Below are 109,671 nucleotides of genomic sequence, written 5' to 3'. Positions count from 1 at the left end.
AAGGGGTTAGCCGGCTGTTAATTATTTGAATGATGACACTGAATAAGAATGAAACTGGTTAACATGAGAGCCCAAAAAGTATAACATCTGAAAGGCTGAAAGGCAATTATATGTTGATCTCGGCAGTTTGTTGACCATACATGCTGTCTAGACTCTGAAGGAATGGGAGAATAACTGGTGCCCAGTCTAGTTAATGAAATAATGATTTTAGGCGAAAGATGTGTATGATTAAGGTAGGGATTTGTCATTCAGGGGAATTTTTCATGGGCCTGGACTTTTTGGTCACTAGAAACTTATCCTAAAGAGTAATTGAGGTAAAGCTATGAATGTAAATCAGTATTTTGCAGGATGGTACTAATAAAATTCAGAGTTTGAATTAATTCCACAGATATCAGTCCAGTTTTATTCACTCTTACTATAGAGGCATATTTCCTGAATGGTAAATGGTGAACATTTACATAGCGCCTTTACCAAAGCGCTGCACAATTTATGCTTTTCATTCACCCATTCACACACACACTCACACACCAAAGGCAATTCCCTGGCATGCAAGGCACCAACCGTCAGGAGAAAGTGGGGGTTAAGTGTTTTGCACGGGGACACTTTGACATACCTAGGATGGGATTGAACCAGCAAACCTCCGACAGCCAGACGACTGCTCTTACCTCCTGAGCCAATGACGGCAAACTTTCTTTCCTAATGTCTTGAGAGAGGGGCTGTTTCGCAGACACTCATGACATCACAGTTTAGAATTTCACCAGGAGGAATACTGGATATGTGCATTTAGGACTATTTTACAAGGTAAGCATGTTTTTTAAAATCAAAGATTTACATAAAATTATTCAACAATGTTAGTTTTCAAACAATGCATTCATTTTAAAATAATTGCACTTTTCAGCCTTGACCCATGTATATTCTTTTATACCACAAAATATTTGGGTCATACGAGTCTGCCTCAGCTGGATAAGAGTACACCCTGCCCTTGATATGGTTTATTTCCAATGCTGGGCTATGCAAAAGTAATATTAAACTTCATATTAATCATAATATATAATGCATGCAGATTACACTGCACAAAAGTTCATATATCCACCACTATTAAGCTTGCAAATCAGAAACGTACAGTAAGGTTCACAATTAAGGACATGACCAATTGGTAACTACACATTTTTAATACCTAGTGTTGTGAAGGAGTTTTCACTGGCATTTAAATGGTCAGACTACGCAGTATAGATAACTGCAGTTAATTTACAGTCCGGTAATAAAGGGAGACAACCTTAAGTGTAGATACCAAAGTTGACGCTCTAAATACCAACATCCAGAATGGTATCCAAATTGAAAATTAAAGTGATTATCCATTATACTACACATTTAGAATGCAACAAATCCCTAGCACGTGTATAAAGAGAGCAAAGTACTGTATGAATATAGTGAATAAGCAAGTACTCTTGTAAAGAGCGGTTCTGACAGTCATTCCCAGTGTAAATGCAGTCACCCTGTTGGAATCCACCTGGAAACCATGTTATTTTAGGTCGGTGTGCAAAGGGCAAGTGGGCCTACCAAAGCAATGTAAAACTCATGTTGAATGGCATGCTTCCTATAGTGTGATCTGAACTCATTCATGCAGAATGTTTGGCAACTGAACTCAAGCCCTGAGGCAGATTAAGGATTAACACATTCCAGCTCCAAACATCCAGTCCCCCTTCAACCCTTTTGAACCTTTGCTCTGCTCTTTGGAAAAGATGCAGGCACCACACTATGGGATAGAGGAGACCGTTAGATTGGTTTGAACATGGCCTTTCCCAGAACATGGACATCACTGAATCTCGTCCTCAATTCACCATGCACACCCATAGACACTCAATGTAGGGTTGGCCTTCTTTAAGAGAACACAAGCCATTTGTGTATTCACTTATTCTGGTCATACAGACAGCATGCCAGCTTCAAATCGTTGCGGCCACGTTCTGTTAAAAATAAAAAATAAACAGTCCCAGGCAAAGTTCTTAAAGAAATGCATTTATGTTTTAGAATCAAAAGAACATTTATGGCAAACCATACACTATCTGATGAAACCAAGTCTTGTCTGGACATTCAAAAATACATTTCTTAGCAAATATGAAATCCTTATTTACAAAAACGTAAAAAAACAAAACAAATTAATATTTAAGTTAAGGCTGCCAAATGTGTAGCCCTGCTTTTTTATATTTTATTAATAAAAATAAATGACTTAAATACAAATAAATCTAATTCACCACCTTTCCTTAAGTTTAACTGAGGCAGTTAACCACTGAAATCAGTCAGATTCCAAAGGTTGTGTAGTTGACATCTTATTCAAAAACTTTTGCATTTGCATGCAACATCACAACTATACACAGCAAGTCTTAATTTTGCAAAAGAAATGTCTAGAGGCTTAAAAATACGAGTCCTTTCACCATGTAAACTTATACATGAGAGTTCCTCAGCTGTTCGAGCCTTCGTTTCAAATGTTCCCCCTTTCTCCTCAACTGTTCCTTTAGTGAAACAAGTCTCTGTTCGTCGGTCTGCATGCTGAAGATGCACTCCGTGGCCTTCTTGAGTATGACGACTTTAGGCGCTTTCTCATTGTTCGCGACCTCGGGAATTTCGTCCCGCAAAGCAAAGAAGCTGAGCTTGAGCTCGTTCCTCCTCTGACGCTCCAGCACGTTGTGAGTCCGCCTTTTATCGTTATCCTCAGAGTCCGACGTCCTGGGGCTCGTGCATTTTCGGTTGTTGCTGATCTGCTTGAGGACCCTGCCGCTGCTCTCCAGCTTTAGCCTCTTGACGGCGGGCTGTTCGTTCCGCGTGGACGGGTGGGCGGCATAGTTGTGTTGGTGGATGGGCACGTGGCACCGCTTCAAAACCAGGGGGCCGTGGTGAGGTCTGCCAGGGACTCCCAGCGCGTTCGACTCGGACCTTCTCACAGCCTGCCTCTTCTCCACCGTGACCACATCAATTTCTTCATCTTCTTCCTCCTGCTCCTCATCATCATCATCGTCGTCGTCGTCATCGTCCTCCTCATCGTCATCCTCTGCAATAATTGGAAAAAAGAAATCAGTGTTAGAAAGATGGGCACTTTCAAATAAGCCGTGATAACGGAAAATATAATATTGGCATAGCATTCCCAAGAGTCGACAGGAATGCCTGCATTCCTTCTCACACACCCCTTTCCTCATCAGCTGATATTTTCTGAACATTGCAGCACTGAACCCTACCCGGCATTAGGCTAGTCTACAGCTGGAAGAAGGGGGCGTGGTTAAAAAAATCTTACGCAATCTCCAACTACATGGGTAGTTGACCCATAGCATAATTTAACACTTTACATGCATGCGTGCCCTGAAGGACAACACTGCCTGCAGGGTTCACCAACCTATGCGCCGGTAACCACTCAGAATTTGCACTGATGGGGCTGAGATCAAGCCAATTATAAAATTTCCCCTAGTAGTTTCAAATGTGCCAGCCCTATAAAGCTGTACAGGTAAACTTTTTCAGAGAAAAACATTTACATAGAGTAGGCATTATGGACAGGAGACTCAAGTAACCAAATAATATCAATAAGCCTAGTTGACTTAACATACCTGAATCACTACCGCTGCTGCTGCTGCTACCGCTGTTTGGTGGTGTGTCCAAAGCCAAAGTCGGGGGGGATATTATCGTGCTGGGTTTGGAGGTTTCGGTCAGTGGATACGGAAAGACAACTGACGGGTCTATGCATTCCGACGCTGAGGTATTAAGGTCTTGCAAGTAGCTGGCATTCACCCGACACGTGCTGCTGCCGGTTGTGTCAGTAATTGAGGACTCTTTTCTAGCAGCCTGAAGTGATGCAAGTCTCTCTGACACCACTTTCTCCAGCTTAGCTGCAGCAGAGAAGCCGCTCCACATGCAGTCCTGGATAATGATAGACTTGAGAAAGGACTGGGAGTAGTCCGCGTCGCAAATGAAACTCTGGTTGACCACGTCGTCCCCAAGAAACTCGGTGACCATCTCTAGTTGATCTGCCGTTGAAGGGAATAGGCTGGAGAGAGAGGGTCGCCGACTCGGGGACAGTGGAGGCGTGGGCAGCAGCTCAAATTTCTTCCAGATGTCCTCGCTAGGAGCCGGTGGTTGGAGCTGGCTACGTTGCTGATGGTAAAAATCCTCATCTTCGTTGTCAAAGTAGAAGTAAGGCTGGATGGAGTCGTAGTCGTAATCGTAGTTTTTACTCGCCAAACTTGAATTCAGCGGCATGGTGACTGCCTAAAACAAAGAAAAAAAATAAAAAGAAAAAAAATCATTCGAACAGCATCACATGAAATGCTAGCTTGCTCTTCATATAGCAGTGTGCAAACTAGAGAAATAAAAGTGCCACCGAAATGGCTAGCGATAAACTTCAGAAATTGGAACAGAAACAGAAAATTGCATTGAAAATATTTCGGTGATCATTAAAGAAACTGCATAATTATTTTGCAAGGACCGAGAATCCCTAAGATCATTCAAAGAATGCACGAGACACTGCACGTCAAACAGCAGCTGACAGCTTACAAAAACAGCCGGCAATTTAGATTTCTGCTGTTAACAGTGCTCAGGTCATTTAAACGCTCACTGTGTCGCTACTAGTTTTAATTAAATGGGTAACGTGAATTCCTTTCAAACCTTAGTTAACTGCACAGCCAAATAATTAATTGTGTCAAAGCTAGACAATCATCAAGACAACCAAGCGTATTTTAATTAGCAAGCTACAAGTCGCATTGCAAAATCACCAGTTTTACAATCAACTAAATGGGGCGATTTTAACCATCGTCGGCTAAACTATAATCAAATATCTTACCGTGTCAGTGACAAAGACAAATGGAAAACTCAGTTCGATGAGAAAATGCGTATAAATAAACCACGCCGATAAGTGCCAAGTGAAAGTAATATTCCAAAGTGGGAGTAGTCCTCGCCAATGCTGGGTTTAAGTCCTCGCTTCCCTGTGTTATACGTCTAGCTACGCATGCAGCACGTACTCTAGACTGACTGCGAAGACCGCTACACGGCTTTTCATTTGCTGCAAGAATAAGAATATCAGCTCCCGCGGGTTTTAATAGCCTACTACGCGATTGTTTTTTGTTTTTTTTTTCCTTTATATCATTCCGCATTTCCCGCCAAATTACTATTGCGTTATAAGGGTAATTTTTACCTGTTGTATTTTTTTTCATCATGCCACCTTAGATTTATTCAGGAGCTTCGATTCAAACCTCTGAATTTTAAATATAATAGAGAATATCAAGGAATAGCGCACGCTTGGTACTATTTTCGCGGACGTTTTTTTGGTCGTGCTACGGTTGTGGGAGGGGCCGTAGTAACAGTCGCACTGGTGTGAATGTGAAAACAGAAAGGAGTATTTACAATGCTTGTTTCGGCTTCTATGGTGGCAATAGAAGTTCTAAGTTTGCTGTCAAATGTTGCTATGACCTTCGCACTTATGTATGAAGTTGTCACTTAAATGAATATTGTGCACACGCTTAACCGTTGCAGTGTAATCAACGTATTTATTTTTTTACATTGAAGCGTTATAACGTCAAAATGTTTGCTAGACATCTGAATTGATAATTGAATGATGCGTCAAAATGTGAGCGCACGGATGAACTAAAATATAATGTATGTTGTTTACTTAACGTTAACTAGCCATGATGGTCTAGCCACTGTCTCATTCGATTAGATTGATGATTCACAAAAATAGCTGTCCGTGTTGACGTTATTTCAACCTCACAACAGTAGTAGAGTCATTTTTGGACATGATGTGCCCACCGCCGGCTGGTTTTGTCTACCATACTATAATTGGCAATAGCGCCTTTAGCCTACATAATGCATAACGTTAATGTATTATGAATTTAGATTTGGCTTTCTATCAATAGATGTATCTGCCATGCAATTATCATTTTATTTTACATATAATTTAGGCTATGTCGTAAATGTTACATTTCGTATTAGTGCATCAGATTGGGAGTAAATACACTTGGGGACTAATTAGCTGGCAACAGTACCGCATGAACATTTCATCGTAGATGTTTAGAAATGGTGTGCCGTTTGTGAAATGTGTTCTTACATTCGTGACAGCCGTCATTCCCAGACTGGGCTTGTATTCTTTTTCGTACTGCAGCGTCGCTTCATTCATCAAATCTAATGAAGGGGCAGAGGCGCAGGCATAAACTGGTGTATTGCGCCCTCTGCTGTTTTAAAAGATACTACAACACTGCAGAGTCATGGCAAAGGTTCAGTATGCCAAAGTTCAGTCTTTGGGTTCAATGGATCAGTAAACCTGTTTTAAAAATGTTATATATAGACTAGCGATTTTTTTTTTCTTTTCTTTTTTTTTTCTATTTTCAAATATAAGCGTTAAATGTTCAATATATAACAATACAACACATCTCTGATTACGAATCAATAAAACCAAATAAAAAAATCAATATAACCCATATCTGAATTATGCTGCGTGTGTTGTAAAGCGACAGTATGTGGAGCTAGCTCGCAAGGGCTAGTTCGCTAATGAAGCACAGTGAGGTGGATAAATGCGAAGGCCTTGTAGCAGTTTACACTGACTACACTCTGTGGGAACGAATCTCAAAATCAAGTAACTGTTCCCATTGGCAGTTTAACCACACACAAGGAATGTGTTTTCTCCCCCAATACCCCTTTAACCCATTGCTTTCCTTTCAGTGGCCTCCCAACCATGCTGGCAGCTCATCACTATCTTTTAGCTGACATACAGTTGATTTGATTAAGCAGGGGCCAATCCCATCTTGAGCATTGTGGAGTTAAGGGCCTTGCTCAAGGGCCCACAGCTGCATGGATCTCATTGTGGTTAGATTTTGGTTTGGACCACTAACACCAACGGCAATTGGAGGTTAGGTGTCTTGCTCAGGGACACTTCAACAGACCCAGGATGGGATCGAACCGGCAACCCTCCTACTGCCAGATGACTGCGCTTGCCACCTAAGCCAATGTCACATTATGAAGTTAACCAACTGGAAGTGCAATACTACTCATACTATTAACAAAGAACAAAGCTGATAGTCTTCTTGCTGATTGAGTTGCTAATTATGAAGTATTTAGCCAGGCATACATTGGTCATATCTCTATTGTGCTATTCCTTTCGTAGAGGTGTGCCACTGTAAGGACGAATGTTACATTTATGATATTATTATATAAAGTGCTAGGATGATACCTTTGCTAGTTTTGTTTGGCTCGGTAAGCTGTTTATTCATATTTGCGTGGTGCGAAAAAAAAAAGATCAAATAGGCCCTAATCCTTATCTTTGTTGTACTGTTACCAGTTGAAATTGTACTTCCCTCTAGGGTCTTTCAGCACACTTATCCCTGGTTATGGGTATGCACTTTGCACTTTGCTGTACGTCGCTCTGGATAAGAGCGTCTGCCAAATGCCATTAATGTAATGTAATGTAAAGTAGACGGAGGACAGAGCGAGAAAGTTGTGGACTTTCAGGAGTGACCGCGCAGAGCTACAGGAGTGGTGGCTCTGGAAGCGAGCGGGAAGGCTTGTCGGGGGGTGAGCGGCAGTTGGGGTCGTCAGAGGGGCATGCGCTCTGGGCGCGATAGGAGCAGGTGGCTCAGGACTGGGGGGAACTGGAAATGGCCTCAGTGTTCAAAGGCAAAAGACCCAGAGGGAACAGTCGCCCCCAGATGGTCGAGTATCGGGTAAGCAGGGGGACCTGGGGAGCGGTACCCTTTCGTGACCTCCACGGAGGAGCAGAGAAGGGGAACAGGCTCTGATGAGCTTTGATTGCTGAGGTGTGTGGGATTTTAAGAGAAAAAAGGTTTTTTTTGTGGCACTTTGTGTTTAGAAGCATCCATTTATAATCCATTCTGTATCTAAATGGCTATTTATCTTGCAGGGGTGTTCATCTGTTAATTTGCCACACAGAATATTACAGTGAAAAGTGTACAGGTATGGCTGTCACCCATGTTCTGCCATAATCCACAAATCCAGTTCTGTTATTTCAAAATGTTTAATGATAATAGTAATAATAATAATAATAATAATAATAATAATAATAATAATAATAATAATTGTATTCATATAGCACTTTTCTAAAAACAAAGTTTACAAAACAAATCTAAAAAAGGTTTAAAGAACTAATTTACGTGAAAGAACAAAACTAACAACACACAATGTAGTACATGCATATAAAAAAATGTTTGATTTACCTAAACTATGATGTGCTTGAATTTTGGAATATTTCAGATGAAAGTCTGCTGGTGCTGGACATGGTATTTGGCAGGCCTTATCAATTGAGAGATGAGTGTACCACAGAGAGAACTTGGAATGGGACTTGGACTGGTGATCGGGAATTTGGAATTTGACCTGTCTCAGACCTAAAGACTTGAGATTCAACTTGTAGTTAAGCGACTTGACTCCAGCAGAAAATGTTTGCATATCAGCCATTTTTGTTTTCCCACACATTGCTCTGACATCAGCTTGTGCAAATACACAGCGATAAATTTGTAATCCTTTTCCGTAATACATTCCATGATCCATAATACATTCATTCAATAGATTGCTTAAAGTATGTGCCACTGACAGTTCCACTTTTATCTTTTCCTTTCTTCTTTTGGCAGGAAATAAACCTGTACTACACACATGGCAGAAAAAGAATGATTCAGGCCGCACGGGTACAGTGTACAAAGTTCACAGTGCCTTAGAATCAGCCTTACATACCTCAATTCAATATGTGCATTGTCACTCAAAATATAATTTTACAATCTTGCAACACGATATTATGTCTTTACATGCTGTAGTACTGAAGGGCTTCCTTGAATGAGACTGCTTGTGGCTGAGAAAGTCATTCAGATAACTTGGTCGGTCAACAGACAAAATTCTGTGCTGCAGAAACAGGGTACCACTGTTTTGTTCGCAGGGAATTTGGGCAGCAGTTCTGTGACGGTTCCAGTGTGCATCATGGTATGATAAGCCATAAAGCCAGAGGATGTTTGCCTTTTAAAGATTTAATGCCAAGTAGTTTGGTTTGGCCATTCCAGTGAAATCATTGTATACAGGGGACTGTTGTGTACCCATAAAATATCACTTGCATTACATTGCAAGGTCTTCAATGGTAAAGTATTAGCTTTAGGAAGAAAAGCTAAATAGCAGTAGTAAAGCATGTTTGTTATATACACTCTGCGGCTATGCCATTGTGTGATATTGTCTTCAGCACAGAAGTGGAATGTGAAAACATTTTGGCAACTTAGCAGGGATTGTAAAATGTGGTTTATGGAAGTAATTTCACAAAATGTGTTTCATTTGATTATTGGCTTTTGCACTCAGTTGTATAGCTATAATTCTCCTTTCACCTCTGGACCAATCATGGTGATTTGAATGAGTTTTAAAATGAGTCTGACAATGTTGTCTTATTGCGATCAAATAACCAGATACAATGAGGTCCAGAATTATTGGCAACCTTGATTAATATGCACAAGAAATACAGTAAACTAACAAATGATACCTCTGGTGTAAAATCCAGCTATGACCAGCTTGAAATTACCAGCTGTTTCAAAACATATCTTGAGCTGGTCAAACCATGTTGGGCATAGAGCTGGTCTGAAGTGATCAACCAGCTACCAGCTGTTTCAAAATCCTTTCAGCAGGAACAGTTATTGATATAAGCTTTATTTTCCAACATGTATTGTGTGCTTTATGATTCAGTACGATGAACCATTTGTCAAAATTATTGCCGCCCCGGGTACTTTGTGCAACCACCCAAGAAGACAACCTATTATTTCTGATAAGGTTAGAGAACACATTTGGAGGGATTTTTGACCATTCCTCCATGCAGAACTTTTTAAGATCATTGATATTCATACACTTATGGACAACCCTCTTTCATTTAGACCACCGGTTTTCAATGGAATTTAAGTCTGGAGTCTGGTCATTGTAGAACATGTCCAAGGATTTATGTTTGGGCATTGGGCTCACTAAGGGCTTTCTTCCTGGCACCCTTCCAAAGAATTTGTTGGTATGGAGGTGGAGGTGGTTTTATTGCTCATTTTAAGACTTGGTGACTTAGGGTGGCCAGATGCCAACAGTCCAAATATGGGACAAACAGTAAGATTTTGACAGACAATGTGGGGCAGATTACCAATGCAAAAACGCATAGGATTTTCATATAATGCGTGCCGGGCTTAATTACACAAATTCCGCCTGCAGTTTACACTCTTATCCACTAGTCACCACACACGGTATATAAATTGCTAACATTATAGGCAATGGTCAGGATGGTTAATAATAAGTGCGGCCAATGGTTAATAATAAGTGCGGTCTTTATTGATACATAATTTAGATTCAACATGCAATAGAAAACCATACAAGTGAACAGTCAGCAAAAACAGTCGGAATTAACAGGATAGCTCAATGAACGCTTTCTGAATCCTGACTTTATAATCAGGCAGAAAATAAATGAAGCATAAATCTTGCCGGTCAAAATCAAATATATACTCGACTGGACATGAATTGGATGGTCAGGAAAAAATTCAATACAAAAATAAATCTCTCCACTTGCCGCTACATCACAATTCGTCTTGCCAGCCAGCACTTGTCTCCATTCAACACCATGGGAAACTGAAACACATCCCATCATTACTGTCCAACATCACGGCATGGTAATTATGATACTTACTATATTACATTATTGGCATTTGGCAGATGCTCTTATCCAGAGCGACGTACAACAAAGTGCATACCCATAACCAGGGATAAGTTCGCTGAAAGACCCTAGAGGGAAGTACAATTTCAACTGCTACCTGTACAACAAAGATAAGGACGAGGGCCTTTTTTTCTTTTTTTTTGAGAACAAAGAAACAAACAAACAGAGCAAAAGTAACCAAAGTTAACTATCCAAACACTGCTTACCTAGCCAACTAAAAATACCGATACACAAAGCAAGTCACAGAGACAACAATTAAGGTTCACAGGGAGGTAGGGAGGGATGGGGAGAGGTGCTGCTTGAAGAGGTGTGTCTTCAGCTTGCGCTTGAAGGTGGGGAGAGATTCTACAGTTCTGACCTCAACGGGGAGTTCGGTCACTGAGCACTGAACAACTGTACGCCTACTTATTCATGCGATTATCTAATCAGCCAATCAGAGCATCAGTGCAATGCATAAAATCATGCAGATATGGGTCAGGAGCTTCAGTTAATGTTCACATCACCTGCCTTTCAATTACACCCTTCAATTACACCCTTTTTGCCATTATTTAAGCCTGCCGTTTTTCTCTTATCCTTGAGTCTGGGCTTGGTCCTTCTGTCCTTGTTACGCCCCCCCTCTGATGGTCGGAGGCCGCCGGCGTAACATAGACAGTGAGGGTGTGGAAATGGAGGAGGCAGTGACACCAAATAATTGTAACAATAATTTATTTACAATTATAAAAAAAACAACCGGAACACAGGGCCGAGACACAACATGTACCCAACCCCCTGAGCTATGCAGCGACTACTAAAAGAAAAAGCCCAAAACAAACTAACCCTACCTAAACACACAAAAACAACCCCAGGACTAATCCCCCTAGCCTAACCCCCTTGACAGGCGCGCTAGCACCCCAAAGACATGGGTTAGTGTCGCCGCTCTAACTGTTGTACTAATACAGAGAGAAGTCTACATGTGGTGCAGGACAAGATGTAGACCTGCAGGCGGATACCTAAGTTCCCTACCTCTCGAACCCTGCGTCCGGCTGAATGTAGAAAAAAGACAAAAAGAGAACAAAATTACCAAACAGCTGGTAAACTGAAAAAGGTAAAAAAAAAAAGTGAATCAAAAACTACATAATCAAAACAGAATCAAAAGTAACAAACAGAATCAAAAGTAACAAACAAACAGAGAGATCTGAGACCTGCCACATCTTTTGACTGGGAGCAAACAAAGAACTTAAATAGGGTGTGTGATGATGGGTTAATTGGGTGACTCCAGCTGCAGGCAATCCAGATGATTAGCTGACAGAGGAATCTACTAAGGGATGACAAAAGTGAATTACTGAAATGAAACCAGAGGGGAAACGCACACAACGAAACAGAACAGAACTACATGTACACAGATCTAACTATGAACATGTACAAAACCCCACCACCCGTAACACTCCCCCCCTCAAATATCAACCCCTGGTTGATATAAACCAGAGCATATCTAGAATAGCCTGTACAGTATACATCAATCAAAAGGTTAACACAAACAAAAATCAATAATGAGGGAGCTGTTCAGAATCCTAAGCAGAGTACAGAATATACTAATGTTATAGTATAATATATAAACAAAAAAACTTAACGACTTGACTATAAACAATCATATTAAGGCTGTCCACACCGGGACAGGGCATCCGCAAACACATTATCTGTGCCTTTCTTATGGCGGATGACGAGACAGTAGTTTTGTAGAAACCATGACCATCGCATGAGTCTCCTATTATGGTTGTACATGCGATGGATGAATACTAGAGGGTTGTGGTCAGTGTAGACCACAACCGGCACTGGACTGGACCCCACGTACACATCAAAGAACTGTAACGCAAACAGTAGAGCCAGGGTCTCCTGTTCTACTGTGGAGTACCGCATCTGACACCTGTTAAACTTCTTTGAGTAGTACCCAACGGGGTGATCGAAACCATGTTCGTCCGACTGAGTCAAAACTGCACCAGCACCAATGCAACTGGCATCAACCTCTAGTGCAAACGGGCAGCTAAAGTCAGGTGCACTGAGAACAGGAGCACAGCACAAAAGAGCCTTGCAGCTCTCGAAGGCGGACTGACATGAATCTGTCCAATGAAAAGACAGTTTGGGGCTAACGAGGTCAGTTAAAGGAGCCGCAACAGACGAGAAATTCCTACAGAAGCCCCTATAGTATCCAGCCATTCCCAAGAACCTGCGCAACTCTCTCCTAGTGGTAGGAACAGGAAAAGAGGTGATGGCTGCCATCTTGGCTGCAAGAGGGCGCACTTTGCCACCACCCACTTGCTTGCCTAAGTAGGTTACCGTCGCCTTTCCAAACTCGCACTTTGCCAAGTTGATCGTCAGAGAAGCGGCAGCCAAACGCTGGAAGACAGCTCGGAGAGAACGCATGTGCTCCTCCCACTCAGTAGAGTGAACAACTACGTCATCCAAATACGCCGTGCAATTTGGAACGTCTCCAAGAACAGTATTCACCAGCTTCTGAAAACAGGCAGGAGCGTTTTTCAGACCAAACGCCATTACCGTTGTGGTGGCCCGACCAGGGATCGGTACACCACTGGGGTGGAACGGCCCGTGCGCCGGCGCCAAGAGTTGGGGATGCTGATTCAATCTGAATATTTTCCCCTGTCCTATCTAAGTGAACGGCACCTTGGAGAGAGACCGGGAGGAGAATCAGCACCATGGCCAGCAACCCCCGGGGGGAGACGGGTGCGGCCGCATTCCGCACGTGAATGAACAATTTGAATTAAACAGGAACAGCTGACACGAGTGCGGAAAGGAGAGGCGGCGTCTACAAAAGGAGCCGAAAAACGCAACCCGGGGCTCATGACGGAGGAGGAGAGATCCGGAGCCAGAGCACACGCATAGGTTGACGAAACCTGGACGGAGCTAACCTACTGCGAGAGAGCCCATGCACGCGGAGGAAACCCCCACGGACGAACCCTCAAAAGTCTCGGATTCACGTGAGCCGACAATTAAAACAACGCGCTCGCTAACCTCTCTCTCTCTCTCTCTCTGAGCCTAGACGCCATCAAAGGCGGGCGACTAGGCGAGGAAGGACGGCTTCAGCGGCCAGGGCACCGCCGGGACAGAGCGAACCAACGGCGGTTTTTCCCAACAGTGGAGTTCCTAATTTTTGGACACTTATATTTTTTTTAGTTTCTTTTCTTTTATGGTTTTGTGCACGAAAAGAAAGCACGTGTCGGTGCTGGATTTGTGAAGTGCCCTGAAGGCACGTGGGGAAAATAAAAAGAAGTATTTTCACCCATTTTACTCTCTCTCCCTCTCTCTCTACCAGCGGGTCGCCACACCGTGTACTGTAAAAAGGTATCTGGAGTCACAAAAGCCGAGATGTCAGAAGCGCGAGCCGTGAGAGGCACCTGCCAATATCCTTTAAGCAGGTCCAGCTTTGTCACAAAGCGAGCGCAACCTATGTTGTCCACACAGTCATCTACCCGTGGTAGTGGAAATGAATCAGGTACCGTCATGTTATTTACTTTACGGAAGTCAGTGCAAAATCTAAAGGTCGAGTCTGGTTTTGGAACAAGTAGACAGGGACTACTCCACGAACTGGAGCTAGGCTTTGCTAGACCGTGCTCCAGTAGATACTGAGTCTCCTGCCTCATAGCTGCCCTCTTGACAGCGTTCACTCTGTAGGGATGCTGTTTTATAGGACGAGCATCACCTACATCTATATCATGCTCCAAAACATTAGTGCGAGACGGAACATCTCCGAACAGACACGAAAAATCCGAAATTAAAGACACTAACTCAGACTGCTGGTTAGCACTCAAATGTGGCATCGAACTATGAAGGTTGCTCAACATCTCCGAGTTTGACAACCGAGGGAGTTGTTGTTGAAGTCTACGGGTGTCCAAGCCGTCTTCATCACTACCTGGCTGAACTGGAGAATCGGTAGAAGCAACTCCAACTGTGGCCACTGGGGGCACTCTCACGGAACCAACACCGTCTCTATCATGGTACAGCTTAAGCATATTAAGATGACACACACGTGTTTTTCTCTTACGGTCGGGAGTCTTGATTATATAATCAGTCTCACTCAACTTCCTCTCAACAGCATAAGGACCTGAAAACCGAGCGGACATGGATGAACCCTGAACAGGTAACAAGACCAACACCTGGTCACCTGGCAGGAGAGAACGAGGAAGAGCGTTCTTGTCATACCGCTTCTTCATGTCGCTCTGAGCTCCAGACAAACTCTTTTTAGCTAGACTACATGCACTATGCAGCCTCTCACGGAAGCGACTCACATAACTAAGGACGTTTTTCTTCTTTGACAGTCCCTCACCAAGTATTGTATCCTTCAACACTTTCAGAGGCCCTCTCACAGTGTGACCAAACACTAGCTCAGCTGGACTAAAGCCTAGTGAGTCCTGCACTGTTTCCCGGACCGCGAAGAGAGCTAATGGGACACCATCATCCCAGTCCTTGTTGTTCTCAAGACAGTATTTGCGCAACACAGACTTAATTGTGCCATGCCATCTCTCTAAAGCGCCCTGCGACTCAGGGTGATAAGCACTGGAGACACGGTGAGTGATTGCTAGAGACTGTAACACCTGCTCGAAGATGCCTGATAGAAAGTTAGTACCTTGATCAGTTTGTACTATTTTTGGCAGCCCGAACGTAGAGAAAAACTTGATCAGGGCCTTCAATACAGACTGCGATGTTATCTTTCTAAGCGGGATAGCTTCGGGGTATCTAGTAGCTACACACATCATTGTCAACAAGTATTGATTACCACTCTTTGTTTTTGGTAGGGGACCAACACAATCGACTAAAACATGCTCAAAAGCCTCGCCTATAGCGGGGATCGGACGAAGAGGAGCAGGCTTAATAACCTGATTTGGTTTGCCAACCACCTGACATGTGTGGCATGTACGACAGAACTGAGTCACGTCCCTCTTCAAACCTGGCCAGAAGAAATGTCTAAGAACACGATCGTACGTTTTTGCCAGTCCCAAATGACCTGACCACACATGGTCATGAGCCAGGGACAAAACTGACTGTCGGTATTTTGTGGGGATAACCACCTGAACGACAACACTGGAATCACTGTCAAAATCACAACAAGATCTCCACTTCCTCAACAGTAAACCATCCTCAATAAAGTACATGGTATCCTTGTTTTTAACCGAGTGTGGATTTTTAACTGCATCAAAACATTTTGACAGACTAAGATCAGCTTTCTGTGTCTCAATGAGGCTGTCACGAGTCATAGGTAACTGTTTAGTACCAAACACAGTCTCTTGTTTTAGCATAGATTTAACATTAGCATCTATACTAGAAACATGACTGGCGACAGAGGGCGACAACACCTTACCGCTCAGACTGTCAGCAAACACGGTATCAGACAGATCGACTACATTACCCAGCTTGTGGGCCTGCGCACGAGTCACGGCGCACACCGGAAACACGTCAGGGTAGGTCCGCCCAAGGATATCCGGCTGCGACACGTCAGGCTGATCTAACACCTCTAGGATAGGCATAACCTTTCCACCAGCAATGTCATTACCAAGAAGAAATGTGACACCTCGCATGGGTAGCGAAGGGCGAACACCAACAGAGAAGTCACCGCTTACTAAATCACAAGTTAGAGTCACACGGTGCAAAGGTACAGAAACATAACCCATTCCTATCCCTTGGACTAGTACGCTAGAGCCACACGAGGAGTCTGCAGAGAAAGGCAAGACATCAGACAGAATGAACGACTGAGCCGCCCCTGTATCCCGCAGTATGCGTACCGGATATTTTACATCTGAGCCCAAGGAAACAAAACCGTTTAACATGAATGGATCATACGACACATCATTCACATTGCTTGGCATATCAACTAATGGACAAAGTCCGTTTGGCGAGGGAGTGTTTACTTTACTCGCCTCTCTGCGCACGCGCAGAGAACAGTCAGCTATCAAATGGCCAGTTTGATGACAATAAAAACACTCTCTCGGATCTGAACTAGGAGGAGAGGAAGACTGACTAAGCTGGGAGTGAGGCTTGATACTCTTGGTTGAACTAAACACAATAGTTTTGGTTCTGTCCTGTCTATCAGTCCTATCCGGTCTATCTGGACGAGATGAACTAAAATGCTGTTTGTGAGTGAGGACAAACTCGTCAACAAGAACAGCAGCATCCCCCAGCTTAACAGTTTTCCGCTCGTTTAGATACGCAACTAAACGTTCCGACAAAGAGTTTTTAAACTCCTCCACCAAAAATAAATCACAGACTGACTCGAAGTCAGCAACCTCACTGGCTTTCAACCAACGGTAAAACAAAGTCTCATTCTCTCTGGCGAACTCTACAAAAGTTTTCTCTGGGGATTTTTTGTGAGTACGAAAGCGCTGTCTGTATGCCTCAGGCACTAAACTGTAAGTACGAAGCACAGCTGCTTTTAACACGGCATAATCCAAGCTATCTTTAAGAGACATTTTATTCATCATTTCCCGAGCCTTTCCGGTCAGCTTGCTCTGTATCAAAGGCGCCCAAGCATCCTCCGGCCATTTAAAAGCGGTCCCTTTCAAAGGACTCGAAATATGAATCTACCTCCAATTCACGGAACGGAGGAACCAATGATACTTGCCGGCTGGCATCAAAAGGACGGCTGGGAGCACCCAGCGATGGGTCAACGGGAAACTGAGGAACGGACACGCTAGCGCTAAGCTCAAGTCTTTTTATCTCCAGCTCAACCTCAAGCTTTTTCATGTCTAAAGAATGCTGAGCCTCAAGCTCGAGTTTGCGCATAGCCTCTTTATGCCTATTTTCGGACTCCCTCACTTTCTCCTCAGCCTCCATCTTTAAACGGGCCAAACGAACCTTCAAACGGGGACTAGCAGAACCATCCGAGAGAGAAACACTATGTAACCTGCTGGAACTATGGGAAGGAGTTTTCACATCCTGCTCCGCCTCCTTCCTCACTTCAGAATAAACAAGGGAACCAGTACCGGTTAGTCCTGCGACTACTCCCACCTCCCCAATAGACACGCACACAACGAAACAGAACAGAACTACATGTACACAGATCTAACTATGAACATGTACAAAACCCCACCACCCGTAACAGTCCTGAACCCTGACAGAATGAACTGACTCTAGGGTACTCTGGTACCCACAGACTCTAGGGCTCCTGAGTTACTACGTCATTCTTTTCAACGGCATAATGAGGACAGTCCTTGAACATTCAGCTGTGGGACGCTCTGTGGTTCAGCAGCTCCTTTGCCTGCGTCTAGAGAACTGCTCTGTATTGGACTCCATCAGGTTTCGAACTTTGGTGGACTCCACTGACTGGAGCCCTCTGTTACATGTTTTTGGACTGACTTTCAGAACGAATAAATCTCCAACTTTTATTCAAGGAACTCCCTCAGACTCTAGACGGGGTTATCGACTTAGCCATCTGGGTTGATTTTCGGTTTCAAGAGTCTCTACCGGATCTGAACTCAGTCAGTCCAGTCTTCACCCCATGCTCCAGTGAACAACTCCTGACCACTTCTCCTGCTCCATCCCGAACCCAGTCTCCTGCTCTATCCCAGACCCAGTCTCCTGTTCTGCCCCAGACCCAGTCTCCTGTTCTGCCCCAGACCCAGTCTCCTCCTCCATCCCAGACCCAACGCTTCACTAGGCCAGTTTCCAGGATCGTCCCAGACCCAAAATCCTGTGGATTATTATATCTGGCATGACTGATGTGATACTGTACCAATACCATAATCATGCTGACAGCATTGCAAAATCAAAATCTATTCAGCTGGCTTTGAAGGAATGCAAACCTTTAAAGGACTTTGTAGTCTACGTTTGCTCATTGGAGTGAGAAAAAACACTAAATATCTCCTGCCAGCAAAGTTGGGCCAGATTGGCAAACGGTTTGACAGAGGAAAGGAGAATTCCTTCTTTGCCCCCTAATGGTTTTCACAAAAAACATTTTTCCATGCATATGTAGTTTAGAGCATGAGATAATATCAAAATGCTCTTGAAGCAGAATGCTCCACCAGATTTCCCAAATCTGTAGAACGACTACCACAAACAGGTGGGAACAGTTTGCATCACTGCCAAGTCTCTGCATCACGCGTGCTTAGTGGATGACTGATTGGGTGGAATTCATGCCCATATATTCAATTTCAATTACATTTTTATTTGTATAGCGCATTTTACCGAAGACTGCCACAAGACGCTTCGCAGAGTAACAGTAATATGGGTCCCCCTTCTCTCTACTGCACAATTTGTCTCTGGTTCCAATTTGTAGAACATGCTGTGCCGAAAACTTCCGGGTACAGTGGTACCCATTGTTCTATGAGTTATTAGCGAGCTTTAAGCTCTATGGGAATTGGATTTTATCCAATCTCGAGACTGAAAACGATCTACGCAACGCCATCTTGATGGCCAATCAGGGCAAAGATGCGCTTTAGCGACCGAATTTACATACGGTGGCTATATAAGCGACATCGCAGGCCGTCATTCTTTCTTCGAGACAAATTTTCAGCGAAGGAAAGAGACAGGGCCTGTGAAGCTTAAAGCTCGCTAATAACTCATAGAACAATGGGTACCACTGTACCCGGAAGTTCTATTTCTTTATTAGCTTCACTTTAAGCTCTATGGGAACCCTATAGCCCACGCCCTGTCGTCAACATCAGCCCCCTGATGCAGAACAACAGGCGACGGCAGTGATAGCCAATCAAGAGGGGCTCCCCTCAATAGCCAGCCCTTTTTTATGCATGAAAAAAAGGGGGACTGTATAAACCGAGGAGCCACAACCATCCCCAGCGCTCGGTTCATGTAAACCAGCTACCGAATACCCAAGCCGGGAGATGGCCAATATAAACATGCACGCCTCTAGCCACCGCGTAGAGGCGTTGCACATAATGTGTTTGAGCAGCAGCTACGTCCGATTGGACGCTGAGCTCAGGACTGCATGCGCCACCGACGGTGTCGATGCATCCAGCAGATAGAAACGCACAAAGGCGCATGGCGAACTCCATGACGCCGCTGTACAAATGTCCTGCACACTGACCCCTTTAAAAAGTGCCCGAGAAGCTGCCATGCTTCGAGTAGAGTGGGCGCGAACCTCCGACAGAGGGGGCAAGCCCATACACTCATACGCCCAGTTGATTGCGTCAGTAAGCCAATGGGAAAATCTCTGTGCCGTAACAGGTTTTCCCTTAGCAGCAGCACCATAACAGACAAACAGCTGATCTGCTTGTCGAATAGGCTGCGAACGTCGTACGTATATCGACAGAGCACGCACTGGGCAAAGTTTATGCAGCATAGCATCCTCCTCATCGTCATGAGGAGGGGGCTTGAAAGCCACCAGGTCCAATACCCGTGAGCGGAAGGACGTGGTGATAACCTTCGGGGTAAACGCAGGGTTCGGTCTCAGCACGACTCTGTCAGATCCTGAAAAGGAGAGACAGTCCGGGTGCACAGACAAGGCGCATAAATCGCTTACTCGCTTAGCAGAAACTAGCGCAGTAAGCAGCGCTACCTTAAGGGACAAAGCTCTCCACTCAACGCTCTCCAGCGGTTCGAAAGGAGGGCTGCACAAGGCTTTTAGTACCACCGTTAAGTCCCACTGCGGAACACGGGGTGGGGCCACTGGTTTCAGACGCCGGACGCCCTGGATAAAACGCTTTACCAGGGGGTGGGCAGCCACCGTAGAGCCACTATAGCCAGTATGGCACGCAGAAATTGCGAAGACATACCCCCTTATCGTGGACAAAGATAACCCCTTATCAAGTAGGCTCTGCACAAAGTTGAGCACTACGGATACAGGGCACACCAGGGGGTCCTGAGAGCGTTCGAGACACCAAGTCTCGAAGGCCTCCCATCTGCCTTTATAAGCCATTGTAGTTGAGATAGCGCGAGCGTGCTGTATAGTATTTACAGCTGCCTTGCTCAATCCCATGTTCACGAGCCTGCTCCTAACAGGGGCCAAGCCGTGAGGCGCAGCCTGCTTGGGTGGGGATGAAAAATGGTCCCCGCCCCCTGAGACAGGAGGTCCCGGCGCTGGGGAAGTCGCCACGGGACGTCGGTCAGCAGCAGGGCTACATCGGCCATCCACTGTTTGTGCGGCCAATCTGGCGCGATCAAAATCAGGGGTTTCTTCTCCTCTCTCGCTTTGGCTAGTACCTGCGGTACCAGACCAAAGGGAGGGAAGGCATAAAGGAGGCCCTTGGGCCAGCAATGGGCTAGCGCGTCCACTCCCAGTGGGGGCGAGCCGGTTGCTGTCATCGCAAACCATAATGGGCAATGCGCATTCTGTCGGGAGGCGAATAAATCCACTCTCGCTTTCCCAAAGCGTGACCACACCTCCGCTACCACGAGTGGGTGAAGACACCACTCTAGGGGGGAGGGACCGCCCCGAGACAAGAGGTCTGCGCCGCAGTTCAGCTGCCCCGGGACGTAGAGCGCCCGTAAGGAGCGAACTCGCGGGTATGCCCAAGTCCAGATCCTCACCGCCAGCCGGTGTAGATGTGGACATTTGGTGCCGCCCTGTCGGTTTACGTAAGCGACTGTCGCTTTGTTGTCGCTTCTGATTAGAACGTGTCTGCCCCGAAGAAGGGGTTCGAAACGTTGTAATGCAAGCCAGACTGCTGTGATCTCCAGCACATTGATATGAGGCAGAGGAGGGTTCCACAACCCGCTCGCCATCATTCCATTGCAGACCGCCCCCCACCCCTTGGTGGAGGCGTCTGTGTATACAGGGACATGAGTGGAGATAGCGCCCATTGGCACACCGACACTCAGCATTCGCCCATTTCGCCAGTGCGAGAGTGCTCTCACAACCGACTGCGGAATGCGAAACAGCTTTGCGCGGTCTCTCATTGGATCGAAATGCATTCGCTTGAGCCAGAGTTGCACCGGTCTCATGCGTAGCAATCCCAACGGAACCACGGCGATTGCTGCCGCCATTAAACCCAACAGGCGCATAATCGTGATTCCACTGATGCAGCGACCTGGGAGAAATCGGCAAGCGTGGCCTCTCAGGGAAGCAATTCTCTCCTGAGAGAGACGCGTCGTCATTGACAATGAGTTCAGCCGGAGCCCTAGGTACTGAACACACTGGCTCGGGGTGAAAACACTCTTGTCGCGGTTGATGGTGAAACCCAATCCTTCGATGTGGGTTATCAGCATCTCTGTGTGTTTCGCAGCCAACTCCCTGGAAGGGGCTAACACAAGCCAGTCGTCCAGATACGTTAAAACACGTATGCCCTGTTGTCGGGCGATACGGGGCGATAGCAGCCCGCGCCACCATTTCGAAGGTGCGGGGTGCCAGGGACAGACCGAATGGGAGTTTGGTAAATTCGTACGCTCTTCCCAGAAAAGCGAAACGAAGGTACTGCCAATGGCGCTGTACAATGTTCACATGGAAGTAAGCGTCTTTTAAATCTACGAGCGTGAACCAGTCCCCTTGGCTGATTGAGCTCATTACGCGCTTGTGCGTTAGCATCTGAAAACGTCGTTTCACCAAATGACGGTTCAGAGCTCGCAGGTCCAGTATTGGTCTCACACCGCCGTCTTTCTTTGGAACGAGGAAATAAAGGGAATAAAACCCTCACATTTCGTCGTGTTTGGGGACTAGGCGGATCGCGCTTTTTGCCAAGAGAGTCTCTATCTCTTGGGAAAGTGCGCTGTTTAGATGCAGGGGCATATTCGTTTCCCTTACTCCTACAAAAGGAGGAGGGGGGACAGCGAACTGTAACGCGTAGCCCGCTCTGATTACAGTACTGAGCCATGGCGTCAGCTTGCACTTCCGAGTCCAAGCACAAAGGTTGAACGCGGACCTGGTTGAAAGCAGTGCAGACTGTACCACGGGCTTCTGAATCTGCAGAAGCCCGGCTCTTAAGTGGGGGCGGGGTCGAATTCGAGCCAGCGACCTGGTGCTTATCTGTGATAGGCCGACGTAGAGTCCTGGCCGGCTTCGATTCTGAGCCGGCGAGGACTCCAATACTGCCTGAATGTCGGGGAAAAAGGCCCCTTTTGACTGAGAAATCACCAAGCGCTGATGCCAGCTTTGAGGCAGAGGGCAAGGGAAATGTTTGTGTAACAATAGGGGGAGTGTGCTTCGTGACTGTAAGGGCGAAACTCGCTCCCGAGTAGGCGCTAGTAAAGTCAGTGATACAGGAGGGGTGTCCGGTCCACTCGACCGGATCGCCTCTATGACACTCTCCCGCGGAGATTCAGGAACGCTTCTGGGCTTTCGATTGAGGCGGGTGAGCCCTGGGTGCAGCAGGGTTGAACGGCTTCGTCCAAGCCTTGCCGCTAGCAATAGTGGTAGCGTCTCTACGGCCACCGGGCTGCTCCTCAATTGAGCGCCGGGCTGACGACACAGGAGTGCGGCGAGTCTTAGACCACGAACGGCGATCCTGGCGTCTTGCATCTGAAGCAAGAGGCAGGTGCTTCTGCAGAGTGGGTCTCTCCTCATCCAGTCGCTTAAACCTCGCTATCGCTTCGGTCACCGCTGGACCGAAGAGACCGTCGAGAGAGACTGGGGCATCAAGGAGGGGGACCTTGTCCGCTTCAGGGAGTGCCGAGTTCGCTAGCCATAAGTGCCGGAGAGAGGCTACACTCCAGCCCATAATCCGTCCAAAATCCTGTGCCAACCCCTGGGTGAGGTGCAGGATTGCGCCCGCGTTCTTCCTCAGCTCGGCAGAAACATCATCTGCGAGGGAGGATGTAAGGGACTCGATCAAGTTCGTCTGTGCTATCGCTAGGATAGCAAGATTGTTCGTTGCATCGGCGCCTTGGGAACCGCAGATAAACGAACGTTCAGACAAGGCAGCTGATATCTGCCCAGACCGAGTGGGAAGGTTAGGCTTCCTTGCGCTCCACCTTGCTGTGGGGGCGAGGAGATGAGTAGCCAAGGAATCTTCGAGTCGCGGAACCCCCTCCGTCTGAAGCTTTTGTCGGCCTGACACCACCGTGAAAGGCGAAAAAGACACTACCGGGGCTTTCGTAGAGAAAGGCTTATCCCAGGTTAGCTGCACGTAGTGCTGCACAGACGGGCAGACGGGGGTCGGTTGCACACCGTGCCTCGGTGTGTCGCGCCTGTACACTGGAGCCACCAGCTGGTTTACAGGCGCTGCAGGAGGAGGGGGCCAGGGGAGCTCCGCTCTGGTCGCCGCCGCTTTCATCACGACCGGAAAGTCTTTCAACAGTGCTCCAACTCACCCGTCGCCGTTGGGATAGCGACAGAGCCGGAAGCCTCCAAACTGTCGTCTGGAAGCATCTCCTGGTCACTAGAGTGGAGAAGGAGGTCGTCGTCCTCGTCCCCAGAGCTGTTAGCGAGGGTCAGGAGCGCCTCTTCCAGATGGGCCGTGTCAGACGGAACCCTGCCATCGCGCAGGTTCGGTCTGTCCTCCTGAGAGTGCATGGCAAAAGGCTCCGGGAAGTCAGCCCAACTGGCGTCTTCGCGGTGCATGCTTGCTCCTGCGCCCCGAGTGCAGCGCAGGCGATGCAGGTCACCTTAGTTAAGGCCGCGAGAGCATGGGTCTCGCCGAGACACATAACGCAAGCAGTGTGAGGGTCCGTACACTCCACGGCTGCATCGCACCCTTGGCACTGCTTCATGGTGAAATCCTCGAGCTCGACGTCGTCTAGCGAGGGCCTTTGAGTCGGGAAAAAAAGCTCCTTCCTCACAGCGGCGCGTTTCTGCTCGCAGACGAAGAACTTCGGCGTGGTAGAAACGTAAGTCTCCAGCTAGGTTGCTAACCTTGCGCTGAAAATTTGAGAAGAAAGAATGACGGCCTGCGATGTCGCTTATATAGCCACCGTATGTAAATTCGGTCGCTAAAGCGCATCTTTGCCCTGATTGGCCATCAAGATGGCGTTGCGTAGATCGTTTTCAGTCTCGAGATTGGATAAAATCCAATTCCCATAGAGCTTAAAGTGAAGCTAATAAAGAAATAGAACTACATTTACAGGTCTCAGACGCTTTCACGGGCTCATGAAAAGTAATGGAACAAGACAGACATTTTTTATCATTTTGCGCTGCTCTATAGAAACAAGATAGATAGAAACAAGAAACAATATAAACATAGATTTTTAGTCTAAATGTAAGAATAAAATACTTGTTAAGATACATTTTTTGTTTGTTTTTTTGCTGTGTAGAACTGACGTCATAGGGACTCTTTAAGCCTTGTGATTGATGTTTTAAAAGAAATCTCAAGACACACCTTTTTAATATTGCTTTTACCTAAGGTGCTTCTTAGTTGTGTTAACTTTTTCAAAGGTGAGAGACCCGCCTCAGGTGGCTTACAAAGAGTTGGGGTTGGACCTCAAATAGAGCACTTTTATTTTAATCTTAATCATTTTGTTTTATTTAACTATTTATTATTTTGTATCTCTTCTGTGTTTCTTCTCTGCTTTTATTGCCATGTACTGCACATTGTGTTGCAGATCTGTATGAAACGTGCTAGGCAAACAAAGTTTCGCTTGCTTGCTTGTTCTTTAGGTACAGGGGATACACAGATACCTGCACTCTGTTTAACTGGGGCTCTTTGTGGTGGAACGTGTTCAGCCTTGAACTCTTTTAATCTCTTTGGGATAAAAGGAACCACAATCATTGACAAATTGGACATCAGACGGCGTTGTTTCGTGCCCCCTGTCTGGTCTACCCTGACAGACAGACAGAGGCAGACGCAGGTTGTGTTATCAGAGCAGCGATTGACACTCGGTCAACAGTGCTACGGGGCATTCTGACCACAGGGATTGAGAAAGCGTAACTACATCAAAGAGGTGGAAATCCTGCAGCGGTGTGGACCGTCAGTCTGCTCGACATTTCGCTTCCTGTCTTTACCCCTGTTGGCCGCTCTTCAGAGAGAAGGGTCATCTCATGAATCACTACTCTCCAGCAAAAGAATATGTGGAGTTTCGGTCCACATTCGAACAATAATTTATTAACTCTTGGCTTGCAATAAAATGCAAGAGGTCAACACAGTTGGGTGATCACCCAAGCTAATTTAAAAATATATATTTGCACTGAAAAAAAGCAACACTTAAATTTAATTACAAGTCAAAGTTAATGAGAAATGTTGATTAAATTCAGGCATTAGTTATTTTTCGTGATCACACAAGAAAATTTAATTTGTAATGTTGAACATTGAGTGTATGTTCGGTAATCACCCAAGCTAATGAAAAAATATATATTTGCACTGAAAAAAAGCAACACTTACATTTAATTACAAGTCAGAGTTAATGAGAGATGTTGATTTAATTCAGGCATTAGTTATTTTTCACACAAGAAAAGTTCATTTGTAATTTTGAACATTCAATGTATGAACAGAAATAGGGAGGTTTAGCTAAGGGGTTGCAGTGAAGGTCTATGCTGGCCTTAAATTGCTTGAGCAGCTCAAAGTGTAATAGTTACTGAATATAGTAATTAGATGATCTTTTAATCATATAAAGCAATTCTGTAACAGTGGTTTACAGTTTCGACATGAGTGAGACTGCTTTGAGTGAGACTGCTTTTTTAAGGAATGTAGTTTGATAAGCAGATGACAGGACTGTCAACAATCAGGATTGGTAACGCTGACACTCTGTAGACAATAAACAGGGATGTGTACTATCAAACATGTGGGTGAATATACACCCAGTGAGGACTTTATTAGGTACGTATTTGACTTATTTTTTAGACTTATTGGGCTTTTGCTGCTGTAGCCTTTACACTTTAGAGGTTTGACACGTTTTGTGTGTTCAGAGATGCTCTTCTGCATACCACTGTAGTAATGTGTGGTTAATTGGGCTACTGTCACCTTCCTGTCAGCTTTGACCAGTCTGGTCCTTCTCCACTGACCTCTCTCATAAACAAGATGTTGCTCACTGGATGTTTTTTGTTTTTCACGCCATTCTCTGCTAATTTTAGAGACTGTTGTGTGTGAAAATCCCAGGAGATTAGCAGTTTCTGAGATATTCAAACCACCTTCTAACCAACAATCATTCCATGGTCAGTAACTTATATCACATTTCTTCCCCATTCTGACATTTGGCCTGAAATACAGCTGAGCCTCTTGACCATTTGCTTATGCATTTAGTTGCTGCTACAAGATTGGCTAATTAAATATTCGCATTAACAAGCTATTGTACAGGTCTACCTAATAAAGTGCTCAGTGAGTCAATCAATGGACCTCAGTCCATATATTAGTATACAAGATGTTATTATTGTGATTATTGTACTCATTAGGCATTTTATTTTCAAGCGTGTGTATATGTTTTGTATTTTGTTAAATTAACATACTAAGACCATTTTTTTTGATAAAGAGGAGAGACAGACAACGTGACAGAACAACTGTGGCAGGTTCTCTTCTCTTCTCTCTTCTTCTCCAGCTGATTTTTTAATAAAACTACAGTATACCCAAGAGAATTGATGCTTTACTTGCTAACTGTTTAAAAGGCAAATGGACTGCATTTATATAGCACTCTTATCCAAAGCACTTTAAAATGAATGCCTCTCATTCACCCATTCAATCACACACCAACAGTGATAAGCAGCCATGCAAGGTAAGAAAAGGGGTGATACTTAAGGGGTTATGGGATGCTTTTTCAAATATATACATATAGGGCAGTGTGGGATCTGTATTGAAATAGCCCCAGGTATTTTACTCTTGTATACATATTCTATTGAAAAATAAAAGTCACTCTGAAAGGTGAATTGTATTGTTATTCAAATAATAACTGCTTTACAACATTTATAGCTCCAGTATACTCACCCCAAGTCTGGTGGTAAGATCAATAACCACAAGTTAAGTCAATATTTTATATCTAAAGCATTTAGCAGACCCAGAATTTTGTGAAGTGGTTATCTGCAGAAAATGGTTTAAGATTAAAAATCAAATTCCTTTTAGCTATTAAATTGACAGCACTTTATTTACAGATGCATTAAGTTCTAAGTACTAGAGAGCACTATTTTTTCCAACTGAATAATTATACTTTCATTAAGTAACTATTAAGATGTTGCCAGCTTGTTTCTCAGTGATAGTGGCATCTACGTCATTTCAAAGGAATTGCCTGAAATTAGAAGCAGAAAATAGCTATAATTACCATTCAATTTGCAAGTAAATATTGGCTGAAAGTGTCCCCTCAATTTAAGATATTCTTGTAAATATTTAAAAAATAAAATGAATAATACATAACTTAAGATGTAATAATTAATGTGCTCACCATATGGCCACCAATTTATGACTAAATTAAATAGAAGATAATCAAATCTACAGTGAGCTCCATAATGTTTTGGTATCAGCAGTTACATTACATTACAAAGCATTTGGCAGACGCTCTTATCCAGAGCGACAGATCAGTGCAGATCAAACACAGGAGCAAGTGTGAAGAGGACCCAAGAGGACAGTATGGTTCCGAGTCCTAGCGTGGCCATACATCATCAATGAATACAAATGAACCACTTTCTGTGATAGCCATACATGATCATATCACCCCCACCATGTTATATAGAGATGAGGGAGGAACAGGATGGAGATTGTCCTTTAGATCTTGGCCAGTTCCTGTAGGCTTGTATACTTAGCTTTTGCCATCACTCTGACACAACTGAATATTGGTCTCATCTGTCCACAAGACCTTTTTCCAGAACTCTATAGGCCCTTTTAGGTACTTAGGTACTCAGCAGTAATCTTGTTTTTGCAGCTAACTAATGGTTTGCATCTTGCAATGTAGGTTCTGTAGTTCTGTTCGTGAAGTCTTCTGTGGACAGTAGTCACTGACACATCCACCTGCCTCCTGAAGTACTTCTGACCTATCAGTTGTTTGGGTTTGGTTTTTCTTCATTACGGTGAGAGAATTCCTGACACTCATCAAATGTAGAGGTCTTCCTTGGCCTACCAGGCCCTCTGCAATTACTGAGCTCTTCTTAATGATGTTCCAAACAGTTTGTTCCAAAAGGTTTGGCCTATGTTTCTGACTTTTTTCTTATTTCTCAGCCTGGTAATGGCTTCCTTGACTTTCACTGGAACAACTCATGTAGTAAGGAAGTAATTGAATACACCTGATTAATGATATATCCCAATGATATAGTGCCCTGAAGTGGGGGGACTATGAATATAATTGCTGTAATTTATTCATGGTAAAAGCAAAATGTTTAAAAATACCATCAAATAAAAGCTTAGAATCTGTACTGTAATGTGTGAATAGTTTGATTACAAATATAACATTGTGAATTACAGAGCTAAACAGACAAAGCCACAAACCCTTCTTGCAATTAGAAATGTTGAAGTAATTAAATATACAGGTGAAATGGTAAGTAATTAAAAGAAAGGAACAATTGTTCCTTTCAACAAAGTTGAAAATATACCAATCTGGGGAGACCATCTGACCTGACCTATTTCAACCAAAAATGTCCATTCCGTTGGTTTTTCTCGGTCTGATGTTCATTTTAATGACCTCCACGGGGAAATTCATACTGAAGTATTGACACAATTATACAAACTAATGGGGCAGTCCTCGTGATAACAAATGTCCAAATCCTCATTAGTGGGACGATTCAACACTTTTTCAAACTGTGTGTTCCCTTGGTGATGTTAGCTATGCTACATATATTATTGGAGATTGTATATAATTTGTTTGTCGATTCCAGTAATGAATAACAGTTCCACACAGACTGAGACATAATGTTCATGGAATCACTGCCATCATCAGGGCCACAAGTGCATTACAGATAATGATGACTTTATAGTCATCATCTGCATTCGGCACCCACCTGGAAGCATCAGATGAATTTTAATCATATCCGTTTAAAGTACAGTTAATCGATACACCTACTAAATTTATACATGAAATACAACATTTATTTATATTATGAATATAAGCACTTTTAAATTGTAATTGGTTCATAAACATTGTAGACTGTGGGGCAAAGTGCACTGTATTCACACTTAGGAATGGCAGATCTTCAAACTGTTCTCTGATAACTCAGTAAAGTCTCAACTGTCCCTCGAATGATGTTAGAATATTATTGCTATTATTGTTGTTGTTGTTGTTGTTGTTATTCTTATTTTATATATGCATATATTTTATCTGCACTTTAATTACACTACTGTAAACAATGCTTGTTAGTATCTGAACAATTTGAATATAAAGACTAAGGATGTGTCAACAAACATAGACATTATTCTCATTGGTCTGTGGAAGTCTTAGGCACCCTCAATTTCTTTTTTATAAAATGTTTTTTGTTTTCTGCATTAGTGTATTCTATTACTATTCTATTCTAAAACAATGAAATGTTAGATATGTCTTGTATTTTGTTAAATTAACATACTAAGACCATTTTTTTGATAAAGAGGAGAGACAGACAACGTGACAGAACAACTGTGGCAGGTTCTCTTCTCTTCTCTCTTCTTCTCCAGCTGATTTTTTAATAAAACTGCAGTATACCCAAGATAATTGATGCTTTACTTGCTAACTGTTTAAAAGGCAAATGGACTGCATTTATATAGCACTCTTATCCAAAGCACTTTAAAATGAATGCCTCTCATTCACCCATTCAATCACACACCAACAGTGATAAGCAGCCATGCAAGGTACTGACCAGCTTGTCGGGAGCTATTGGGGGGTTAGGTTTCCTGGGGACAATTCAACACACCCAGGGTGGGGGATCGAACTGGGCAACCTTCAGACTGCCGGGCGACTGCTCTTACCTCCTGAGCTAATGTTTTACAAGAAATAATTATTAATAGAATTCTTGTGCCCAAGATTTTTGCACAGTACTCTATATCTGATTGATTGTCTGAAATAATTTCAACAAACTGGATGATTGTGTAACTCATGGCTTGAAATGTAGGCTCTATCGATCTGTTGGTTGTGGAAGATTTAGCAAGGACTGAACCTGTAGGTACACATCTGCATTAGGACTGATGCATCCTATGATTATAGCTGCATTGCTCTCTAATATCCACAAGATGGCATCTACAACCAGAAAATGTTTAAGAACAATAATCAATAAATACAGATGGAAATCTTGTTAGGTGCTGCTATTTTGGAAAGGTTCCTTGAGTATATTTTCAGGGGTTGAAAGGTGTCTGGAGGAATCTGGTATGGCCCATAATAATAATAATAATAATAATAATAATAATAATAATAATAATACACTAAAATAATAACAACATCATTTCTAAATCACATAAAAAATAATGTATTGTTTTGAATGTATAAAACAAATATGAGTACATATCAATAAATCTGTCGTCCGTGACAATGAATTCATCTGGGATGTATTCATGTTTTGAATACATCCCAGAAATCGAGACATCCCAGAAATAACAGTCATGTACCTTAACCACTACGGTACAGGCTGCCGTATGCAGAAGTTCAGTTGGGAGTAAACACATTAAGTAAGCCACAGGCTCATAGACTATTGTACAATCAAAGTGATTGTCTTGTCTTGTTATTTGTGTAAGGAAAAAGGAACCTCTCTCGAACGTGATGAAAAGATTTATTTATTTGTTTATTTCCGATACCGACAGTGACAAAGCGCAGAAATGAAACTTAAGAGTCAGCAGTCAGACTGAACCACGAACGTTTCAAATGACTGCTTCTTATCTGGTTTCCCAACTTTGATCCGGAGTGTTGAATACACATTCTAGGAAGGATTTAGACACAGTTTTGTGTTTTGCGACACCTATCAATTAGGCCGTAGTGTATTGGCCGTCATTATTTTATCTACAATATGCTGAATATAAAGTACTTTGAGCAACATTTTATGTATGAAAGGTGCTATATAAATAAAGCATATTATTATTACATGTATGTCAATTAAGCTATGTGTGTTATTGTGCTACTTTGGTCACTTCCTGATGAGTTAAGCACTTCATTTCCCATGGATCCTCACTCAGCTGGCAGTCAGACAGGTACTTCTGTGACATCACTAAATGTCACTCAAACTGCTCAGCTTGAGGGCTCTGCTGAGTCAACAACACAGTGTATGAGGTGCAAATGTCTACCTTGCACAAGAGACCGAGTGCATTGTGCATTGCAAAAGGAGGGGAAATATGAAAAAATAAAAGGCAGAACGCAGGCACCAAATACAGGTCAAATAAAGTTCAGTACTGTTGTGGTTACACAGGTCTATTGCAAAGGACCATTCTTACCAGATGTGTGAACAGGTGTGTAGGAAATATGACAGAAGAGACCATTGACTAAAATATGAAAAACAAAAAGTACCCCGATAATAGATTGCTTCTGTTTAATGGCTACACTTTAGACAAGATTACATTCTGAGTGGGAGGGATCAATCTGAACATGTTCATTGACTTTGGTGCCCTCTAGCAAAATTGTCGATGAGTAAAACCTGGGAAATGCTCAAAGCAAAGAAATGTTTGACATTCATGCTGACAGAACATTGTGTTCTTACTCATCAAGTGAGCTATTTCCTGTACAGCCATTTCCTGTACTGTCTTCAGATGCCAAGTGGAGATTTCACTGGAGATGTAAAGATTAGTCACAGATTGTGTGCTGCAGCAACAGTACCCTGAGCTGTTCAAAAGGGTGGTGCCTTGCATGTAGCAGTAGCATGAGTGTGTATAAATGGGTGAATGAGAAGCATCAATTGTACACTGCTTTGGATAAAGGCGCTATATAAATGCAGAAAATTTACCAAATTTGACACCTATTGCTCTGCCCCATATAAGTGAGTGGACAATGCCATAGGCAACATGGCCAAATCCAAAACCAGCAGTGACAAGTCAAATAATGTTATAAGAGTGCCTAAGTGTGAAACAAACACAGCTATCATTCATGGCAGAAATGCACTTCCCACAGTCGAATAACTGTTGCAAATTACAGTATGAACAGGTCTGTCGTACACAGAAAACTGGATATAAGGGATATCCTCAACTGGGGCTGACATCAGAATTACAGGGCACAACAACATTTTTAGTGCACAATGGCAGGTACAGATACAGATACAAGTGACTGATTTGTGGAGTGTCATCTGCCAGTGCGCATCATCAACACAAAATTGCAACTGTAATTGTGGAGGTCGAAACCATCAACAATGTCACAACGCATGCTGCAGAACAGGACAACCCATAACCTGTGGATGAATGCAGTCTTCAAGCGACTAGAGCACTGTGGCCTAACCTCAAATCAGAGAAACATGTAGGGCCTCTGTGACTGGTTCTGTGCTGCAGTGTATCTAGGCCAGATCAGTCTAGATACCTACTACAGAAAGCAGGTACTGCTGGAGGTAAATGTCAATTTGTATGTATGTGTGTGTGTGTGCATGTGTGTGTGTGTGTGTGTGTGTGTGTGTGTGTGTGTATGTGTGTGTGCCCTATTGAAAAAAACAAACAGCTCAAGCTAGATTTTGAAATAGCTGGTAGCTGGTTGGCCAGTTAAGACCAGCTCTATACCCAACATGGTTTGACCAGCTAAAGCTATGCTTTGAAACAGCTGGTAGGTGGTAATTTTGCATTGGTCATACAGTAGCCGGATTTTACACCAGGGTGTAGATCCAATTTTCTTAACTGTTGTCCTGTAACTATAATGTTTGGAGACAGAGGGGACGATAAGGATGAAAAAGAGTTAAAATCATCATTATGATATCTTTGTCTTTAGATTATATATTGAATACCTTGACCTGTAAATAAACCTCTTAATTTCAATCCAGTCGTAAGATGCACATTTTGTTAATCAATCAGTCCGCTGTTCCTATTCATAAACTTGGTGATTTAATAGATAATTTGCATCCGATCGCAACTTGAATCAATTTCCACATAGGATAAGTGAGAAGTTTTAGCACTTGATGCAACTTGTGTTCACTTGCCAGACAAATGGTCACTTGGCATGGACAAACTGAAGTTTACGGACATTCTACTCTCACAAAAGAGCCTTTGACATTACAGCAGAAGGGGGAAGATCTGTAGTAGAAGCAGAAGACTCTCCAGTGACTGACAAAGATAGATAAAGTTTCACTTTAGAAACAAAATAAAAACATTTCTTGCCTTGGCATTATTCTCTTCTCTGATTAAATGCATACAACAAGTTGCTCAAACCGAGGAATTGTTGACCAGGTCATTGATCACTATTACTACCATAGGCAAGAGTGTGGCTGAATTTATTTTAAAAAGGGAGATAAGGTGGAAACTGTAAGAACAGGACCTGCGATTACAGATTGACCAGACTGCCTCAGGGGCATTTTAAAACAACACTTAATTGTTAATTGACTGTTAATTAATTGTTGTAAATTTGTTGTTTGTTCATTCATGAATTACCTTGGAGTAAAAAGTACTAACAAAAGCTTTAAAAAAAGAAAAAGAAATTACGTTTCTTAATACAAGTTCTTGTAATAATGAAAAAAAAAGACAAGTCATGATGACATGGCAAGTGTATTTAAGAAAATAAATCCTGTTTAGGAAGACACTGCTTGAAGTGAAGTAGCAACATCGCTACATTCATTTACACGCTACATACGTACATCACTACATTTATTTATGTATTTACATACATAGGTGCTGGAGAGATTGGTGAACTAATGCAGAGAGAGAAAGCAGTAAAGGTTACACTCAAGTTCAACTCAGTCAGAGAACGTGATCAAGCATCTGACGTAAGTTTTGGATTGAACAGTGTCATTTTGGCGGTTGGCATTCTCCCTCATAACTAAATTATTACGATTGAATTTGCTGACTATTGCATTATTTTTAAGGAAGGTATAACGCGTTTTCCTTACACCACTTAAGGAAATTCTGCCCTGTACCATTAGAACAGGAGGCAGGAAACAATAGTTACATAATATATACAATAGTTGCATAATTGAGAAAGTCCAGTTGAGGAGAAAGTTTCAGAGATTTTCTAATGTAAAAATCTATTGCATTTATAAAGATATATATATGATGATGCATTTTACACGAGTTTACAGGTTTTCTTTAGAAATATCTACTCAGCTGGTGTGTTAACAGTTCAGTGTTTTTATGTAGGTCACATAAAAGGCCAGACGACAATGTAGGAGTAGGCTATTGTACATTTTCAAGACAGCATAAAGCATCGTGTAGAATGCTGATGATGAATATGTTCAATACAATAAATCATAATTGGAGGAAACACAGTAAAGAGATATTCGACTTTACTTCTACGATGTTCATATGTATTGCGTATAAAAGCAGAACGAAGTGCTCACCGGTTAGGTAGGCTATCAGACAGGGAAGAGCAGAACCCTGCGAAGCACTTAGCCAAAATAACTGTCGAGGTTGTCAGTTACATCGAAAGGGACAGATAAAGTATTGCTGTGTAGTTGAACCAGTTTGTGGTATGACGCGGGTAGACTTTAATTTTCTGATCAGCAGTCGTGACGTGAAATGGAGGAGTGGTTTCAATTTGCAGAACCCCATGTGTGGAGCGGAGGATGATTAAGACGTGGGCTCTTTTGGTACAGAATAGACGCTGCGCGATATGCCACTGACTTGTTTCAAACCCTTTTCGCGAAAGCGTGTTGTATTTAGATTTTCTGTATTTTCCCTCCACTGATGAACAATGGAGAAACATTCGGCAGAAAATTCTGGTAACCCTCCTCTTTTCCCCTGCGGTAGATCATTGTTTTTGATACTGTTGTTCTGTAAGAGGACAGGGAGATACCAGGTTTTTGTGGACTTCTGCTAGGAAAGACCGAGAGCATCATTGGTATTGACAGTTGTTGTCTTCTATTACCTCCCTGACGATCTCAAGCAGCTGATGTACAGTGTGCTCTCATCCAGGCGATATTATGGTGAAATTCCTAGCGCTCGCACCTTACTGGCCTCTCATCCAATTTCTGGTTCCTCTGGCAATCACCAATATAGCCATGGATCTTGGGGAACAGGCAAGTATTTTCTCCGTTTATTGTTTGTGTCAATGTGATGTAGTCTCTTGTAAATAGAAAGAATGATGATATGAATGGATGTTTTTTATTAGCCCAAGATTCATGTTTAACAATGCCCAGCCCTTTAACTGTAAATGTAGATGGCATGCCACAGTCCCCTGGAGCAAGGTTTACTATTAAGTTGCGCAGCGTGTTTACAACAATTAATCTGATTGAATATTACATTGGCTGTAATAAACTCTTAGTAGCCTAATAAACACGGCTCACAAAGGTTATAAGAGCAGAATACCGCTAGGAAGAACCTGAGAGAACAGGGACGGGACCCCGCGGTAACGTTGACACAAACAACGTTACCGAATCACCTGTGTGCGCGTGAACAGATACATTCAACCACGTTGTTTTCCGGAACGAAACAATGCGTTGTGGTCGGAAGAGAATGGTTTTGAAGTTTCGGAATCGGATGGCCTGATTTTGTCCCGTGTGCTGCGCGCACATTTGCAGTTTATTTTCTTTCTTCAAACTTGTTGCCTAAGACAAGGCAGATTATTACCAACCTATACATTTTATCGAGCATTTTTCTGAATTCATATAAGTAGCGGAGCCTATGTCGAGTTTTCTTTTTTTTTTAAACGTTTTGATGAACAATTCAGTAGAAATAGGTCCTGTCCTGTGATTTGAAATTGTCAGTAAGTAAATACATTAAACAACGATTTACTGCTACTCTCATTTAATTGCTGCCCAAATGTCTTGTAATGGGAACTGGGGTTTTATAACTCAATGTTTTGGGTTTGACTCCTAGTTTGACTCCTGTTCTTGTACCCTTGACCAACCAAGAAATATAGAGGCTATACTATGGCTTACGTGTAAAAGGTGATCAGTGTAGTTTGCTCTGGTTGAGTGTCTGCTAAATGACAAATATATTGAAAGCAGCCACTGTTAGAAAGAAAATGCACATTTCCATTTTCTATGTTGTGGTTGAATGCTTCAAGCGCTTCCTTGTTTGAATGTTTCAAGGTGCTTCATTATTCAGTCATCGTTGAGCTGTGTTAAAATGAAAAACTGATACCGACCTTGACAATGACGTAATCAGCCGGACATAAAACGGGACTGATTAGGTCATGTATTCAAGACTAGGCTATGTATTCATTTTTTTTGTGTTTCATAATACTGTAGGTCAGTAGCCTACTGATGCTTAGATGTCGCTATAGTGTACCCACATGTTAGATGAAGCGGTATTCATTTAGTCTATGAGTATGTGAGCCCTCCTCTTATTGCCTGTCTCTATATTTCTGCAGAAGCATAATTGATTCTGGGACAGGGTTGTCCATACTCAGTTCACAATACTTAATATATTGTTTGCCAAACTATTTCATATCATAAAACAGCTAGTAATTATGTTGTAGACACATTTCCTAAATTCAGCTGGTCTTAATTAAAGCTATAACATGCTTTACATATCATTGATACTGCCCAACGTTGATATACCATTCTTTAACTTATTGTATTGATTACATAGTTTATTGCGTGCTTGGATTTTATTTTTACCAGGATTTAGCCCCCAATGAGTTAAATTGCCTATAGTGCTGACAGTCATTTATTTGAAATAGCCTATAAACATAAATATATGGACGTATTATTACTTTTATATCTTTACATTTCTAAAATAGGTTGTGTGCTTTCTCCTTACATGTAGTGTAATTCATTCATATAAATGGATGCTTTACATAGCCTAATAATACTGACCTGGAGTTTGTTTTGGGCCTCCCTGACTCTGTGTCACTCAATATACGGAACTAGCACTTCTCTGACACCTTAGGGTATGTACTGAAAATCTAAGCATGGACAAAAACCTGCAAGACTGGTAATTTGTGGAATGTGTGTGCTGTGTGCCCTGTATGGAGTATTGGCCATATAATATTCTTGTATTAGCGCTTACAATGTAGCATAATGGTTAGGGACCTGGGCTTGAACCTGAGGATGCAAGTGTGATTTCCTCATGGGGCACTGTCGTTGTACATTTGAGCAATATTCTAAGTTGATGTTATCCACTAAAGTCTCAAGCAAGGATAGTTTCATTGCTGCTTGTAGAATATTGAGCGAGTGATCAAGAATTAAACTGAGGATAGGCCTACTGCATCTAATAATGTTGATAGTTATACTTAAATGATAGGTATGATATTATTAACATAATCCTACTCAAATGGTATAAGAAGCTGAATATAAAGTGCTTTTTATTTATCTCTGACAACTGCTGTTCTTGCAGACTTGTCTTCTTGAATGAATATTAGAACAGTGCCTTTTTCCTTAGCCTACAGCACTACACCTGAATTGCTTCAGTACATATCCTGCTGTATAAACTGATTTTATGGAGAGAATGTAAGCTGTATAATATCCATTGGATATATGAGTGGCTGCTAAATGCCAATGAAGTCATAATTGTTGAACTGGCTTGCAGACAATTTGTTGTCTGGCTTGCAGACAATCACAAGCCTCGGCAGGATGTTCAAGTTACAGAAAGCAGTTTGGTCTGTTCATGGCATAACAGTGAATACTTTGCTATAGTGGTACTTAGAGTGAGTGTAGGAATTTGGTCCTTTGCAAAGTAAAACTTGTAGTCCAATATTCAGGTCATCAACAATTTATTAATATAGCAAAAATAGTCTTTAATTACAGTATAAAGTGTACCAGGTAAAAGCAAGACAGGGCAATTAGAAAATCATGTTTTAAAACAATGAGCTTTTATGCCCCAATCCTCCTGAAGTAAAATGCAGGTACCTATCCCTGATTGGGTGACAGGCAGACAAATACACATTATTTTGTATGCATGTGATGTGATCAAGGAAACCAAATGGTCATCGTCAGAAAAGCAGACAGTAAACCCCCTTGATCAAATACACATTATTTTGTATGTATGTGATGTGATCAAGGAAAGTAAATGGTCATTGTCAGAAAAATAGGCAGTAAGCCCCCTTGATCATTCAGTGTGGGCTTCCGACTGCTGTCTGTCCTGGTCCCACGGTGGTGGAATGACCTCCCGGTGGATGTCAGAATGGCAGAGTCTCTGACCTCCTTCAAGCGCAGACTGAAGACCCATCTCTTCAGGCTACACCTTTCCCTCCCCAACTCACCACCATGATTAGCTTTAGACTATAATGGCACTTATGTATAGATTGTATAGACATTGTTACTTGTATAGGTATTGCTGTTTTTTATTGGCTGTTGTATTGTTGTATTCTAGCTGCCAACTGTGGTATGCTAGTTTGAAAGTTGATTGTACTCTTCAAGGGTTCTGATTATCTGTATGTTTACACTAGGACTCTGTACTGAAGAACTGTACTGTCCTCTCAGGTCCTCTTTGCACTTGTTCTTGTGTTTGATTTGCACTTTGTTGTACGTTGCTCTGGATAAGAGCGTCTGCTAAATGCTATGTAATGTAAAATGTAATGTAATGCTTCCTAACCCTCCTTGATCAGTCAGTATGGTTGAGGTGTTAGGTGACCATTCAAGAACACTGAAGCAGGAAATGTATTCTTCCCTACAGTGGGTCATCATGGATTCCCATGCAAAGTGTAAAGGTACACATTGATTTGCTCTGCCTCATTTTGCCTTCATTTTGCCTGGTGTCTTTGTGCACAGTGATAATCATTTAGGGGGTAGCGGGGTACGTTGTCACATGGGTAAGTTGTCACACGGTTAATTCCTCCAATGGAGTTACTACCTCAAAAAAATGGAATAGCGATTTTGTGTGATTTCATCTGCTGAGGTAGAGAAAATGACACACCACTTCTTTGAGTGTATGAACCTTGACCTACTTCATAAAAAGAAAACAACAGTAACTCAAGTTACTCAAATTGTTTGGAATGCGGATGTCTGACATTCACACAGTCCATGTATTTTCCATCAAGCAAAAACAAGCCATTTGTCATTTCCATATTCAAAGTGAGGACTTATTGTACTTAGGAATTGGGTATGTTGTGTAATAGTTACATAACAAAAACACATCCCAATTGTGCCAAAGTTGACCAAACACATATTTTACAAACTCAAGTTATCAACAAAATCAAACTGAATTTGAGTGAGCCTGATACACTCATACTTGTCATAACACAACGCCACGAAGAAGTTGCAGCATGTTTTTCATGAAGCACAGCACCACTTTACAATCAGGTCTCACAAAGAGTAAATGACAAATGAATACTGTATCTAGCTTTTAAATGGGAAGATTCAACTTGTGATTGACTCCTCAGTTTTTTATTCTTGATAACACAACAGTAACACCACCTGCTTAAACCATTTTTTTCATGATTAAAAATGCCTTGTCTATAAACACTTAATATTTAATGATGTGTACTATTTACATCGATATATGTTTATCGATGTAAATACTGATAACACATTGCTAAATAAGGAGCCTAATGAACAGAGAAGGTTCTGGGCATAGGGGACATAGGCGATTGCCTGGGGCCTCACCTGTCTGGAGGGGCCCAGGCAATCGCCTATGTCGGCAAAGCATTACACAGGAAATGCATTCATATTATAGACCGGGTATTATAAAGTTAGGTCTTTAAATTTAAATTAAATTTTACACTGTACTGAAGCATGCTACATACAGTATATGTAAGCAAAATTATGGAAACAATCTGGCACAGTATAATAATGTACCATCTGAAGCAGCTCCCATTACGTAATGAACAGATGGGCTGGTGTGTTTGCCCATAGATTAATCTCTATCACGTAGCACAGCAACTCAAACATATAAATATGATCTAAAATGTTACCTTGTTTGTACTTAGTCAAATTTATTATGATTTATAGCGCTATGGCATATTTTTATACTGTATTAAAGGTACAATAGGTACAATGTTTGTGTTAAAACATTGTTACAAGACCATTGTAAATCCCTTCCTATTATTGAAAAAGGCTCACTGACATGTTGACTCACCCTCTGCCTGTGTTTATAGTCCCTAAATTCGGGTTTCAAAATATACAGTTGATGGCCCAACACTTTGTACCAAAACAATGTAAAACTACAATAATTCAAGCTCATTGGTTGAAAATTGGTTCTAATTGCCACAGCCAATTGTGTTTCAATGTCAGCGTGCTTACAGAGAAGGGGGAGGGATAAACAGTGTTGTGGTTTGAAGGTGTTTGTTGCAGCTATTGCTTACTTGACTGTTAGAAGTCCCAATAGGCTTTGTAGGGAAGTGGAACTCAGCACTGTGAAAGTCAGTTCCATGTTGCTTCAGCTGTTAAGATTCTCTGACCTTAACAATAGAATATTCATTCTGCTAATTAAACTTTCCCGTTAGACGATGGAGATGGACATATGTTTGATTTAACGCTAATCTTGCCTTGAGTAAAAGCAAAATGGAATGTTTTGAATTGGAAATTAAATGTTAATGGACATTTTCTCAGCCCATTGCTGAATTGTAATAAATTATAATCACAGGTTTTTGTGCAGCATATTTTGTGAAAATTATAACCAAGGAAATTAGGCCAAAATATGATGATTTATTCCATTTCAAGTGTTGCAATGGGAGGTAAAACGTCTCAGTTTTAGTGAAGATGTCCAGCTGGAATTGAAATAACAGCTTTTAAAGGCCCTATCATGGGCATGGATGCCTACTACTGTCTGTGGATTTATATATCTATTTGTTTGGTCTTTATAATACATTTATTCATATCATACTGTGTGGATTTATGTGGATTTAATTCATGTACATTCCAAAGGACCAACAACAACAACAAATTCAATTGAAAAATGCAGAGCATGTTTTGATGGTCTAAGCACATAGTTTCATGATTTAATATTTGTGCTTAAACTGTCGGTAGACTTGAAATATTAATGGATGATAAAGGCTATATAAAGAAAACAAACATTTAGCTATGATCAATAAAAACATGGCAGCATTGACTTTCAAGTAAATGTGTTAATATCTTGGTGATGGGCCAGGCACAAAGGGCAACAGTTCACAAAAGGCAGGAGTAGAGGGCATTGAAGACATAAAATGGAAACTAAGACTAAGTGGTTAAGTGGCATTATGTGCACTGTTTTTAGAAAGCATGTGTGAGAGGGGGCCCTGTTACTATGAGTTATCTAGAGGTTATTCTCCATTGTGGTATTTGTGATACAACGTCTGTTGCTAAGCTCTGTGACTTCATTGAAAGGGCACAGTGATGGAAATTTTGCCAGGCTGCCAACTTGGATTCTTTACTAAGGTTTTTTTTATTATTATTATTTGTTTCAGTCACATAACAGATGCACATAATAATCTTATTGCTCATGTTCTGCATGTCCATATTTTCTCATTGATTTCATCTAGATAAAATCAAATAAACTGGTATCCGACCATGGGAATGTTGCCTCCCAACTGTAAAGGAAACACTAATGTGAAATGGTTGAAGAATTCAAATTTGCAATGGCAAAACATGTGAAGTTCAAAAACATACCCAATAAAAAACATAATGTGAATAAGAAGCACATAACCACCTCTTACCTAAGTGATTCTAGGCTTTAGAACCATAGCATAATAGCATAGCACCTAATAAACCCTGGAAAGTAGCCTCTATTACAGTAGATTCCAGCGAAGTTGCTGAAAACATACACGTACCATCAAACTTCAAACCGTGCATTAATGACATCACATAAGAGTGAATCCCCTTTGTTTCCTTTGGGGCCATGTGGACATGTGTACATAATACACAAACCCTTAACATAGCATGGAGTGCAGTTCAGTGTCAAATCATGGTGTCTGTCACTCAGGGACTGGTCAGCAAAGCACATTTTTCACAAGAAAAGCTTTAAGTGAGCAGTGGCTGAGGTTTCGCAAGACTGCTGGTTTTAAAATAGGTTAAAAAAAACCCCACTGTATCCACTTTGTATCCACTTACCCTTGTCGCGTGCATTTTGTGAATGACATTTCCCAGGCGTTCTCATTTTGAGCATGTTGGATGTGTTGGATGAGAGATTTCCCAAGGGAAGGAGATAGTGTGGGAGGATCACATTGGGAAGCACAGGTTTATTTTCAGCTCTGGAATTCTGGGTGGCCTACATTTTCCCTACTGCAGGAAATGAGACAGCAATTAAAGCAGTGGTTCTTCTGCTGTCAGACAGCAGTTTGCACAGATAAATTCTTAGTTGAATAAAAAGTAAAACAAAGGTCAGATAATCACAAAGCAGACAATAATATGTACTGCATATATATTTGGTTATCACTCAACTGTACACAATATATGGACAAGTATAAAAACTATTGCCACTTTTAGATATTGGGATATTGCTGAATAATTTTTTTACATACACTGCTATGAAATATTGCATGATATTTTCAAGTCTAAATATTTATGGTATTTGCTGTGTATTGTATGTGTGTTGGCTAACCACTTAGATAATATTCTGTTTTAGGTTTTAATAGATTTAAAAATGGTAGTATTCACAGCACAAATCACCATAAGGGAAATGCCATGCGCATTACTTTCAAAGATTGTTTTAATTTGTGGCTTTTAGAAATTGATACGTATCTGTTAATGGCTGTCATGATTATGGCTTAGTCAGTTTCCAGGCAGCTACAGTGGGCTCCAGAATTATTGGCACAGAGATGAAGAGAAGAGGCTGCCCAAAGGCTAATAACCATAAGTGTCAAAATGATTGGCACCCCTAACAATTATTGTAGTAAAAGTGAAAGTGAATTTACTTAATCTGGGTCTAAAATAACTATATTGTGTCATTCCACCACTTCCTGTTTCACTAGAGTATAAAATCATGCAATCAATCATTCATCAGCATGGGAAAAGCCAAAAAAAAATACATGAATGTTTAAACATACATTGGTGAGGGAGACCATAAAGAACCCAAGGATCACAGTTTAAGAATTTCAGAGATTGGTTGCATTGGGGTCACTAAAGTCTTAAAAAGAACCATAAAAGCATCCCTACCAACAAGCTCTGTGGAAGGGTGGCACGAAGACAGCTCGCACTGAGCACAGTAAACAAAACTAAGCACCTGGAGTTTACCCGACAGAGCATGTTTAAAAATCCTGCATAGTATGCCTTTAAGGTGTTTAATCTTACTTTATTGTTGTGTTCTACAGGCTTTGAACAGAGGCATCGCAGCAGTTAAAGGAGATTCGGTGGAAATGCTGGCTAGCTATGGGCTAGCCTACTCCCTGATGAAATTCTTCACGGGGCCCCTGAGCGATTTCAAGAATGTAGGCCTGGTATTTGTGAACAGCAAGAAGGACCGTGCCAAGGCTGTCCTGTGCATGGCGACAGCAGGAACTGTGGCCATTATCTTTCACACACTCATAGGTGAGGCTCATGTTATTATAAACAATACAGCCAAGTCTGCAGACTGATGACATCACTCTTTTTTCATGTGTGAACTTTATCCTATATTTTGTTGTAGCTATGATTGACACATTTTAATTTTCATTGTCAGTGTCATTTTTGGTTTGGTTAAGTCATTGCTAGTTTGGTATACGTTTTATGCTATTCATTTGAATATTGTTACTGTAACGTCAAAGGAAGATATTGACAGTCTTATTTGTCTTGAGACATAGCAGAAAGTCAGGGCATTCTGTCCACATTTGACTAATTTGAATGATAGTGATTTCTCTGGAAGATTAATCCATGGTACTAGGAAATGTAGCTGTATTTTACATCATGAAATTCACAGACAATGGAAGTCACCTGATTGTCAGCAGACCACAGTTTCTTATTCACTGTTGTGTAGACATTACTGGCCAAAACAAATGAGCAACCTTCATAGTTTTCGGACCACGGTTAGTCTCTGAGGTCACTTGGAAAACAATTTGGGATTTGTATCATTCATAATATAAAATAAAATAGTATTTTGAAAGGCACTTAAAAAACAGGGATATATGGACCCAAATAAAATGTTTGATTTGTAAATAGCAAGTATAAATACATCAGTATTATCCATGTATAATTTACCCTTTGGGAACTTTATTGTGGTAGTGGGTAGTTTCAAAAGAGTACAGCTGACAACAATATCAGAACCTCATGGAGAAAAGACATGACAGCATTGCTCTTGACAGGTAGTCCAGATCAGTAACCAGACTAGTATTTAAATGCCACCTAGACATGCAGTTTCCAAGAAAAATGTTATACTCCAAAAGAGGGTCATTCATCACATGACAGAAAGTCCTTTCTGCATAATGTGACAATCAAAATGTAAACACAGACGGCCGGCTCTGCACTTTTGCATCGTCAAAAGACAACAATCTCATGTTTCACCCGCATGCCAGGCAAAGTAATAAACAAAAGGCCTCTTTGTCCATGTAACTGCCTGGCATCATATTCCTCAGACTATTCTAAATTGGTTGTGATGAACTGATCTTGCCATGGCTCTGTTAAGGCTGTGTGTCATTTGTAGTGATATGGTTGTTTATTTGTGGAACTTGCATACGCTTTTTCACCAGGTTTTTTACCACTCAGACTTCAACTTTGTTCCTAGCTGGGTCGAATGAAGTCTGTTGTACATTTTCTCATATTTCCCCCTCTCCTCAACTAGCTTATACAGATTTGGGATACTACATCATCAACAAGCTTCATGGTGTGGATGAGTCTGTGGGTAGTAAGACCAGGAAGGCGTTCCTTTATTTGGCAGTTTTTCCTTTACTGGATGCACTGGTGAGTGTTATGCAGCTGGTTTCAGTTCCCATTAAGAAAATAAAATAAATAAATGTAGAAAGTTGATCCATGATCTCTGCACATATTCTCTTCCTCTTAGGACTTAGCATCTGGTTTTGAGACTTGGGGGAAGTAATGAGAAATGAAGAAGTCTAGTTTGGTTCAGTAGTACAAAGACTGCAGTGAGATGTGGGTACATTTTAAGGAAAACCAATCAATATCCAGTCCTAAAGCTCGACTAAATATCAATCTGGAGATTGAGAGATGATATTGATATTACAGATAATGGCCGAGATTAAGTCCGCATTTGTAAGTTATTGTGATTTACTGTCTTTTTCCTACAAAAATGGTGATGAGATCGAATGGAACAAAATGTCAAGTCAAAGTTAAGAACCACTGTTGTCTATGGTGTCCAGTAAGGTTTTAATAAGGAAATGTCTTGAGGCAGAGCAGACTGGTTTTATCTGACAAGGCTGAGACAATCACTAATGGTGATTTTTCGAGTGTTATGTGTCATTATATGCATGTCACATTTTATTTTCTGTTACCTTGTCAACTGCAAAGTGCAACTGACTTTTCTGTTTTAGGCTTGGACACATGCTGGTATCCTCCTGAAGCACAAACATAGTTTCCTGGTGGGCTGTGCTTCCATTTCTGATGTCATTGTTCAGGTATGGGCCAACACCAATGGCTTTCAAATATTATGGCTTACTCAAGATCACTTATAGTGAGATTAAAAGACATTTGAAGCACCACATTGGAATTTTGCAGATATTCCAAAAAATTGAAAAAACTTGTTTTGAAATCGCATCAGAAATTGTTATATTACTAGTACAAATGCTTCCAAACTATGATTGCTAAACATTGCTAAAACAAGCCACCATTACTACTCATTTTACAATGGCTTGGTTAAATCCTCAGTTCTGTTTGACTGTGAGAGATATGTTTATTTTCTGTATCGGCAGGGCTGTGAAGTAGCTCCATCAAAAGCGTAATCACGCTTCTAAATTAATGCACATCAACATTGAACAATGATGAACAGTAAACTCCCGCTAACATGGGAGGTAACTACATATACTATAGGAATGCTAATAATTCTCCAGAGAAAAACTACCTAGCAGAGTTGTAACATCAAATGTGATGGAGAGAGAATGGCTGGATCTGCAGCTCCTTCAGGCTTTTATCCATTTGGCATCAGGGCCACCGTATTTAACTAAGGTGTGCCCTAGTTAGACTGGCAGCTTCTCCTGCAGATCCCACACTCAAGCTTAGACCCAGACTGTACACTCAGGTCAATAGGTATATACAGTAGCTATACAAGCTGGACACCAAGCTGTTGCGTATTACAACAGTAAGACTGTATTACAACACAGACTTTTGGAGTAAGTTTGAGAACCAAATGACTAGCTGAAGAATGGGTTTCCATGTTACAATGACACACGATTTAATAGCTCTTTCCTCTCTTTTGGCAGATTGTGTTTGTGGCCATCTTGCTCAACAGTAACTTGCAGTGTTATGAGCCAATGCTGATACCCATATTGTCCTTGTACATGGGTGTTCTCGTGCGCTTCACCATTGTGAGCTTGGGCTACTACCATAAAATCCATGAAATCATCCCAGACTCCTGTGGGCCTGACCTTGGGGTATGTCACCAGCATTAATCCTATTTTTCATACTTTTTTTTATTAATCCTACATTTACACCACTGCAAAAAGAGTGCATTTTGCGAGATAAACTGGGTACACCTTTCATGACTGATTTAGAGAAATGTTGTTTCCAGTTGCACAATTGTATGGCTTGCTCAGTATAGTAAAATTTTGAATACCATTGAATGAAAGTAAGGGTATACATTTAGTGACCACTTTATTTGGTAGACCTGTAAACCAGCTCATTAATGCAAATATCTAATCAGCCAATCAGGAGGAATCAACTCAATGCATAAATGCATGCTGACATCATTAATGTCAGAAATGTAATTTAAGTGACTTTGACTATGGAATGATTGTTGATGCCAGGTGGGGTGATTTGAGTATCTCAGAAACTGCTGATCTCCTGGGAAAGCTCAAGGGTTCATTCCAACTGAAGAGCCTCATAGTCGTCCAAATTTACTGTGCAGGTTGGCAAGAAATGTAAGAGTCAATAATTTGATAACAATAACAATTATCCTTTAGGAATTACACACAAACTACTGTATGTCACTGCTCAGCAAGGGTGTCCGGGCCCATTATTGCACTCTTGAAAGAAATATTACATACCTTTGCAAGCTTTACAAGGGACTGCTAAAATAATCGTTTGCATAATAATATAATCCACAAATGTATAATAATAAAATGTTGCCAATACAGTGTATTGCCTTTTCATGAGTTCATACATGTTTTATAATTTGTTCAGTTGTATTTCACTGGATTGTAGCTAAATTGGTATGGGGCGATTTTAGAAAAAGCTAACATTTGGTTACCAAAAATATAGGGATGCCTGTATATTTAAGTCAAAAATGGACAACAGATGTTGAATCATGGCAATTGTTCTCTATGGTCACCTCCATGAAGGAATCAGTGAGATGGAGCCAAAATGGCTTATTTACTTGTTCTAATGCCTATTATGGTAATCAAATACCTCCTCACCTGTATCCCCACTGTCTCAGGGGGATGTCACCATCAAGAAAATGCTAAGCTTCTGGTGGCCCCTGGCCCTCATCCTGGCCACCCAGCGCATCAGCAGGCCCATCGTTAACCTGTTTGTTTCCCGGGACCTGCAGGGGAGTGTTGCAGCCACTGAGGTAAGCATCCAAACAAGCAAGTCTAGATCAAATTCAAGGTGTTTGCAAACCAATGGAAGCACACTTCACACTCATTTTTTCAGTTTTTTTTATTACAATGATGGTAATAATCAGTACAATATGCAGTTAGACATTATTTCTTCCTTGTATGAGAGCCATCCACCTGTCTGTGTAAAGGGCAAGATACGAGTTTGCACTTCAAGCAGCTGTTAGTTGTGTAAACCTGACATTCTAAATTTTGGGTAAGGACACTTGCCAATGTTTTGCTAGAAGCTGTGTGAATCTTTTCAGCAAAGGGGCCTACTGATGCCTGAACTTGTTGTTGTTTTGTGTTGCATTTAACATTCTGCGGGATTACTGGAGCAGAGGTTCCCTCAAGGGTACTAGGGCAGTGCCTCACCCTTCACAGCTGCCAATAAAATATGTTGTGTGCAAGTGTAATTAAAATTGTGTGGCATTTCCAAAAGGAACAGCTGCTGGAGTTGTATGTGTATTTAATTGTAAGGTAGTATGATGTTTGCCGTTTTTACTGCACTGAAATAGTTCATTATTCACTGTTTTAAAATGGCCTTTAAGATTACTTTCTTCTTTCCATTGTCTTCCCCATTTTCTTATGGAAGACCAATTGTTTGCGACCTCTCTGTTAGCCCAGCGTGCAGATATTGTACTCTTAAAGGGTTCTGTTTACACTAGGCTCGGACTCGAAACTATACTGTCCTCTCAGGTCCTCTTTGCACTTGTTCTTGTGTTTAAATTGCACTTTGTTGTACGTCGCTCTGGATAAGAGCGTCTGCTAAATGCCATGTAATGTAATGTAATGTAATATTCCATCCACTAATTCTGCAAGTAAAACAATTACAGTGCAGTCTGTATTTGGATTGCACTGCAATTTGTCACTATTCCAAAGGCAGTCAAAAGCCTAGAATCAAGACTCAACACTGAAAGCTTTCATATACCTGCACTACGGAAATTATTGAATATACCTGACTATTCAGAAGTAGCTGAGAAGCCAACGGTCCAATTACTTTTGGTCCCCTAAAATGAAGGGGGACTATGTATAAAATTAATTTGATTCCTACATGCATCTACAGATATGGATGTAAACAGCCTGAAATTAAAGGTGACAGTCTGTGCTTTTACCTGACATTTATTGTTTCATTTCAAATCCAATGTGCCGGACTTCAGAGCCAAAAAAACAGAAATTGTACTAACTGCCCAAATACACAGTGACTGCACTGTATATATTGAGACGTGATATAGATGTAGAGATGTCAGAAAAATGGAACTGGCTCCACTAGCAGTCTCTTGCTGTTATAATGATGAGTTATTTATGATTTCAGGCAGTAGCAGTGCTTACAGCAACCTACCCTGTGGGTCACATGCCCTATGGTTGGCTAACAGAGCTGCGAGTAATCTACTCTGCCTTCGATAAGGTAAGCACTGACCTCAATTGTCACTGTGAAAAGCCTAAAGTTTATTCCTATTCTACTGACAATATAAACCAAATCAAATAAGGCAGTTCAGAACTCAAGCCCTGGGAACAAAGGTTTAGTATTTATGGTTTTAATACAGATACATATAAATATAAACTCAGAAAAAAAGGTTTTACAGCATTTTAGGGGAACCCATTTTAGTTATTAACAGAACCCTCTTTCATAAATGTGAAAAGTGTGAAAGCTTCCAAATTTTGCCTGACAAAATCCCGTTCAGAAACCCAGAACAGCCTTCTGAGCGTTTACAGTGTGTATGCTGTGCACAGAACAGCCAAACCAAGCTTGAATCTTGAATCTTGAATAAGTATCTTGAAAAAGCCCTGTACAGAGCACATAGGGGTGACATGGCTCAGGCAGTAAGAGCAGTCGTCTGGCAGTTGGAGGGTTGCCGGTTCGATCCCCCGCCCGGGCTGTGTCGAAGTGTCCCTGAGCAAGACACCTAACTCCCAAATGCTCCTGACGAGCTGGTCGGCGCCTTGCATGGCAGCCAATCGCCGTCGGTGTGTGAGTGTGTGTATGAATGGGTGAATGGAGAAGCATCAATTGTACAGCGCTTTGGATAAAGGCACTATATAAATGCCTGCCGTTTACCGTTTACATATGTCTCTACAGCAAGTATCTTTGAACATGTCTTAAGTGATTGTATCTTGGCCAAATTGTCATAGGAATTTGATTCAAAAATTAAATCAAAATCTTTCACCATCAGCCCTTTTCTCTTTCCAGAAAAACCCCGGAAACACGTTGACCAACAGTGGCAGCATGGTAACCCAATCGCACATCAAGAAGTTCACCTTTATGTGTCTAGCACTGTCTCTCACAGTAAGATACTGACATTATTTTCCTCATATTTAGACTTTTCTTTTTTTTTTATATTCTTTTAGAAATATGGAAACCAGCAACTGTTATTGTGAATGTCATAAAAATGGCACAGTGACACAAATGTTCTTACAACAGAGTCAAACAGAGACAGTTTGAAAGAAGCAATGTGATGGATGAACCTCAACAGTTGATGAACTTCAGTCATTGACAAGTAGACCACTGTTCCTCACTAGCAAATTCATATTGGTTGCAGTTATATCTGAGAGGTTTTTTGTTGTGATGTCAGGTATGCCATTTGGCAGGTTATGAGATGGTAGAACATTCCCCATACCTATACAGCACTTTCCAGGGGTCCCAGGTACTGTAGGTCATGGTAGCTGTTACTCAAATGTCCTGGATAGATGTAGTTGCTCACCAGGTTGGTTGTAAAATATTTAATATAACCTGAAACTAAGGGGTTTTACCACAGGGTCACTTTAGTACAAACATTTTTCACCATTCTAAGTTTTTGTTCTGAAATGGCAGAATAAATCCAAAATCAGGAAGACTGAAGGAATAGGGGAATACCTATTACCCCCTAATGTTAATGGGAGAAGTAGGCCAGTCCTAACTGGTCCATTCATTGCTCATAGGTGGGACGGATTAAATTCTGATGCATGGTTTTTACTTCAAAACCATACATGTGCTGTATAGTGGATACTGTTTTAACATTATATATGGTTTCTTCAGTTGACTCTGAAATCTTGTGATGGTAAGAGATGTAATCTGTACACATGGCAATTTCAGCAAATTTTATGAAATAGCATTTTGGTCTGATGCTCAGTATTCTTAATTGTTGCTCTCTTTGTGATAACATGACCATTTCCTCAAACTAGTTGCCTGGTCCACCTTTCTCTTAGGTAAGGGAGAATGATCCAAAAAATAGATGTTAACTGTTGCCTGTAGTATCTCATTGTATGGTTGTTTGGATTGGATTTTGCACATGATTTCTGAAGCCGTTGTGAAGGCATTCAACAATGAATGATGTAATAAACATGGTGGCTTATTTGCATTCGCTGTGTGTGACACTGGACTGCTCATATAAGTTAATCTGTTTGCAGGTTCACTTTGAAGTCACTGCCCCTCTTGTGTTGTTTCATGATTCTGGTACATTCAATGGGGGTTTGTTGTACCAAAAAACAAAAAACAAATCATGCTCTGGAGACAAAATACAATTAAAAACATATTTCTTTCTTCTACATATTTAGAAATTGAATTATGTAGACATGTTTTGGATTAGTCCGTTCATGTATTGTCATCTGAATAAGTCCAGGAATAAGTTTTGTTTTTGAGCAGACAAACAGAAGGTTATGCGAGAGTTGCTCCTAAATTAATCTGTAAGGTTTTATACAGTAGAGATCAAGTCCATAACAGTGCATCTTAACTTTCATTTTCTGCCGTTTGCATTTGTCTTCATTGTTGGAATTGAATCAGGGAATTGAATCACTAAAGCTTACTTAAGAAACATACCATAAGGACATCCTGAATTCTGAAATGTATGCATTTCTGTAAAATGTTTAAAACTAAAGCTATTTTGTTTTAAAAGCTTCTTTCTGTTCATTTTATCTACTAATGATTTTTCTGGCTGATTATTGTGCTGCTGAAACACATTTCACCGTCTCCTGAAATGCAAAAATAATTGTCTAAAAAACACAATGCCTTTGACAGATATTGTCTAAACCCTCCTCCAGAATGTATGACAATAGTTAATCCACATATGAGCAGGGCTGAAAAAACAAATACCTGTACAGTAGAACCTCAGATAACCGAACACATCGGGAATAAAGGTCATTTGGAACACTGACATTTTCGGAACTCTGAAAGTGATGTTGAAAATTTTAGGAAATTAAATATTTCAGTTCAGTTATTTTGAGTCATAATAGATCAATAACCTCAATGGTATTCGCCCAAACAATATCCGTCATATAAAGTGTAATCAAATAGGCTAACCAACAATAGACTAAACTTTGAAAATAGCCAAATCAGAAACAAATCAATATAGTGATATTGGCAAAGCTTGAACTCATGTGGTTAAACACCACTGTTAAGTGAAAGTTGCTGTTTGTATTGTTCGTAGCCATCAATGTGACACAATCTATTCTAGGTTTAAAATGATTTGCCTGCTTCTCACTATCCAACAACAAATTAGTATAGTTTATGAGATACATTTCACAATTAATATTCTCAATCGCTTGCATTTTGCTGTCAACATTTTGTATTAATGTTACCATTCCATACCCTGTTCGGTTGATCAGACTTTTTGGTTTTCTGAGTTTCGGATCTCTGAGGTTCTACTGTATGTTTGTAATCCTTGTTCATGCCTTAATTCCATCATAGATATGCTACCAGGTCTCTTAAGAAATGACTGAGTAATGGATCTGCCTGAAATTCCACATGATATCGTGACCAATTTTGGCTGGGTTACATTGTTACATTGTGCTTGTTTCTTGTTTACCGTAGTGCTGTGCTGTGCTGTTCTGGACCCCGCACGTCTCGGAGAAGATCATGGTGAACATTATTGGGGTGGACCAGGACTTTGCCCAGCTGTGCATCGCCCCACTGCGCGTATTTTCCTTCTTCGCTCTTCCTGGTACGATACCAGAGCCCCAGTCCTCTCACAGATCTCCCTCCGAGAATTATCCCTAAAATATCCCTTTTATGGGGGCCAGTGCCTGGAAATAATCAATTGTTCTCTGCATTTAAGCACATTATTTGTCTTTAAACATCAAACAATACTTTTATGTAATTCTCAGATATCAAAAACATTTTGCATTCTGGCTTTATGCAGTTATTCATTGGCAGAACATGCTTGTCTTTGAAATCATGACAGAGAGAAAAAATGCTTACTGTATATGTAGCTGGGTAGATTTCAGAAGCCTTGCAGGTGGATGAACAGTGTAAAAGAGGTTGCTTGAGTTAAACTAACACACCTTGAGTATACCCACAGACACAAACACATGCAGGCGTTTAAGCTGATCAGGTTCAAACGTGTTGTTGCTCTTTCCTGTGTACAGTGACCATACGGGCTCACCTAACAGGCTGGCTGATGATCCTGAAGAAGACCTTTTTCTTGGCTCCCAGCTCTGTCCTGCGTATCGCCGTCCTCATCACCAGTCTTATCGTGCTACCTTACATGGGGTATGGATGCTTCCTTTCTTCTGTCCCTCAAACCTTTTCTTAAACACACGCCTTCCAAAACTGAGCGTTAATGAAGCAGCCCTTCTCATGACTAAGCTGTACAATTGATAAAGGTTCAGAGCAGTCATGTAGCATGGTCTTCAACCCAGGTCCTGGAGAGCTACTGGGTCTGCTGGTTTTCGTTGTTACTCTGCACTTAATAAATCGATTAGGGCAGTTCTTTACACACTTAACTCACCTCACCTGGTTATTTGGGTCTCAACAGGAGGCTGATTCTATGGTAAAAACAAAAGAAGACAAAAACTGAAGACCCAGTAGCTCTCCAGGACCAGGGATGTAGACCATTGCCATGTACAGACAGTAAAGGAATGTTCTAGGGGTTGTGCTGATGGGAGAAGGATATTAGACATTAAGAATAGTCTTTCATTTGACATCTTGTGAGTTAACGTGAATCAGTTTTTGCTGTTTATGTAAAATAAACAGTAAAAACATTTGCTGTATTGCAAATACAGGGTTTTTAATGAAACAGGCAATATCCCACTTAATCCTGTATAACAGCTGTTGTTGTGATGTGGGAGAACTTGTTGCAACAGCACTGTCAGTTCATTGTTTGTGCTGCGAAACCTCTTCTTATATGACACACCCAACCTGATATCCTGCCCAACATAATAGTTTAATGAGTGCGAGGGGGGGGGGGGGGGGTTGTGGTTTGCCCAGAGTAAAGTACAGAAAATATATTCTTGTCTGGGGTGGGGTGTGGGGATTATTGTGGTCAGCCCAGTACAATAATTACATAAGTAAAGTACCGAGATGATCTCATCTGGTAATAAATTAAATAAAACTGGCCTGGAGGGAGGATAGTCGGCACATGTGTAGGGCAGAATGACTTTGGCAAAAAACAGAAAATTCAATTGTATTGTCCTCTACAAATTACATTGTACTCTTCAGTCCAGACACAGCTGTCCCCCAATGTAGGATCAGGACTTGCACTATCCAAGATTGGCAAACTGAGCAAACATTTGTTATGGTGCCCTGAGAGGAAACTATGGAGTACTTTAGACCAGACTTTATCTCCCATAAACATCTTTGTCAAATTCTCATATTACTATTGGCTCATCCTTGTAATTGTATTTATTTTTGGGATTGTTATATTGTATATATATTACGTTCCCAAAAATTTAAGTAATTAAAGATAAGTATGCATTTGTTGTGCTGCATTGGCTATAATGGCACTGTATCTTTTCACTGGGTAGCATTTTATGGGTGAAACTTGCCTGCATTTTATGGGTGAAACTTGCCTGTTCAGGTGGGACTCCAGAATTTGACTGGGTTGTGAAAATTCTCTGGCGTGGAAAGACAGGCAGAAAGGCCTTTTACAAACTGAGCCCACACAAATGAAAGTAAATGACGTCATTTTCTCAGTCAAGATTGGACTTGCCCCGTCTTGTCCTACCAATTTGAAAACAACAGTAACGCATACTGTACTGTGTGTGTATTGATGTGAGAAAATCTGGTCTAGGTCAATATTTTTCATGCCATCTTCTTGAGTATGTAAACAAGCCTCCATCTGTTCAGAGATAATTACAAGGGTGGGAACCCTTTCCTGCCTGGTGTTGCAAAGGGAATCAAACAGGAGTTTGAGGCCGTTAGAGAATATTGCCAAAAGAGAATGACAGATTTATGGCCTTTTCAAACTGAAAAACATGCCTTCATAGCATTTCATAGGCATCACACGTTATAAAGTGTAAAAAGTGGTGGCTATTTTCAAACCACAAATCTTATGAAAACTGTGATAACCTTTTTATGCTTACCATTACAAAATCTGCAGTTATTTGATCCATTTCTTGTTTTCCCGGTTTGATTTTACAGGGTGCATGGTGGCACACTGGGAGTGGGATCTCTTTTGGCTGGTTTCTTGGGGGAGGCCACCATGGTTGCAATAGCCGCGTGTTACGTCAAACAGAAACAGGTGAGAAAACCCACCCAAAGGGGCACCTCTGAGCTGGATTAACTTTTTTTTGCACGGTATACATTCATACATATGCTGTATATTGCAACCATTCATGTTCAGTACCTTTCTCAAGAGTACAACAGAGATTGTAATTTGCAATTGTTTCGGGTTGCTTTCATCCAAAGACTCAAGCAATACTGTATTACGTAGGCTAATCTTCTCAGATGAGCCTTAATTTGGCCTTCAGGACCATATTGTGTTGATAAAAGTAGTTACCTCTCACTCTGTGACCTTGTTTTTCAGAAGAAAAAGAAAGCAAAAGATGGCGCTACTGCAGCAGAAGGTGAAGAGTCCTCCCCTATTGACGAAGTAGAGCCCAGGGATGAAGAGGATGACATTGAAGAACTGAGAGAAGAATGCTAGGCTGAGGCATAAACAGGACTTTTCCAACAGCGGGAAGAAGATATGGAGGAAGGGGTAGGCTTATCTCACTTGCTGGAATCTTCCTCAACTGCTGAAAAACAGCACTCTACCGTGGAAGACTGTTCCGCCAGAACCTGTAAGATCGGCACTCTGTGGTTTGTGGCACACCCTCCACAAGTGCTCCAGTATGTGCAAAGATGAACCCAGAGGTGGCCATTTTTTGCGTGCCCATGGTGGCCATTTTAGCTCATTGTGTGCACGAAACGCACACTCTTTTACTAATTTGTTACATATTATTTTTATCATTTAGAAAGAAATGTGCGCGCACACACACACACACAATATATATACATACTGTATATATAGCTGGTAAATGCCAGGTTTTCACTGGTAAAATGGTCAGAATCTGTTTCTGCTGATAAAACAAGGCAAAGCCCTTACAGAAATGCTGGGGAAAACGAATAGCCTAATGTCTACCAGAGCCTAAAATCTGTGACAATTGGAGACATTCAGATATTTCAAGTCACTTCTATGCCATGAACCATCTCTTCAGTTAAATCAGTTTGTGGTTGGTTAGCCCTATTATTATTTTTGGCTACTAAAAAAAAGTAAGATTAATTAATAAAAATATATATATTTTTCAAAACTTGATGAACATGAATATGCGTAAAGATGATCTTGATATGATCAGCAAATTGTGCCTTGTTAAATGAATAAAGCCAATGAATGCATAGTCTACTATCCATACAGGCCTATTTGCGATGATGAATAGCATAAATTGCACTCCTCAGTTGCAAGGTTGCAATGTCTATTAATTGTGCACACTTTAAATGCAAATTGCCTTTACCAATACATCCTGTTCTGCAAAGTATATGTAAAGTATATTTGTATATCTCATCTAATGGTAAATGGTTGGCATTTATATAGCGCCTTTATCCAAAGCACTGTACAATTGATGCTTCTCATTCACCCATTCATACTCACACTCACACACTGATGGCGATTGGCTGCCATGCAAGGTGCCGACCAGCTCGTCAGGAGCATTTGGGGGTTAGGTGTCTTGCGCAGGGACACTTCAACACAGCCCGGCCGGGGGATCGAACCGGCAACCCTCCGACTGCCAGACAACTGCTCTTACTGCCTGAGCCATGTCGCCCCATCTTTATGATCATTTTTGTTTTCAAATAGTTCTCAAAAATATGACATGGTGCTGTCAAGTATCACCAAACGCCCCTGCCTGCCATGCAATAATGAATCATAGTCATGACACATTCTCCTGCAAAAAATATTGAATACATAAATAAATTAATTGAATCCTACTGCAAACTCTGAAAAAATCTTAATCAAACATAATTATATATATATAATACATACTTTTGTGTAGACATTTTCCACTTTTCATTGGTAAGCACTAATGCAGGACACTTGACATGGCAGGATGAACCAAAGCAAAGTTGGACATAACACATTTTTTTGGTCTCCTAAACTTTTTTTGTGTTGCTAGTGCCACCTTCAAGGAGGATGAAAAGGTACTTTTTAGACTGCTTTGAAAACGTGACTTAATAGGAATGTACAATAAACGCACAAGACCAAAGGACGTCAATGTGTAAGCTCATGTGATTGTTATTTGCCAAGATATGTTAATAACCAGTTGCTGCTTTGGAATTTATCACTGATATAGCAGTAAGTGGTTTCTGAGGGTTCCTATATATATCATTTATAGTTATATTGATTATCAAAAACGGGTGGTGGCATTCTGATGTATGATTGTGGTTTAATCATAATGGTGTTGTTCTTCAAACAATTGGTTTTGAATAGGTGACCGATATGTAAACTAAATGCCAGAGGCGTCAGAACTGTAGACTATCAGTTTACTATTCAATGCGTCGGTCACAAGTTTTTCCTTGTCCTGGGCATTGCTCTTTTTAAACTCAGGATATATTTGTTTATGCATTCAGCTACATCTATTTCTTGCACACACTCCTTTAAAAATGCTCAATTTACAGAAATGCAGTTGTACATATTTTCAAGGTTGTTTCTTTTTTAAAGGTTGCAGTGGACAACCACACATTGACAAATCCAAGCATCCATTTTGTGTTTTAATGACTGTTTAAATCCCACACCAGAAGAAAGTGGCTTCTGACATTGCTATCTATGAAAAAGTACTGAAAAGTATTATTAAAGGTTGGTTGAGATGGATTGTTGTGTTTTTTAATGCCTTCTGTTTTATATACTGTAGATATGTTAATGCAAGTGTGTCAGACTCCAGTTCTGACCTCAGTGTCAGCTGCTTTTTAGGGCAGAATTTAAGTGAGTACTGTTTATAGTTCATGCGTCATTTCAAAGATTGAGTGAATTGGCTGCGGAAAACCAAAAAAAATGAAAAACATGAACTTTAAATATCAAGATCCATTTGTTAATGCATTGTAATAAACATCTATGATATAATCTATAATACATGTTGCAAATTACTTCATTTCAAACAAAAGGAACATTCTTTTTTTTTTTTTACAACTGTTACGCTTGCAGAAGGCAACTACAATGCAATGTATACCATTTGTGACATCACAATAATACGCTCACTTCCTACTCTATGTCCGCCTTCGGCACCGCCCACCTTGCAGCCAGAAGAAATCCAATCGCTCGGCACATAGTTCGTTGGAGCTAGCCAGCCAATCAGAACAGAGGTTCAGTGATATTAATTAGCCTTAAAGATGGTCACTAAAACAACCTGTTCTTGGTAAAGCTCATGAGAGGTGCTTGTAAAACAGGAAAGATTGTTTTTGGTACCTGCAACCACACAAACATCTTATGGATATCGGGGCCTAAAATAAAACCCTGGAAATGTGTACAATATGGTGTACAAGTGAAGTATTTCCATGCATTCGCAGTCAAGGGTGCTAGTAATTCTGCAGCCCACTGTATACTAGAAGAAAAACACATTGTGAGCCCTATCTTGTGGATGTTGGATACCATACTGCTGGGAACTCTTGATAACATGGTGCATGAGAAGCAATAGTCATTCAATACACCTATATATTATACCTATCAGGCAAAGAAGTACTCGATATCCAAGGACTAGTCGGACACCATCAACTATATTTAGTGGGTTTATTTCTGCGGAAAGACCACAGTACACTTTCACTGGAATGGTCAATAGTCCACTGAAAATAGGAGAAGCACCCAAGTTTGTGCTACTGTATACACACAAGACAGATTTTTGGCACCTTCCTTCATTGCCTAAATCACTTCTGCAATATTCTGACTGCTATCATTAGCAGTGATATGGGAAAACAGGAATGTCTGACTAACAGAACTGGAACATTGCCCTTAACAGATCACCAAGCAACTTTGTCTTCTGTCATCTCAGCTGCACATCTTTACATGAAACCCAATGAAATATTTCAGTATAAGAACTTAAGTGGAAAAACACTTTTTTTAAACAATCATCTCAAGACCAACTACCATTTAATGGCACAGGCTCTGTGAGGGAGTATTGGCTTGTATGTCCCACAGCGATATCGATGTGAATCGCATCTTTTATCGGCTAAGCAACCTCCCTGTAACTAATATGACTTACAACATGAGAACAGGAAGCTAAGCTGGTTCAATAAGTCAGAATGATTTCCAATGATAAAATGTCTGACTGGTACTTAAGCTCGCTTATATAGAGTAATTTCACTCACTGTTTCAGCCTGGCTCCTCTATCAACACAATTATAAAGTATACTCTAACCAATCAGATGCTGGCAGTGTTCTGTGCAGTATTGATCAGTCAGCTGACTTTCTGACTTTGAGAAAGTAAGCCATTAAAAAGTAAAGGGACAATTTTGAGGGCATCAACAATTTTCTTATTTATTTATTTATTTATTTATATATGGCATTCATATGAGGTAGAGGTACCCAGGAAAGGGTACTCTGTGACATCACTACTGGGGCGGGGCCAGAGAAAACCGTAGAAAGCTTTTTACAGCTGCAGAACACTTTTCTACCAGTTTTTATGACAAAATGACAGCAATGTCGCAATACCGGGGCATGTATTAAAATGTGTCACTATAAAGAAGGCATACAAACATGTTTACAGCTAAAAGCAATGTGATTTAGAGTGTCATTAGAGAAAGCTAAGGTGTTGAAGAGCTGCTACAGCACACAATTATACTATAGGGAACAATAGAGGGACTGGATGCTCTTTTCCTCAAAATAACATTTTGTGGTTATATACGATACTTCACACTGCGTTAGATACTCTTATCTTGGTCCGAGGGGGGGGGGCATATTTTTGTTCCAACCACAATTACAATCCCAGAATTTTAATAGAAATTTTGAATTGCAATTGAAATTTGGAATATTAATTAACTTTTTATGTTTTGATATATTATTTACCCTTTTAAGCTACATTGTGAAAAATAACTAAAAAATAAAATGCATGCCATGAAGAATAAAAGTCCCATGTTCACATTATGCTTAGTGTGCTAGATTGCAAACTATTACATAAAAAGAGGTACAAAAAAACTAAAGGCCTACACACATCAGTGCTCTCTTCCCGTTTTTAGTATCTAAAATGCTGACAAAACATTTTAGATACCAACAAGAGCAGTGACCTAAACCCCCCCCCCCCACCTCCTGTGGTCAGCCCTATCTGTTCAAATGTAGCAACGTCATTTGATAATTATGCAAAAACATACATCATGTTATGTGTGAAATCGTTTAACCAACAGCTCGAAAGAAATATCAGTTAGACTCTAAAATATGCATACACAAATCGAAGGCTCCAGGATAACATGAAAAACTCAAAAACACGGACAATGCGTGTGTGTAGGCCTTTAACTGATCAAATTAAAGATTGAGGTTATCATTCGGCTACTGTTGGGTCTTCTGGGAGATCATTTCCCTTCAATTTTTCCACAAGGACATTGTAATGCCGGTCATCCTCAGTGACCAGACAGACCTGCGGCCAGGCTCCATTGTGGTCATCAGGGTAGTAGGTAATGAACTCCTCTGTGTCCGTCTTATATAGCCGGTAAGCCTGGATAGTGTGCTGTAGAGCATACCCCAAAAGAAACATCTCCACCTGTAGAATGAGAGAGGCAACTTCAGTTTAATTGCAATGGCGCGATTCTTACTTGGCCACCTGCAGGTAAAGAGAAAAACTGCAAATTATTATTAACTTGAGTTCTTATTGAGTTACGAGTTACGTGTTACGAAAATGATTGGGCTGTACCTATGATGCATGCCTATGATGCATGCCTTGAATGGTGCTACTTACACCATTCACAGTGTCCTAGAATGACAGTCCTTACGAGATAACCAAGTGATTTGTCTTAAGTGAATCATACGAGTCTGTACATTTAAAATGAACAATTTCAAATATACAATTTCTATTATATTATTAAGTATCATAGACCTTTCAGCTACAAAAGACAAGAATCTTACCATGAACCTACCAAAAAACATTTGGTGACTTAGAAACAGGCACTGAAAGTAGTACAGTAAAGTAAACATTTATCATACCGTGAGAAATGAGTAAATAGATCTTTTCATTTAATTTTAGAGCCCCAAAAATGATAGTTCCACATTCAGTTTCGTGGACATGCTCATTTCTTATCTTTATTTCAGCTCATAAATCTCCTTTTTCATGGCTAGCTTTTGCGTACTTTCAGCTTTCATTTATGGCAATAATCATGGTCAGAATTCTGTTACAAACAGTCATTTGTTTCTCGGGCTGGGTTCAAATGGATTTGAATGATCCAATATTGATTCATAAAATCCCAAGAAAGATCTTTCAATATATGCTTTTTTCCGTGAATGTGTGAAAATGTCCAGAACCCACAGAAGTATGAGGGGAAAGTCAGTTCATTTCGAGACTAAACCTCAGTTGAATCAACAAGCATGGCGGGAGCTGTTCCACTGAAGCCACTGCTGCCAAGCTGAAAGGCAGGTATTTGGATGCATTTTGGATTTAAAAATCATGATAAAGAAGAGCTGGACTAAAGCAAATCCATATGTATGCTGTGCAACATGGAAGTGAAATACTGATATTGAATCGGAAATCGAATTGGGTTCTTGTGAATCAGAATAGAGTCGAATCAGAAATTGAATCGAATCGGGACCTTGTGAATCAGAATCGAGTCGAATCAGAAATTGAATTGAATCGGGACCTTGTGAATCAGAATTGAGTCGAATCAGAAATTGAATCGAATCGGGACCTCGCGAATCGGAATCGGGACCTCGCGAATCGGAATTGGGACCTCGCGAATCGGAATCGAACCGAATCGGGAAATCAGTGACGATACCCAGCCCTGTTTGTTACACGTCAACTTGCAACCAACTTCAAGCCCTCCCGCAACCCGCCGGAAGGTTCCGGCCCACAACTGGCGCCGGGGCCCACCTGCTCTAGGCCGCCGCTGAAGCCGACGTGGCTGAGGTGGTTGGCGAGGAATGCACCGGGGCTCTCGGAGTCATCGCGGGCGAAGAGGAGCCAGCAGAACACGGGCACCTCCTCGTCGCGGCCCATGCGCTGGTACAGCTCCACCGCCGAGCTCAGCATCAGGAGCTTGACGGCCTCCAGGAGGGCGTGCTCCTCCTCGCCGCCCCGAAAGAGCGCGTCACACAGCCTCTGCCTCTCCTCGGCATCGCCCGCCTCCGCCGCCTCCCGCCACTGTTGCCGTGGACGAACGCATAGGCCCAGCCGCGGAACCGAGACACGGGAACAAACACAGCTGTTCAGCTCGATCAGAAACCCAGTAATGTACACATTTGTATGAAGGCGGAGAGGAAGGCGTATGGAAGAATACACATGTGGACATGCGAGGATGCGCTGCTAAAGTGCTTTCTTTTCCACCTCGGCTTTCTAGGTGCCTAGCAACTGCTACTTTTGTTCCACGCGACTACCGAAGATGCCGTCTCCCACTAGCAAGCAAAGCATTAGTCGGTTATTAGGGTTCATAAAAGCAGACAGAGCTTTTAAATTTACAGTGAAGTCAGCGTACACATAATATGACAGAGACACTATTAGAGAATAGGGAATTCAAAACAATCAATGGAGCATGTCACACTGAATGCTGACATTTACCAGTCCGACTGGATTAGCATACAGACAAGATAGTGCTATGCCATACAGATATCATCAATGCAGAAATACTGTATGTCAGCATTAGTAGGCAGCCAGCGGTACAGTAGCTGTGGTCCCATCAGAGGCACATCATTGAAATAATTACGTTTTGTTTCGTAATACCCATTGAAGCACCACGGGGCAATACAAAAGGACCCTCCTTAGGTCCTCAGTTTTGTTTTTTTCCTCCTCACGATTCATTGTTGAGCTCATTTAAAGTCTAAACTCCAGTATTAGGAATAGCGTAGGCAGCTGAGACAAACCAACCAAACGACATTACAAGCTAGCTTGTCCCAAGATGGCTGCACCTTAGTGACAGTAAATACAGGTCAACTTTGAATGTAGAGCCATACCTTATCAAAGGTTAAAAAAAATCTAATGAAGCAGAGTCATATGACTCAAGTCATATGAGTGCTTCACATCCCCATCAAATTGCCCAACTGGTTCATATCCCAGACAACAGGTACAGCGAGTCATCTGTGTCAACTTCTGAACAATTATGTTCTGAGTCAGAGACACACCCTGCTGCTCTCAAAGACTAGGATTGCATACCATCTTACTATTCAGGATGTCAAAATAGTGTTATTATGCCTGAAACCATAGCTGTATAAAAGTGTGCTCAAGGTACCCGGATGCCACACGACATTCAGTGAAATATCAAAATGTGGGAACACTGGACACTATCCTGGTATGAGTATCCCACAGTGCATTGTGCTAGGTTACTACCCAAGCAAACAGATGGGGGTGTTCAAACCAAAGTGGCGAAAGAGTTTAAGAATGACTTTTAACTTTGCTTAGCGGAGTTAAAACCATATGTCATATGGATATATTTATGTTTTAAATCTTATTTTCTGTTTTCCTTACACAAGGTCACATGAACTAGCTGCCGTCATCAAAGTGTTGAAATTGGCGGCGTTGTATGACAACATAGTATGTCCAAAAATCTAACCTTTTGCTCGTATACTAAAGCCGGCAATGGATTAATCGGATTAAACTGAATGCCTCTATCATAGTAAAAGGTACTCTCCCTAATCTAATCCTTGGTGTAACACAAAGGGAGATAGTACACAAGAAAGAGATGGCGTCAAGACAAATGAGGCGCACCGTTTTCTGGAGGAGATTCAGGTGACGTTTCAGTTGCTCAACAGCGCCCTTGTTCCCTCCTGCCTCATGCCCAAGGGGAAACTTCCAGCCTCCAACTAGCTCTATCTCAGCAGCCAGATTCTCTGGCAACTGTGGAACAAGAACATGAGAACTCTGAAGACTCCGGGGAAGGCTTCTATACAATAACAAAAAACAACTGTTTTTTTTTTTTTTTTTCACCTGAGCTGGTAAAGTGCTCATTGGCACAGGTCTATGCCAGAGGAGACAAAACAAAGCAACTGCAAATTCCAAACAAAATGTTCTGCACAGTATGTTACACTCCTTTCTTTACCTTTGCTCCTAAAAACAGAATTACTCAATTTCACATTTTAAACATTTTCTGCAAACTAAAAATAAGTAAAAGATTACAAACATAAGTGTACCCTATATGGAAGGTATATTTTACTGCACCAGGTTTTTGCGAAATGCAAAGAAATTCCAATTAAGAAATTATAATTTCAAAGGTCACAGGAATCCATCCATGTACATATTGACGAAGATACAGCAGCAGTGCTATTTGGAACTTTAAGACAAGACTCCAGATGCATACAACATCATACTTCTGCCTTCCTAAATGTACAAATGAGCAAGTACTAAACCCAAAATATGTCTAAAGTCACACATTACAAACAACTTGGTTTTAACTTAAATGTCTGTCAGTCTGTCTCCCCCCTCCCAAAAAAAATGATTGCCTCATACCAGGGTGATGTCATCATCCTCAATCCAGGCCGGGAGCTTGTCACTGTGACAAAGGATTTGGTAGAGTGTGGCCCTCAGGGCGCAGTAGTTATCACCCCTGACTCTTTGCAGGCCCTCAAAACTCTGCGACAGCACAGAGTACCCCTAGAGGCAAAACAGGTAAGAACCAGTCAGCCGGTTACTCAGTCATATGATCCATGCAAATGGCTCCGCTTCTTTGCTATAACAAGTTCATGCAAATGTGACACAGCGTGATCAAGGGCGTAACCTCGCGCAGTTCTCAGTTTTACATAACACAATGCAAATCATTTGCCTTCAAAAAATGTCTAAAACAATCAGGAGGGAAAGTACAGAGAGAGGTACTGAGGTGCATGCACAAAAACAAAATCTTGCAGTTCAAAAAGAAAGCACAAAAACAGCTCTGAAGTGAATATCACAAACATGTAAAGCGAACATCTCTGAAGTGCAAGTGTGGTAGGTTATTTTGAATTATATTTGTTGAATTTTAAATGTGATCTTAGTTGTAAAGTGAAATCCTAAATTCACTTTGGCTTATTTAGCAATGAACAATGAAGCATGTTTCTAGCTACATAAAAGCTACATAAAAGTGTTACAGTTCAACTTAGTTCATGTTTAAAATTAAATAAATATAATTCAAGAAAACTGAACGAAGCTACCAATGGCAAATCCTCAAGTCTGCAACAACAATGACCACACATTTCCGTTACTAAGCCACCATTTTGCGTTTGTATGCTGCAATTACATTTCAGAGGCTCTCGTTTTTGCAAATGTATTCTTCAGTGCTGCCTGCAATTCAGAGGCAATCATTTTAACTATGCTTGTGATTTTCACTTCAGAGCTTTAAGTTTTTATTTTTGCCTTTCGTTTTTGTCTTTTGTACTTCAGAGCCACCATAGATTATTTAATTCCTGAACACCTCGATATCTACATACTCATGGTCCTAACATCCAGCAGGTTTACTTGTCTTCATTATTTCAATTTAAGTGAAAGAAAAGAGTTAATACATTCACTCAAGGCCATTTAACAAGGCTAGGGTTGAATTACACTTTGAACCTCTTACCTCTGAAGACCAAAGGTGAGGAGTCATTTTATATGGTAAAACACTATAAAACAAAATGGCTCACAGATGATGTAGAAACAAACCTTTCTTATGATGGCACTTGTGGCTGTGTTGCCTTTCCACTCCCTTTGACAGTAAGCCAGAATGTCCACCCCTGGTGCCACACTGCTCCTGTCCTGAACCCCAGGAGCTGAACCCCAGAGACACAGAACATGCACAATTCATTCAGCAACACTTCCAGCACATCAAAATGCATGTCATACTTCCCAGTCTACCTTCAAGCATGCCATGGGTCCCACTGACAATACACAGGTGATTTTACATTCCGGCAAGCTACATTTCAGTTTTACTCCTATTTCCCCTGCAGTTTTGACCATTGATTCATTTCCAGATGAAATGACTCTCCTGCTGAAGGTGACAAATGACTATACAGTAGCTGAAATCATAAAGGGGGAGACAAAATGGAATCAAAGTTTCAATCAAGGTCACTCCCCCCAGGTCTTCTATCTCTGGCTCAGACAGACCCTAATGATGAATAGGCTACCCACAAACCTTATCCATACCGCAGGGCTGCCCAACCATGTTCCTGGAGATCCTATACAATTTCTTTTCAACCCTACTTTGGCATAAATGATTCTAGTAATTAGCAGCTCTATGAGATCTCCAACTGTTAAATGAGGTGTGCTTTTTTAGGGTTGGTGTGAAAACCCACAGGAATAGGGTGCAAAATAGTCTTCAAATAGTCAGGAATACAGCAATGCTCTAGCACAGTGTCCTTCCAAAAATCATATTTCCATTTACCCCTTATTCATGCGCCATTTTTAAAATGCAGTGGTTATGTACTGTGTGAGCATGGCATTCTGTTTGAAATCTAGCAGTGTTTTCAGGGAAGTTAAAAGTACTTGAGGAAAAAGAGGAGAAACCTACAGTGGGGTCCAAAATTCGGAGACCATATTGATTTATTGAATTTTGAATTATTTAATTATTTTTCATGTAATCATGGAAATAAACAGAAAGTTTTCGAATTTGGAAATAAATGAGTTACTTCAAGAACCACTTGAATACCAACAAATAGCAAGGAGTGCAACCACCTGACCCCATTGAACATTTATAGGAACAATTAAAGAATGACAAAAGCCTAGCATTCAGAAACATCACAAGATGCTCTTTGGAACATTGTCCAAGACAACTTGAGTGCATGTGGCCATTAAAGCTGGGGGACATACCAAATACCAAGAAATTCTGAAATTTGTGTATATTTTTCAGACATTCAACTTTTCACTCAAATTGTTATGCTGATAATATCATTTGTAATGAAAACATTCGTATTAAATTAGAAAGGAATGCAAAATGCATTTTCACTCATGGTCTCAGACTTTTGAACCCCACTGAATGTGTTTGTAGAGGCTAGCTGCCTAAAATGAGGCAGGTCTCTTGAATGGGAATGGCTCACGTGTTATCTGGAGCAGAGGCTCTGTCTTTTCAAGCTGGACAATCTCCTGTTCCGCACAGTATAGGTCCTCAATACTGAAAAAGGCAGGAAGAGGGTTGAAGGGCAGAGAAAACACTGAACAGACTCCTTATAATTTACTTATGGAATACTTTCAATTAGTGCCCTCCATAATGTTTAGATTTTCGATTTGCAATCAAAAAATTCCCATGTGGTTAAATCTTGGTAAGCCTATTGTTTTCACACCCCTTTCTCAGCCTCATAATTGACTTCCATTGCCACAACTCTATTCCTCATGTTCACAAATGCAAATAACAGACTCCAAAGGCAAACAAAAGTCCAGAAGAGATACTGAAAGCTCTCTAACACCTGCACCAAGAAAGCGATTGACATAAAACTTACTAGTCAGAAACACCTGTGAAGCCATTTGTCCTAAACGTTATGGCACCCTGAAATGGGGGGACTGTATAAAAAGGGCTGCAATTCTGACAAATCGTTTGATATGGAATGTCTTGTGACTTCTCCTTTCAATTGACAGTTATGCAGAATGACTAAAGCAGAAACCAAAAAAAGAAACATCAAAGACCAAATTTATGTTTAAAAAAAACTTGGGTACACAAGACTTTTGCACAGTACTGTAAATACCCTCACATTAAAGGCAACAGTCTGCACTCAACCCTCACATTCAGTTTCATTTAAAATCCAATGTGCTGGAGAACAGATCCAAAACAACAGAAACTGTACCTCTGTCCAATTACTTACGGACTGCACTGTATATCCCCAAGTTTCAGAGCCTATCAAAAAGGCAGCAAGTATGAACATATTGAACAGTCAGTCATTTAACATTTAACCTCCACTATTTATTTGTATCATTCATAAAAATTAATGGATATGGAACGTCCGTAAACGCCTAACTGAACCAACTGAACCAATTGAAACACCTGTGGCAGTTGAGAAACTCTGTGTGGCCACCCAGGAATGTGAACTGCTGTTGTCACCTTTCTCGAGGTACAAGCTCATCCATAAGGGAGGGCTCTGTAGCTTGGTTGGGTGACATGATGCCATGGATGTCATCATTCACATCTGATGTCTCTCCGACAGCTGCTGGAACATCCACCTCCCTGGTTTGTTCTTCATCCTCAGACTCTCCATCTGAGGATAAGACCAGCTCTGTAGCGTCTTCATGTGCTGGCCTGTCAAATGTGATATTGCATTTTTGCATTCAACATGTATAAAAATTACTGAGCATGAGATACCTTTAACCTGCCAACAACAGTAAACTTCACTTAAAAAGATCAAATTCTATTTTAGCTAATAAGCTTATAGCTATCTATATTAGGGTCAGAACATTTACTGAAAATATAAGCATATTTGTCCCTGCGTTTACTTCAGTACTAAAATAAAAATTTAACAGCAGTAGACCTGCTGAAAGGGCCACTGAAATCACAGAGCATTTTCTCTGGCGTAGGCTAGCCAGTGTGACAATGGATAGAATAAAAGCTTGTTTTTTTACCAGGCATGGCTTTATCTGCCATCATTTTTTCCAATGATGTTCTTTCTCAATGTTTAAGAATCTGCAGGCAAGGACTTCATTTCTTGCCTTAATGGTCCCACCCCTAACATAAATGCATACGCTCCTTCTGAATCATCTTTCTTTAAAACTATTTAGGAAATTCCCTTAAAGCTATATTGCGCTCACATTTACTGTCATGAAATCAAGGACAGCAATTTGTTACAAATGCCATAAAATAAAAGTAAAAATGTCATCAATATTATTTCAGATGTCACGTTTCAGATGTCACAAAAGTATGACTTCAGTACACAAATAAGTTACTGGTGAGGACAGAGCAACAAACCCAGCAGGCCAAAGCACTGGATGGCACAATACAACTTACCTGGAGAGATTTTCCATGCAAGGTTCATGATCGGTTGGTGGGGAGGCTTCATCAGGGAACACTGCATTAGAACCTACAAGTCCATCAACAGACTTAGGGGTTGAGTAGTCTGCCTTCATGTCCTGGGTCCCAGGTAAGGGCTCTTCTGACTGCAAAGATGGACTTTTGAGGGTGGGTTCCCCCACCTCCACCGTCTCCATGGTAAGGGAGGGTTCTACCACCTCCACCGTCTCAATGGTAAGGGAGGGTTCCCCCACCTCCACTGTCTCCATGGTAAAGGGGGGCAGCACTGCCACTGTAGCTTCAGGGTCTGCATCTTCTGGGGGCTCATAATTAAATGATGTGTCCACTGCCTCTACAGTCTCACTCTCAAGTGAGGGGTCTACTGCCTCTGCGGTCTCATTCTCAAGCAAGGAGTCCCCTACCTCTCTAGGATCATTCTCAAGCAAGGAGTCCACTGCCTCTGTAGGATCATTCTCAAGTAAGGAGTCCACTGCCTCTACAGTCTCATTCTCAAGCAAAGAGTCCACTGCCTCTACGGTTTCCTTCTCAAGCAAGGAGTCCACTGCCTCTACGGTTTCCTTCTCAAGCAAGGAGTCCACTGCCTCTATGGCTTCATTCTTAAGGGAGGGGTCCACTGCCTCTACAGTCTCATTCTCAAACAAGGAGTCAGCTACCTCTGTAGGCTCATTCTCAAGCGAGGAGTCCACTATCTCTGTAGGCTCATTCTTAATGAAGCGGTCTGCATCTTCAATGGACTCATACTCAAACAAGGCGCCTACTGCCTCTACAGTCTCCTTCTTGAGGGAGGGCTCCACTACTTCTTCCGTCTCAGTGGTAAGGGAGGGTTCCACTTCATCTACCTCCACTGTTTCAGGGGTAAGGGAGGGTTCCACTTCGTCTACCTCCACTGTTTCAGGGGTAAGGGAGGGTTCCACTTCGTCTACCTCCACTGTCTCAGTGGTATGGGAGGGTTCCACTTCGTCTACCTCCACTGTCTCAGTGGTGAGGGAGGGTTCCACGTCGTCTACCTCCACTGTTTCAGTGGTAAGGGAGGGTTCCACGTCGTCTACCTCCACTGTTTCAGTGGTAAGGGAGGGTTCCACTTCCACTATCTTCTCAATGGTCAGGGAGGGCATCACTACCTCTGTAGGCTCAGGGTCTGCACCTTCTGTAGACTCATACATAAACAAGTTGTCCACTGCCTCTGCAATCTCATTCTTAAGTGAGGGGTCTACTGCATCTACAGTCTCCTTCTTGAAGAGGGGGTCCACTGTCTCTATGGTCTCCTTCTGAAGTGAGGGGTCTACTGCAGCTACAGTCTCCTTCTTAAAGAAGGGGTTCACTGCCTCTACAGTCTCCTTCTTAAATGAGGGGTCTACTGCAGCTAAAGTCTCCTTCTTGAAGAAGGGGTCCACTGCCTCTACAGTCTCCCTCTCGAGGTAGGGGACTGCAGCTGCTACAGTCTCATTCTTAAGAGAAGGGTCTGCTTCCTTTATAGACTCACTCTTGAGGGAAAGGCCTATTCTGCGCACATCCTCAAATTTTGCGGAAGAAGACAGTTCACTCTCAGATCTTTTTGCAGTTGGTTCAACTTGTAGGTATTCTAGCTTAGGGGGGTCTTCGACATGTATAGTCTCAATTTTGGGGACAGGATACAGTACGTGTGCACTTCCTGTCTCTTCATCTTCTACATACATCAAATTGATCTCCTGATTGTGGTCTGGTGTGTGTCCATCTTCAATTTTAGGGAAGGAGTCTTCAGGGCATTTCTTCTCATCCGTCTCCAGATTTGGCACTTCACTGCCCACCTCTTGGTTTACCTGCACAACTGTCAACACATTGTCCACCTGCGCCTCACTTCCCATTCCCCTGTTGTGACAGACACAATGAGGAGACATTCAAACACAACATAATTCTAAATCAATGTAGTGTTCATACATGGCACAGATTACATTGATACAGGATTACCCATTACATTTACTAACACAGTAACATTACAATATGTTAGAGTATGTAACATACTCCAAAATACACCAAAAGGCGGAAGTATCTGAGAGGTGAAGGAAATGCTTATAGACTTACCAATGCTCCAGGAACAGGGTTAATTTCATTTTGTTCTTGTTTATCTGACTCCAAAAGATAAGTTAAACTGCTCCTCTGTTCTAACAGTTCAACAAAAGTGTGCAGTACAGAAATAGAATGACAATGTGTTGCAAGAATTACAAGGTGTAATATGAATGGCAACAAGCAAATGGTGCGCAGGAGGTCGTATCAGCGAGTCTCCTCGAACCATTCCACGTTTCCCTCTATATACCCTGGGTTTACAAGAAAACAACAAATCATCAAATAAAGAGTCACAAGAGGGCAGTTACAGAGATAACATCAGCTGGACCATTGTTGTATGTAAAACAAACCTGGTTAACCTTTGCAGCACAGCCGGATGCTGACTCACAGGTAACTTGCATTACCTGTGGTTTATTCCTACAAGATCTTTATTCAGCGAACAGTGTACAACACCGCCAATGACACCAAACTATTTCCCACAACAAGCTATCTAAAGACACTAAACACTATGTGGAAACCCCATGATCTATACAGTACTATTTCACCTTAACAGTTCTGGGAGCATTCCACTGAGGTGGCAGAATTGCGCAGAGGCAGCACAATGATGGGAGCAATAGTCCTGTATTGAGGAGCACTGTCTTTTCATCAAACCTTGCTGACCCTGCGTCAGCATGGTCAGCACAGTCTGTTTCCTTTTGGGGGTCTGCAGAGAGGCACACTTATGTAAAATGCCCTACTGGGAATGGGGGTCATTGTGAACTACAATGTGCATAGCTCAAAGTCAAAATGAAGCAGTAACAATTTGAATCTTTTATTGCAACGGTTATCCTAAATACTTAACAGTTGTATCACTCTTATTTTTAAGAAGCAATAATAATCCAATAATCCAACCAAAATAAGAGGGTACCTCATTAGAACATGTTTTTTTCCCCCTGTGTTACCTTTCCAAAAGATTAAACATGAGACTCATCATAGGGGGTCGATAACTGATATGCAAAAAACTGATAACTGTTATGCAAAAAATTAAAACATTACAAACTGTAAGAATTTATCTTATATCTATTGATTAAAGAGAAACCAAAAGCTATCAAACAAAACCAAAACCAACTGGGACTAAGGTGCTCTTGGTATGATTGCAACCAGTATGTACAATATCACTGTGATACCAGGAAATGAACCTTGCATTTGACATACCTTCAATAATCCCATTAGAATTTTTCATGATAAATACAAATGGGCTGGAGTTTGTTTGGGCTTCGAGTTTGTATATGAATGTGAAATGAAACAGGACACCTTTCAAAATGGAACAGGTTATGTTTCTAAACTCTGTTTGGGAACTGATCTCCAAAGCTGACCAGTGTGAAACTACTCTAAACCCATATATGGGAATGGGGAACCATCGTGGCCTTCTCTGTCTTCAGTGAAACCCAAAGAACAATTGATAAAATGAAAATTTGAAATGTATTAATATTATCTGAAGGGAAAAAGAGTAGTCAAGATTTCTCCTGATTACCACTGCCATTCAGCTGAGAGACAGGTGAAGTAGGCAAATATATAATATTTGTGAAGGGTGTGACAGTGTTATTTTAATTCTTCCCAGGCCATCCAAGTTTTTGTGAAGGTATAGGGCATTTTACATAAGTGTGCCTCTCTGCAGACCCCCAAAAGGAAACAGACAGTGTTGACCATGTTGACATAGGGTCAGCAAGGTTTGATGAAAAGACAGTGCGCCTCAATACAGGACTATTGCTCCCGTCATTGTGCTGCCTCTGCGCAATTCTGCCACCTCAGTGGAACGCTCCCAGAACTGATGAGTTGAAATAGCACTGTATAAACCATGGGTTTTCCACATACAGTGTTTGGTGTCTTTAGATAGCTAATGTTGTGGGAAATAGTTAGGTGTCATTGGCGGTGTAGTACGTTGGTTGCTGAATAAAGATCTTGAGACAGCATTTGGAAATAAACCACAGGTAATGCAATAGCATTGGTAAGTCTACACACGTTTCCTTCACCTCTCAAATACTTCCGCCTTTTGGTGTATTTGGGGGGTTCTAATGTTGCTATAATGTATGATAGCGCAGTTCAGAAACTGATCAGGTGACATATCCACAATATAGCATAGTATGTTCAGACACATACAGTGTCACAAGGCAACAGTGAAATTATAGAGCTTGCTAGTTATCCTTGGATTCATCGGGAATAGAAAAACGAATAATCTTCAGCACTGTATTGTCCACAACAGTGGAATGTTACGCATACATTGCAGTGTTTGTTTGTAAGAAACATTCCAACATATCCACAGCCTATCCAGGGTATGGTAGCAAGAATTCACAAAGTTTGAACAGAAGGTCTGAAGTAAGAAAGTCCTTACTTTTGCCTTATCACATTAGATATAAAATAGAGAAGTGATAAATTCAGCTAATATAAACACCTAGCTAGCTAATGAGCAGTAGCTATTGCTCACCCTAGTTCATTATAAGGTTATTATCAGCAATTAGCAAACTGGGAATATTCATGAAACTGAAATCGAGTGAACAATGGTGGTATTCATGAAACATCTGAGAGTGAGAAGTTAGACTAAAGTAAAAAGAGTAGCTAAATAAAACCTCAGCTTCCAAACTGGACCATTCAGGTAAGTAGTCCTCAAGCCTCTTGCTGTGCTATCATTTTTCGGAAAGCTGATGAGTTTTTGAATAAAATAAAGGCACTGCAATTGAATCGTCTTGATTATTCATTGTGACATCAATGGCAAAGCCCTTACTAATGTGACAGAGCATCTTCTGGCAACAGTGCAGCCATGATAATCAAGCAGGAAGTTATTTACAGACATTGTTCAGATAAAATATTTACAGTAGCCTAACCGGTTTATTTAAAAACATTTTTTTTAAGTGAATCACTATCAAGTTTTTTGATAATCAAAGGTAAATAATTGGATTGATATAAAATTTAATGTAATACTTTGTATGTACATTTTTTCAATCAGTTTAATTTCATTACATGAGCTGAGTGCCTTTTTAAACATGAATATATTGGTCTATGTTGCATTTCTGACACCCACTTAACACCGTATAAGGGCCTTCCTACAAGCTTATGCTAGATTGTGAGAGGCCTATGCACCAAAGGGAAAAAAAATAACAATACCCTTTGTATTTGAAAAGGGACTTTGCAAATACAAATGAGTGTGTAAATTGTTTATAAACAAGGCATATTTGAATTTTCTCTTGATCATTTAAAAAAAAGATTTGTGAAAGGGACAAGAGTTGGCACCAGACATTTTTCAATAAGTAATTGTTCCACCAGTATGTCCATCCATACACGAGCTTAATGCACAACATGGTGACGTACTTACAAAGACTCATTGTTACAGTATAGCTGCCTGATTCTCTGGTTATGCACAGCTACACGCATGTGAATCCATGTAAAAAATAAAAAACAGCTTATGAAAAGGCTGGTGGTATAACATAAAATGGCTTGGTTACGCTTTATATTATATTTAATTTCAGTTAGGTCACATTTGGTGAATAATCATAGATAAATGCACCCATGTGACTCAGTCATTTACCTGTTTTCTTTGGTACAATTTGAGTCTTCATCTCCGTGTTCATTCGTAAAACCTCCTTGCACCCCGTGAGCCTCTTCTTCACTCCCTTTTGACGAAGAGTCGGCGTCTTTGTTCGCGCCATCCAGCAAGCTTTGTGTTTCTTCGGTTTTTTGCTGTTTACAGCAAGCGGACCCCATTTCTGATCAGTTTATTTGCCCTTGTTTAGTAAACATAAAAATCGAGGCCTAGGGCATCCACAAAAGGAAAATCATATGCAAAGCCATATCCAGAGGTAGTCCTTGTGACTGAAGAAAGGAAACACAGATTCAGACATTCATTCACCAACAGGTCTTCAGAACGACATAGACTACTATCGTCGAACGGTAATATTTATAGCAACTTATTTGCTTTGATTTTTTACAGTAAATACTGGTGAAATACTGTTGTGTTCAGGCTGTAATGTTCAGTTTCTAGATCTGTGCAAAGTAGGCTAGCTATTATATAAGGCAGGCGTGGAATGTAGAAGGCGTAACAGAGATGAATGTACAGTAGCGTACACACGCGGTGTAATATTAGATTCCAACTGGGCGCGTTAAATAAAAGAATAAAGTAAATCGTCCTGTAATAATAATAAAAAAGTTGTTGGCTAAAACCAAAATGCCTTCAATTTGTTAGACGAGTTCCGTTTAAAGAAGCATGAAGGTTAGGTTACTCATTGTTTACATCGAGCTGGTTAGTCAGTAGCCTAATTTTGTAACCAATCCTACGTTGATGTTATGACGAATCAAATCAGAATTTAAAATGTAACTGACAAACTAAGAAATTATTGCACTTTACCTTGAATTTATTACCTTACCTTGGGCCAGCTTCAAATGCCTTCGCTCGAGAGACACTCGCCTACATGACCATGCACACCAGGAAGTTTTGTGCACGGAGTTTCACTTTCCGTCTGCACGAAAATTGGCAGTTCCGCTTCTCGGTGAACAAGGCAACGTTTCATATTTTTCACACAGATGGTCGTTCCCTTGATATTTTAATTGATCAGGAAATAGCTTCTGTAAGATATCCAATGTCAAGTAATGAACTTGCTGGAAAGCAGTTTATCTGTGTTTTGGTTCAAAGGCTTCGGCTGTGTTGACCTCTGACTGTGATTCATTCTGGATTGCTGGATTGAACATGCAGCTATTTAAAAAAATAATAATAATCAGTTTATTTGCTGAGGCTTCGTTAGAACATATTTACAGATTTAATAGCATAGTCAAGTGAACTTTATTTATAGAGCACATTTAAAGGTATCGATGGAGGTGGAGGACCTAGCTTTTAAACGTCATCTTGCGATACAAAAAAGCAATTTGTAAAAGGATCGAAGAGATGGAAAGGGGCAAATGACTTCTGAAATATAGAAAATATACTCTCTCTCTCTCTCTCTCTCTCTCTCTCTCTCTCTCTCTCTCTCTCTCTCTCTCTCTCTCTCTCTCTCTCTCTCTCTCTCTCTCTCTCTCTCTCTCTCTCTCTCTCTCTCTCTCTCTCTCTCTCTCTCTCTCTCTCTCTCTCTCTCTCTCGCACTTTGCTGACAGAAAACTGCACACCAACCTGTCAAACTCATATGTATGTACTAAGCTTGTGTATTTTTAAATATAGTGATTCTTTATTGTTAGGGATTTTTGTAAAAAATATTACTTATGACACAATGTTATTATAAATAATATCATTTACATGATGTGTTCTATTTTCAGACAACCAAATCAAGTACAAATGACCAGGAGTACATAATGTGCAAGGCCAATATCAGCTGGATTTAACATTATAGCAACTAAAACTGAAACGGCTTGCTCAAGGATAGAGCAGCAGTGGCCCAGTTCTGAAGCAAACCTGTGATCGTCAGGTCCATTGCTCCATCCCCTGTATCCAATGACAACCCTTTCATAACACCAGTAAAAATAAATATTATATTATCATATCGTCTCAGTATTTAAATTCCTATAAACACAAATGACAACTCAAAAAAAATTGAACGAAAATGTGAAAATTTACACTGCCAATTCATACTATACAAATTACTCGTTTGAAAGATGGAAATCATTTCATGTTTCCACTGTGACATCAACACACCATGTCTGGCATGTAGTTTACAGAAAGCATTCTCATACTAGCACTGGCAAACCACAGGAAGCAATGAGCTCATAGCCCTCACTCCTGGTCCTGGAGAGCTCACCTAAATATCAGCAACCAATTCAGACCCAAGAAACCAGATGAGGTGAGTTAACTGTAATTAACTGCTTTAATCGGTCAATTAAGTGCTGATCGATTCAAAAAGCGAGCCACACCCTGTGGCTTTCCAGGACCACTGGGGTGAGGACCACCGATCTATACATATGTTATGATTATGAATGCTACTGCCGTAACTATAGACTCCTCAGTTGTTGCAAATTATGTAACAGCTCCTCCGGGAGACCCAGCTCCACCACCAAGTCCATACACCTCTTCAACAGTGGTTCCACACTTTCCTCTGCGCTGAAGGTGGGATGTGTTGTGCTCTGGCACGGGGTCTGCAGCGCAGTAGGGCCCTCCTCTGGTGTCTGCTCCTTCCTGCAACAGTTGTCCTTGCTGCAGCCGCCGCCTCCGCACCCCGTGTCGGAGTGCTCCATCTGCAGGTCCTCGACGGCCTCTGTAATCTCCCCAACACTAGCCGGCGGTTGCTGCCCCACATTCATTTTCATCCTCTCGATCACCCGGTCCTCGTGCCTTGACACATCCTGGAGGAGGTGGCTGATAGAGGAGAATGCCGGGGAGCCTGGGTGCTGCAGCTGACACCAGCACTGCAATGCGCTACAGAGGGGTATAAGGAGATGCCGACTCAGAGACAACCAATTGGTAGTGTGCACTGTGACTGGCAGCAGCAGTATGTATAATGGTGCCACAAACACAAAGGAAAGACAAGTCATTTTAACTACTTTTTTGGCTTTATTTGGTCACATGGTAACGGTTTGTAAATGGACGTTTATTGTTCGTTTATTTAGGATCCCCATTAGCCGACAGGCGACAAGCTAATCTTCTTGGACAAGTCAGAAGCCTGTGGTTAATTTTGTGTTCTTTCAGTGATTGGCATGTACAGTAAAGGGATTTTATGTGATAGTGTGAAAAGTACAACAAATAATTAAAATAAACCTTACCTCAGGATTCCTTTCAGTTGTCCAACCGCAACCATTTTTTCCACTCCTTCCCTATAACCAACGTTAAAACCACGTTGCAGTGATGCGTCTTTCCCTGCATCAACACCATCCCTGTAGCCGTCCTGCAAAAAGGACGGCTTTTTAATCAGTTAAGACTACATGCATTTTGATTAATGATAACAGGTTATGTAAACAGTTTGTGCAGAATCACTATGACATTTAGTTCTTACTGTTATTTAAATAAAATAGGCAGCGTCACTGCCTTCTTGTCGTGTCGTAACGTTAAGTTACCTTTACTCGTTTCGACATATTGTTGTTCCACTCTTTATTCTGAAGAATAATATCACTTCCATCTTCTTCAAAGACATCCTCGCTGACAACGGAAACAGATTTCACCCAAGACATAAGGTCACAACTTTAAGATTATTTCTAGGAACAATAAAAAACGTATTAAAATTATTATTTTCCCTTAGCTAGCTTTCGTAATCGTTCGCATATGCGACACAGTTCACCGTCAGCATACGTCATTATTGTGCGTCGTCTTCTTGGGCTATTCTTCTTCTATGTTTTGGGGGTTAACGGCGGTTGGTATTCACCATAAGATGTGCATTACCGCTACCTACCGATACAGGGTCAGAACCGGATACATATCCTGAAATATATGATATTTGCTAATCTTGTTTCCTTCAAAACCCCTAAAAGTGCATTCGCCACCGCATGTGATTTACAATGTGTCTGTGTTCTTGCCGTTCTTACATACCTCGACAATTCTTGGCTTGCGGTAGCAAAAAGGGAAGGTTGAGGGAATGATCATGTTCCTCATGTAACTTATATAAGTAGAGGACGGACTGTGTGTAGTCGGGGAACGTAATGGGCTGAGTGAGTATGAACAGTGTTTAACGTGTATGCTGAATAGTAATCACTTTTATCATTTTAATTGTAATTTAATTGTAATTGAACATTTCTTAGCATTCCTTTAACACGTTTCTTAAAGAACAAATAATCAGTTTCAAAGCCATTTTAATAGGTTACAAGAATAGAAACAACAACTCTAACACACCAATAATCAGCAACACTAAACATATAATATCAAAATAACACAAAACTCTCATTCAATGTAATATATATGACTTTATGTTGACTATTTCCATTATGAAAGTGCAAACACATTTAGGCCTATTTCATTAAATATGCTGGTTTACCTTTTGATACCCTAGCAATAAATATGAAGCTTTCTACAAAAAACCTTTGTTAAAAAAATTTTTTAAAAGCTTATTGTATTATTCCAATAAATATGGCAAATATTGTATTCTCTGTGACAACAGGTTATTTTCATGTTGGGTTTAAAAGTCTTGCCCTTTCCATGTGTATTTCGTTGATCATGGGTGACTTTACCTGTACAGTAATCTGAAAGACGGCCCAATTTAAGTAGGCCGATTTTAAATTACGTTCTCCTGGGAATGGAACATGTGGCATACGACCCACTAGATGGCAGCATTGCTTAATTTTACTCATGTCGTATGGACCGTCTTCAGCAATAGTTTTCCACGAGTTATTAGTAAATTAATTCACTGATGCCATTTAAAAAAAGAAAAGAGGCCCTGTAATATATGAATACAAGGTCTCAACAACAGCAGTTTTGTTCATATTCAACAGTCAAGACTGAGGCTTTATCCACGCAAAGTTTTATACTGCCTCTACAAAGGCTTGTCGTGAGATGTATTCAGTTGATGCTTGTTTACCGTTTTTTGCATTTCATGCAGGTATTTGCATGACATGACTTCGGTATATTTTTCTCTCTGGTATTTCAAGATAGTACTCCATGTGCATATACACTCAGTGAGCACTTTATTAGGTGGCAATTTTTTTTTACTTCTACTGCTGTAGCCGATCCACTTAAAGTAATGATGCGTTGTGTGTTCAGAGATGCTCTTCTGCATACCACTGTTGTAATGTCTGGTTATTTGCATTACTGTCACCTTCCTGTCAGCTTTGACCAGTCTGGCCATTCTCCTCTGACATCTGTAATTAACAAGGCATTTCTTTCTGCAGAATTGCTCACTGGATATTCTTTTGTGGGTTTTTTTCTTTGCAAACTTGTGAAAACCCCAGAAGATCGGAGAAGACACGTGACCCATCGGCAGCGATGCTGGCATAGTTTTGAGCTCTGCTCTCATAGTCTTGTTTTCTCAATAATCCTATCATATACCTCGAATACTTCGACATCGTTTCAATCATGAATCCTTCCCCAAACAAAGAAACACGGAAAAGGGATAATGAACAATCGCCTTTAAAGAAAAAATTCAAGGATTCTGCCATCTCCAAGGAAGAACTCGATGCAGCTATAGCTAATGGCATAAAGCTAGCCCTCCAAGAACAACAACGTGGTCTAGATGTGGTGGTAGCCTCCGCTGTCAGGGAAGCTGTTGACTCTATCCTGGTCCCAGCACTGCGTGATTTACGAATGGAAATTAAAAAAGCTAATGAAACTGTGAAGGAGATTAGCAGTGAACTTGAAAATGTAGCCCAATCTACTAAAAGGACCCAAGACCGCATGGAGTCTGTTCAGGTAGCTGCACGAGAGGATAGGCGATCGGTTATCGAGCTAAGAACACAGCTAGAACAGCTCACTACAAAATTAACAGATCTGGAGGACCGGGAGCGAAGAAATAACGTAAGGCTGGTTGGCTTACCAGAAACAGTGGAGGGTTCGGATGCAATCGGCTACCTCAAAGATAATCTCCCCAAGTGGATCCCTTCATTGGTGGACCGAAACATTGACATTGAGCGGGCTCATCGTGTGTATAATGGAGGAGAGGCTAACTCCAACAAGCCACGCACCCTCATCTTCAAATTACTGCGTTGGCAAGACAGATCGGCTATCCTTAACGGGGCACGTCAAGTTTATCCAGTGAAGCACGCTTCCAACGGAGCCACCCGCCAGTCTTCAACCGCTTCGGCACCAACAGCTAGCACGCTCCTGTTCTTCCCAGATTACAGTCCAGCGACAACAGAAAGGAGAAAGAGCTTTAGCTCTACCATGAAGAAAGCTAAAGACATGGGCCTGGAGCCATTTCTCATCTACCCTGCGCGGATTAAACTACAGTATAAAGGTGAAAAGAAGATGTTCGACTCCCCTCAAGCCGCCGAAGATTTCATCAACTCTCTTCCACGGAGATCCACCTCTACACCGGTACGGCGCGATGGTGGAGCTACTGCCACAACCTCAAATCCGACCATAGAGAAGAACCACGGGGATCCTCCACATGCCAGAGAAGGCAACTTAGTGGTTATGAAGGAATGAACGTTAATGACCTAACATATACAAGTTGTAGCAATAGACAGTCGCAGGATCCTTACTATAAGGTATTTTGGAATATTTGGAACGTAAGATTAGCTAGGCTACTAGTTGCTTCCAGTCTGATTTAACACTAGCATGCTAAATTAGCCTAGCTCCACCAGTTCGAGAGGTGATATATCTTTTTTGTTATGACTGTGTGGGCTTATCTGTTACTATAGCTATGGGTTGGTGTGGATTGGTCACGAATCAGACAATGCTTATGTTTTTACAGACCTACGGTTTTTCGTCTGTGCGGTCTGTGTTTGTTTTTGTATATAGTTTTTCCCACCCCTTCCCCGTTACAGACATAGTCATATTCTTTGTTAGAACATCAGCATTGGGGCATCGGTACAGTAATTGGCAGGACGATCGCACGCATATGTTCTATCTTATACACGTTTATATTTTAAGACAGAACTTAGCCGTATAATATGTCGACGCAGTCATTGAATATATTATCACTCAATGTGAATGGCCTAAACTCCGCGATCAAACGAACTCGTGTTCTTGAGTATCTTCATCGTAAAAAGGTGGACATTGCCCTGATCCAAGAAACGCACCTAAAACAATGCGATGTGGCACGATTTCAAAATAAACATTACAGATTAATTGTATCATCGTGCGCCCTAAACAAGACCAAGGGAGTATGTATCCTTCTTAACCGGAAAATGTCCTGCGATGTAAATATCACTGGTAATGATGAGAATGGAAGACTTGCTTTTGCCCGTGTTAGCATACTCAATCATAAATTGGCGTTCACATCCATATACTGTCCAAATGAACCTGACAGAGACTTCTTTGCTTACATTGGAAACACATTATTAGAACAAAATGACTGTTCTTTAGTGGTGGGAGGTGATTTCAATGCAGTTCTTAATCCATCTCTTGATAAATCTAATTCAGATGCAATAGTCAATCCATCATCTAGCCTATTGAATACACTTATCACAGATTTAAATCTTGTTGATATTTGGCGTATACAGAATGCTACTGCTAGGGATTACACATTTTTCTCCAGTAGACATAAGACATTCTCCCGGATAGATTATATTTTTCTTAGCTCAACCTTAATTGCCAGACATACGTCCATTACTATCTCACCAATTCTACTATCTGATCACTCTGCATTATTATGCAACGTCGATCTGCCCAACATTAAGACAAAGGCCCCCAGGTGGCGTTTAAATACATCTTTACTAACTAACTCTGGATTTCTTAGTTCACTCAAAGTTCAATTAAAAGATTTTCTTGATATTAACTCAAAGGAATGTTCCAATCCACAAGTTTTATGGGAGGCCACAAAGTGCTTTATTCGTGGTTTCTGTATTTCATTCTCCTCAACTCTAGCTAAAACAAAAGCTTCCCAGATCACAAATCTTGAAAACAAAGAGAACTTACAAAAACATAGCTTCTCAGATGATCAGACTAAACTGCTGACATCTTTGAAAGATGAATACAATACACTGGCTGTATCAAAGGCCGAATTTATCCTGCATAGAACTAGACAAAAGTACTACTTTGAATCAGAGAGGCCTAGTCATCTGCTGGCTCTTATGCTTAAGGAATGTGAAACAAAAGCTCACATCCCAGCAATAAATAAACCTGATGGCAAAATTACAACCAATCCGCAGGCCATCAATAATACATTTTTAACATTTTATGAAAATCTATACAAATCAGAGATTGCTTATGACGATGCTACTTGTAAGCATTTTCTTGACAAATTGGAGCTTCCCTGCCTCGAACAAACAGACCAAGATGATCTGGAAGCCGCGTTAAAGCTGGATGAACTACATAGAGCTTTGAAATGTCTCAATAAAGGCAAATCGCCTGGCTTGGATGGCCTCCCACCAGAGCTTTATGTAGAACTTTGGGACATTGTGGGCACACTCATGCTTGATTCATTTAACTTTGCAATCAAGAGTGGGACATTTCATAGAGACCAAAAAACAGCACTCATCATCTTACTCTTGAAAAAAGGAAAAGATCCCTTTGAGTGCTCTAGTTTTAGACCAATATCCTTACTTACGAGTGATCTTAAGATATATGCCAAAGTACTTGCTCTGCGCCTGGAAAAAGTTATTCAATCTCTAGTCAATGAAGACCAAACAGGCTTTATCAAGGGACGCTATGCATCTGATAACATAAGAAGGCTGCTACACATTATAGATATGGCAGAGACACACCCAAATCCTTGTGCTGTGTTTTCACTTGACGCAGAGAAAGCCTTTGATAGGATAGAGTGGAAATATATGTGGGCAGTATTACAACGTTTTGGTTTCAGACATAATTTTATAACAATGGTCAAGGCGCTATACCACTCCCCTTTAGCAAGTGTTCTAACAGGGGACATAATATCTTCTCCATTTACCCTACAGCGTGGAACAAGACAGGGGTGTCCACTCTCGCCACTTTTATTTTGTCTTTCTCTGGAACCTTTGGCACAAGCCATTAGGCAATCTACAGCTTCCCCTATGAAAATTGGTCATCACAATCATATTATATCTCTATATGCGGATGATATAATTTTGTTCTTAGATAACTTTGACACCTCTATTCACCCAGTCATTAAGGAATTTGATAATTTCAGCAGCCTGTCAGGCTACAAAATTAATTGGACAAAATCTGCACTTATGCATCTAAATAATATACACACAAATACTCCTATTCCCACCTATATTCAGACCAAATGCTCTTTTACATATCTGGGCATTACAATCTATAAAAATATACATAAAATTAATAGAGACAACTTCAACGTTATGCTAAGCAAAATAAAATCAGACATCCATAGATGGATGAATCTAAAAACGTCTCTTCAAGGTAGAATTAATACAGTTAAAATGAACATATTGCCCCGTCTCAATTTCCTTTTCTTTATGTTACCACTCTGTCCCCCTCCAAATTACTTTAAAGACATTCACTCCATGATTTCTAGTTTTATTTGGGATGGGAGACGGCCTAGGGTTCGTTTGACTACACTGCAACGACCCAAACTGCTGGGTGGTTTGGCATTACCAAACTTTGAACTTTACTATTGGTCTTTTCAGATCAGAGCACTCAGCACATGGGTTGACCCACAGTCTACCACTGCATGGAAATTGATTGAATCTGCTAAAATATTACCACACAAGCTGCAAGACATCCTATTCTCTAGCGTAACAAACAAAACAATTAAAAATAACTTTGGGCCCATCATTGCAAACTCTATACAGGTGTGGAAGAAAGCAGAACGTTGGATGGGCGCACCTTCTAAATTCTGTCAGAACACTCCACTATGGCATAACCCGAGGTTATTATGCGGTAACAAGCCATTTCATCAACCATCTTGGTCATCTCTTGGAGTGAATACATTAGGTGATATATATGACACTCAAGGTCTTTGTCACATACAAGACTTAAGAACACGCTTTTCTCTTCCTGCATCCTCTTATTTTGTTTACTTTCAGCTAAGATCTGCCTTAAAAACATATGGAGTTCCCTGGAATTCTCCTCTCCCCTCACATCCCATGTTACAATGGATTGCACCATTACTGGGCAGATCTTCTGTCTCTTTAATATATAGTACACTGATTCAGCACAGGGCCAAGGCTTTACCAATTGAATCCATATGGAACAGGGAGCTGGGGAGTTGGAATATAAACTTAGATTGGGAGAGAATATGGTGCAATTTAAGTATGACTTCTAAGAACCTAGCTCACCAACTAATTCACTTCAAAACCATACACAGAGCCTACATCACACCCTATAAGAGATTCCAGATGAAATTGCAAGTTACTAACAACTGTCATATATGTAACACTGCTTCACCCGGAACATTCTTACACATGTTTTGGGATTGTCCAGTTATCTCTAAGTTCTGGTTTCATGTAAACTCAGTTTTAGCGGATATACTTGATATTTGTTATGTTCCTAATCCTGGTTTTTGTCTCCTTAATGATAATTCTGAGATCAATCTAAAGCAAATTCAGTTCAAAATGGTATTCTCAGGGTTTACCTCTGCAAAAAAAACTATTTTAAAAAACTGGTTTACGCCGGATATGTGTATGAAATCTTTTTGGATCCATAGCCTTGTCAACATTGTCAACCTTGAACATACAACTGCGCGACTTAATAAGGCACAACCAGTGACTGTACAATCTTGGAACTCTTTCTCATCCAGGATAATTTCTTGGACTAGGGACAACAACAACTAGACAATCTTTGTTGTGATCTATCTGCTGTTTTTGTTGCTTTATGTATTGTCTTACCAAGCTGATGTATTTTTTTTTTTCTTTTTTTTTTTTTCTCAATTTAACATATGACTTTTGATATGTCTGTAACCCCCCAGCAGTTTCTGAGATACTCAAACCACCCTGTCTGCCACCAACAATCATTCCATGGTCAAAGTCACTTACAGCTGTGTTCAAGAAAATAGCAGTACAACATCAGTAACCTGATGAACCACTGTTATTAGTAGTAGTGCTATCTTTGCATGGCAAATACTTTACTTGTAGATGTAGTCGTGTAATACAAAAACAACAGCCCCAACTGTCATGACATGAACACTGCTTGTTCTGAGTAATTGACTCATTCATTGAAAGGGGCATGTTCAAAATAATAGCAGTGTGGAGTTTAATTAGATAATTAATTAATTCTGTGAAAAAACAGGTGTCATTAATTGTACTTTATTAAGGAAGAAGGGAAGCAAATGTTTCACATATTTCCTTCTGAATTGCTAAGTAAAATTGGTCGTTCCAAACATTGTTCAGAGGAATGACGTCTGTCATGTTTCATGTTTGCCACGTCATGTTTCATGTTTAGTTATTGTCTTAGTTACATCATTGTCATCTCACGTATTATGTTAGTCTAGTCTCGCCATGTTGTTATGCTTTATTTCTTGTTACATTTAATTTTCATGTCATGTTATGTTTCATATTTAGTTCTTGTTACAAATTATTTCTTAGTCTTGCCTTGTCACGTTATATAATTTATTCATGTCACAGTTTGCAAACTTACGTCACGATTCATGTTGTTTCATGTTATGTTGTTCTGTTCATTGTTTAGCAAACACTTTTTGCATGGTGTACCGATTACGAGACTGCCTTCTCCCTCGGTAATGTACTTTGGTTTTGGCTGGATTTTACGTGTATGAACATTGCTTGTTTTTTGACTACGCTCACTGGACATTTCCTGAATGAAGCCCTGACAGGACTTTATTTCACCCCTTTGCCCTTGAGTCGTGCATTTTGGGTCCAACCCCCCACGCACCCGTCTCAACGTCATTTGATTAGAAAGTTGATTGGAGAGGGGAAAATGTATAAAATGCAGCAAATTATAGGATGCTCAGTTAAATTATCTCATATGCTTTGAAATGGCAACAAAAACCCAAAACAAGCTGAAGAAAATGAGCAACTACTGTTATAACGGATCAAAGAATAGTCAGAATGGCAAAGATTCAGCCATTCATCAGCTACAGAAAGATCAAAGATGATCTACAATTACCTGTAAGTGCTATTATAGTCAGAAGACAAAATCCCCTGTAAAGCACCATTGTTGAAAAAAGGGCATTAAAATTTGCCAAGGAACACATTGATTGGCCCAAAGAGAAATGGTGTAACATTGTGTGGACTGATGAGAGTAAAATGTAGTCAATTGGTTTGTCGACAGTACGTCAGATGACCCCCGGGTACTGAATTCAAGCCACAGTACACCGTGAGGACAGTGAAGCATGGTGGCGCAAAGATCATGGTATGGGGATCTTTTTCATACTACTGTGTTGGGTTCATATACCAGGGATCATGGATCAGTTTGAATACATCAAATACTTGAAGAGTATTCCATCATGTTGTCATATGCCGAAGAGGAAATGCCCCTGAAATGGTGTTTCAACAAGACAACGACCCCAAACACACGAGTAAGTGAGCAACATCTTGGTTCCAGACAAAAAGGATTCCCCAACCTCAACCCCATTGAAAACTTGTGGGGTGACATTAATAATGCAGTTTCTGAAGCAAAACCCAAGAATTCACAGGAACTGTGGGATGTAGTTTGTTCATCTTGGGCTGAAATACTTGTTTCTTGGTGCCAGAAGTTGGTTGACAAAAACAATGATTATGCAACTAAATATTAGTTCAGTAATTTAAAGTGAAGTTAAATCTTGAAAAACTTCTTCAGTTTATACAGTTTGAAGAGAGTTTGACTTTTTTTTAACACTGCTATTTATTTGAACACAACTATAGATAATTTCTTTCCCCCATTCCGATGGTTCATGTGAACATTAACTGAAGCTCTTTTATTATTATTATTATTATTATTATTATTATTATTATTATTATTATTATAAGCAAGAGCCATAGGGTTATCAAGGTATTAACAGTATTTATGGGTATAAAATTCAAAAATATGTTGGCTCCCTGTGAATTCATGCATTTGTGCTTTTTTACTTTTTGCCCATTTATGATGCCATCACTATTAGGACATGCGGCTGGTTTCTGTCATTTGAATTGATAACTCTATATGACAACTGCTTATATACAGTGGGCTTCAGATTTATTGGCACCCTTGCTAACTATGCACAAAAATGTTGTAAACTAAAAAATAATACAGATATTGACATGAGCTTTATTTCAAACATGAGTAAAGCAGTGTTCTTTATTGATGATTCAATAGAATCAACAAACGTCTTACATTTCTCAAAGCAAAAAAAAAACTTTTCCCAAAAAACAGGTTATTATTGGCACCCCTGGTTGAATACTTTGTGGAAATACCCCTGGCAAACAGCCATGGATCTTTTCCTATAATTTGTGATATCGTTAGAGAACATATTTGGATGGATTTTTGACCATTCATCCATGCAGAAAGTTTCTGAATCATTGATATCCTTGGGATACCCCCTTCAGTTCAGACCCCAGGTTTTTCATGGTATTTAAATCTGGAGGCCATTGCAGTGTTCATACCACCCTTCCAAAGAGTTTGTTGGTATGGAGGTGCTATTTTATGTCAGCACAGATCTAAGTAACTTTGACCATGGAATGATTGTTGGTGTCAGACAGGGTGGTTTGAGAGGAGAAAAGCTCACAGGAAGGCGACCGTAACGCAAATAACCACACATTACAACAGTGCTATGCATCTCGGAATACACAACACATCAAACCTCTAAGTGGATAGGCTACAGCAGGAGAAGACCAATAAGTCTAAAATAATAATAAACTAATAAAGTGCTCACAGAGTATATATTATGGTCAGAGAAAATGGGTTGACTGTGTATATCAAGAGTAGTGGCTTTGTCAAAAGACAAAGGATGCTTATGTTGGTTCTTTGAAGTTACGGGGTGGTTTTGCATCAATTGGTTCTGGGGCTCTTACTAAGGTAAATTGAGTAATGAAATCCAATTAGTATGATGGGCAAAAAAACCATGTTTGGTGTATGGTCATCATGCGGGTACACCAAATGCTCCAGTAAAAGAGAAGCAGTCAATAACTTGGTTATTCCATGAATCTCATCGAATGTGTTCCAGACAGTAACCTCACCGATTAATGGTAAATTATGTTTTATGGTATGAGTAAACAAGCATCTATTTATTCATGAAATATTTAATCATAATATTGCATGTACATGAACGATATATCGTACGCAAGCTTACTGAAGGTATGATCAGGCTTAAATGTGTTTGGTCATCTAGATACAGATAACCTCTCTTTGCCATTTGCAACAGATTTAGTTTATCCTGATAGGATCTCCAAGATGTTTTTGGCAATTGAGATGATTTGCTCCTTTTCACCATGCTACATTAGCAGTCAGGCAGCATAGCAGGACCACATTTGGCCGAAGAGCAAAGTAAAGATTAGGATGGCGAATTTCATATCAGTGCTGATACGGTTCAGATGTGGATCTAAGGGCGTGAGTGTGTTGCGAAAAAAAAGCCATTCTCTGAAAGTGTGAATTTCCGAAGGCAGAAGCTTCCTATATTCTCAGACATCATGTCCTATATTGATAGATATTTACTAAAGCAATACAGTTTTAATTTCATGTAGCAGAAGTTGAAGTTGAAGCCTTGTGTTATTAAATTTCGTTTCCAAACTGCTATTCTAATAACTATAATGTGTAGCTGATGCCTTTATTCAAAGTGATCTACAGTTGATTAGACTAAGAAGGGGACAATCCCCCTGAAGCAATGCAGAGTTCAGGGCCTTGCTCAGTGGCCCAACAGCGGTCCAGAGCTACAACGGGGATTGAACCATCAACCTTCTCAATCCAAGTCATGTACCTTCGCCACAGGCTGCCAGTGTACTGACAGTCTTATGAAATGCAGTTTTCTAGTTTTGGACAGGTACTGTTGCCTTTTAACTACCGACCAGCTGTTAGATGCAGATTTGTTACAAGGAATGTTACAAGGAATGAATCACGCAAAACCTTTTTGAGGATGGCAAAGGATTCCTGATTATTTGATCTGCTTACATTTATTATTTATTTATTTATTTATTTATTTTGACAATTACAAAATATAAACTCAGTGAGCAGTATATTACGTAGATATTTACACCAGCGTGTTAATGCAAATCAGCCAATCATGTGGCAGCAGCTAAATGCATAAAAGCATGCAGACATGGTCAAGAGGTTCAGCTGTTGTTCAGACGAAATGTCAGAGTGGGGAAGGAATGTGATGTAAGGGACTTTGGCCATGGAATGATTGTTGGTGCCAGACAGGGTGGTTTGAATATCTCATAAACTGCTGATCTCCTGGGATTTTCTAGTTTCTAGAGTTTGTGGAGAATGGTGCGATAAACAAAAAACATCCAGTGAGCAGCAGTTCTGCGCGCAAAAAACATTGTTAATGAGAGAGGTTAGAGGAGAAGGGCCAGACTGGTGGAAGCTCTCAGGATCAAACCTCTAAGTGGATAGGCTACAGCAGCAGTCCTATAAATAAAAAAATAAGTCTAATAAATACCTAATAAAGTGCTCTCTGAGTGTAGATAGTAATGGTGAATTGCAAAGGTATTATTAAATCCCTTTCACGCAAGCAATTACATAAGAGAAATACAGGTATAGAAAAGCAAGGTTTACACAATAGAGTTGGGAAACCACAGCACCAATAAAACCAGTGGTGCTTAGTGGTGCCTTAGAACATATAACCTAGTACGTACATTATGCTGACGTGAATTTAAAGCCTCATAGCTTTTATGTGGTAAAGGACAACAGAAACTTGTATATTACTACTTATTTACAAATGTAGAATATTTTATAAAATTCTGTCTTGACTGACATTCGGGTAAGGACTAGATGAAGGACAAATTCAAATTCTGGTGTCAGTACAATTATGCAATTGTTATTATTATAATTAAGTAATTCCACTATCGGGTGTGGGGAAAAAGAGATGGTTTGACCGTCAAGTTCAGATCTCAGTTTGGCCAATGGTAATGTACATGGAAATGTGTGACTCAGGGGGGGACAGGGAAGGCACTGGAAGTAACAGATCCGAGTGAAAATGGAAAACAGATGGTCTCCAAGCATAGATCCCTGTGGAATACCTATCAAATATTATTAAATTAACTTGGGGTTGTAGCAAAATTTGTGTAGCCTTTTCTGCACGAGTACTTGGATATTGGATATTTTATATTATTTTATTTAACATACTACATTACCTAAGAAAAGCTAAATTGTGGTTTTATGAATTCATAACAAATAATTGTGATGTAGCAAGTGCAACAAAGTAACTGCTGTAAAATAAATGGAAACTATTTTTGATAATTTATTTGCTCCATATCCAGATGAAGCATACCTGGGCCAAATACATATTTGAAATAGTTCAATTTTTAAGATGCAAGTAACATTTAATAACACTCCACCTCATGATGGCCTGCGTTATTGGCATTGACATTTCTTTGGTCCTCATGTTGAAAGACAACAGCAACAGACACCAAATTCAAATTCCACCCTTAGGCTCAACTCTAGACTTTCTATTATCTTTCTTCTGCCCGAATTCATGATGCAAAGAAATGCAACAGGCCAAGAAACAGCTGCACTGCCAATTGTCCAATTATTTTGCTCCCCTAAAATGAGGGACTGCCTTTATAAAGAAGTAATTCCTATAAGGATCACCTGATATGGATGAAAATAGCCTCACATTAAAGCTACACTTTAACTTCATATTCATTATTTTATTTCAAATCCAATGTGCTGGAGCCCCAACAACATAAACTGTGTCACTGTCCAAATATTTACAAACTGTACTGTATGTTACTAACCAAAATGTACAACTAATTAGAAGAGCTATGTTTTGAATGTAGCTGATAATCAATAATCAATTCAATATTGTCAGTAATCAATTACTGATTCATTATTTAAAATGAAATAACATTAATTTGCTGGTTATAGTTCTGTCTGATTGTGCAATAGTGACTGCTTTTGATTAGGTGCTAGCCAATGCAAGCCATAGAGGACATGTTTTGCTCTGATTCAGTAACTTGGCAACTCGTCTGATCGAAAAGATAGAAAAGAATACTATGCTAGTACTATGCTAGAAAGTGGAATATTTGTTGTTGCCGTGCATATCCTGAATGGATAGAGGATCTTGCTGAAATAGTATGAAAGTGTGGCTTTCAAATTGGGGGCAAATAAAAATAAGAAACAAAAAGAGGAATAAATGATGATGTGGACAGTGATACAATGAGTAGCCACCATTCAATACATTAAAATGGTTTAGTTAATAATTTTATTATTATTTAGAATATACTGAATATATATTTAATACATTTACACCAACAATAACACACAAAGAGGGGCAAACACATACACTGGAAATGCTTGTGGAGGTTTATTTCTCAGCATATTAGCAACTCATTGCATGGGTTATACTGTGTGAGACAATTTCCCAGCTGGGTGAAAATTCTAAAAAAGTATGGATAACAAGTAATATTTTAGCAGCTTCATGCTGACAGCTATAGTGCATTCTATTTCCACACTTTGTTGGAATGTTTATGATGCATTTTCTTTTGGAGGTTGATGGATGAGGTTAAAAAACAAGATAAAGTATGTACTATAGTCTGTTTTACAAGCAGAAGATTACACCTCAGGGGCCTGTATCGTGAAGCAGGATTACTGATTTAACTGGATAACTGTACTGAGTAAAACCCGGAGTGGCTCTTTTTATTTTGGTTCATGTTCAAGATTTGCGAGGCTTCTGGGTTTCACTTGCTGTAATTATCCAGCTAACTGAGTAATCTTGCTTCTGGATACATACCCCTAATGCTGGAGAAGAGCATGAATCATGTTGCAGAGATGATAGCAGTTTTAAAGCATCTAATGGCAGTAATAAACAGCTCCTGTGCATAAAGCCAAAGGCAAAATTACAAAGGTAATATTGATACTATCAGGGCATTATAATGGCTATGAAATAAATAATAAAGTTTATTATTGAAAGGGTCTTAACTAAGTCCTGTTGGACCTATTGCATACACAGTTTTTTTTATTTCATTTCTCCTAAGTAATGTGACAAATCTATCTCTGTTTTATCTTCTCATTACCATTTCTGATTCCTTACAGTTTAATATTTCATTTTGCATTTATAATATAAAAACGCATTCATTGTATGAAGGGGCTATACAAATAAACATATATTATACAATAATAATAACAACAATGATAATAATAATAAGAAAATAAGAAATAAATAAAATAATAATAATAATAATAATAATAATAGTAATAATAGTAATAATAATGCCAAATAAATCTGTTGAAGCACACATTATGAGTTTGAGTAATCTAATGAGAAGGCGTTTTGATTAAAAAGCTGACATATTGTACATAGCCGTTCTCTTGCTCAACTTTCCCAATGATTCAACTCCTGGCCATCTTGCAGGAGATACGACTGTGATACTTCTGGATATACATTTGCATATGAGTGATAAGCCATAATAATTGATTTCATAAAAATCTATATTGGACCCATTCAGCATTTTCATTTGGAAAACCTTCAATTTTTCCAATGCAGGTATTGTATTTTCACTGTTCCATGACTTTCGAAGGAGAACACCAGAGCAGGTAAACAAATCGCGGCAATGTATCCTGTTTGAAGTCCTCTGTGGCTAGAATCATGTCCACTTAGTTTCTGCAGCCAGCACTCTGCGCATCTCTTTGGGAGTTTTGCATGACTGCAGCGAATCACAATTCATTAAGGACCCTCAAAACCAAGAAAGGGATGTTAATATTTAATAATGAAATTACTAGAGCCGGTACAAAGGGACAAAATCGAACGGATCAGTGGGCTACTCTGCCTCATTCTATCAGGCTGACGTTACATAAAACCTTTTCATGTCTAAAACTGCTAAAAGAACGGTCTGGTGCTGCATTGCTTTATCGTCAGGAGTGATGTTTAATATCATGGGAATGTATGTGTACAGCTAGGGCACGTAGGAGATATCAGAAAAAACACACACAGACAAAAGGAGAGCATGATTTGACAAGTGAGGTAAGAAACTGACCATTGCAATGGTTGCAATAAAGCACATTTCTGTGTGAATAAAAAGTGTCAGAGAAGGTGTTTGGTTGGATGCACCAAGCAATTATAAACTTCCTGGGAAGAGACATTAAATGTGCGCATGATACATCGGATTAAAAACTTTCCCTGATTTGTTTTGCCTGAAAACCTCAGCACTGATTGGGTATGCATATTAAAAGATAATTGTAGGATAAAGTGCAGGTATTTTTCTGAAAATAGACCTGGGTGCCTTGAAAGTTTTATAGCCTTGACAACAGTTGGCATATGATTACCTCTAAAGTCTTAAAGACGCCGTCAGATCAGGCTTACTCATTATGTTTTATTTGACCCAGTTTCTTTGTCTTTCTTTCATCACTTGAAGTTGATAAATGAGATCATGAAGTGTTATGACTGAGAACCGATTTGAACATTTGGCAGACGCTCTTATCCAGAGCGACGTACAGTTGATTAGACTAAGCAGGAGACAATCTTCCTTAACCCTGAAGCAATGCAGGGTTAAGGGCCTTGCTCAACGGCCCAACTGCTGTGTGGATCTTATTGTGGCTACACCGGGGATTGAACCACCGACCTTGCGTGTTCCAGTCATGTACCTTAACCACTACCGCATAAACAGGTAAATGCATTGGCATTTAGTCCAGGACAAAGGGTCAGAGTACAAACAACCGCAGCAATGAGGAGAAGGCAGGGTGAAGTCCAAAGACAGGCAGAGGTCGAAGCCGGGAGATCAAGCAGCGGGGGGCTGGAGATGGGTACAGGAAGCAGAAGGGCTGCAGCAGGGCTTGGACGATGAAAGGTAAGGTGGACAGGAAGAACAGAGCAGGACAGGATGAACACAGGACTCGGAAACAGGAACTCAGGAAACAGAAACTCAGGAAACAGGTAAGGAGCAGGCTGGAAGGAATCAATGCCAAGCACAAATGCATGGCACAAGACGATCTGGCACAGAACAGAGAAACAGCTCTTATACAGCACTATTGAGAAATGGGAAATGATTGCAACAGAGGAGATACATATCAGGTGTGGGGGGCATGGACAGGTAATCAGGAGAAAGGGAAAACATGAAACAGCATTGACACAGAATACATACAAAAGGAGAAACAGTAAATTAACTAAAACAGAGGCATGGAACGTGATAGGAAAACATGAAACATAAAATTTCACAACGCAAATACATATAATGGGATGAGTACACAGAAACAAACTATGAAACGCAAGTTGTGGCAATGAAGTTTACTTACCTGTAAAGAAGTGTTTTACACACAGCCACTGTAATCGTGTGAAATAAAATATTAACTGGTGGTTACATTAGCCTCCCATTTCATTTAACACCCTTTGTCATTATTGCAAAATCGTGTGTTCTTGCAAGAGTGTGCTGGATTTATAAAATACATCATGCATCCAGCAACTACCCATATAATTTATCTGCATTTATCCATGTTCTGAGTTTCTGGTTGGTATTGAAGAGAGACCTACGCACTCATGTTGACAGAATTTTTACAGGTGTCTGTAGTATTTTTGTATAGAAATCCTAGTAATTTTTGAAAGCTTTGTGGTTGCTGAAATTTCCTACTTGGATCCATTTGAATAAAATCCAATTAAACAAAATAATTGGAAGCCACATATATCAATTTACAAAAATGTAAGTGTGACGGATAGCTTCATTTTCAAAAATGCAATTCATCAAGAAGAAGACATCATTGCTGCCAAAGCATGTAAGCACAACATTACAATGGATAATGGGCTACATCATTATTATCAGATAATGATATCCATAGAGATATACTGAAAAAATACTGTATGCAGTTCCTAATGTTAGTGTTAACTATCATCCTGTCACCAATTATCAAGCAAGTGTAATAAAAAATATATTCCCTCATGCATTGGTACAGTAAATCAATTCAACATATTATACTCAGTGAGCACTTTATTAGGTATTTATTAGACTTATTTTTTTTGTTCTGCTGCTGTAGCCTATGTACTTAGAGATTTGATGCGTTGTGTGTTCAGAAATGATCTTCTGCACACCGCTGTTGTAATGTGTGGTTATTTGCGTCACTCTCGCCTTCCTGTCAGCTTTGACCAATCTGGCCCTTCTCCTCTGACCTCTCTCATTAACAAGTCATTTTTGCCCACAGAACTGCTGCTAACCGGATGTTTTTTGTTTTCTGCACCATTCTCTGCAAACTCTAGAGACTGTTGTGCATGAAACTTTGAGGAGATCAGCAGTTTCTGAGATAACCAAACCACCCTGTCTGGCACCAACAATCATTCCACAGTCAAAGTCACTTAGATCACATTTCTTTCCCCATTCTGACATTTGGTCTGAAAAACAGCTGAACCTCTTGACCATGTACAGTGCATCCGGAAAGTATTCACAGCACTTCACTTTCACACTTTTCCCACATTTTGTTATGTTACAGCCTTATTCCAAAATGGAATAAATTCATTTTTTCCCTCAAAATTCTACACACAACACCCCATAATGACAACATGAAAGAAGTTTTTTTGAAATTTTTGCAAATTTATAAAAAACAAAAAAATAAAAAATCACATTTACATAAGTATTCACAGCCTTTGCCATGAAGCTCAAAATGGAGCTCAGGTGCATCCTGTTTCCACTGATCAACCTTGAGATGTTTCTACAGCTTAATTGGAGTCCACCTGTGGTAAATTCAGTTGATTGGACATGATTTGGAAAGGCACACACCTGTCTATATAAGGTCCCACAGTAGACAGGTGTACAAACCAAGCAGGAAGTCAAAGGAATTGTCTGTAGACCTCCGAGACAGGATTGTCTCGAGGCACAAATCTGGGGAAGGGTACAGAAAAATTTCTGCTGCTTTGAAGGTCCCAATGAGCAAAGTGGCCTCCATCATCCGTAAATGGAAGAAGTTTGGAACCACCAGGACTCTTCCTAGAGCTGGCCGCCCGTCTAAACTGAGCAATCGGGGGAGAAGGGCCTTAGTCAGGGAGGTGACCAAGAACCCGAAGGTCACTCTGTCAGAGCTCCAGCGTTCCTCTGTGGAGAGAGGAGAACCTTCCAGAAGGACAACCATCTCTGCAGCAATCCACCAATCAGGCCTGTATGGTAGAGTGGCCAGACGGAAGCCACTCCTTAGTAAAAGGCACATGGCACCCGCCTGGAGTTTGCCAAAAGGCACCTGAAGGACTCTCAGACCATGAGAAACAAAACTCTCTGGTCTGATGAGACAAAGATTGAACTCTTTGGAGTGAATGCCAGGCGTCATGTTTGGAGGAAACCAGGCACCGCTCATCACCTGGCCAATACCATCCCTACAGTGAAGCATGGTGGTGACAGCATCATGCTGTGGGGATGTTTTTCAGTGGCAGGAACTGGGAGACTAGTCAGGATTGAGGGAAAGATGAATGCAGCAATGTACAGAGACATCCTGGATGAAAACCTGCTCCAGAGCGCTCTTGACCTCAGACTGGGGCGACAGTTCAACTTTCAGCAGGACAACGACCATAAGCATACAGCCAAGATATCAAAGGAGTGGCTTGAGGTCAACTCTGTGAATGTCCTTGAGTGGCCCAGCCAGAGCCCAGACTTGAATCCGATTGAACATCTCTGGAGAGATCTGAAAATGGCTGTGCACCGACGCTCCCCATCCACCTGATGGAGCTTGAGAGGTGCTGCAAAGAGGAATGGGCGAAACTGCCCAAAGATAGGTGTACCAAGCTTGTGGCATCATATTCAAAAAGACTTGAGGCTGTCAAAGGTGCATCAACGAAGTATTGAGCAAAGGCTGTGAATACTTGTACATATTATGGAGTGTTGTGTGTAGAATTTTGAGGGAAAAAATTAATTTATTGCATTTTGGAATAAGGCTGTAACATAACAATATACTTGAATACTTTCCGGATGCACTGTATGCATGCACACATTTAGTTGCTGCCTCATGATTGGCTGATTAAATATTTGCATTTACAAGCTGGTGTACAGGTCTACCTTTTAAAGTGGTCACTGAGTGTATAATGTGACTTCATTGACAGCCTATATTAAGAAATTGAAGCATGTTATGCTGTCATTGAACTGGATGCTGTCATTAAATTATAATTTTAGAATTTAGCCAAAGCAACTAACAAAAGTACATTTCACATGGTAAGAAAACATTACAAGAGCTATTTGCAACATTGCATGCTGCTACATGCTACATGTAATGCACCACATATGCTTGCTATATGTAAGAACCATCTACAGCGTCAAGATGCAAGATAAAGGGAGAGAAGGGTTAGTTTATATGACACCAAGGTGTATTTAATGTGTTATATATTATTATCCTTTATATTTAACCATGGAGTCTCTTTTTCAAGAGACCAGTCCATGGAAGCAGCCCACACAGTGTCAGTATAAAACAATACAGTACAGTTTTTAAAAATCACAAAATACATTTGCATACATTCGCGCCTTCATAAAAAACATTTACAAATTTCAGCTGCAATGTCTTGCATGCCACATTTAAAATCAGCCATAGATTTGAAAAGCTGAGTTTAACAGAAGACAGCCAAAGACTCTGCATTCTCAATTGATTGGGGAAGGTTGTTCCATGATTGGAGGATGAGAGCTGAGAAGAGTCGGGCCGCACAGAGCGGCTGCCAGGTGTTCAAAGAGAAGGAACACCCGACTGGCAGGAGGACGCTCAATCGAGTGGTCTGGTTGAAGTGTATGGTGTAATAACTGTCTGAAGCCATGAAGTTCCATTCACAGCTTGGTATGACAGGGTGAGAGATTTGAATTGAATGCAGACAGCTAACAGAAGCCAATGAAGTGTTTTCAAAAGTGGCACGGCAGGCGCGACTTTAGGCAGGTTGAAGACCAGACGGGAAGCAGCATTCTGGGCAAGTTGCTGTGGCAGTACATAGTCCAGATGAGAGTTTGTTAGGTAACCTTCAATGGCTCCCAAATTATGTTCATGTTCAAACTTCTTTTATTCTCCCTTTTACATCTGTATCTTCCAAATAGGCAAATATACTGTAGTTTGCTATTCTTCAGTTTAAGATGGAAAATTATAGCAAGGTTTATTATCAAGTTTTTAAATGTGCATTCAGGGTGGATTCACCACAACAATAGAATGTTTTGTGATCTATTAATCTGATTCAAAGCATTTGCATATATTTTGCAAGTCATATGCATGGCTGATGAATCAAAACATTATGAATGTATACACAATATAGAATGTTTACACAGGGAATGATGAATAATTTTCAAATGGAAAGGATTGGCAGAATCAGATAATGTCAGACTTTCAATACAGAAATAGCTGAAATATTGAACAGTTACATAAAATAAACACACGTAAGTCTAGTTTTTCTGCCATATGCAACGTGACTCACTCCTTGAATATTTAGTGACATTTGCAAACTACTGGACAAAGGGATTTTTTGACCTATATATGTTTCTTCCTCCATATTGTGTGCTATGTTTGCTTCATTGTGTGTATAGTTTTGCATCAACATTGCTCATCCGTGGTTAAAGTTTCAGCAAGGAAACACGGTATTTGTGATGACAAACACATTACTCATTCATAAATATTGCATCCCCCTTTCTCCTTGCTTTGGAAATAAAAAAAAATCCTGGCTTTATTTTAAGATTTGCCATATTTCACGGCACGATTTAAGAAAACACACGAGAGGAAGTAGCTCTGCGGACAAATGCATTTTACCTTGTTGAAATGCATTTGCAAGGGCCGGACTACAATAGCCTGGAGAATACTCTAAACCCACAATGGAGTTCGCTGTGCTGGGGAAATGCACTCGGTCCCACGGCCTAATTCACAGCAACCACACCTTCTGTCCCTGTTCGGAGAGCAAAACAACCAGCCGGAGCAATCACCTGACACATTTCCATCCAATTTCCACTGCAGAATGTGTTCATTTTCTGCCTAATGGCATGTCATTTTGCAGGAGCCTTTGGTCAAGAATTAATCCTGGAATCAAAACAGATTTTCCGGGGAGCAATCTTCCATCAAGTATTGATTTTTTTACACTCACAGAGTCTGTACTCCCTAATTTAACGTGACAGCCAACCGCACAATGTACTGGGAGCACCTTGGCAACTCACAGAAGGAACTTACATTCTCTCTCTCTCTCTCTCTTTCTCTCTCTCTCCCTCTCTCCACCCATTTCCCTTTTTTCTTTTTCTCTTGCAAAGTGAATGAAGGATAAAGAAAGACAGAGGCAAAACAAAGAGATTCGGTCACTGAGCACAAGGGATGAATCTGGGCTCTTCTGTTTTAGCTCTAATTATGTTTTCAAGTCGAGCGAGGCTCGTGCCGGCTCGAAAAGGAGGAGGAGGAGGAGGAAGAAGGGAGAAGAGTGAGGGGAGAGTGCTAGGGCCATCAGGCGTTATTACGGGACTGTTGACATCTCTCCGTCTTTGAGTGCTTCCCGGCTGTGATTTCCCCCAAGTCATTTTTACAAGAGGAGGAGTGCGAAGAAGGGTCTTATCATAGCCTTGTTAAAAAGGCCAAAGTGGCCACACAGGGGCCGGCTAATGAGAGGGTTAAAGCACAGTGCACTCGGCTGTTTCTCTTCCCTCCATTTTCACCTCGTTTTTTCTTGCTGTCATGCACCTCTCCCCTCAAGAATGTAAATGCAGGGTAGGTGTAGAACAAAGGGAGAGAGCGAGAGATGAAAAGGGGTTATCGTCAGTACCAACATCTCATCAGCATTTCTACATTTACATCGCCCTACACCATGGTGATTGAGACCTCTCAGGGTGCCCCTGGTTTAAGATTTGTGTCATTGACAGAAGGCCTCAATTGTTGCAAAAGTATATAAGTTCTCCTGTAGAGACAAAATTAAAGAAAGTTTATTTTTGACATGTGTAACCTTCTTGGGAAAAGGGATTACAAATTGTACAGAGTGCAAGAGGTTAATTTCTGTTCTTGTTTTTTATTTCCAAATGTATCATAGAACTTTGGGTTAACCCGTCTGGACAGGCCTGTCTTTCAGTTTTGTGTTTGGTTAATTGGTGGTAATCATTTGGAGTTCTATCAAGTCTATCAAGTTGTTGCACATGTATAGTACAAAGTATGTTCCAAGCCCATTTATCCTGGTTTAAGATTCCTGCCATTGACACAAGGCCTCAATTGTTGCAACAATATAGAAGTTTTACATTAGAAGTTGTTGACAAAATGAAAGAAACTTTATTTTGGACATGTACAGTGCACCGTATGTTCCAGTGCCATTCCTTTACTGAAGCACACATACATGTATCAGGGACCTTGAGTTAAATCAATAGTTGGACATACCACCAGCATGAGCACAATTTTCAATATAACTTATTTTTGAGCATTCATTCATATAAATAATACATCACAAATAATAGTTGTATCAGGCACTCAGAACGGGGAATCCAATAGCGAGACCACAACGAAAGTTCTTCAGAAAATAAGGTCTTTATTTTCTCAGGGTTGGTTGGTACAGCGAGGGTCAATAGCCAGTGAACAGTTATAGCGGGATAAGGCAGTTTGTAAGCGATAGTCCATGCAAAGGGTCAGATCTCCAGCAAACAGATGTATTGAGGATAATCCAAAGAATAGTCGCGGTCACAGGCAATGGGTCGAAAACAAATGGGCTAATTAAACAGAGACACAATCCAGAAACGAAAGTCGATAAACAGAAACAGGTCAAAAAACTACGGGTCAGAACAAGACAGAAGGAATAAGCTAAAATTGATGGTCGGGGATGAAACAGGTCAAAACAGGTATCAATCAGAAAATGCTGGAGACAAAATCTGGCAACAAAACTGCACAAGCAGAGGGGTTTTTATGCATGGAATGGGAATCAGGTGGGGAAACAATCAGGAAGTGAAACTGGTGAAACAAAAACACTAACAACATAGGCAGAATACAGAACATAAAAAACATGAAACCTAACTAAGTTGTTTGAATGGAAGGTGTGTATATCACTTAGCAGCAGTGTAACCTCAGATAAAAAATTAATACATTCAGTTTCAGAAGAACTAGTTCATAGTCAATAATCAAGACAATACACCAATACTTATGTATTTTAAAATTACATTTTTGGTATTTATGTTGGCAGTTTTACCTTGGATGATTATCAAATAGCTACCTTACATCACAGTAACTAGTTTCCAGATTTCCCTTTACGCTGGGTGAGTTAACCCGTTTTAAGTATCGGCAAGCTTGAAAATGACATGAACGGATACAGATTGTTGTGGCTGTGGCTGTGGCTGATGCGGTTAGAAACACAATGGAGCCAGGGGCCGTGGTGGCGCAACAGGCTAAGATGCAACAGACTTGTGGTTGCAGTTCGCTGCAGTTGCACACTGGGGACCGGGGTTCGACTCTTGGTCCTGCCAAAAGCCAAGTTTGGCCAGCTCACGTGGAGCAGCATAATTGGCTCGCTGCTCCAGGGGGAGGGACTTGGCAGGGTTAGTAGATCGCCGCACAAAAAAGCACCTTGGGTGCCTTGGAATCATGGTTACCAGCATGTGGCGAGATGGCTTGAAGAAGGGGTGTCGCTCTCGTAGGGCCGCCGAGGGACGGGGTGTGGACGGTGCATCTAATACTAGCTCTAATTGAATCAGATGGGGTACAATTGGCTACCAAAAAGGGAAAAAATCCGAAAAAAATTATTATATAAAAAAAAAGAAACGCAATGGAGTCAGCCAAGACACTGGACAAATCCCCTTTCAAATTTGGTGATGATATCACAAAAAATTTGCATCCTGCATTGTTTTTTCTGAACTATGTCTAGTCAGTTTTCCAAAAAGGACATTTGGAGACACATAGAAAGGACACATAGAAACGACATGATATTATGGGTCTTATGAGGTGTAAAATACTGCATTTTACCTACTAAATTATATTTTATCTGGAAAAAGTGTTTGCACTTCCCCCCACCTGTCACTCTCCCCCTACCTCTCTTTCAACCTCCCTCTCCTTACATTCTCCTCTGACAGTCACACTTGTTTTGCCACCCACATGTTACAAAATAAGGTACTGTTGTTGCTAAAGCAAATAGGTTACACAGGTGGAAGCGTGAGTTTTAACGCCTTCAAAGAGTATATCCTGTTACCATAGTGATTGAAAATTGCACTGTGAAAAAAGGAATGAATTAAAGAAACCCCACACTTAACCCTTGTGTAGTCTTGACAATCTGTATACTCCCCTTGTCCTAAGGGTAAAAAATTTCAACCTTCACTAAACCTCTAAAATAAAACATCTTAATTGAATTTTAAACCTCAAGTCTATTTTGCATGAAGAAACAACCTGCCACTCATCACAAACTTTGTCATCAAATTTCAAGTTGAAAAAAGATCATTTAGGGGGGTTTTCTCTGCTGTTAAACATAGTGGCGGGTCATTATTGACCCTTAAGACCACACAAGGGACTAAGGTTCCATTGCAAATGTTAAGCAAATTTCTGCAAAAGAAGAAACTGTGAATTTCCACCTCGGCGAATCCAAAAACCTCTTTTTGTGATATTTCCGAGTTTTTAGGAATTTCAGGCGTTTCCACTCACGTTTGAGTACGCGAAAATTCAAAATTCACATAAAAACGGTTGGATGGAAAGCCATGACAGGCAAGGAGCTACAGCCTGCAGTGTCACCTGCCCTCTTTGACTTTCAAAGCCTCAAAACTGAAGTGAAGCGGACCGCGCTTCGAGATCGGCGGGTTAAATGGGCCGCGGGCGATTCCTTTCGCTTTTTTCGAGTCAAAACGTCCACGTTCCTTTAGCCTGAGCCATTGTCTCCTCCAGCGCCACAGGCACCTCAGCAATGTGTCAGTACTAATAATGGCAGAGAAGAGCGGGCTACCAAAACGACTGGGGATCATATGCATGGACACACCCAATTGCCTTTGAGGATTGGTAATTGCAGTCCGAGAGCCGTCTGGAGCAGCTACTGGGAGACGGCTTGCCACGGCTAAGTCGAGGGAGGCTGCGTACCGGCGTCTCAACCTTGAAGGAGGCTTTGGGACAGCAGGAGGAAGACAAAGTACGGCAAGAAATCCAGCGACAGTTCATTTACGGAGAACATCAACCCGAATTGTACGTCATTTCAAAGATAAGTAAATTGAATGCCTCGGCCGTGATGGAAAAAACAACAGGAGGAAAAAAAAAACAAAGGCAGCAATTTTAAACCATCTGCATCCAGCTTTCATTTCTTTGACTGATATCGAAACATAATCCATTTGGATTGCCAACCTGTCATAAGATTTTCTTTACTCCTTTTTGCCTTCAGGACAATTCCAATCGGTCACAAGTTTCACAGTGATTGCCTTGTCTTTGAAGAGGCTTGCTTTGGTAGTCTGAGGCGATCGTAATTATGTTTTTAGTTTTGGTGGTGAATAGAGACATGAGCTGGTTTGTCTTAGTTTAAAAAGTAAATCTGAACAGAGTTTGAACTCCCCTACAATATGTACATAAGAAAACAGCAGATTTTTTTAATATACTGTAAATACAGGGTCAGTGATTAAATAAATCTTAATATGCCTTTCCTGGAAACTAAAACAATGAAATTGTGTGATTTAATATAAATTATAGTTACAATTTTTTATTTTGATTTTGATTTTGATCTACATTAAATATTTCTAACCAAAATCACGAATCATTTTCAACTAAAAATGTTCACATTAAATTAATCATATTAAAAACTCATTATAATATTGGTTAAAATGTACGTAGAAACCAAAGACATTTTCAAATGAAATGTATTAAATCCGTTATCATACAGTATTAACAACAATGTTTTTTTGTGGATGAAATCCCTGTTTGGACATCAAAAAGTAATGAGCAACTGCACTTGGTTAATTCATTTCTCTTATCTAACTGTTGTGTCGAAGAGTAAAGTTCATGGAGAGGTGTGGATGCCAAGAAGCAACATTTGAAATGTGCCCACTGGTGTCAACAGTACTTTATTCAACAGCAAAGACAGAGCACGCACGCATCGCATCTCCTGCATACAAAAAAGCACGAGGCACAGTGTGCGAATAAACACGGAGCCAGTGAATTTGAAACAATCAATCTACTGTACGTGTTCCCCCCCCACCTCTCCCCCCATCCCCTATTCTTCTTGGTCTATCTGCAGCTTGCAGAGGCCAGAGTAGACCGTCTCTGAAAACTTCACTTCAGTATATTGCGCAAAAAAAAACGATTGCTTATCGTGTTACCATGGTAATAGCCAAAGTGACAAATGCCTCTGTTTTATCCCCTGGTGACAGAGGAGTGCAGATGGCACCATAACACACTGTAAACTCGCACTGTCTTCAGAGAAAGTCTTGCCGCTCCCGGCATGGTGAAGAACAGCTCCGTAAATTAGAATCAATGAGGACCGTCGCAGGGATGCCATGTCTGGTGGCACCACAGCCAGCCCATCCATATAAAAGCATGTGCTTTACTGTATACATCAACATCAGCCACTAGTGGCTAAGGTACATGACTGGGACCCAGAAGGTTGGTGGTTTCAAGTCCCTGTGTAGCCATGATAAGATCTGCACAGCTGTTGGGCACTTGAGCGAGGCACTTAACCCCGCATTGCTCCAGAGGGGATTGTCCCCGCTTAGTCTAATCAACTGTAAGTCACTTTGAATAAAAGAGTCAGCACTCTTTAGCGCATCTGGTAGAGAGCAGCTAGCGTGCACTGTGGCTGTTTCACCCATCCCAAATCCCAGCAGGGTCTGCTGTTCCAAGAAGACCTCCATAGAAGTCCTTTTAAAAAGTTGATTTGCCGTACTCAGAATGCTGGCATGCCAATTGCCCTAAAGTACAGAGCATATGCTTTATGGTAAACACATACACAACAAATGATCAGGAAGCTCAAGATGCTTTATGCTCTGTTGTGCACTGAAAAAATCAGTGTCGGGTTGGGGTTTTGCTGTTTAAGCAGCACTGCCAAATCTAGGATCTAAGCGATGTTCTTAGAGCAAGATGTTTTCAAGAACATAAAATGTACCTTGAATTTACTTTGCTGCAAGGTTCCGTTCACCTGCACCTAGAATGGGCACTGCTCCTCTAGAACTGCTTATTGGGATTAAGGGATCAGCCAAAGGGCTGAGCAACGGTTCACGTGCTTGACGCTCACAAAATGGACACCATTTCTATTGACTGATCACGGCTATGCAGGTATGCCCTAATGTATGTGAGTTTATTCATAAATAATTTCCTTTTTCCTTTTTCCTTTACAACTCCCCAAGCCCTGGACCCATCCTTGAATGTACTGCACACACTTTTTTTTTGTTCTGAAATGGTCCGTCATATATCTGAACTGACATGGGGAAGCACTTGGGGTCTGCTGTGCAGGATGAACCATGCAACTATAAACAAAGAGAAATATTACTTAAATCTCTTATGAAATGTATGCCTGTGTGTTAGGATTCAAGTCATGGGACTGGGGTATGTGTGTTAAGATTTAATCCTGATTCATACATATTGTTTAATAAATGAAATGAAAAGGAATTTGAGTCAGCATTTATCCTTCAGCATGAAATTCTGTGAAATTTCAACACAGTTTTTTCAAGAATGTATTCTGCTATTGTTTCTCTTTACAGAATCAATAAAACATTTTGTTTTCCTGACAAAAGACAAAGGTAGTAGTTGTGTTATAAAGCTTTCTTTATCTGCTCTTCTGTTCTTCGATTTTTAACTAGATGTTTGGAAATTTCAGGCTTACATTTTTTTTTCACATGACTTCAGTTTACATGACAATCTTTTTTTGTTTGAACATCTTGGTCATGACCAGTAGTTAAACCATTTTCATTGCCATTTTATTCTCCCACACTGACCATGACCGTGTTCAATGCAAATGTAATTACCACACTTTTTAAATGTAGTCCTCCATTTCAGTGTTTGAGACAAATCAACATAATGTCAAATAAAAGAGTCATGCTTTCTATTTGTCTGCATATAATTTGCATGCCATGGCAACCTGATGTCTGTGACTCATCAACACCAGAATTTGGATATCTTATTTTCATGGTTGTCCTACAAGTGATACTAAAACTCTTTGAATGGAATTAACTCTATGGGAATTGGGGGGTGACTAGGTTCAATCAGTCATAGTAAATTGCAATAAATTACACTGACACAGAATGGAACACATTTGTTGGCTAAATGGCTTTAAGTCATCAAGGGTCCACGGTATCAAACCAGCTTCAAACTATGGTGCTGCTGCTAGATATACAGTAGACACATAATGGGTTGTTTCTTCATAACATACTGTAAGAATCTCACTAGATTTTTGTAGGTTTTCTCATATTTGTATTTATTTATTAACATTTACTTATACAGGGTAAGTTCACAGGGTTGGTAATGAGAGAGGACAGAGGAAAATAGCCGGACTGGTTAAAATTGACAGGAAGGCAACAGTAACTCACATCAGTGGTATGCAGAAGAGCATCTCTGAACATACCTAATTTATCTTTTTGAACCTTGAATTAGATGGACTACAGTAGCAGAAGACCAAATAAATAAGTTTAAAAAATACCTAATAATGTGGTTACTGAATATATATGCTAGCTTTAAGCAATACCCTTCCAGAAACAGTTTCTCATTGTAAATTAAATTAAAGTATAAACAGCTTACAAGTTGTTGCAATTGGTGAGAGCTGTGGTAGTTATATCATTGCAGGGATTAACTGTGGTTACTAATGGACCCTATATAAACTCATTGCCTTATAAAGTCAAGTTTCAGCAAGAGAGGCAATGCTTTTCTTCATCCTATTCTTTTTGTTAAGTTTACAGATCTGTTAATATGGGAGACCAATGAGACAAGACATACAATGTATGACAACTTGGACCTCTCACAGAGAAACCAAGAGAAGACTGGCTGCAGCTTGTCAATTACTGCATGAAATGAGTGAGTTCAGCTGTCCTGGTATAGAGATGGAAGCCGTCTTTGTGTTAGGCATGGTTGTCTTTAACTGACAGAGAGACAGACCTCTCATCTAACTCCAATAAAAAAAAGAATAGTGCAGGTCAGGATGATAGCCATTGGTGTGACATCATGGTATGAAATGTCTTTGGTGCTCTTTTGAAAGGTTCTGAACAGTGGAAAAAAGTAGGTATAAGCATAGAGTTATCTTGCATGGTTCTACCTTGTCTATTGCACCTCACAATATGTACATTGTAGAATCTATTTTACTGATGATATACTGTACCAGAAACTTCCAACACACACATTTTAAACATCAAAAAAGTTCCAAAATATCCCAGAGGTTAAGGTTAGATGCCCATCTTTGTTAACTATTAAAATGGATATACAAAAATTATTAAACACACAAGTAAAAACTAAATAAAACAAAAACAAAAGCCCCAAGTTATCTTTTGTTTCACTCCGTAAAAAATCTGACGCTTGAATGTGGAAGGAAAGAGGTAAAAGGAAGACGAAAACATCGTCTACATCAATTTTCAGGCTACTGTTAATAATTTATGTTGTGTGTTTTTTTATTATTATGATTTATTTATTTTCTTTTTTTCCACCAACCAGTCAGATTTTCAAAGGCTTCTTGGGCTAGAAAGCTGTTTCAAACTTTAGGTTGTATTTTCAAAAGATTTTCATGGGAGAATGTTTTTTATTTCTAACTTGTCTCGTTATTGTTATGTGGGAAGGCAAAGAAATGAAACATTGATGTGAAATAACCCTGACATATTCCTTTCCATCGACCCTATGGAAATCTAAATGAATTGTTACTGACCCTTGAGGCTTGCTAGCTGTCAGCTTGCTTTTAGGTATGAACTGTATTGAAAGGTGTTCATTGATAGAACAGGCCTTTGTGGTCTCTTCTTCATTTTCAATCATCAGCATTGCTGAGGTGCATAAAAAACAAACCTGGATTGTTAAGGTGTTTCACATCTTTTTTCATTCCAATTGAAAATGTGGAGATGAGATTCATCCTCAAAGAGTGATTCAGGTTTTAATGAAATATAGACTATCAGCGCTAATGGAAAATCAACACCTCAATTACTAGAAGAAGTAGCCACCAAATACTTTTCACAATCAATCACCTCAATCTTATTTGTAATGCATGTTGCTTTGAATTGCTTCTAAAAGTTATCACCACCTTATCCCAATAAAATGGAACCGGCCTTCAAGAAGGATATACCACAGAATACATGCATTACCCCAGGGGCCATTCAGGGTGTTTACCTGTAATACACAATGAATGACAAATACAAAGCAATGATTGAACAGAATATTTTCCCTTCGATTAAAATGAAATGAACTTGTATACTATACTGTTTGTAAGTGCATTGGGTTCCGATGTTGTGTGAAATGACACTTTTAATAATGGCTGGTTCTCTTTGGGATGGAGGCAGTGGACATAACCTGACGAGCCAGATTCAGTGTCAAAACCGCGGTGGGGATGTCGACGACAGTGTCTGAGAGCTCCACATACCTCAGAGAGGGACAGACGCAATGGCACCTCAGAGAGACGGGGTAGAACGGACCTGGCGCATGAGGGGGGAACACGTCGCCCCCGACGACAACCCTCTCCTCGTATCTGTCCGCATTTGTTGGACTGAAGGTGGTATAGACGGGTACAAGATGTCAGCAAAATAACTGGGGGTGGGAGGGTCATAAACTTTGTGTCTGTGCGGTTTGGTGACAGGCGGGGTCTGAACACTATAAGCAATGTAGGCCGCAGAATCAATCTAGCCTCATGCCTTGGAGAAATGAAATCAAGCTTTGAGCTTTTTCTTACGTTCGCCGCATTTACGTCAGTAAACACCAAACTCATAATGTTGTTTAAGAAAGTAATAAAAGTAACAGCAACTCAAAGTTAAGGTCAAAATACTTTGAAATGAGATCTGTTGCAGAGTCCATTCTTTAGTCTGTCTAGCCCTGCGTGGTATCATAGAAAATGATTTACTCAAACTTTATTTTATGTTCTATCAATACTGATCATATAATT

At 40.6% G+C, this 109,671-nt stretch overlaps 5 protein-coding genes across 9 annotated transcripts; 1 reads left to right on the top strand and 4 right to left on the bottom strand.

Annotated features, from left to right (window-relative positions):
• Positions 1–1,996: 1,996 nt before the first annotated feature.
• Positions 1,997–5,060, bottom strand: LOC133126782 (transcriptional regulator Myc-like). The gene is made up of 3 exons (XM_061239150.1): positions 4,823–5,060; positions 3,594–4,251; positions 1,997–3,046 (listed from the first exon to the last, which is right to left on the bottom strand). Exons 2-3 carry the CDS (start codon positions 4,240–4,242, stop codon positions 2,442–2,444), a joined length of 1,254 nt encoding a protein of 417 aa, XP_061095134.1. The 5' UTR covers positions 4,243–4,251; positions 4,823–5,060; the 3' UTR covers positions 1,997–2,441.
• A 14,526-nt stretch (positions 5,061–19,586) lies between these two features.
• On the bottom strand, positions 19,587–24,125 carry LOC133126631 (uncharacterized). Its single transcript, XM_061238973.1, has 6 exons — positions 23,876–24,125; positions 23,181–23,447; positions 22,515–22,658; positions 22,264–22,372; positions 21,014–21,251; positions 19,587–20,774 (listed from the first exon to the last, which is right to left on the bottom strand). The coding sequence occupies exons 1-6, from the start codon at positions 24,123–24,125 to the stop codon at positions 19,587–19,589; spliced, it is 2,196 nt and encodes a 731-aa protein (XP_061094957.1).
• Positions 24,126–35,011: 10,886 nt separating this feature from the next.
• LOC133127201 (progressive ankylosis protein homolog B-like) lies at positions 35,012–57,990 on the top strand. 4 transcript variants are annotated; one of them, XM_061239900.1, is made up of 13 exons: positions 35,012–35,201; positions 35,395–35,498; positions 43,589–43,805; positions 45,031–45,149; positions 45,737–45,820; positions 46,622–46,792; positions 47,794–47,928; positions 49,269–49,361; positions 50,145–50,240; positions 52,740–52,869; positions 53,294–53,417; positions 55,287–55,386; positions 55,675–57,990. In XM_061239900.1, exons 1-13 carry the CDS (start codon positions 35,174–35,176, stop codon positions 55,789–55,791), a joined length of 1,518 nt encoding a protein of 505 aa, XP_061095884.1. In that variant the 5' UTR covers positions 35,012–35,173; the 3' UTR covers positions 55,792–57,990. The 4 variants fall into 4 exon arrangements, with proteins under 4 accessions (XP_061095884.1, XP_061095883.1, XP_061095885.1 ...); XM_061239899.1 differs by having other exon boundaries at positions 35,013–35,201; positions 55,672–57,990; XM_061239901.1 differs by having other exon boundaries at positions 35,044–35,201; positions 35,369–35,498; positions 55,672–57,990.
• Positions 57,991–58,888: 898 nt separating this feature from the next.
• LOC133126211 (uncharacterized) lies at positions 58,889–75,774 on the bottom strand. 2 transcript variants are annotated; one of them, XM_061238172.1, is made up of 10 exons: positions 75,634–75,774; positions 74,799–75,082; positions 69,170–71,041; positions 68,273–68,467; positions 67,278–67,351; positions 65,908–66,014; positions 64,744–64,887; positions 64,006–64,134; positions 62,179–62,448; positions 58,889–60,861 (listed from the first exon to the last, which is right to left on the bottom strand). In XM_061238172.1, exons 2-10 carry the CDS (start codon positions 74,972–74,974, stop codon positions 60,643–60,645), a joined length of 3,186 nt encoding a protein of 1,061 aa, XP_061094156.1. In that variant the 5' UTR covers positions 74,975–75,082; positions 75,634–75,774; the 3' UTR covers positions 58,889–60,642. The 2 variants fall into 2 exon arrangements, with proteins under 2 accessions (XP_061094156.1, XP_061094155.1); XM_061238171.1 differs by having other exon boundaries at positions 75,615–75,750.
• A 206-nt stretch (positions 75,775–75,980) lies between these two features.
• Positions 75,981–78,494, bottom strand: otulina (OTU deubiquitinase with linear linkage specificity a). Its single transcript, XM_061238173.1, has 3 exons — positions 78,242–78,494; positions 77,951–78,072; positions 75,981–77,606 (listed from the first exon to the last, which is right to left on the bottom strand). Exons 1-3 carry the CDS (start codon positions 78,353–78,355, stop codon positions 77,183–77,185), a joined length of 660 nt encoding a protein of 219 aa, XP_061094157.1. The 5' UTR covers positions 78,356–78,494; the 3' UTR covers positions 75,981–77,182.
• Between the last annotated feature and the right edge of the window lie 31,177 nt (positions 78,495–109,671).

Source organism: Conger conger, chromosome 4 (genome assembly GCF_963514075.1).
Source record: "Conger conger chromosome 4, fConCon1.1, whole genome shotgun sequence".
Taxonomy (NCBI): Eukaryota; Metazoa; Chordata; class Actinopteri; order Anguilliformes; family Congridae; genus Conger; species Conger conger.
This window is presented reverse-complemented; position numbering and strand designations above follow the sequence as displayed.

What these genes read in the sequence shown, in the direction of transcription:
- LOC133126782 (XM_061239150.1), bottom strand. Translation starts at nt 4,242, where the DNA reads ATGCCGCTGAATTCAAGTTTGGCGAGTAAAAACTACGATTACGACTAC. An exon ending in CAGCAGCGGTAGTGATTCAG is followed by an intron (nt 3,047 to 3,593) that starts GTATGTTAAGTC and finishes CAATTATTGCAG; the next exon opens with AGGATGACGATGAGGAGGAC.
- LOC133126631 (XM_061238973.1), bottom strand. Translation starts at nt 24,125, where the DNA reads ATGCACCGCGAAGACGCCAGTTGGGCTGACTTCCCGGAGCCTTTTGCC. An exon ending in TGCAGATTCAGAAGCCCGTG is followed by an intron (nt 22,373 to 22,514) that starts GTACAGTCTGCA and finishes CTCCTTTTGTAG; the next exon opens with GAGTAAGGGAAACGAATATG. An exon ending in ACCCACTCGTGGTAGCGGAG is followed by an intron (nt 20,775 to 21,013) that starts GTGTGGTCACGC and finishes GCCAGATTGGCC; the next exon opens with GCACAAACAGTGGATGGCCG.
- LOC133127201 (XM_061239899.1), top strand. Translation starts at nt 35,174, where the DNA reads ATGGAGAAACATTCGGCAGAAAATTCTG. An exon ending in ACATTCGGCAGAAAATTCTG is followed by an intron (nt 35,202 to 35,394) that starts GTAACCCTCCTC and finishes GCTCTCATCCAG; the next exon opens with GCGATATTATGGTGAAATTC. An exon ending in TTCCTTTACTGGATGCACTG is followed by an intron (nt 45,150 to 45,736) that starts GTGAGTGTTATG and finishes TTTCTGTTTTAG; the next exon opens with GCTTGGACACATGCTGGTAT.
- LOC133126211 (XM_061238172.1), bottom strand. Translation starts at nt 74,974, where the DNA reads ATGGGGTCCGCTTGCTGTAAACAGCAAAAAACCGAAGAAACACAAAGC. An exon ending in GAGCTTGTACCTCGAGAAAG is followed by an intron (nt 67,352 to 68,272) that starts GTGACAACAGCA and finishes TGCCTTTTTCAG; the next exon opens with TATTGAGGACCTATACTGTG. An exon ending in AGGATGATGACATCACCCTG is followed by an intron (nt 64,135 to 64,743) that starts GTATGAGGCAAT and finishes CTTGTTCCACAG; the next exon opens with TTGCCAGAGAATCTGGCTGC.
- otulina (XM_061238173.1), bottom strand. Translation starts at nt 78,355, where the DNA reads ATGTCTTGGGTGAAATCTGTTTCCGTTGTCAGCGAGGATGTCTTTGAA. An exon ending in ATATGTCGAAACGAGTAAAG is followed by an intron (nt 78,073 to 78,241) that starts GTAACTTAACGT and finishes TCCTTTTTGCAG; the next exon opens with GACGGCTACAGGGATGGTGT. An exon ending in CAACTGAAAGGAATCCTGAG is followed by an intron (nt 77,607 to 77,950) that starts GTAAGGTTTATT and finishes ACCCCTCTGTAG; the next exon opens with CGCATTGCAGTGCTGGTGTC.